The sequence below is a fragment of the Gossypium raimondii genome, chromosome 11 (assembly GCF_025698545.1).
Source record: "Gossypium raimondii isolate GPD5lz chromosome 11, ASM2569854v1, whole genome shotgun sequence".
Classification (NCBI taxonomy): Eukaryota; Viridiplantae; Streptophyta; class Magnoliopsida; order Malvales; family Malvaceae; genus Gossypium; species Gossypium raimondii.
In genome coordinates, this window is record NC_068575.1 from 52,535,436 (window position 1) to 52,675,188 (window position 139,753).

Sequence of the window (139,753 nt, forward strand, 5' to 3'; positions counted from 1 at the left end):
TTTCCTCCTCCTCCTCTCCATTACACATCCTTAATGTGTGTAACACATTTAAACAACATTTTTCATACTATCACTATTTTCCTGTATGTAAATTCAAGTTGTCTATCTGAGTCAAAGTCACTAATTTATTTATATCTCGAGCTACAGAGCTCCAAATTAAGATCCGTTAATTTTTCCTAAAACTAGATTCACATTTCTTCTTACCATAAAATTTTCAGAATTTTTGGTTTAGCCAAATAGTAAAGTTTATTCTTTAAAGTTCCCCTATTTCACTGCTCGATAGTTCTGCTCTCTCTTCACTAAAAATTAAGCATCTCATTGTACAGATTTCGAATATTGTTTCAATTTGTTTCTCTTGAAAATAGATTCACTGAGGATTATAAACATATAAACTTTATCCCATAATTATTTTTGTACAATTTTCCAAATTCAGAACAGGGGATTCCGAACTCATTCTAACTCTATCTAACAAAACTTCAAATATCTCAAAATACATAACTCTTTTGCTTGCTCTATTTCTTTTATGTAAAAATAGACTCATTCAGCTTCAGTTTCATATATTATTCAATCTCTAATTCAATTTTGACCATTTTTGGTGATTTTTCAAAGTCACACAACTGTTGTTGTCTAAACTGTTTTGTTGCTAAATGTACTCTTTCATAATTTCACTTTTTTTCACTTTTCTTTTTATCGATCAAGGTCAATTTCTCATCTTTCTTGATTTATAAAAATACATTTAACTTATTTAACACTCACATTATTTAATTTAGTTCAAAAATCACTATTTTGAAAAATTACATTTTCGCCCTTAAACTTTTCATTAATTCCTATTTCATCCCTAGGCTCAAAAAATGAAATTCATGGAATCAAATCCCCTTTTCAAGCCTAAACGAAATTCATATGTATTTATAACAGTTCATAGATTTCACAAAAATTAGAATTTTTCCTTTGAATTTCACAAGTTTACCATTTAGTCCCTAAATCTCAATTTCACCCAAAATCACTTTGTAAAAGTTGTTTATTTACTAACAACCTTTCATTTTCTACCATAAATTTTCAATTTTCAGCATGTTCATCCATGGCACAGTTTCCATACCTTGATAACTTTTCAAATAATTCCTCAAAATAAAGAGAACATGTTATCTCGATCTAAAAAATATAAAAATTATTAAAAACGGGACATGATTACTTACCAATTTATGCCAAGAAAGTCTCTTCTCTCTCTCCTAGGGTTTCCATGTAAATTTTGGGGAAGAAGATGATAGAAAAAGATGATATGTCCATGTAATTAATTATCATCTTTTAATTTCCCCAAATTCCAATTTAGTCATTTTCTTTTTCTCAAATTTCATGGATGATTCATCCATAAAAATCTACCATCTTTTGATTGATAGTCTATTTACCATATAAGGACCTCTAGTTTTGAATTTCATAACTATTTAACCCTTCTAGCTTCTAGAATTCAATTTCTACATTTTATACAAATAGGCCATTTCCTTAATTAATCACTAAATCGATAAAATTTTTATACCAGTATTTTCATGCAACCTTCCTATCATAATGCAACCCATGTCATAATTTTAAAATAAATTTTTCCTCGTCGGATTTGTGGTCCTGAAACCACTATTCCGACTAGATCCAAAATCAGGTTGTTACATGTATATATATTAATTTAATAACATTTAATAGCTAATAGACTTACCTCGGACGATGAAAAGTCGAAACCAGACTTTTAATCGATAATTTTAGCTTTTCCCCGATCCAACTCCGATTTCTTTGGTTCTTGATCTAAATATATTCAAAATGATCTAGTTTAAATATAATTACATTCAATTTAGTCCAAAAGCACATAAATGGGAAAATTACTATTTTGCCCCTGACATTTACACTTTTTGCAATTTAATCCCTATTGCATAAAACACAAAATACACAAAATTTCCCCACATTATACAAGGGCCGAATATCCCTAATGCTCATACAAGTCCACACATTTCATTTATTTCACATTTTAGTCCCTTAAAAATTTAATTTCACAATTTAGCCCTAATTACTCAATTTCACCAAAAATTCAAAGACAAAACATGTTAATCTTCCACATATCTTCCATATTTCATCATCAACTATTACAAAGCTCAAGCATTCATCAATGGCATATCACAAAATCAACATAGAATTCAAAAATTAAAGCATGGATCTTGTAGTATACAAAGCAACGATCTCAAAAACATAAAAGTTATCAAAAGCCGAAACAAAATCATACCTTAATCAAGTTTGTTTTGTGCCGAAACCTAGCTTGGTTTTTCTTTCTTTTCTTTTGTTAATATTCGGCCATGGAAGAAGATGATAGCTAGTTTAAATTTCATGTATTTTTAATTACATATAATGTAATAATCAGCTATTTACCTTACTAACCTTATTTACTAAATAATATATATTTAAACATTAAGGTTGGTCTTGTCCACAACCATCCACTATCTATATAGTGGGCTTATTGCACTTTTAAGCCTCCTAATTAATAAGACATCAACAAATAGATGCTTTTAAATTAGATCCCTAAGTTTTCATTTTACACGATTAAGCCATTTTTATCAAATTGAGCACTCAAACGATCAAATTTTCATACGAAATTTTCACACACTGAAATTCACATACTGTAAATACTAAAAATAACTTTAAAATATTTTTTGACTCAGATTTGTGGTCCCGAAATCACTTTGTCTGATTAGGGTCAAAATCGAGCTGTTACAGTTTGAGTTATAAGTCTGGTAATGCTCCGTAACCCTGTTCCGGCGTCGAATACGGGTTAGGGGTGTTACACATATAAGGATACTTATCTTATTGATTTGATTCCAATAAATTTGATTAAAAATTTTAATGAAATTAATTTAATGGCAGATTTTGTGGATATTTTTCCCAAAATCCCAACATTCTCCATGCTTATAAAAGGCCATGATTTCTGAAGGGTTTTACACAAGAAAGTACTCTATGATATTTTTATTTTACCGAAACTCTGTTGCTCTCAAAACTCTTCATCTTCCTCTTCGTATTTTCAAACATTCTGGTGATAGAAAAAGGCATTATGTGTTCGTTGATCATTGTAGAGATACTGCTACTGTGATCCATGTTGTTGTTGTATCTTGGGAGACATTCGACCAACATTACTCCAAGTACTGTAGGAGCGGTCGAATCTGCCTTAAGGAAACTGTATTACACAGGCCTCAACGTTTTGTAAAATCCCTATTCCTCCTTCTGATTTAAACTCTTATTTGATTTTAATTTTGATTTTTCTTTCGTATTTGATAAATTAAATATAAATTATTCTATCTTTATTTTATATGTGTTTATTTATATTTAATTTATTTTGTTCGCTAACGTGTTTTGTCTAATAGGGGTTATTGTCTCAAGACTTGGAACAGGGCAAAACTTATTTAACTTTGACGTGCCCTTGTCTCGAGAACTTGTCGAGATTGTCCCAAAACTAACTTGCTTGTTGGTCTCGAGACATGTTCTTCCTATCTCGAAACTAAATGACAAAAAGACATATAATACATGTTTTTAAGTAGCCAAACCATACTAAAATGTACCGAAAACATACCCAAACATAGCACCAATGCAAATCCAACAATTCAACACAAGTAAACGCAACCAAACAATATTAAATCATAACATCCGATTTATCAAGACTTAACCTACTAACAATTAAAAGATGAAATTCAACCTTCAAAAAATTATAAACTAATTTTATCATAACATTACTTCAACACCAACCACAACCAACCTAAGTATATGTCATTTAACTTAAAACACACATATACATACAAAATAGGCAACTAGTTGTTTTTCGAGTTGAGTTTTTGAGTTAGAGGCTTGATGACCTTGAATCTACTCTAACTTTCGTCCGAGACCTGCTCACGAAAACAAAAGTAACTGTACACTAAGTAATGGAAACTCAATAATGCTAACAAAATTCAAATTCAATTAAAATCATAATAAAATTTAGTAAACTAACTACTTAGAAAAATTAAACAAGTTAATTATTATCCAATTCAAATATTATCAATGTTAATATTTATACACCTTTACAATTATCAAATTTATACCATGTCTATATCCATTCATCGTATATTCATATTTTCATCAACCTTATGCTTGCTTTCAAATAACATAACTCCAATGTACTCTTACGAAATTTGCATTTGTTTTCCCATATCAAAATCATATATCATATTAATATTATTACCTCAATTCAATTACACACATACTCATCAAGCAATTTTACATTTTATTCTTTATTAACAAAATTAGATACAATAACTAATATTCGGATCAATCCACCACCACACCAATATTCACATCAAAATATTGATCATGCAGAAATGCATTGATCCCGCTAACCATACCATAATACGCTCATACCCTCAGAAAATTAAGCTTACGATACATTTTCGACCTTCAGGGAACTCGAGAATTATTGCAATATATATACGCGCATAGCACTGAATCTCCCACCTATCAAAATAGATCTTATGACATGTCAACTATACCCATGACTTTATCTGACAACATTAATAGGGCAATTTCATTATTAAAAATTGTATATCATCAAACAAGCATATAAATATATAATTAATTTACCAAATGATCGCAAATAACATAGTCGGGTATACACATACCTTTTAAATACAATTACATCGACAGTTTACCATTTTCGAACTTTTAACGAGTCAAACATATACATATGGCTATTTAATGAACATGAATTATAAGAGCACAAACCAGGAACATAAACATATCCACGGATAGCTTTGGATTTCCCTTTATCTTGGGATGGTCCTACATTGTCTTTAGCTACAAAATTCAACCAAAATACAGAAAATTCATTAATCACACAATTTAAACACAAATCATAACATTATAGACATGAATGCATTTTATTCATTTTAGTCCCTATAAGCCTAATGTTTGAAACGCTCGCAACTTTTGGTTTTCTTTATCGAATCGAAAACCAGTTGCATATTTCTTCATTAAGGGCCTCTACCTTTCAACAGTTACATAATTTCCTAACAAACTTCAATTTTTCAATGAGGTTCCTTTATTCAATTAAGTTCTTAATGTCAAAAGTTAACTATATAACTTAACTTGTAAATCCAAGCTAATTTCACTATCTTCCAACAAAATTTTAATATAACCTAAGCTTATCATTTAACTACCCATCACTTTCAAGCTTTGAATCTAACAAAGTCCTTAATGGAAAATTAATAAATATCTAGCAACTGAAAAATCTAAATATGGGTAAGTTATAGTACTAAACTTAGATGATCATAATTCTTTAAAATTATCAAAAAAAAAAATCCTTCCTTGCCTTGAAGAATTTGGAACGCGAATGAGTAAATAAACTAAAGAAAATTCTTTTTCTTTCTTCTAACTAGGGACAACAAACTCGAAGGGAGAAAGATGAATATGTTTTCTCTTTCCACTAGCCATTTATACTTAGATTAGTGGCTTAATTAGACTTAATGAAGGAATTAATCTTATTTAATTAGTTAAATGAATGGTCATGATCTTTATTTAATAACCATAGTGGGAATGAATGGTTTGGATCATTCTTTCCCACTAACTCATATAATTGTAGTCCCTTAATTAATAGTTAATTAAGCTCTCGTGCATTTATTAATTTAAAATTTAATAACAATTGTACTTTTACGTACCATAATTAATAATTATTTTAATTTCCAAAATTTCATACTTGATTTTTAATTATTTGGTTCTAATTTTGACTAATTTAATTTAATAAATTCAACCCAAAATCGAATTTTCATTGTTAAAATTTAGGTTGTTACAGTTTTCATCTATTTTGAAATGATTTGATAAATAACAAAAGTTTAAGAATTAAAAAGACAAAATTAAATTAAGGGCTAAAATAACTTCGCAGATTGCAAAAAAAATTTATTTTTTCGTCCATTTTGAGAATAATGTGACAAGCAACATAAATTTAAAGAATAAAAAAGACAGAAAAAAAAGGTTATTTTAATTTTGGGGTGTTAATATATCCGAAGGTACAAATGAGACGGCTAATTATAGACGGAGATTGAACCCTCAACTTAATTGTTAAAGGATGGAATGAGGAACCGTCATACTAAATCCTTTGATTTGTGTGTATTGTTTTATATTATTTAACATAAAAATAAAATGTTTTGATTTGTATAAATTTTTGTTTGACACAAATTCATCTCATTTCTACCTAATAAAACATAAAACAAAACGTATACAAATATTTGGTTAAGGTGGAGGCACTTGTAATTCAACTTAATTTGTAATAATAAATACTCTAAAAGCGTCAGAATTAATTCAACATCGTTGCATTTTTCTCTTTTGTCGGGAGAGTTCATTTTGAAACTTTTTTAAATATTTGATAAAATTCTTATACTTCATTATAAAATTGAGTAGAATGTTTTCCGGGATTCAGATTTTAATTATACCTATGATTATTTATTAAAGGCTTATTAATATTAAAATAATTATGATTGTAGTTATCTTTATTTTAATTAAAAATATTTTTATAAAAGTTAATTTTTTATTAAATTAAATGAAAAATTATAATTACGGTTCTTATACTATGTTTAAATTTTAGAATTAATATTTATACTTTAATTTGACATAATTTGGTTCTTCTATTTTTAGTTAGTCAAAATAGTGATTATTTTTGGGTATGTGTTAGAAAGGTGTTCTTAAGAAAATTCATGACAACATTTTAATCGGTATTAAGTATTTAGATAAACTAATGTCATTGATAAAGAGATGATCAAATCATGTCAAATTAAAATATAGACTAAATCCTAAACTTTAGCAAAGTAGAGGATCAATACTAAAATTTTACTATTATCTTATAGGGTAAAAGAGAGGAAAAAGACATGTGTGATGACAAAATTGCTTAGGACCTTCTTTCTATATAAATAACTAATGGAATTATAAACATTGAGGGAACAAATTATGTAAAAATAAAATAAAGTATGAAGATTAAATCTTAAATTGAGCATTATATAATGACCAAAATTAAAATTTAACCATTTATATTTATAATGAAAAAAGAGGAGAGAAAGAGATAGCATTGAGTCTATGAAATTCAAGCGAAATTGAATTTTGAACATTTAATAAAATAAAAGGGAACAAAATTGAGATTTACCCATTTGTGTTTATAATGAAAAAAAGGGAGAGAAAGAGATAGCATTGGACATGAGTCAAAGACGGAAAGCCTTAGGACCTTCCAGGATAAACATCATAAAATCCATTTTTATTGAGAAGGAAAAAGAAGAAGAGAAATATCATGGCTCAATTTGATTGGAAATAGAAGAAAATAGAAGAATCATGTTAACCTAGTAAGCTGTATTTCACATTTTTTCCAACTTATTTGCATTTGATGGATCTGGATAGATAGGGACAAAACCATTTGCACTAATCATAAATTTTGATTTCTGGAAGATTAATAAAATTTTAAAGGCAAGATTTTTATAGTGTACCTATTATAGCATTTGAAGTAAAAACCTCTAAAAAACCCGTTTCTCCAGGTTGGAACTTATATGCTCGTCCTTGGGAGAATAAAGCAGACCACACTATTTTAGTGTACCAATGTGTGAATTCGGCGAATATATTAACCCGTGGCTCATATTTTTGGAACCCGAATCCGAGCGCATATGGGTGAGAGTGAGACAAAAGGGGGCAGTGACAGCATAGGATAAGGAGTAGAGGGGACCCACTCTGGGGGGGCTGGCATTCACACTCACAGTGAAATTCTGGTCTCGTCTCTAAGGTCCTTCACACATCACCACACAAAAAGAAACCGCACCAAACCCAACTAAAAACAACACCATAAAGCCAACAAAGCCCTAACCTTTTCCTTTTCCCTTTCCCGCACCTGCATCCCTCTTTCACTCTGCCCAAGGCCGACCACCTTAGATTTCATCGGTTCCACCCATGATCCGAATACCCGGTTCTTCTTGATCCGGATGTTCTTCCTTCTGCTTTGATCTCTCTCTCTCTCTCTTTAAAGGTTTGATGAATTCACAATTGTCTCCTTTCTTATTATCTGTTAGTTTTATGGCTCTTGGTTGGTTAGGATAAGAGGAGAGATCTGCTGGTGTTCGTTTGAATTTTGTTGATCTTTTTCACTGCCGCCTTTCTGTTTTCAGCTATTGCTAGATTTATTGGCTGAAGGGTAAGTTTTGGTGCTCAGTGTTGTGTCCTTGTGTTATTTTCTTAGATATCGGTTATGGCAATCTGCATTGTTTTGGAGGAGAAATTGTGATTAGGGGCTGTGGAGCCACTTCTGTGACTTTTCGATCTTATCAGGCTTCTGGTTCTGGATCGTGTTGTTTAGTGCTCATAGCTTATTTCTGTATGAATTTTGAGAGTTTTAACTGCGAAATTCGAATCGTTAGTGTTTATTCGGTTATACTTTCTGTGTTTGTGAGCTGGAGGATGTTAGGTTGTAAGTTGTAGTGATTCGGAATTGAATGTTTTTAGGTACATTCCTTAGTTACTACAAATTGTAGAGGTGAAGTCCGTTGTTAAGTTATCATTGGGTTTTAGAGGATTAGGAGGCATCGATGTCGTTTAAGAGCATTATCCAGGAGATGAAGGGAGAGTTTGGGAGTATATCGAGAAGAGGGTTTGACGTGAAGTTTGGGTATGGCATGAGATCGAGGTCACATAGGGTAGTTCAGGACAGCTCAGTTCCAGTTGATGTGTTCAAGCAGAGTTGTTGGGCAAACATGCCGCCTGAGCTTTTGAGGGATGTGTTGATGAGAATAGAGGCATCAGAGAGTACTTGGCCTCCACGAAAGAATGTGGTTGTTTGTGCTGGTGTATGTAGGAATTGGAGAGAGATTATGAAGGAAATTGTGAAAACCCCAGAAATTTCTTGCAAGTTGACATTCCCAATCTCATTGAAACAGGTAATAGATGTTTGCCTATTCCTTTTTATTTGATTGAATTTCTTTCATTCAGTGTTGTATTTGGTCTTAAAGTGATTCTCTTATACTCTGGCCTTGAATCTTTTATCTTCTTTTTGACAAAGACATTTCATTAGCCAACTGAAATAGCATCCAAGTCAAGATAAGGTATCAGCAATGGTGGACCATTCTCGACTCATACAAATTCACCGCATAAGGATAAAGCATGTGTGGCTAAAGAATGTGCTACATTGTTCCAATCCGTCTCAAGAAATGACCAGGATATTGAATTAAGGTTACAGGTCAAAGAGATAGTTCTAAGGCCCCTGTTGTAGATAATCTAGCCCCTCCCCCCTTAAGCTCCATTTAAACTTGTAATCAGTTTCGACGATTACATTATAAATGGCTATATCTTGAGGAAAAACTATCCATCCGCTTATAGCATGAACTTCCAACACAAATACATTAAAAGTAGGATTTGTTTACTTAGCCGTAGCACCTATGATATGACCATATGCATCTCATAACATAGCTCCCAATCCTGCTACCAAAGTGTCCTTTCCTGTGCAGCATCTAAATTTACTTAAAAAGCAGCAGTAGGTGATGACTTCACTTGGAGGGATGCACATTCTTGTTCTTCTTGTTTCTTTACTGGTGGGATACATTTACAAAATTTGTGGCATCCCTTGGTCCAGTTGTACTCTCTTTACTGGTTTGATGCTGCTTATAGTTGAGTAAAATGAGGGCAATATATTCTCTCTGCTGATTTGTTTGAGCTGAGATGTGTTTCGCATTCTAGGATTGTCTTCTGAGGAAGTTTAAAATCTAAAACTTAGAAATATGTCAGGTACTGTTTTGTTATCGTGCTGCATGACAACTGGTTCTTTTTTCTTAGGTTATCAAATCATAAGTTTTGAATCCTAAATTAGATATTCTCCTCAGATGAATTGCAAACTTGAGACTTGTTTCTCAGTATAATTTTATTGAAAGGTACCTGTCTAAGTTAATAAAGAATATACTATAAGCACTCTGTTTGTACTTGGAACAGCTTCTATCGCTCATTAATCATCCACGATAAGTGAAAAGTTAAGATACATGTTCACAGTCCTTGTTTTTTGTTTCTGCAGCCTGGTCCAAGGGACTCCCTCCTTCAATGTTACATAAAACGTAACCGTAGCAACCAAACATATTATCTTTACCTTGGCTTGAATCAAGGTGAGCTGCTTTAATTTATTTGTGTTTCATCTAGGGTGTTGGAGAAAGGGGCTGATGTTGTGAGCTTTACTCTTATGAATGGTCATTTGTACTGCTTGGTGCTTTTGTATTCTGACGTAGGATTTTTCTTATATTTTTTTAATTGAGTTAAAAATATTAAGGATATGTTATGTAATTAGATTCATAGAAAGTTATTGCCTTTACAATGATGTGGTGGTTGGTGAGTGCCTTGTTTCTCTTTTGGTATCTTCTCTTAGTTGTATATATGAAACTGTTTTGCTTTGGGTATTGACTTGGCAGCTTCCAACGATGATGGAAAGTTCCTTCTTGCTGCAAGGAAGTGCCGCCGTCCTACCTGCACAGATTATATCATCTCATTAAATTGCAATGATGTGTCAAAAGGAAGCAGTACCTACATTGGAAAGTTGAGGTATTGTCAGCTGGTTTATGATTTTACTGATGCATCATACATTAGTCATTTCAGAAATCTAAACTTACCTTGATTTGTTTTAACAGATCCAACTTTTTGGGGACCAAATTCACAGTCTATGATGCACAACCTCCAAATGCTGGAACAAAAGTTACTAAAAGTTGCTCCACCAGGCTAATTAATATGAAACAAGTTTCTCCTCGTGTCCCAGCTGGCAACTATCCTGTAGCCCACATCTCTTATGAGTTGAATGTCCTGGGTTCTAGGTAAGGTGTATCTTGAAAGTTGCTCTTTCTATCCCTGTCCTTGTATCAGGGGTTGGTCATTGTTTAGCTCCTTGTTTTTGTATGCTTACTGAAATTAACATATTCTGCACCGTAGAGGTCCAAGGAGAATGCACTGCATCATGGATGCCATCCCAGCCTCTTCTATTGAACCTGGAGGTGTTGCTCCCACACAGACTGAATTCCTACACAGTAATCTGGATGCCTTCCCATCACTGCTGTTCTTTAGATCAAAATCAACCCGTGCAGAGAGTTTCCAATCTGGACCTTTGTCTGACCAGAAAGATGGAATGCTAGTATTGAGGAACAAGTCACCGAGGTGGCATGAACAACTCCAGTGCTGGTGTCTGAACTTCAATGGACGGGTAACAGTTGCATCAGTCAAAAATTTTCAGCTGGTTGCATCTCCTGAAAATGCAGCTGCTGGTCAGGAGCATGAGAATGTCATTCTCCAATTCGGTAAAGTGGGGAAGGATGTATTCACTATGGATTATCAGTATCCAATCTCAGCTTTTCAGGCATTTGCTATATGCCTTAGTAGCTTCGATACTAAGATCGCTTGTGAGTGATATGCAAACAGGTATGTGTTTAACCTAACATTTGGACTTTTGACAATTTTGAATCTCAATAGAGGCAATGTTTTTTGTCAATGCCCTCTTTGTTTTCTGGATTGTGACAAATAATCAAGCAAGGTTTGCCATATTTCATTATAGCAAATTTTAACTTTGCTGTAGTCTGTTCATTAATTTGTTTGTTTACGCCATTTTTGGCCTAGAATTCTAGTTTATGTGCTTTAAGAATCTAGATATTAGATATGATACTGTACTTATAGAATCTATTGTGTAATTTTACCAAAAAAGAAAAAGAATCTGCCGTATAACTTGGTCAGCAGTATAATTGACTTGCCAATAAGCACCTTCAATCAGCAGATTTATCTTTAATTCTGCATCTACTTGTGGATTGTAAGTGGTTAAAGCTCTTGGTTTTGAAACGCAGGTTGTGCGAGATGCAAAGTAGTTGGTTTGCAGGTATGGATTTGGCATGTTCTGCTACAAAGTTGCTTGGTACTTTAGTGCTTTTCTGTTTCCATATGAGAAGTTAGGATTTAACTTTTATTTTAGTTCTTTGCTGTACATATAACCGTTTGTATTAAGAGCGAGACATGGCCGTTATGTTGGTTGTGCGCTTTGTTAACATGATTGTCTCTTTGATTGTTGAGCGGAAAAAAAGATGAACTAAAAACTGTTGAATGGTTTCTTGAATTTGTTAAGGGAGCTCCCTTGTAGGAGACTGTTGTCCATTTTAGATGTGCACTTCCTCATTTCTCAAACTGTGCCTCTCAAATGTTAATCTGAAGTTGTTGTTGGCAAATTATTGATATTTACATTTCAAGTTCTGTAAATATTTTGGCCGTGTCAAATAGAGCATGAGACTGGGTCATATGTAGGCAACAATAGATTTTGCACAACTTATCCAAAAGAACATTCAAATACCTTTTTGAGTTATGAACATCTGAGTAAGGGAAAACATTTTGTGGATTTATTTGTTTTTGCTTTTGAACAAAGAATTGGACTGTGTCATTTGGGCATGCTAAGGTGGATGTAAAGGTTTTCTAGAAAAAGAAAATGACCTTCCCTAATGGAAATCAGTCACATTTATTACTTTTGATAAAAGTTTGGATGGTCATAGATGAAAATAGTGGCGGAAGCAAGAGCAACGAAAAAAAGCTTAAAACTAGATTATTAAATTTATTACAAGGCACTACAGAAAACACATGTATAGCAACAGCAGCCAGCAGATGATTAGAAAGGGGGAGGACCATAGCCAGGGCGTCGACCAAAGCAGTCTTGTAGTAGCCAACAACAGCAAAGACAGTAGAAGCTGCAATCCCAATCAAATTTAACCTCAATCAAACCGCATTTAACTATACCGGAATTGAGTAAAGATTTGATTGCTTACCAGGAAGATATCATATTGCACAAACCATCTGCAAAGCCGCCAAAGAACCCACCAGGCCAAAAACCAGGACCTCCAAATCCAGGGCCCCAGGGACCTCCAGGTCCCGGACCCCAACCAGGACCTCCAGGTCCCGGACCCCAACCAGGACCTCCAGGCCCAAATCCGCCAGGTCCTCCGGGGCCAGGACCCCAACCACCAGGTCCTCCTCCCCATCCTCCCGGTCCACCAGGTCCTCCCGGCCCTCCTCCCGGTCCACCAGGTCCCATTTTGCTAACTTGTTACTTGGCCTTCAGTGTTCACCACTTCCACCACCAGGAAGACGTTGCCGGAGAGATAATCCGAGTGTTGAAACACAGGTATGTAAGAAAGAAGCTGAAGAAAAATAGGAAAGGCGGATCCTTGTTTATGTAGGCGAAAGCCTTGGAAGTGGTTATTTGCACGCATTATGTAGTTATTGTGATGATAAGTGTTTGATCTGTGCTTACTAGTCAAAACAAGAAGCCTACTAGTCTAATTCTAATTTATGTACTTAAAGTTCAAACTACTCTTCTTTGACTCACCCTTTCAACTACCATTCAACGCCATGCGCAAAAATTCACACTTTTACCTCACAAACGGTAAGAACCCATCGCCCAGCTATTGTTGAATCAATACAACTTTTTATTCCTTTCATCCAACCCATGCGCAAAAATATCTATTGTTGAACCGGTGGAGCGGGTTTGTAGATCAAACCTTGGTTTTGGATATGGATACACTTGCTCGAATTTGAGGGGTTTTTTATTATTATTTATTACTTTGGAGAAATTCTTTTAACAAATGTAAACTAGTCATCTTTCGAGCAATTTACTATCCGAAATTTTAATCTAAAGTAAACTAGTAAAATAAGTAGTAAAGATCTAGTAGTTTGATATTAATTTGGTTAAATTTAATCTTCGTATTTTTTTCATTTTTGAACCAAATGGTTAGGTTAAATTTTGGTATTAGTTTCATATTATGCATAACTTATGAATTTAATCATTACTCTTCAATCTCATCATATTTAATCTCTATACTTTTTTGAATTTTGAAATTTTAATTCATGACTAGCATCTCATTCAAAATTAAAATTTTAGATTTTAAAAAATAAAAGCAATTAAATTAATGAGTAATAATAGAATTAAGTAATTATATAAAATTCTTAATTCATTTCAAACCAAATTTTAACAATCCACATTCAAATATTTAGTTTAAAAAGTGAAATAATGATTTTACATTTTATATAATTAAAAGCTCTTTTCTTATAATATATTAGGTAAAAATATGGATTAAAATTTGCAACTGTAACGTGACATATCGAATGTTGGTCCATGAATGGAAATTTTATTATTATTTTAAAATGCAGAGACTTACCATACTTTTATCATATTACTCCTTTTTCTTTTTTACTTCTTACCTAACCAATTTGCTTCTTCTGTTTTTATGGACCATTAAAATTATAATAATACTAATTTAGTAGCTCGCGTGATGCTTCATAAAAATTTAAAAAATATATAAAAGATTAGTACTAATTTTAAAATGGTTCGTATTTAAAAAAGAAAAGAAACTATCTACATCAAGAATAAGGTACTCACACAAATTACCAAGTAAATGAAGATAAAATCTTAACAGATCAGTTTTTTGTCAAAAAAAACAATTTTGTTAAAGTTCATGAAAGTTAGGATCGAAATGATAAAAGAAAAATAGGATAAAAAGAATAAATGTTAAGAGTTATGCTTAAAAATATTTATATATTTTAATCAATGTCTATAGTATATGTTTGTTAACGCAAATAAATAAACCCAAACAAATAAAACAAAAATAAATAAAAGTTAAGTTCATTTACAAAACCTAAACCAAACCCAATGTTACACAAATCCAAGCCCACAGCCTCCAATTTTTTTAGAAAACCTTAAAATCCTAAGTCCCCTTTCGCGCCGCACCCCACCACGTCGGCATGCTCACCGCTAGAGGCCTGATGCACCCTCTACCACCATTGCACCAAAATGGCAAGGCATGGTTACCCAACGCCGTTGACCTTGCCGTGAACACCTGCAAAGAAAAAAGAAATGAGACAAATGACAAAAATGACATAAACAACAAAAAGGAAAATAAAATATATATGTAATAGGCTATAAAAGCCATAAAATTGAGATGTATTTTTTTTACGGAGAAGCAAAAAAAAGAGAATAGAAAACTACAATAGTTTTAACAGAAGGTAGTTCTTTTTCTTTGTTTTTTTTTTTTGAATCACGCATATATTAAAAAATTAATTAAGTTTTTTTACCGTTGCCGCCGTCGTTGGTGCCTCATCTGGTCTGAGAGGCTGTCGAATCCTTAAGGATTCGCCTAAGGCCGCACCGGAGGAAGACCAGGAATCGAGAGGTTCCATTTTTGTCACTGAACTCCGATTGAGCTCTAGGGATTTTGACCCCAGATATGGATTCTCGAGAAGAAGGGATAAAAATGGTCTATTTTTTGCAATCTCTACCTACCGGAGGCGGCGGTCTCCGACGTCGATGACCGGTGGCCATGGCGGGGCAACGACGGCTCCGTGGCCGGACATAGGGATGTCTGAGAGAAAAAAGAAGAAGAAAGGAAGTTTTTTTTAAAAGCAAGAGATGAAATGAATTTTTTTCAGAAAAGTTTAACTTAAATAGGGCACTAGTACAACGTCATTTTGGACTGGTTTCAGAAACCCCAAAATGGCATTGTTTTGGACAAGATTCGCCAACCCGACCCAACCTCCCTTTAGATCCACATGTTTTTTAAGGAGGGATAATTGTTGCCCAGGTCCTCCCACTTTTAAACGTGTCTTGATAGTCCTGATTTAGTTTTTTTTTCTTTTTTTAAATTTTACCATTTTATTTTATTTTTATTTTTATTTTGGTCCATTGACTATTGACCATTTTTGGAAATGGACACCCAGAATGGCGTCGTTTTGACGCAATCCAAGGACCCAACCCGAGTACCATCAGGATCCCCGTGTTTCTTGAAAAGAGGTCTAATTTCTATTTTAGTCCTTCTGTATTTAGGCTTTCTTGCAATTTCGCCTTATATTATTTTTTATATTATTTTATTTTTGTGCCTTTTATTTTATTTTCTTATTATTCAGTCCTTTGACCTAGCGTTGACTTGCCAAGGGAATGGCATGTACTGGGGTTTGGAATAATTATCTATTTGGTTCTTGTACATTTCTACATTGTTTCAATTGGATCCCTTATATTTTTTCTTCTACGATTTATGCCTTTAAGTTTTTTTTATATTCAATTCAGTCCTTGTACTCTCGACCCTTTTGGAATGACATGTGCTAGGTCTGGGATTATTTACCCCCGAAGTCCCTAAAGTTTTATACTTAATTTTAATTTAATCCTTTACATTATGTTTTCTTATAATTTAGGTATTAAATTCTGTCCTATTATCAATTTAGTCCTCTACTTCCCTTTTCTTCATTTATTTTACAATTCGTACTTTAAGTTTTGTTTAAATTTCAACTTAATCCATCATTTATTTAATTTTACCTTTTATTTACTATATATTTTATTTTAACACTTAAAATTCATGTTATTTATATTTTTATGTACATTTTATTTTATCCTTATATTTATCATTATTATTTTTATTATTCATATTAGTACTATGATAGTAATCACGACACGATTATCGCTATTACTACTATAAAATTGATGTTTTATTATTATAGGTGCTTTGTTATTATCCACTATCATGGTATTTCTTTATTTCATCTTTTTACTTTTCTTCATTTATTTATTCATTTGCTTATCATTTTAGTGTCATCATTTCATTTTATCCACTACTATTTTACTTCATTTTGTTAATCACCACGTCATGTATCGTGTTAGAATATATTTATCCATTTTATTACTAGGCCTAAACAAATTAGAAAGTATATTGTTTTAAAATTTTCATTCGTTCTACCCAACGTATAGGAAACATTTGAAACCAAGGTAATGTTCATTATTTTTGGGATTCGAAGAGTCGTGCTCCTAACTTACGGATTATGGTCTCTTCCTAAGACCAAAGTAATCGAATATCCTATTTTAAAAAAAAATATAATAATAAAAACGATATTAAGTAAAGATCAAATGGTGGCTATTCTTGTTTTTGAGTATTCAAAGCATCGTGTCCTAACTTACAGGGCATGATCTCTTCTTCTCGACTAACTCAAAATAAGGCCTTTTCGTAAAATTTAATTTAATTAAGTGATTTTAATTAAAAAGAACATCATGCAAAGAGAGATCGTATTTTAATTCTCTTTGAACTTTCAATTTTCGACATCAAAACAACAAGTAATCAACTATGTACCAATTTTGGGCATTATGAGGGTGTTAATCCCTCCTCATACATAATCGACTGCCGAACTTATTTTTTGGACTTTGTAGACCGAAGATTACCATTTTAGTAAACCCAAAGTTTTATTAAAATAACCGAATTTTGAGGTGATCTGATCACACCTAAATAAAAAAGGATTGGTGGCGACTTCATTATTATTTTAAAAATAAAAAGTCGATTTTCAAAAAAATTTCGACAGTATATATATTTAAAAAATAATATTTCAGAACCCATAATAAAATTTGGAGTTGTTACATCCATGTAGTGCTTAATTTCAAAATGAAATTAATTTTAATGGAAAGAAAGCGACTATAGCACATTAAATGCATATTAAAGTAACAAGTCGAAATTTGAGTAGTTGAGGGCTGGGCAGGGGAATTGCATGATTAATTCTGCTACGCCACTGTTGTTGTCAAAATAAATAGGAAGAGAGAGAGAAAAACAAATATGGGTCCAAAACCAGCACAACATTTTTATTATTTGGTTGCTTGATTTGATTTTGATATAATGTGTGACAGATGATATTTAGCATCCATCATTAAATGCAAATTATTCAACAATAATGCATGTTATTTTTATTCAACATATCACTTATTATATTTGTAGTTGGTAGCTTATTGAAATTAAATTTTTGGACTTTGGTATTGTAAATATATAAAAGTTCGATTTTAAAACTAATCCATTTAAACCAATTATCCTTGAACCCCTTGGATTGTGGAGAACAAATCAGATTACATTAAATATACCATTGAAGAATGAATCTCCAATCGTATACTTTACATTAATCTCTAGTAACTGCTATTATTAAGGGGTTGGATTGTAATTGATCTCTAGTATGTTAGTAAGTCTAAAGAACTTCTATATATTGAAAGATTTGTATAGGTTTATGTATTGAGCTTAGAGAGCACCTTATTGTTCATAGAGGAACTTATTTTGTGAGTGTATTTGAAGTGTAAACAAATTGTGTTTACAACCTAAATTCTCAATCGTGAGTGTTTAAGTCTTTATATACAAGAGTGAGGTCTTTATACTTGAAGAGTGATAGAGTTTGATTTACTTGTTGTATTGTAGATTAAAGATAGTGGAATTTCTCACCAATATAGGCTCCGCAAACATAAGAAAATCGAATTGCGTAAACAACTCTTCGTGTCCTTTATTTACTCTATTTTAGTTGTTCATCATAGTGGCAATCGAAGTGGCCGCTACAACTAAGCACTTCAATTCAAACACTTACACCACGTTTGATTGGGGGTAATAAAATATAATTGTAATCAGTAATTCAATTATTTTGTTAAATAAAATAGAATGGAATTGTAATAGTATTCTTGTGTTTGGTTGAATGGAATATATGTTGTAATAGCATAAGGAAAAAAGACTTAAATAACCGAGTACCCTTAATGAATTTTTGTAGGTAGATGATTATTGTTATTAAATTTTAATAGGGTTATTATTAAATATAATTTAATAAAAATAATTTAATCATAATTTAATCTAATTATTATTAAATACAGTTTAATTAAAATAATATATAATTTAATAATATTCTTAATAAAATATTATTAAAATATGAATTAATAAAAATCATAATATATAATATTAGAAAAATAATATATAACTTACTTTATTATTTTTAAACTACAATGTATATTTAATGTGTTAGAATATAATTAGCGAAACAAATAATTTTATCTTCTAAACTAAAAAGCAAAAATTAGAAGTAATAAATAGCTTGATAATTATATTTTACATCCAAACATAATATTGATACATTAACAAAAGTTAAATAATGCCATTAGCTTATATGCCATAATCTATATATTAAATTTTACAACATAAAAAAGTTACAACAGTCTGTGGCATTCTATCATGTCATTATACTATCCAATTTTACATATACAAAAAGTTACCAAAACATCACTAACACAACCATGATTTTTAACAGGTAGAAATAAACCTTCTTACCCATTCCAATTGCACAGAAGAAGGTAGGCTAAAGAAAACGAACATTTGTGTTGGATAGTTTGAAATTTCGTTCAATGCACGAAAGCGATCATCTTCAGTTAATCCTTTTACTTCACATAAGGCTAAATATAATTTTTGGGCACTTTCTTGAATGAGCATTTTTTACTTCCCTTGAATTAGCACTTCGGAGGCAATGCTCCTACTCAATTCAAGGCCAACAGTTCGTATGTTTTCCCCCAATAATGTGGTAGCATTAGTAAGTGAAGTAAAAATTTGTTTACTTTCATCAGAAATCTATGTTTTTTTCTTATTTGAAAACTTGGAATCATTTTGGTTTGGCTTCGACGGTAGCAATTGTGTACCTGAAACATCCATCTCATCCAATGAAACATCATCTTCGCATCTATGGTAATTGCTTCCTACTTCAAGATTCTTTGCAGTAGCTAGGGGTGAGCAAAACTCAATTCGACTCAAAAAAATAGAAAAAGATTTCGAATTTCGAGTTAAATGAATTGAGTTATTCGAGTCAATTCGAATTTTTTTTTTGAATTTCGAGTTCAAAGCGAGTTTAATTTTTAAATTTGAATAACTCGAATAATTTGAATAAACCGAATACCAAACTATAATATTTTATATTTTTACCCCAAACTCTCAAACCTTTTTACTTTCTCCCAATACTTTTACTCCCTCCCATTCCCCCCCCCCCAAAAAAAAAAAACTTTTACTCCCCTCCCATCCTACTCCCCGTTTACTTTCCCCCCAAAATTTTACTCCTTCAACCCTCAAAACATTTTATTTTCCTTCCCAACTTTTATTTTTCACCCTTTATCCAAAAAACAAATCATCCAAAAAATCCCTAAACTTAAATAATAATTTTATTTATATCTACTATTTATATTATTAAATTAAATTAAATTTCACATTTTGTACTATTTATATTATTGAATTGTTTAATCATATTAAATCTTTATAAATTTCTATTAAAATTGAATTATTGATGATGCCATAAAATATTCATGTTAAAATTTTATATTGGTATCAATTTCACATTTTATCTTTAAGATAAATTTTATTAAAAACACATTTTATATTTAATATATTTTTAATTTCAAAACATAGTGACAAAAATTAGAAGATAATTGAAGCAACTAAGCAAGCAAAAAAGCTAACTTGTATATAAAAGATTAATAAATAAATTATGAGGAGATGAAAGTTAATAACAAATTTGATTACGGTGGGTGACAGTGGTTACAAGGACCCAAAATCATTTTTTTTAATTTAACTCGAAAAAATATATTCGATTTGAATTCTATTTCACTCGACTCGGTTCGAGAAAATTTCAAATCGAGTTAGGATGATAAAATAAGATTCGTCAACTAGATTAACTCAAATTTTTTTATTCGATTCGATCCGATCGAACGCTCATCCCTAGTAGTAGCTACATCCTCAACATCTATTTCTTCAGCAATATCAACAGATTTTTAAGCATTTTTCCTAGTGGCTCGATCTTTTGCATATATGGAAGTAAGTTTGTCATAATAAGGAAAACTGTTATGTTTGAATTGACAGGCTTCTTTATGACTCTATAGAAAAAAAAGAATCCACATTAGATACAAGCTTGGTCAAAATAAGATAATAAAGACAGTAAATAATTCTTACACTTATATATGAGTTCCACACAGCATCTTCAGTAACAACCATCTGCCTATGCTCGTCCTAACCAAGCCACTATTGTCTTTTCCTTTGAGTATGTCGTAAACGATTGCCCAATCATTTTTCCATGTCTTAATCCTTGATTCAAGATTCTGTCTAGCCTTCAGTATAGCACGAGGTAAAAAAATTTCTAACATTATTTCTAACTCATTTAAATAATCGGTCTTGACTTCCGTATCTGCATTAAAAGTTCCGACATAGTGCAAGTCGACCATACAGGCAACCAACGTAACATCGTCTTCTAGAACCCATTTCCTTTTATTTCCTCGATAATCTTGGGAAGAAGTTGCAGTTGATTGTGTAAAGCTTGGCATAACTATCTTAAGAAAAAAATGCAAAATAAAAGTAAAAACCTAAAATGTAAATAAGAGTAACAATTCATATTTCTGTTTTGTTGGGTCATAATAAGCCATAAAAGTAACATGTTTTTAATCCCATTCTTGATGTGTTTTTGGATGATTTATTATGTAAATTAGTGAATTTGATGCTCTTAATCCTTTAAATTCATGTTTCTATACTTAGGTGAGCAAAATGAGCAAAAAACAAGCCAAAATCGAGTAAAAAGAGTTGTTTTCAACATCCACACGGCCTGAGCATTTTCACACGGGCTGGCCATACGCCTCTGTGCTAGCCCGTGTCGGTTTCACACCCTGCTTCTCTTTTACGCGAAAAACCTAATTTTTAGAGTTTCTGATCATTGTAAAGTTTATAAATACATATTAGAAGAGGACCTAAGGGGGAACACAGAGAAGAACGATAAAAAGACTCGACGAAAGCCACCAAATTCAACTCAGAAGCGGATCTCCTTCAAGATTGAATATCTCCTTTTAACTTCTTTCGAAATTTATTTGAATTTCTTTATGTCTTGCAGTTTTTCCGACTTCGAGATGTTTCTTTTTTAGATTATGAACTAAATTCCCTAGATATCTAGGGAAGATAAAACCTATAATGAATCTTATTATTTGATTTCTAAATTACATGATAAATACTTGATTCTTGTTCTCAATTATGTATGCTTATTTCGCGTTTTAATATTTTAGGGATATTAATTCATGTTTAATGTTCTTATTTCAGTGGAGCAAAGCTCCCTGTTTAAGGGTAGATCTATCATAATTGAGTGGAGTTGTATGCAATCCTAGAAATAGAATGACATAAATCTACCGGATTAGAGTCAAATCAAATAGAGGAATCCATAGATGGAGTGAATGCGACGATAGGGGTTTTAATTAGAAAGAGATTTCAATTAATCAACCTAGAGTCAGTTGTTCTTACTCCCGAAAGAGATATTAACATAATTTAGGGATTTTTACGAATCAAGACACAAGTGAATGAATCGTTTAATTCAGATTCAAAATAATAGGTAAAGTTTAGGTGAATTCTTTCCTGGGTATAATCTTTCTCATTGGTTGTCTTCAGTTATTTTTCCCAATTCATTCTTTGTTGCGTTCGTAGTTAAATTTATGATTAGAGTATCGAACCCCTTAGGCAGGTGTGTTTTGGTTGATAAAGTATGCAATAACTTTCCATTGATTACTCGATATTTCTATTTTTCTGCCGATCTGATGTTGTTGCCATTCGACGAATTCGATATAATTTCGGGTATGGATTGGTTAACATTGCACGATGCTATTGTAAACTGCAAACAGAAGACGATTGGTTTGAAATGTCAGAATAATAAGATTATCTGGATTGAATCAGATGATTTGAATGGTTTACCAGTAATGATTTCTTCGATGTTAGCTCGAAAATATGTGAGAAAGGGTTGTGAAGCTTACTTTGCCTATGTACTCGACTCTAAAGTGACCAAAAAGAAGATTAAATTAGTACCAGTTGTATGTAAATACCCGAATATGTTTCCTAAAGAGTTACCAGGTTTTGCCACCGATCAGAGAAGTTGAAATTGGTATTGAGTTAGTGCCGGGAACAATACTGATATCGATAGCTCCGTACAGAATGGCACCGACCGTATTAAAAGAGTGGAAAGCTTAGTTGAAAGAATTGACAGATAGAGGTTTGAAATGTCAGAATAATAAGATTATCTAGATTGAATCAGATGATTTGAATGGTTTACCAGTAATGATTTCTTCGATGTTAGCTCGAAAATATGTGAGAAAGGGTTGTGAAGCTTACTTTGCCTATGTACTCGACTCTAAAGTGACCGAAAAGAAGATTGAATTAGTACCAGTTGTATGTAAATACCCAGATGTGTTTCCTAAAGAGTTACCGGGTTTGCCACCGATTAGAGAAGTTGAAATTGGTATTAAGTTAGTGCCGGGAACAACACTGATATCGATAGCTCCGTACAGAATGGCACCGACCGTATTAAAAGAGTTGAAAGCTTAGTTGAAAGAATTGACAGATAGAGGTTTCACACGACCGAGTTATTCTCCCTAGGGTGCACCGGTTTTGTTTGTGAAAAAGAAAGACGAAACTATGAGAATGTGCATTGATTATCGACAGTTCAATAAAATGACCATCAAGAATAAATATCCTCTGCCACGAATAGACGATTTGTTTGATCAACTGAAAGAGGCTACAGTGTTTTCAAAGATAGATTTGAGATCAGTTTACTATCAGTTGTGAGTTAAAGAATTTGATGTGCCGAAAACTACTTTCCGAATGAGGTACATGCATTATGAGATTCTAGTTATGCCTTTCGGACTAACGAATGCACCTACTATTTTTATAAACCTAATAAATCAGATCTTCAGACCGTATTTGGATAGATTTGTTGTTGTGTTTATAGATGACATCTTGATCTATTCTCGTGATGAATCTAAGCATGTTGAACATCTGAGAATAGTGCTACAGACTTTGCGAGATAAACAACTATTTGCAAAGTTTAGTAAATGTGAGTCCTGGTTAAAAAAAGTTGGTTTTTTGGGGCATATTGTGTCAGCATCGGGTATTCGAGTCGATCCGAGTAAGATTTCAGCAATATTGGATTGGAAGCCTCCGAAAAATGTATTCGAAGTCTGAAGCTTTTCAGGACTCACCGGTTATTACAGATGATTTGTAAAAGGTTTCTCAATGATTGCAACTCCGTTGACTAGACTACTTCAGAAGGATGTTAAGTTCGAGTGGTTGGACAAGTGCCAGAAAAGTTTTGATCAGTTGAAAGCTCTTTTGACTGAAGCTCTAGTGTTAGTACAGCTAGAATCGCGTAAATAATTCTTAATCTATAGTGATGCATCATTGAATGGTTTGGGTTGTGTTTTGATGCAGGAAGGCAAAGTCATATTTTATGCCTTGAGACAGTTGAAACCGCATGAAAAGAATTATTTGACACATGATTTAGAGTTAGCAGCCATTATGTTTGCATTGAAGATTTAACACCATTATTTGTTCGGTGAGAAATGTCATGTGTATTCTGATCACAAGAGTTTGAAATATCTAATGACTCAGAGAGATTTGAATTTGCAACAACAAAGATGGTTAGAATTGTTAAAAGATTACGAGCTAGTGATTGACTACCATCCGGGAAAGGCTAATGTGGTTGCTGATGCTTTAAGTCAGAAACCTCTGTTTGCTCTACGTGCGATGAATACTCAGTTGGCTCTATCTGATGATGGCTCGATTATAACTGAGTTTGAAAGCAAGATCGTTATTTATGTAGCAGATTTGCGAAGCTCAGAAAGTTGATAATGAATTGTTAGCAGAACGGGCTCAATGTGATTTGAATTCTGATTCAGAGTTTCGAGTTGATGCTAATGATTGTTTAATATTTAGAGGCCGAATATGTGTACCGAGAAATTCAGAGTTGATTCAGATGATATTAAATGAAGCTCATAGTAGTCGTTTGTCTGGTCATCCGGGAAGCACGAAAATGTATAACAATCTGAAACAGTTTTATTGGTGGTCTGGTATAAAACGTGACATCTTAGAGTTCGTTTCTAAATGTTTGATTTGTTAGCAAGTTAAAGTTGAACATCAGGTACCATCTAGTTTATTGCAGTCGATTATGATTCCCGAGTGGAAATGGGATAGAGTGACTATGGATTTTGTGTTGGGATTTCCCCTATTTCCAAGAAAGAAAGATGTGATATGGGTTATAGTTGACAGATTGACGAAATCAACTCATTTCATTACAGTACGAACGGACTATTCGCTTGATAAGTTAGCTGAGTTATATATTTCTGAGGTTGTGAGATTGCATGGAGTACCTATTTTTATTGTTTCGGATAGAGATTTGAGGTTCACATCGCTGTTTTGAAAGAAATTGCAAGATGCATTGGGTACAAAGCTGCACTTTAATATTACTTTTCATCCACAGACAGATGATCAATCTGAGTGAGTTATACAGATACTCGAGGATATGTTGAGATGTTGCATTCTTGAGTTTAAAAGTACATGGGAGCGATACCTACCATTGATTGAATTTGCGTATAATAACAACTATCAATCGAGTATAAAAATGGCACCGTATGAAGCTTTATATGGTCGTGAATGCCGAACACCTTTGTACTAGACTAAACTTAGTGAGAATAAGATTCACGGGGTTGATTTGATCAAAGAGACTGAACAGAAAGTGAAAGTGATTCGTGATAGTCTGAAAGTAGCGTCAGATCGTCAAAAATCGTACGCAAATTTGAAACGAAAAGATATTGAGTTTCAGATCGGGGATAAGGTGTTTTTGAAAGTCTCTCCATGGAAGAAAATACTTAGATTCAATCGTAAAGGCAAGTTGAGTCTGAGATTCATCGGACCGTATGAGATCATCGAGAGTGTAGGTCCAGTGGTATGTCGGTTAGCTCTACCGAATGAGTTAGAGAAAATTCACAACATTTTTCATGTGTCGATGCTTCGACGATACTGATCTGATCCCTCACATGTGATTTCTCTTTCTGAGATTGAATTACAGCTTGATATGACGTATAATGAAGAAACGATCAGAATATTAGCTTGCAAGGTCAAATAATTGAGAAATAAGAAAATTTCTTTAGTGAAAATCTTATGGTATCGACACGGGGTTGAAGAAGCTACTTGGGAAATTGAGGATGCTATGAGAGAGCAATACCCAAACCTATTCACAGGTAAAATTTTTGGGGACGAAAATCCTTAAGGGGGAGAGTTGTAACAACCCGTTTTTGGGTCAAATCAGAATAGTGGTTTTGGGACCACAAATCTAAAGTTAAAATATTAATTTTATTATTATATTAAATTTTATAGCATGATAGAATTATTAGGTGAAAGTTTCGTAAAGAAATTTTACTGTTTGGATGCTTAATTCAGTAAAAAAGACTAAATTGCGTAAAGCGTAAAAGTTGAGTTCTAATCGCTAAATGTATTAAATAGCTATAGGGTTTTAAAGTGGAAGTCCTTATGTGGTAATTCTTCCATAAATGAGTTAGTGGAAGATATTGGCTTGGCAATTTTGAAATTTGGTTTAATTTTAAAGGTTAATTAGGTAATTAAGTAATTAAAGTTATAATAAATAAAACCAAACAAATTGTCATCTTCGTCTATTCTTTTTCAACCGAATATCAAAGAAAGAAAAACCATTTTTGGAAGCTAGGGTTCAGCAACTTTCAATGCTTAATTGGTAAGTGATTTGTGCCTCGTTTTTAATGATTTCTATGTTTTTGAAGTCGTTGTAGCTTAACCTAGCTAGTTCGTGTCTTCGATTTCAAAATTGTTAAAGATTTTGATAGTTTCCATTGATGAGCTTATGTGTTCTTTGATGTTTAATGGTGAAATATGAATACTTGATGTTAGATTTTCATATTTTATAAATTGATTTTTGATGAAAATGCAAATTAGGGATTAAATTGAGAAAAGATGAAAATGTGGGGTTAAAAGTGTGAATAAATGTGAAATATGGGATGCTAGGGGCACTATGGTAATTTAACCAATCATGGGTTTTATTGAATTTTATGAATTTTATGTATTTGTGAAATAGGGACTAAATTGTAAAAAATGTGAAAGTTTAGGGCCAAAGTGCACATTGGCTTAAATATGTGTTTTTGGACTGAATTGAATGATTATATGATTAAATGAGTTAATTTTGAGTACATATAGATCAAGAAAGAAAGAAATCAGATTTAGATTGGGGGAAATTGAAAGTTGATAAGTAGTCGATCCGATTCGTTCGTTCCGTATCCGAGGTAAGTTCATATGCAAATAAATGCGTTTAAATTGTGTTAATTATGTTTGATTATCATTGAATTGTATTAAATGCTGAAAAGATGAAAACGAGCCAGAATTAACAGTGTTACGACGTCCAAAAGTCCCGTACAAACCTTAGGAATAGTATAGGATACAAATGTCATGACATTAGGAATCCCGATGTGTGATTTCATGTAAAATCATGTCTGGGACATTGGCATCGATATGAGATTACATTTAAGACCATGTCTGGGACATTAACATCGTATATGATTTCATATAAGACCCTGTCTGGGACAGTGGCATCGATATGTGATAACATGTAAGACCATATCTGGGATATGGCATTGTATGTGATATATGTGTTTCCAAGTATCCTTAACGATTTCGAATGGTTCAACGGGCAAAGTCGATACGATACGGAATGGGTATAAAAGATAAACGATTCAGGTATGTGTGAAATTGATATGAACTTTGAAAGAAAAAGGTAAGTGATATTGTTTAATGAGACAAAGTGAAATACACTAGAAAAGTGTTTCTATATGTGTTTGAGACTAGTTATATTCAGCTTAATTGAAATAGACTATGTATGTTTTTATGACAATTTATTTGCTTATGACTTACTAAGTTTTTGAAAGCTTACTTTGTGTGTGTTCTTTCCCTTTTTTTTAGATAATCGAAGCTAGCTCGAGCTCGGGGATCATCAAGAATCATTGTCACACTATCGATCATCATTTTGGTATTTTTGAAGCTTGTAATTATAGTATATGGTATGTATAGGCTAGTAATCACGTGGTATGTTTTTGGGTTATGGTTTTAGCCATGTAAGTTGGTTTGTAAATGGTGTAGTTGTTGGAAGTTAATTTGGCTATGTAAATGAGCTTATTTTGTGAATTGACAAATGGTAGGTGATGTTTATAATCTATCTTGAGATTCGGCAAATTTGGTATAGTCATGTAGTTAATTATTCGGTTAGATGTTAATGTTAGTATGTGTTCATATTTGCTATGTGATGACTATGCTATGCCATGTGAATTTGACTATTTGGTGTGAATTATTATTAACCTATGTTTTGATGTATAAATTGCCTTGTGAATTGGTTTGTGAATGATAAAAATTTATTTGGCTCATTTTGATAAGTATGAGATTTTGGTATATGGTATGAATATATATATGTTTTATGATGATGTACGCATTTGGCCAAATTATTAGAGATATCTTGTTGTTTATATGGTTGATATTGTGAAAAATGAATTTGGTATAATTAGTATAAGATATAGTTGAGGTTTAGGTATGATTTGATTTGGCATTTGTGTTTAGTATTGGTAGTTGCTAATTAGGTGAGACTAACATACGAATTTGGTATGTTCAGTTTAGGCTAAATGTATTTAAAAATGGTTGCATGATTATGTTACGAATTGAGCATATATAAAATTAGTTTTGGTTGCTTATTTGAATGAGATAAATGGTATCGAAATGTGATGTTGAAATGGTATTATTTGTGTCATGGTCATTGATGTTTAAATGTTGCAGATGTATGACTGAATGCCTTGTGATGTGTTAAATTAATTATGTTTATTTAGCTGTAGTTTTAGAGTGTTTAATAGCAGTATGCTCGTTTTAAGTATGTTATGAGAGTATTTTATGAAATTAATTATAATGTGATAATTGTCGATAAATGTATGTATTGAACCGTGTTATGTTCTGTAATGCCTCGTAACTCCTTTCCGGCGACGGATACGGGTTAAGAGTGTTACAGTGTCAGTTTCGCACCCTGCTTCTCTTTTACGCGAAAAAACCCAATTTTTAGGGTGAGCATTTTAAAGTTTATAAATACATATTAGAAGAGGACCTAAAGGGGCACACAGAGAAGAACGAAGAAAAGACTCGATGAAAGCCACTGAATTCAACTCAGAAGCGAATCTCCTTCAAGATTGAAGATCTCCATTCAATTTCCTTAGAAGTTTTATTGGGTTTCTTTATATCTTGTTGTTATCCTAACTTTGAGATGATTTTATTCTAAATTATGAACTAAATTCCGTAGATACCTAGGGAAGATGAAACCTATGATGGATATTTTTATTTTATTTTTGAATTATGTAATAAATACTTGATTATTGTTCTCAATTATGTATGCTTATTTCTTGTTTTAATATTTCTAAGATATTGATTCAAGTTTAATATGCTTATTTTAGTGGAGCAAAAGTCTCTGTTTAATAGTAGATCTAGCATAATTGAGTGGAGTTGCATGCAATCCTAGAAATAGAACGACATAAATCTACCAGATTTGAGTCAAATCTAATAAGGGAATCCATAGATCGAGTTAATGCGACAATAGGAGTTTTAATTAGAAAGATATTTCAATTAATCAACCTAGCGTCAGTTGTTCTTACTCTCGAAAGAGATATTAACATAATTTAGGGATTTCTACGGATCAAGGCGCAAGTGAATAAATCGTTTAATTCAAATTCAGATTAATAAGTGAAGTCTAGGTGAATTCTTTCCTGGGTATTGTCTATCTCATTTGTTATCTTTGTTTATTTTTCCCATTTCACTCTCTGTCGTGTTCTTAGTTAATTTAGATTAGTAAATTTAGATTAAAACAATTCATTCAATTTATCGGCTAAATAATAGAAAAACAGTAATTACTAGTACTTTTAGTCCTCGTGGATATGATATTCCCTTCTCACCATAGTTATACTATTGTTTGATAGGTGCACTTGCCTTTGTCGTAATTGTAGTTAGTTTAGTAATCATCAATTAGCATGATTTGATCACGATTAATGGCATTTTGAATAGGTCTAATGGCTGGTAAACTGATTGTTTAGTGTCCAAGAAATCTTGAAATGGTAAACTTGATGTTTAGGGTTCATTTAGGTGCACACAGCCTGGGAGACGGGCTGCCACACGGCCGTGTGCCATACACGGTCTGCGACACGGTCGTGTGCCATACACGGTCTGCGACACGGCCGTGTGCCATACACGGTCTGCGACACGGCCGTGTGCCATACACGGTCTGCGACACGGCTGTGTGTATCAAGTCTGTGAGTCACACAGTCTGCAACACGGCCGTGTGTATCAAGTCAGAGAGTTACACAGCGTGACACACAGCCTACGACACGGCCGTGTGATCAAAGTCAATGAGTTACACGGTTTAAGACACGGGTTGGGACACAGCTGTGTGTCCCAACTTCGAATACTCACACGGCCTGGGCACATGGCCGTGTGTCCCATATTTTTGAAAAAATTCATATTTTCCTGAAATTTCCTTACTTTTTTCAAATTTTCCCTTAAGGGTTTTAAGATTATTTCTATAGTCCCTTAAGCTCGATTTAAGCCTCGTAAATGTAAGTTATTATTGTAATTCAATTACTTTATGATATTTGAGAAATTATATTGTAATGATCATGATTTCACCTGTTTATTTTTGTTAACTTGCTGAGCATTCTCGTAACCTTATTTTGGTGACGGATATAGGTTAGGGGTGTTACAACACTTCTTGCACATTTTTTTAAGAGTTTTATTCTTTTTTTTTTGGGGTCATTGCAAAATTAAAATCTTGTTCAATTTATGATATCCATGGAATTAATTAATTATAGATGACCATCTACTTAATACATAATTTATGGAAATTAATATCATTCTATTTAAGCATTAACACAAATTACATACAATATTTCATCAAAAACATTTCCACACTCAAAATACATTCAAGCCTAGAGTTGTGCCCGAGGTGTGTTGTGGGGTGTACCATTGAGGTGGCCTTCTTTGCCGTCGGGGGTGAAGGTTGTTGTCATCATTCTATAGTAGGGACCATGGAAAAAAAATTAAACTATTTTGGAAACACCATGTGAAGTGGCGGCACCAAAAAATTCCAAAAATAATATTTGTGTCACCATATCTCAAGTAGTCATTAGAGAGAATTTTTTTACTTTTTTTTACAGATATTGGTCACTACATGGAAGAAGGCGGCACCAGAAATTTTTTTAATCCAATTTGGTGCCTCCATTAAGAGAGGCGGCACAAGAAATAATAAAAAATATATTTTATTTTTTTCGATTAAATTTGAAAATACACGAGAAAATATGAAAAATTTATACGGGTTTCGCCAGCACTGAAAAATGAATTTTTTTTCATCCTATTAGTTCTGTAATTATAAAGTAATGATTGAGTCACTTTTTTAGGGTGGTGCTGTCATGGGAAGTGGAGGCACCCTTTGATATTGTAAAAACTAGGTTAATTTTCTAAATAATTTAGTACTAGAGTCATTTTCATAAATTTTTTTTTATTTTTTTGGATTTGTTATTAAAGAAATCCAATTTTTGGTGATTTCCATATTTTTTTTTTGAATTTCTATTATGACTTTTCTTTCAGTGTTTGACTTGGGGGGTTGAGATGTGTGTAAAAAGTTGAGGCTGAAAACTCACATATGAAAGGAATTGTTCCAAGTTCTTGAGATTTGGTCCCTAGGTCTTGTGACTTTCCAAATTCTTTCAACCCTAAATGAAGGGTAAGTAAAATTGAAAGGCATACTAGTAACAAGCATACCGCCAAGTCCAGGAGAGATTCCCGGAGAACCATATTTCTTGTATCTCATTTAATCACCCTCAACCTTCAGCTTTACGTGCATCACAACTCATCTTTCTTATTGAATTCGATTATATTAAGCAATTTACCGTCTAAATTTCCGTGTTTGCAGAAATATAGTTTATCATATCATTTTAATATTCTATTTTATTTCCTCCTATACACTAACCTTATGCAGTTGGATTTTAATTTAAATTTTAGACAAGATTTCCCTTTTTATTAATTTTAAAAATATAATTAAAATCACGAATCAAGGCCATCCCAGGTGAGCCCGATATTTTTGAATGACGGCTATGTTAACCAGTTTCACATTAGATCCTTCCTCCTCCTTTTTATTTTTAATTTCGTACCCATTTCTAGAGGTCCCCGCGATATACCATCCCTCTGATCATCCAGCCCTGCACATCATCACACTATATCTATCCCCCACTCCCCAATAGTTCCTCCTCTTCTCTCTCCCTACCCGTTTTTCTGCGGCTAAGTTTCGTCGCCGACGGATAAGATCGTCCCTCCCCAACCCATCCTACGGTCCATATCTCTCATTTGACACGTGTAATCATCCTATACGCCCATCAGTATCCCCACGTAAAGAAGATTGGAACCCCTCCTAGCTCGACTTCTTTAATCATGGTTAGAATCTAACCCTTCTTCTCAACACACACACACACACAAAAAAAATAAAGAAAACTCCTTATCCTATCATGTATCTGTCTTTACACTTCACTTTCTCCATCTTTAGCTCCTTGTATGCTTCGTTAATGGTGTTTCAGATCTGAAAGCCAACTCTAGAGCTTTACAGAGTTAAAATATCGTCGAAACCTAAAAGCATTAAGAGAAACAAGTTTAAAGTCTTTCCAATCAACAGGTTTCATCTTTGTTCCTGCGTGCATTTTTTTAATTAATGCAGAAGGAAATGGCGTATTCGTTCCCAGATGAGGTGCTGAAGCACGTCTTCTCGTTCATACAATCAGATAAAGACCGAAACGCGGTGTCACTGGTGTGTAAATCGTGGTACGAAATCGAACGTTGGTGCCGGAGGAAGGTGTTTATCGGGAACTGTTACGCTGTTAGCCCTAGGATGGTTATCAGGCGATTCCCGGAAGTTAGATCCATTGAGCTGAAAGGGAAACCACACTTTGCTGACTTCAATCTGGTGCCAGACGGTTGGGGCGGTTACGTTCTTCAGTGGATCGCGGAAATGGCTGGCGCCTATCCTTGGCTTGGGGAGATTCGACTTAAGCGGATGGTAGTTACGGATGAAAGCTTAGAGCTTATCGCTAAGTCGTTTAAGAATTTCAAAGTGCTGGTGCTTTTTTCTTGTGAAGGGTTTTCAACTGATGGACTTGCTGCCATTGCTGCTAGTTGCAAGTTAGTTTTATGAACTAGTTTCATTTCTCTTTTTTGTGTTCTTATTTCTCCTTTTATTTGGTTTTGTAGTGAGAAAAAAAAGTTAAAAATTTGTGTCTTTGCTGGTGTTGAAGTAGCTTTGCTGCTATTTGCTTTTCTTTTAACTAGATTTTTCACAATGGAGTAGTTTTAGTTCTATTTTGGCATGTTCCTAAAAAGATGAATATTTGTTTGCGTTAAATGTTACGTAGGATTGTAACTTGATTGGGGAGAACAGCTTTTGAATCCTTCACTCGTAGATTCGAAGCTTGGTTTCTTGTTTTAGTTGTCTTCCTTCTATTTTTAGGCTTTTACTTTACTCAGATCTGAGCTGCGCTACTTATTTTTTTAAAAGAACATCTAAGGTGGAAAAACCAGCGAGAATTACTTTGTTCTCTTTCATTCTAGTATACCTTGTTGGTTTTCATCAAGCAGATTCGTTTTGGGGTTCTTTCCAGATTTTGGATGTTTAATTCCTGTGAACTGTGGACTTCTTTTTGCACTTTAACTAGATTCCTTTTCCGTTGATTTATTGTTATTAATGATGTTTTCTTTGTCAACTTTTGTTGATTTATGTTTGAGGCGAATAATTTTCCAAGCTGGGTCATTATTTTTTCTTTCCTTTTTCCTGGGTCTTTTTGTTTGTTTGCTGTAAATTCCATCTTGGGATTCTTGCAAGTTCAGTTGTAAAAAAGAAAGTAAATATAGCCTGGTAGTCTAGTCGTTTTCAATGATAATGACAGTAGTGAGCTTCTTGATTTCCTATGTTCACATTTAGGTGGTTTTTTTTTTTCACTTTCTTCTGTGTCTTGTATGCTGTTTTTATGAACCAGTCTATTTACTAATGCAGGAATCTGAGAGAGCTGGACTTGAGGGAAAGTGAAGTGGATGATTTGAGTGGGCATTGGCTTGCTCAATTTCCTGAGACATGCACGTCCTTAGTGTCCCTTAACATTTCTTGCTTAGGATCTGATGAAGTTAGTTTCTCTGCCTTGGAGCGCCTGGTTGATAGATGTCCTAACCTGAGGTCTCTTCAGCTCAACCGTGCAGTGACCCTTGATAAGATTGCCAACATTTTACGCCGTGCTCCACAGTTGGTTGATTTTGGCACCGGTAACTATGCAGCTGAGCTACAGCCTGATGTCTTCTCAAACTTGGCTGGAGCTTTTTCTAGTTGCAAGGAGCTAAAGAGCTTGTCAGGGTTTTGGGATGTGGTCCCAGCTTATCTTCCAGCTCTTTACTCTATCTGCCCTAGATTAACATCGCTGAACTTGAGCTATGCTACCATACAAAGTCCTGATCTCATCAAGCTTGTAAGCCACTGTCCAAGGTTGCAGCGCCTTTTGGTAAGCTTATTATTAGGTACCATTGGTTTAATTATTAATTAATTTCTTGTTAGTTTTTCTCCTTTCCATTTGACTTGCTAGCTAACTATAGTGAAAGGATTAAGCACTGCTGGGATAGAATTCCAATCCTCAACATGTTGTGAACATTAACTGGTTTGAAGATTGCATTTAAAATAAGCTGTTCACATAACATATTCTGATAACTGAATTGAATCTTGTTTCTCTGTACTTATGGTCTGAATTTCTGATTGCTGAAGTTTTTAATCCAGGTACTTGATTATGTTGAAGATAGTGGCCTTGAAGAACTTGCTTCTAGTTGTAAGGACCTACAGGAGTTACGTGTGTTCCCATCTGACCCATTTGGTGTAGAGCCAAATGTATCCTTGACAGAACAGGGCCTTGTTGCTGTTTCTTTGGGTTGTCCTAAGCTACAGTCAGTTCTGTATTTCTGCCGACGGATGTCTAATGCAGCGTTAGTCACCATTGCCCAGAATTGTCCGAACTTGACCCGTTTTCGTCTATGTATAATTGAGCCTAAAACACCTGATTACCTGACCCTTGAGCCACTTGATGCTGGTTTTGGAGCCATTGTTGAGCACTGCAAGGATCTCAGGCGGCTTTCCTTGTCTGGTCTCCTCACAGATCATGTGTTTGAATATATTGGGACATATGGGAAAAAGCTAGAGATGCTGTCCGTGGCTTTTGCAGGAGATAGTGATTTAGGACTCCATCACGTGCTTTCTGGCTGTGAAAGCCTCCGTAAACTAGAGATTAGGGACTGCCCTTTCGGAGACAAGGCTCTTTTGGCCAATGCTGCAAAGCTGGAGACAATGCGATCCCTTTGGATGTCTTCTTGCGCCGTGAGTTTCGGAGCATGTAAGCTGCTAGGTCAAAAGATGCCCAAGTTGAATGTTGAAGTTATAGACGAGACAGAACCTCCAGATTCAAGACCTGAAAGCTACCCAGTTGATAAGCTGTACATATATAGGTCTGTCGCTGGGCCGAGATTTGACATGCCTCCTTTTGTGTGGTCAATGGATGAAGCAGTGAAGATTCTGCATTGAAGCTTTGCTTGAGACATCACCTGTGAACTAGGCACTATGTGAAAGAGCTTATTTGATCTCAAGAATGAATGTATCAGGTACATGCTCCTACTCATTGTTCTGGCTTGAGCTCGACTGCCATTCCTTATACTCTTGGCTGAGCTATCAATTACAAACGTAATGGTGAATAAAGTGTATTTATTTGTTTTCCAGTTGTTACTACCATGTATACTAGTTTTAAGACATTTGGATGTTTATGCATATTTGTATTTCCCTTTTTAATTATTGTGTCAATGCTTATTTGACTCTCGTGGTTGGTACCTAGTATTTGCACTTTGGTTGCTCTTACTTACGATCAGGTTGTCAAAGCATGCATTGAGGAGGATATTTAATAATTAAAAAGGAAAGGAAAGCCCTGCTTAAAGACGACTGCTTTTTGCGGTATCACAACAGTTCCCATCTTTTGATCAGAAAACAGGTTTTTTGCATTCAAGACTTTTTAAACATGTTGTACGGAGCAATCATTATATAAAACGATATATAAATCTAACCTCATCCTAAATTTGATCATAATGGAGCAATCCAACGCTACTCGCTCATGATTTATTCTGAAAGTAGAATAAAAAGAAAAAGGGTAGCAATAGCATGGTGGTCTCCCTCCCAGGCTAACAGTCGAGGTAAGGTAGCTTTCACCTATTATTATCGTTTCTCCCAAGTGTATGAGGCTCCTCGACTGTTGTGACACGTGATAGATTCGGTGACATTGACTAGCGTCCACAATGTTTGTTTCTTTTCTACATTTCTCATCTGCTCTCTGATCACCACTCCACCCCGCTTCGGCTTTTAATTCAAACGTGGATCATCAAAATTAACTCTTTTATCAGGTGTATTATGTTATTATGCTCATTTTCTAGAAGAAAAACTTTTTTTTTTATATATAAAATTTTTAGAAAATCAAACATTTATAACTGTATTTGTTGAGTACGTGTAACACAATAATGCTAAAACGAAATCGAAACAACCGTAGCTAATCATAATAAATATAGTTTGAAGTTAAAAGACATTAGAAGCAACAAACGGAAATGGCTCAGCAAGGGATGACGCCCGATGAGTGAAATGGTGGGTGCATGTATTCAAGATGGATCATCAAAATCATCATTAATATTCTATGTTGTGTTGTGTATGATTATTGGGGTAGCCGATTTCATCTCTCTCATTTATTTACATTTATATATCTATTACTGTTTAACATCCTCATCATGATATCACACCACAGGGTCAAAAATTCTTTAATTCTTGACGCTACACTGTCTCCACCAGGTGAGGGTTGAGTTCCGTAAAAAGTGATGATCCCCCAGTTCTCTTACTCACAAATATTAATTGAATAAAAAAGCAAAAAAGAAAAGAGGTAGATGACCCTTACTACTGTCTTTCTATTTAATAAATAGGAGCAGCATTGAAACAGAAACGACCAAAGTTGGTGTAATTAGAGAATCATATGATTGTTGAAAGTGGCCCCTCAGCTGCAAAAATCATTACTACTACCATCAATAATCAGTGACAATGATAATGCCTCTGCTCCTCTCTGTTATGCCCTACGTACGTGAATTTATCATTTTAGTTGCCTTTTTGCACACCCAAAGCTGTCCATTTCATTATTTATTTACTCCCATTTATTTTTGCTTAGTTTCGTGCGTCCAGTGACAATAAATTTGTTCAGCTAAATCACCTTAATTCAAAAATAAGTCTACGGTTTGTATTTAAGTTTTTAGCTGATACCTATTTCCAATTCAATCTTTGGACTAGTCTTACAAAATAATAAATAATAAAAAACAATTTTTTATTTATGAACCAAAGAAAAAAAAATTGAGAATAAACAAACAATTGTGACATATTAAGAGAGAATTACCCTGAAATATTACAGATAAAAGTTGATACAGGTAAAATAGTAAATCAACATTCGCAGTGAGCAGCTAAATACTCGGATTGGCTGTGAAATATGGTATACAGCAGCATGGAGTAAATCCCCTGCTTTGGGCAATTGTACTGTTGCACATGTTCTCTACTCTCAGCTACTATAAGCACTAATGAAGATCAAAACAAGAAATAACAAATTCTAGATCACTAATTTGTATTAACTGGAAGCACTAGACGAACCCTGTATGGACTGCAAAAGATGCTGGATTCTGTATTTCATTACAGGCTGACCATGTCGTGTCTTTTTGAACATCTCTTTCCTTTCTACCTTCCTCTGAGCTTCAGCTTTCTCTCTCTGCTCCTTCTTTAATTGCATAGCTGCCTCTCTCTCCATCCTTGCCTTTTCTTTCTCTTCCCACTGCTTCTCGTACACTTGTCTCAAACTCTGTGAACCATTCTTCTTCTTCTTATTGTTCATGTTGTTTGCCCTACTACCGTTTATGTCTTCATTCTCATCCTGTAACAATCCTCGCATATCAAACTCGGTCCTTTTCTATGAAGACTATGTGTAGTAGCATGCAAGGATATCGATCTGGATTCGGGTTATATGTTTCCAACAGAGCATTTCATAGAATATGAAGTAACTTTTGAACTAATCATTCAAGGAGCAGTTTTAGATTTTGGAACTAGATCATGTATAGGCTAGATGAATCAATATGCCATCGAATAGAGCTCCAAATTAGAACTCATCTAATGAACTCCACAAAACAGATTTCCAATTCTCAACATATTAGGCCTCAAACCAATTTAGAGCTACTAAATGCCTCGTATAATATAAACAGAAAAGGAAGAAAAAGAAACGAATTAAATGAAGACAAACCTCTATGGTTCTTTGGGCTGAAGGAAGACTGTTTTTCCCCTGATTTTGTTGCTTTAATGACTTCTTATACTTGTTAACATACTTAGCATTTTTATAGAACTCTTTTTTTTTCTCTGGGAAAAGCAAAAGTTGCGAATAAACAAGGAGATAAAAGTATAAAACCCAATAATAAAAAATTGAAAGAAAAACTACAAAAGACATACTAATTAAGGCGGGATTGTAGTGATTGCTAGTGGATTTGGCATTGGCAAATGCTTGAAGCGAAAGACCAGTTCCACTTCCTCCCAATCGATTCATGTTCTTTTTCTTCTTCATAGTCATCGGCTTTGGGCCATCCATTGTGCTTCCTTCGCCGTTTCCATTTCCTTTGGGATTCCGATTCTTCATTGCCGAAAAAAGAAAAGAGTCCAACACCAAGAATTGCAGAAAATTTTAATTTGTTCTGTGTTTTTGATTTTGGAATGAAAACCCTAATTCCTATTTTCTTTTTCCCATTTTTAGTTTTTACAAAGTGAAACGTCGAGGGCACAAAACAAGAGTCCCCAGAGCCGAATGGTGCCCCACATGTCTTAGGTCGCAGCCCATATTGTTAACTCTATTCTCCTTTTTTTTCTCACTTGGGCCTATATTCTTCTTCTTAATCTTAACTCCATCCAACGCTATTATTTTTACGGCTTTATTCACTATTTAACTCCTAAATTATATCTATTTTTTACTTTGATACTTTAAATTTTTTTTGTCCTATATTAGTACCTAACAGTTAATGGAGTTAAAAAAAAAAAAGGTTGGCCAATTAGAACGCATCACATCATCGATGACATGGCAGATTGATAAATGATGTGGCATGTAGATCAAGTTAATTGGACGTTGATCACTTGCTGATCCGCGTTGTATGACGTTGATCAACATTGATAAGTTGTTAATTGATAAAAATATTTAAAAATAACAAAATTTCAGAAATTATAAAAATTAGAAAAAATATTTTAAAACTTCCAAAATTTTTATTTTAGAATATATAAAATATATAATTTTAGAAAATTTAAAAGATGTAAAAATTCTTTAAAAATATAAAAATTAGTAAAAATATTTAGAAATCTTTAAAATTTATTTTTAAAAATAAAAATTATTTAAATATATTAAAAAGTTGTAAAAGAATTGTTAAAATTTTAAAAATCATAATAATCTTAAAAGAATTATAAAATTATTTAAAATTGTAAAACTATAATAATTTAAAAAAAACAAATGTAAAAAATTAACCAAAATTGTTTAAAAATTATAATAATTTTAAAAATAATTGTAAAAGGTAGTTACCAAAATTTCCAAGCATTTTATTGAAAAATATTTTAAATATTTTTAAATAAAATTTAAAATTATGTAAATAATTTTTACTATTTTTATAATTTTTACAAGTTTTTTAAATGATTTTTTAATTGACCAACAATCGATCAACGTAGGCCAACAACAGTTGAACGTTGGTTGACATCGATCAACAATTGGTCAACACAGCCAATGCCGATCAACGGTTAATCAATGCCGATCAACATGCCACATAACCAATCAATGTGCCACATCAACGGTCAACCTACAATGTCATCGGTAACATGGCACATTTTGATTTGCCAACTCTATTTTAATGTTGTTGGTTGTTAGGTACCAAAATGGGTAATGGTGCAAAGTTTAAGTACCAAAATAGAAAAAAAAAGTTTAAGTACTAAAGTGGGAAAACAAATATAGTTCAATAGCTAAATCGTGATGAGTCGCTATTACTTAGTATTATCAAAACCAATAATTAATTAATTTGGAATGGATTCTCTTTGTGAAAATTCTGGCTCTGGGAAATCCATTGTGGAGGAGTTGATTCCTAAAAAGGTTAGATTCAAAGATAAAGAGGAGGAGACAAGTAACAGCATGATGATTGATCTGCCCTCTGTTCAACCTACCTCTTGGAGAGATAAGCTCGTCGGCCATTCAGTAGAGGATGTCTTCATAGGCTTGAAAGAAAAAGAAACTATTGATATTTTGGAAGAGGACATTCAGAAGACATTTGTGAATGGCGTACCTTCTATAACCTTCTCGGACTAGATTCATCAAATCATCATTCAGGGTATGGATAATACTGTGATTTTAAAACTCCTAGGTCGCAACATTGGATTTTCGATTTTGCAGAATAAAATTTACAACATGTGGAGACCCTCAGTACCTTTGTACATTATGGATATTGAAAATGGCTATTTCTTAGTCAAATTTCAAAACAAGCTGGATTGTGAAAAGGCGCTTTCGGAAGGACCGTGGACTATATTTGGTCAATATTTGACTGTTTAGCCTTGGACGTTGGCTTTCAACCCTACATAGGATTACCCAAGTGTAGTTATGGCGTGGATCAGATTTCCTGCTTTACCTAGCTATTTGTACAACCGTAAAATCATTACAGAAATTGGGGAACTGGTTGGAAAAGTGGTCAAGCTAGACATGAACATCGACAATAGGGCGAGGGGATATTTTGCTAGAATGGCGGTTTGTGTCAATTTGGAAAAGCTTTTGGTTTCCCAGATATTGATCAATGGTCGATTACAAAAGGTGGAATACGAATCTTTATCTACTATATGCTTTCACTGTGGGAGGTATGGTCATGTGGAAAATCTTTATACCTTTAGAAAGCCTGGCCCTAAGGTTGAGAAAAACAATGACTCGCCTGAAACGACACCAGAAAATCAAAATTTGGTTGAGGAAGGATCGGCGAAGAAGGATGAAAATTATAGGCCGTGGATGATTGTTGAAAGGAAATTAAGGCGAAATCTAGAGATAATGTTCAGAAATCTGATGAAAATCAAGAGAGGGAAAAGGAAGGATCTCGTTTTAGTGGCCTAAATAATAGAGATTTAAACAAAGGTGTAAATACACTCAGAGGAAAAATTCTATTATATTGCTACTGCTTTAGTTTACAGCTTTATAAAGAGAAAAATAATCATTTTAAAGGAAATAAATCCTAATCCCTAAGAATCAAGAATTGATATCGTAATTTCCTAAGAATCGATGGCGAGATTAGTTTCTATTTACAAGAGATCACAATGATTTCTATCCTTAATTATAGGGATTCCAATACCATCGATTTCTATCCTTAATTATAGGATTCCAACACTCCACCTCAAGTTGGAGTGTAGATGTTAATCAAACCCGACTTGCCACTAAGTTCTTCAAACATGTTTCGTTCAAACTTTTGGTTAACATGTACGCAACTTGTTGTCTAGTAGGTAGGTAGATGATGCATACTTCTCCGAGTGTACTTTTTCTTTTATAAAGTGACGATCTATTTCCACATGTTTGGTCCGATCATGATGCACGGATTATGTGCTATCTTGACAATGACTTTGGTTGTCACAAAGACATCTTCATAGGTGCAGTAAAAGGCACTTTTAGTTCTCCCATAAGTCTTTGTATCCAAACTCCTTCGCATATACCATGAGATAGTGCTCGATACTCGCCTCTGCACTGCTGCTGCGTGCTACCACAGTTGTTTTTGCTCCTCCACGTCACGAGATTACCCCAAACATAACTACAATAGCCGCTTGTAGGCGTCTATCATTAATGAAACACCTTGATGCGCATCGATGTAGACTTCCACGCTTCGGTTGATAGTCTTCTTGAAGTCTGTGCCTTTACCAGAGTTCCTTTTAGGTATCTTAGTATTCTATATGCGACTTCCAAGTGCTTCTCCCTCGGGCATGCATATCTTGGCTAATAACACTCCCATCAAGGCTATGTCGGGACGGGTGTGAGATAGGTAGATGAGCCTTCCTACTAGACGTTGATATCTCCCCCTGTCGATTTCTTCTCCATCCTCATTAGTTCCCAATTTGAGGTTAAACTCCATAGGAGTTTCGGCTGGTTTGCTGCCCATGAAACCAACTTCCGACAGTAGATCAAGAACATATTTCCTTTGGGAAATAAAGATACCTTTTTTCGACCTTGCTACCTCCATACCAAGAAAATATTTAAGACTCCCCAAGTCTTTAAGTTCAAACTCTGTACCAAGAAATTTTTTCAATCTCAAAATTTCGCTCGAGTCATTTCCTGTTATTATTATATCGTCAACATAAACGATAAGGATGCAGCATTTACCCTCTTCCGAGTGCTTGTAGAACATGGTGTGGTCTGCCTATCCTTGAATGTAATTTCTGTTAGTCATAGCTTTTGCAAATCGGCTGAACCACGCTTGTGGAGATTGTTTCAGCCCATACAAGGACTTTTTCAACTTACACACTTGGTCCTTGTTTTCTTCAAACCCTGGTGGAAATCCATATACACCTCCTCATTTAATTCCCGTTGAGAAAAACATTTTTACATCCAATTGAGTCAAGTGCCAATCAAGGTTGGCGAAGAGATAGCAGGACCGAATGGTGTTTAGCTTGGCAACCGGTGCAAACGTCTCGTTGTAGTCGAGACCATAAGTTTGGGTGAATCCCTTAGCCACAAGTCGAGCTTTGTATCGGTCAATACGGCCATCGGGTTTAAATTTCGTAGTGAAAATCCATTTGCACCCTACGGTTTTTTTCCCTTTAGGCAGATCCGAGACTTCCCATGTTTCATTGTTTTTGAGGGCCTTCATTTCTTCCATCACGGCTTGTCTCCACTCAGCTGATTCAAGAGCCTCTTCTATATTTTTTGGAATTTTTACAGAATCAACATTAGTCACAAAAGCTTTGTAAGACTTAGATAAATTTCCATAGGATACAAACCGAGAAATAGGATGTTGAGTGCAGCTCCTTGTACCCTTTCGAACTGCAATTGGAAGATAGATGGATGGTGACGGAGGTGGGACTTCTGCTTCAGAACAGTCCTCGGTTGGAGATGTAATTGGCACTGCTGTATCAGTTTCAGGAGAACGATTCCGTCGGGAGTAAACCTGTATTTGCTGTTTTCCTTGATCAAGTGGCTGTTGTACTTCGGTGGAGGTATTGTCATTGGGAAGGACGGTGTTAAATTCTTGCTGTATAGGGGAAACAACTAAATCTGGGATAGTAGTAGTAGGATCAGGCGGTATAATGAGGAGAGTATTAAGGGTCTCATCTTCATTAAAATCTCCCCGAAGATGAGATCTTTGCAAAGTATGGTTCATTTTCAAAGAAGGTAACATCTCGAGAGACAAACATTGGCGCAATGTTGGTGAGTAACACTTATAGCCTTTTGTGTAGGGAATATCCAATGAAGATACGGTGTGGGCTCGAGGATCAAGTTTGGATTGATTTGGTTGATGGTTATGGACAAAAGCTTTACAAATTAGAATATTTTGGTGGAAGATTAGGGACATGAAATAGAGGAAGGCCTTTAAAAGAGTATTTAGAGGTGTTTGGAAATTGAGGATCTTTGATGGCATTCGGTTTATGAGATATCGAGCGATGAGGACGACTTCTCCCCACAAGTATTTTGGAACATTCATAGTGAACATTATGGCTCGAGCCACATCAAGAAGATGACGATTTTTCCTCTCGGAGATCCGTTTTGTTGAGGAGTGTCGGGACAAGAGCTTTGGTGTATAATGCCTTGGTCGAAAGGTATGGACTTAAGACAGAGTTGAAGTATTCTCTCCCATTGTCGATGACGGAGGGTATGTATGGTAGAGTTGAATTGGGTTCGAACCATTGAGTGAAAATTTTGGAATACTTTGGGTGTTTGATTTTTCTTTGAGTAGATAGACCCAATGAGACCTAGTATGATCATCAATGAATGTTATAAACCATCTAGCCCCTGTAATATTTTTCACTCAGCTGGCTCCCCATAGGTCACTATGGATTAACGAAAAAGGTTGGGACTGAATATGTGGTTTTAATGGGTATGGCACACGGGTATGTTTAGATAATTGGCAAATTTCACACTTCAAGGAATTAATACTTTTATTTGAAATAACAATGGAAGATGTTTTTCAAATACACAAAGTTTGGATGTCCTAACCTACTGTGCCATAACATAATAGTGTCCTCTTTTGCGATGGATAGAGCCAATCCCCTTGTGTCTTGTTTTTATTCCAAATATATAGTCCATCATCAACTTTAGCAATGCCAATCATCCTCCCGATTTACATTCTGTATCACACAACCAATTGCGAAAAATTCAGAAGAACTTTTTCATCCTTAGTAAGTTTACTAATTGAAAGTAAATTACAGGACAAGTTTGGAACATGTAGGACTTTATCGAGAAAAATTCTCATCATTTGTACTTCTCCTATTCCATACGGTGAGTAAGAACCGTCGTACTATGCGGATTCGGGATTTGTTATGACAAGGAGTGTAGGTGTGAAACAACGTGGAGTCACCTGTCATGTGATCAGAGGCGCCCGAATCGAGTATCCAAGGAGATTGATTATTAGATTCAAAAGCAATGTTGAGGGCAGTACCTTGAGTTGCTAGAGATCCATGAGTAGTGGGAGTACCAAGTATCTTATGGAGAGTCTCAAGCTGTGTTTTGGTTAAGCGAACATCAAGAACATCATCAGCAGTAGTGGAGGATAACATGGCAGTCTTATTATCCTTCTGTTTTTTTCAGGATAGCCATGGAGTTTGAAGCATTTTTCTTTTGTATGACCAACACGATTGCGTGACTACACCATGGTCTTGTTGATCCGAATCATTTCCAAAGACGTTTTGTGGTCATGGACCTTTGGAGATGAGAGCAGAGGTTTGATGGGACGATTAGAAATTGGAGTCATAGGTTTAGGTTCCTTTGAATCTCCCATCATGACAAGACGACGCTTTTCTTCTCTTCTAACTTCGCAAATGCTTCACCGATCGTTGGAAGAGGTGATCTACCGAATTCACCACAGACCTCATCTAACTCACTTGTTCAGTCCTGCTAAAAACTCATAAAGACGTTCATTGTTGAGATGGACCATAAACCTGTTGTGTTCTAAGCCTTCACCCCAATCTGCCTCATAATACATATCTAGTTCTTGCCACAAAATTTTCAAATTGTTATAGTAGTGAGTTACCTCGAGTGTTCCTTGTCGGATGTCCTTTAACTTAAGCTTGATTTCAAATACTTGGGAGGCGTTTCCAAGATCTGAGTAGTTTTCTTTGACTGCATCCCACATGTCTTTTGCAGTTTTGAAAAAAAGATAGGTGCGGCTTATATGGCCTTCCATCGAATTGATTAGCCAAGCCATTACAATTGAATTGTTGAGTTCCCAAGTGGCATAAGTAGGATCACCATGGTTGGTCGTGGGATTTCTCCATTGATGTACCCTAATTTGCCACGACCACGAATCACCATAAGAACCGATTGAGACCATTGCAAGAAGTTCTTCCCATTTAGCCGATGATTGGTGATAATAAGGAGAATTAATTTCACCTTGAGTGATTCCCGATTGATATTACGAGTTATTTGTGATGTCTCGGTTTAGAGAAATTCTCATTGATATCACCCATTGGAGGACTAAACCACGAAATTTTAGTAAGGAATTTAGAGAAAAATAGGATCGAGTGAATCCTATAGCCACGATGCCATGTAAATACACTCGGAGGAAAAATTCTATTATATTGCTACTGCTTTAGTTTACGACTTTATAAAGAGAAAATAATCATTTTAAAGGAAATAAATCCTAATCCCTAAGAATCGATAATTGATATCGTAATTTCCTAAGAATCGATGGCGAGATTAGTTTCTATTTACAAGAGATCACAATGATTTCTATCCTTAATTATAGGATTCCAATACCATCAGATTTCTATCCTTAATTATAGGGATTCCAACAAAAGGAATTTATGATGAAGATTTGTCTAACTTTCGGAGTTATAAAGAGAAAGGAATTATTAATGGAAATCAACATAGAAAGGAATTTGGGTCCTATTATAACGGCCAGACAAATTTAAATAAAAATAATAATAAGAGCAAGTTTAATGAGGTGGGCCCTAAAACTGGTCTAGGCCCGATCATCAAAGATCATGCTGGATCAAATGTGGGTTCTAGTTTGGTCCCTAACCGTGCTAATGAGATCTTAAAAATTTCTAAAAATCTTACTAAGGGTTTGGGCCTTGGGGACATTTCAGCTAACCAGGCCGGGGATCTGATGGATTAGGATGGTCTGAAAGGAGTGGCCCAGCAATGATATGCTGTCACTGGTAGTTGTAGTCGAAACCTAGCGACGGTAGAAGTGGCAAGCGACACCAAGGATGGGGTGGTCCTCTAATTCGAAGGTGAGTCTTCAGCTTATCGTCCAACCTTGACACTAAATGGGTGCGACCAAGGAAAAATGGTGGTGGAAGTGGGCAGCCTCGACTCCGGTAAGCAGTCGGTGGTGGTCTTCCCTGAAAATAAAAATGAAATTAACAAAAGTAGGGGTTCCTCTTCAAATAATTCTTTGGGTTTGATTCTGGTGGGGTTTTCTGGCCCGGGAAAAAAAAATAGAATAAGAGGCAGAAGTGCTATTAATAAGCATAATAAAATTCTCCATGGCAGCAATATTCGATTCAAAAACTCTGGATCTCATCGTGTTTCGCTGAAATAATCCATAGAACAAATTACAGAGAGTATTTCGGCTCTTTCTAAAGTCAATTTTGATGCTGGGATTTCTACTAGCAATGATGAATAGAAGGAGAGGGTTAATATCCCTGGACAATAAGGCTGAAGCTTTTAGTTTGTTTTGCTTTTCATGAGTTTTATTTTTGATATTTGGGGTTTATTATATTATATTTTTATTTTTCTTATCTGTCATTTAAAATATTTTTATGGAACCAAATCTTAAAATTTTTTCATGGAACTGTCAAGGGTGTGCTAACAAGAACTTTATTCGAGCCTTTCGGGAATATACTGCAGAATATAGACCAGATATAGTTTGCTTGGTTGAACCAAGAGTGAGTGGTAAAAAAACTAATTTTATTATTGAGCAACTGGACTTTAATTATTCTCATCGGGTTGGAGCTGTTGGTTTTTCAGGTGGTATCTGGGTGGGATGGAAGGATTCTGTACGAATTCAAATTATTAGAAGCCATCCCCAATTTATTTTTCTTTGTGTTGATAATATTATTCTTAATAAGTCTCTTATTATATCTTTTGTGTATGGTAGTCCAGACAAGTTGAAACGAAAGCTTCTTTAGGAGGGGTGAAAATCGGTTTCCCCAAATCATTCTATTCCTTGGCTAATTGTGGGAGATTTCAATGCCATTCGTTCACCCGCGGATAAGAGAAGTCCCTTTATCGTAGGTAAACACTGTGAATTATTTGGTAATTTTGTTGATTCTTGTGAATTGCAGAACTTAGGGTATAGCGGACCCTCTTTCACTTGGCAACGAGGTGGTATCTTTGTCAGATTAGATCGGGCTTTAGCTAATGACGAATGGATGTCAATATTCCAGCAATGTTTAGTCCAATATCTCACTCGTATTAAGTCTGTCCATCGGCCTTTCTTACTGTCTACTAGACCTGATCTTGGTATGCCTAAAGGAAAGCCTTTCAGATTTTTAGCAGGGTGGACGCAACATAATACTTTTCCCACCTTTGTCAAAGAGAAGTGGAATTTTGCAGGTAATATGGTTGATTCATTGACCAATTTTACTTCTTTTGTTAAAGATTGGAACATGAATGTGTATGGCTTTTTGGGTACCTGTAAGCGACATCTCATGAGATCGCTGAAAAATATTCAAAAGGCCATTGACCGCTCCCCTTCTAGCCATTTAGCTCAGAAAGAGATGGAAGTTCGAGATGAATTGGAGAACATTCTTAATAATGAAGATTTATTTTGGAGACAAAAGGCTCACTGTGACTGGATTCACTTGGGTGATCGAAACACGAAATTTTATCATAGGTGTACGATCATGAGAAGGAAATTCAACCATATTATAACTTTACGTATCAGCAATGGAGAATGGTACTCTCAAGATATCTTACAATCTAAGGCGGTGGAATTCTTTGAAAGGCTTTATGGTGAGGCTTCCCCTACTTTGAGAAGTATTCCTAGTTTTGGTTTTCCTAGTCTTGTAACACCCCTTACCCGTATCCAACACCGGAATAAGGTATGAGGCATTACCAGAACACATACACTTGTAAATGTATTTAACCGAGTTACAAAGTTTCATCTAAATTAAAAACTTATAAATTTATTAACATGCTTTTATAACTTTTCACAATATATCCTCAAAATATTATAATCTTAATAAATATGACCTATGAGACCCGATACATACTCATGCAAGTCAATGTTTCATTTCCATTTCATTCAATTTGCAATTTCTCATGCTCACAATTTAAATCATATCACTAGCAATTTTCCATTTAATTCACGTACAATTCAATGTCACTAAGTTTAACACTAATACGTAATTACCATTTAATTCAATGTTTATTGACTATACCATTCATTAACACGTTTATGAAATTCTCAATTTAATAACTTATTATATTTCATATCTAAACCTTACAACATTAGTTTTTAGTAATTATTTCACATTCATTTCAATTTCCCATTCCATTTTAATAATTTATCCATCATCAATTTCCATTATCAATTCGTTTTTTTATAATCAATTTACAATTAGAGTCTTTAAATACTCACTTCATACACTAAATCCATAAATATTTTTCAATAACTTGTATTCAATTAAATCCAAATATTATTTCACTATTTCAAATTATTTCATTTTCACTTCTCATTTTTACATCATTTTATATTATCAAAATCTATTTCATAAAATTTATCATTATCGACATTAAATCACACACATACTTTTCATTACAATTATCACTACTAATAAACAATTCAATCTTTTAATATTATCAACTAATTATATATAACTAGAGGTGCTCATGGTAGGGCAGCCCATAAAAAATTCGCCAGTCCTAGGCAGGGCCCTACCGACCAAAATATGGGCCTAAGATTTTGCCCAAGCCCGGCCTGGGGAAAAAATCATAAGCCCGGGCCCGGCCCGGCCCATTTTTATTTTAAAATTTAAAAAATTAAAAAAGTATTTTAAAATTAAAAAAATTAAAAAAAGTATTTTAAAAATATTTTAAAATTAAAAAAATTAAAAAAAGTATTTTAAAAATATTTTAAAATAAAAAAAATTAAAAAAGTATGTAAAAATATTTTAAAATTTAAAAATAAATATATTTATTATATCGGGCAATAAAGGGCCCGGCCAAAAAAGTGGTGCAGAGGTCTGCCCGCTTTCTAAACGGGCCTCGTTTTTTTGCCCAAGCCCATATTTCGGGCCTATATTTTTACCCAAACCCTCCCATATTTCGGGCGGGCCGTCGGGCTGGGCCGACCTCTATATATAACTATCATTCTTATTTCTTTATTTCAAATTTCACTTTTCACATATGTCTTATCGTTCAGATTTAGTTTTATCAGTAACTTTATTTCATTTGCCCCTATTAACTTGACTCGGACTCGACGGATATACTGATTCCAACCAAACACACCAAGATACAAGATGTCGATGCAGTAGCGATAATGATATTCAACACACAAAGTCTTGAATCACATGTGATATGATAACGATGATTCGACACAAAAGTGCCGAGTTGGTAATGATAATAATAATGATATTCGACACACAAAGTGCGAATCGATGAATAACGATGAGTCGGCACATAAGTGCCTAATCGATGGTGACAAATACCCGTACTCTTCCATATCCTATGGCATGCCAACTATATCCGACTAGCCCGACTAGTTAATAGGGTATTTAATTCACTTTCAATATAAATTTCCATCTTAGTTCAAGATCAATTATAATTTCTTATTTCAATCGGTTTCACAAGATTGCGAGAATTCATTATTTCATATTTTCACAGTTCAATGCAAGATACATAACAATATTTAGTATTAGTAATTGATTCGATGTCGGTCTCACATATCAATTTCCACTTTCTCGTTTCAATTCCAATAAAATCCATATCAATCACCAATTTCAATATTCCAGTTTAATTCAATAATTCAATTCAAACCATTTCAATTTCTATTCAATAATCACATTTCAATGCAGAACTTATAAATTTAACGTGACATAATTCAGCCACTACTTCGCCAAAGCCTAAGCATGTATACCAAATATGTTAGCCAAATACACATATAACATAATCATTATAAGCATGGATGAGCACGACATTTATTAATGTGCCACATTTACCAACAGATGTTAATTCATAAACCATTCATGACATTACTTCATGTCCAATCATATACCAAATATACTATTCACACGTACTATGAAACTTTATTTTCACACATGAGCTTAAACCATATCCAATAATGCACAAATATAAGCATTATTTCTATTTTATCGTTTATCAATTATAATCAAGCATATGACCAATTATACACAAATCATTCATACATTTCCCAATTTTCCTCCTCCTCCTCTCCATTCCACATCCTTAATGTGTATAATACACTTAAACAACATTAACTATAATTTCACTATTCACTCACATGTATATTCAAAACTGTTTATCCGAGTCAGAGTCACTAAATTATTTTTATCTAGAGCTACAGAGCTCCAAATTAAGATCTGTAAATTTTCCCCAAAAATAGATTCACATATCTTCTTACCATAAAATTTTCAGAATTTTTGGTTTAGCAAAATAGTACAGTTTATTCTTTAAAGTTTCCCCTGTTTTGCTGTCAGACAGTTCTGACCACTCTTCATTAAAAATTAATTGTCTCACTGTACAGAATTCAGATAATGTTTCCATTTATTTCTTCTAAAATAGACTAATTAAGGATTCTAACCATATAAATTATAACTCATAATCATTTTTTTACAATTTTAATGATTTTCCAAAGTCAGAACAGGGGAACCTGAATTCATTCTGACCTTATCTCACAAAATCCATTATATCTCATGATTTACAATTCCATTGCTTACACTATTTCTTTTATAAGAAACTAGACTCAATAAGATTTAATTTCATATTTTATTCATCCTCTAATTTAATCTCTACAATTTTTGGTGATTTTTCAAAGTTAGACTACTGCTGCTGTCCAAAACTGTTTTAGTGCAAAATGTTAATTTCTATTTTGCCCCAAATTTCACAGTTTATACAATTCAGTCCTTTCTCAATTAACCCCTCAATTAATATAATTATCTCAATTAATACTTTACCTAGACATTATAAGTTATTTCACAACTATTGAAATTCATAATTTCCACATATAGCTCTAACTTCAAACTTTTTACTATTAGGTCCCAAACATTCACTTTCTATTCAATTCTTTCAATAAAATCAGCATATGAACAATTTAAAGCTCTAATTTCATGCTAAATCATCATATACTTCCAGTACATATTCATATCAACTTTTAACTTCTTTCATAAAATCAAAAACTAATGAATTCAACAAGTGGGCCTAGTTGTAAAAGTCATAAAAATACAAAAATTTCAAGAAATGATCAAGAATTGAACTTACTTGCAGTAAAAACATGAAGAAACAGCTTGAAGAAACCCTTCCATGGTGTTTTAGCTGATGAGAATGCAGAAAAAATGAAGAGAAATCTAGATAATTCCACTTTGGTCCTAACTTTATTAAGTAAATTTTGCAATATTCCAATTTTACCCTTAATTCTCCTGATTTTTTTGCCTTTGCCGTCCAGCCCAAATAGATCTTGGGTCTATTTTCCTTTTAAGCCCTCTTCCTTTTATCATTTATGCTATTTAATCATTTACTATAATTTTGCATTTGTTACAATTTAGTCCTTTTTGTTCAATTAATTATCGGAACTTTAAAATTTCTTGACGAAACTTTAATACCAACTTTTTAACACTCCATAAATATTTATAAAAATATTTATGACTCGGTTTAAAATCTCTGAGGTCTCAATACCTCGTTTTCGATTCTAATTATTTTAATATTTATTTCTAGTGCACTATTCACTATTTCAAAATTTTTCCTAACTTCACATTTAACTTATACTCACTAAATTAATAATATTTTCTACTCATTTGTCGAATTTAGTGATCTCAAATTAACATTCCGACACCTTTGAAAATTCAGGCCATTTTATTTTTTCTTCCTCGTTGAATTTGTGGTCCCGAAACAACCATTCCGACTAGACCCAAAATCGGGCTGTTACAAGTCTTACCGCTTCGGAGATTATTTTTTTAGAGGCTGATATCACAAATGAGGAAATGAAAAGGGATCTTTTCGATATGGTGCCTCTGAAAGAGCCTGGTAGTGATGGCTATCATACTCATTTCTTCCAAAGTCAGTGGGATACCCTTGGTGATGATGTGTGACAGTAGGTTAAAGGTGTATTTGTTGGAAGGTCGATCGAGCAGGAGTTGAATAACACGTTGATTGTTCTAATTCCCAAAAAAGAGAGCCCCGAAGATTTTAGCCAATTTCGGCCCACTAGCTTGTGTTTTGTTCTTTACAAATTGGTAATGAAAGTTATTGCAAATCGGTTTAAGCTGATTTTTCCTAAACTGATCTCTCAGGAACAAGCTGGTTTCATAGCGGGCCAAAACATATCTGATAACATTATTCTTGCGTAAGAAGTCATTCATTCTATGCGTTGCAAGCGGAAGAGGAGGAACTAGATGGCTATTAAGTTGGATTTGGAGAAAGCATACGACAGAGTTAGCTGAGAGTTTATTTCTACTGCTTTGAATGCGGCTGAGATCCCTGTCTTTTTACAAAAAGTGATTATGTTCGTTATATCTTCCTCCTCTATGCAAATCCTTTGGAATGACATGCCTACTCAGAAGTTTAAACCAGTTAGAGGAATCCGTCAGGGATGTCCTTTATCGCCTTATCTCTTTGTTATTTGCATGGAAAGGTTGGGACATATTATTCAGGATGAAATGAATATCGATAAATGGGAACCAATTCAGTTGTCCCGTACTGGTCCTGCTGTCTCACATTTGTTTTTTCCTGATGACTTGGTGATCTTTTGCAAAGCACAGTTGGATCAAGCACGGCTGCTGGATTCCATTCTCAATCAATTCTACAAGAATTCAGGGCACAAAATCAGTGTTAGGAAGAGAAATATCTTCTTTTCCAAGGCTACTGGAGCTGATATCCGTAATCAAATTTCTCAATTGTTCAGATTTAAGGAAGTTCAGAATCTTGGTACTTATTTAGGTGATCATCTTCTTCATAAAAGGGTAACCAACAATACTTTGAGTTTTGTTGTTGATAAGGGAAGGCGAAAATCGTAGAATTGGGATGCGAGGAAGTTATCTATGGCAGGGAGAATCACCTTGGCTCAATCTGTACTTCTCTCCATTCCTAACTATTTTATGCAGTCTTTGATGATTCCGAAAGGGGTTTGTTCAGATATTGAGAAATTGGTCAGACAATTTATTTGGGGGCGTATAGATGGTCATTCTAAGATGTCTTTAGTGGGGTGAGACTCTATTTGTCAGCCACAGGATTAGGGTGGCCTTGGTTTTAGACACTTGAATGACCAAAACACGAATTTTCTTTTATGAAGATTGGTTTTAGCCTTGTTTCTAAAAGCAATGTGCTTTGCGTTCGTGTCCTTCGCTTTAAGTATGGATGGAAAGAACAGCTTCCAGACTCTATCTGTAATGGCCCAAATTCAAGGTTATTGGAATAGTGGTTTCGTAACCACAAATCTGATTTAAAGAGAAATTTATTTTAATATTTTTGCATGAATATTGATATGATAGGAAAATCGTATGAAAATATCAATAGAAAAATTTTACCGATTTAGTGGTTAGTTAGAAAAAAAATTATTGAAGAAATTGAAAAAAAAAGTATTGAGACCTCGATCTTGTAAAACTGAGTTGAAAATATTTTTATAAATATTTATGAAATGTTAGTAATATGGTATTAAAATTTCGTTAGAAAATTTTAATGTTTGGGTAGTCAATTAAGTGAAAAGGACTAAATTGAAAAATGTGTAAAAGTTACTAGAAGGATTAAATAGCTCAATTGTTAAATGAGGAGGGACATAAATTGCAAATAAGCCAAAAAGAAGATATTTTGGGAGGCATAAGCTGAGAAAAATCAGGAGAATTGGTGAAATAAGGGTAAAATGGGAAAATAACAAATTTTACTAACATAAAAATGGGACCAAATTGGAATATCTAAAATTCTCTTTATTTTTCTGCATTCTCATCAGCCAAAAACATCCTAAGGGTTTATTCAAGCTGGTTTTTCATAATTTTTGCACCAAATCCAGAAAATTCAAATACGAAGCTAGATCGAGGAAAAGAAAAAGTTCGGGATTAGTAGATTTTTGTTTACGAACAAGTATTGAGGTAAGTTCGTGTAACTTGAATTATATTCTTAAATGCTTGAAATATTTGATATGAATATGATTTGGATGTTTATTGTATGATAATTGATGAAGTATTGATATTCTTGATGAAAAGAGAAAATAAATCCCGGTTGAATGAAAGGAAAATTCGATGGATCTCTGAAAAGGAATTGACGGTAAAAAGGATCTAGCCCGGACGGGTGATCCAATTCTGATATAGCCCTCCTGAAAAATATGTGGAAAATGGATTTAGCCCGGACGGGTAATCTGAATTAGGGTATGAATTTAGCCTGGACTGGTAATTCAGATCCAAGCTCATTAGAGTAATTGTCGTTGCAGGGGATTTAGCCTAGACTGGTAATCTCACTGTAAGGATGAGGTTCGCGAGAGTGTGCTCTCTGAAATGGAAATGTGCGTACATGAATATGAATTGACGGACCTGGATTTGTACACTTATGTGTACCCCTGAAAATCCATCGAAATTCCAAGTAGTTCAACGGGATAAATATGGAAAAATAACAAGGGAATGGAAATCATGGAATTGATGAGCTCATCAATCATGGTATATATTATTGATACATGGAAATTATTGGACTAATTTGAATGTTGAGTTTGTGCATGATAAGGGAATAATGTATTGAGTGGGTGTATGAATGTTTATTGCATTGTATTGAAAATATTAGGTAAGTATAATTCTTGTTACATGAGCTTACTAAGCACAAAGTGCTTATCCTGTTTCCTTTTCCCCTGTTTTGTAGTGTTAAGAGCTAGGAGGTCGGATTTGGTCAGAGACGCATCACACTATCAACCTCAAGATTTCAGTATATAAAGAAACTTTATTTTGAAAATCAATGGCATGTATAAGCTAATAAAGTAAATGTTAATGTGAAATGAATGTATGGTTAGCCATTGGTATGGCTAACAAATTTTGGTTTTGGTATGTGATGAGGTTATCTTATGAATATGTTAAATCTATCTTGAAAATATATTGAAATGGATTGGTTGTGTTCGATTGGTCTTCGTTTAAAATTGCAAGGAAGATTAGATATTTATAAAGAGGTTATATTGAGTTCAAAAAAAAAAACTTTGGGATTTTGTGAAAAAATTATTCGGTAAAATCTTGTAATGCCTCATACCCTATTCCGGCGACGAATACGGGTAGGGGGTATTACACTATCAGCAGGAACCAATGCTCCCATTTATGGAGGTCTCTTTCTAAGATATGGCCGCTACTCCGTGAGAACTTAAATTGGTCTATTGGAAATGGCGCTACTGCCCGTTGTTGGAAAGATTCTTGGATTCAAGGTATGGGTTCTTTAATCTAAGAAATTCCATATTTTACTAACCTTGATTTGGATTGTTTTGTTAGAGAGTTTGTCAATTCGGATGGAAGATGGAATTTGGACCTGTTTCGTGTCTGGTTACCTGAAAATGTGATTTATAGGATTACTAGTATCCCTTCTCCACATGCTGATTCTGGTCTAGATAGGGTGATATGGGCTCGATCAACATCAGGAGCCTTCTTTATTCGTAGTGCTTATTGGACTTTAAAGGAGCCCACTTGGAATTCTCGAAATAAGTATTGAAAGTCTATTTGGAAATACTCGGGACCACAAAGAGTAAGAGTCTTTCTTTGGCTAGCTTTTAAGCAAAGACTTCTCACTAACTCGGAGCATGTAAGAAGGGGAATCAGTTACAGAAATTCGTGCACCTTGTGTGGGTATGAAGTTGAGAATTTGGCACATGTTCTTTGAGACTACCCTTTCGCAAAGAATGTGTGGATGCTTGTGCTTCTAGATCAGCTTAAACAAAGGTTCTTCTTTGCCTCATTTCTGGATTGGCTTTTACTTAACCTTTGTTTTCATGAAAGATTGCAGGGTAGTGGCCTCACTTGGTCATCTTTATTTGGTGTAATCGCTTGGCACCTATGGAAGAAAAAAAATCTTTTTATCTTTTAGAATATTTCCTGGGCAGTAGACCTGTCCATGGGTCGGGCCGGGTCAGGCCCGGAAAAAAATTTCGGCCCGACTCTGAGGCCCAGGCAGGGCCCGAAATATGGGCCTAAAATTTTGCCCAGGCCTGGCCCGAGAAAAAAATAATAAGCCCGAGCCTGGGCCGACTCGATTTTTAATAAACACAAAAAAATATTTTAAAAATAAAAAAATAAAAAAATATTTTTAAAGTATTTTAAAATTTAAAAATAAAAATAAAAAATATATATTTATTATATTCTAAGTAGGCAAATGCTCGAAAAAAGTTGAGCCCGAGCCCGACCCATTTTTTAAAGGGGCCTCGTTTTTTTTCCCAAGCCCATATTTCGGGCCTATATTTTTACCCGAATCCTCCCATATTTCGGCCCGACGGCCCGCCCGGCCCATGGACAGGTCTACTGGGCAACAACTGAAATGGTTAAGGTCTCTAGCTGCTGGGCTCGGCAATACGATGCACATATTGGTCGATGCAAAAGAAATAATCTAAATGCGAATTCAGTAAATAATTCGGATGATTCATGGGTTTATTTATCCACTGATGGAGTTGTGGCCAGAGATTAGGGATACGCTGCTACAGGAGGAGTGGTTAGGGATCATGATGGAAATTGGATAGTGGGATTTACTCGTTTCTTAAGAGTATGTTCTCTGTTTGAGGCTGAAGTCTAGAGCATCCTTGATAGAATTTTTATTCTACTAAATAAGGGTTACAGACGGGCCATTATTTTGACTGACAATGTTGAAGTCGTCCAAATCTTGACTAATTTGAATTTAGAAGATTCTAGGATTACTGTGCTCAGAAGGACTCAGCGCATCATGAGGGCAGAAGGGACGTGGAAGGTTAAGCACATTCCAAGAAATCGTAATTTGGTAGTGGATCGTCTAGCTAAACTTAGCTTGAGCTGGAAATCAAGTTTACAAGTTCTTAATGAGGCTCATAAAGAAATAATACATTTATTACAAGAAGATAAAAGAACATGGTTGTTTTATGTAGTTGATGTTATTCATTTTCTTTTTCACCAAAAAAAAAAAAAGCTAAATCGTGATTTCTTTTATAATAAAGAATAAATTTATTTTAGCAAAATTGCCAGTAGCAAGTAAATTTACAGCCAAAATTGACTAGTAGAAAAAAAAGTGAAAATTATAAACAAAAATGCAAACCTTAATCTCCCCAAAATATTTCAAGTTTTAATAAATTGGTAAAGTACCCAGATTTTGGATGAAAGAAAGAAAATTTAAACCTAGATTTTGAAAGAAATGTACAAAAGAAGAAGAAGAAGAAATCACCAAATATACCTTAAATTTGTTGTAAATGTACAGTTAGGACACGATCTTTCACGAGAATCATGAATGCCAAATATTTTGGAGTTTATAAAATAGGACGATTTAAATACTTTGAGAAAATCAAAATAGATATTTTTAAAAGAGATGCTAAAAGGGTTAAGGCATAACATGAAACAAATACTCTAATCTAAGACAAATATGAATAAATATTTACAAGTATATATATACAAGTACACTATATAATTAAATTTACAAATATGCGTACACATGTATTTAACATATGTACAAAGATACACATAAAAGATGAAGTGGAGTATATCAATCAAAATATAATAAAAATGCATGTATGTATTTGGAAATCGTGAAAATAAAATAAACATAAAAGCATGTACATGTGAATATATTTACGAATAAAAATATATATGTGTATGTATTGGTAAATCATGAAAATACGATATGTATATTAAAACACCTATATATAATATAAGTACAAATAACGGTGTACATTTAGAATAAGAGAAATATTTATAATAACTAAAAAACGTGTATATATATGTATAATATAAAAAATGTATTTTGAATTGTAAAACACGAGGAACATGTGTGTTTAAAATGCGTATGTATACACATATATATGTGTTTCAAAAAGGTGAAGAAAAAAAATCATAGGTATACACATATTTATGAAAGTAAAAAAACTAAAATATAATAATATATATATAAAGGTAAAAAACTGCACGAAATATATATATACAAGCACGTATATTACATTGAAATGCATGTATATATAATTATGCGTACTTTAGAAATATAGAAATAAGGATAAAAATAATAAAGGGAAAAAAAAGAATGGGCCAAATTGAATTAAAACGAAAAAATGAATTTAGAAAAATAAAAAAATATAAAAAAATAAAATCAGGACCAACTTAAATGCGCGCGTAGCAGTGGAGGACCAAAAGGGAAATTATCCCCTCCTTCCAAAACGTCACAAGACAAGGGCCAAATTGAAACAAAAATAAAATGTGCGGCCCAATTTCTAAAAAAACAAAACAAGTTTAATTGTAATGCGCTGCAAACAGGAGGGGCCAATTGCGCAAATAGACCATGTGACGTCAGAGCGCGTGGATCCTCCCCTTCGGGTCGGGTCACCGCGCGGGTCGCACCTGGTTAAAACGACGCCGTTTTGATTTGTTATTTAAAACAAACTTTTTTTCTCTAAAAAGCATTTACCTGATTGAAAAGAAAAAAAACAAAAAGGAAACTTCTATGGTGCTCTGCTAGGGTTTAATCCCTAGCGTCCTTGCGCCGCCGTTTAGCCAGTGTCGACGATCCGATTGCGACGGAGACGGCCACCGTTCGGCGTTTTCGACGAAAGAGGTTAGATTTCCCCTTTTCCTTTTTTGTGTTATCTTATTATTTTTTTTAAAAAAATCTAAAGAAAGAAAATAACGAAAAGGGAAAAAAAGATTAGAAACCCGATTTCACCTTCAAAAGTGCTGTATTCTCCTTTTTCTCCCTTCTTTTTCATACAAATCTAGGCTTTTATAGCCTACGAAAATACATTAGTTTACAATCTTTTTCTTTTGTGGACTCTTAGTCCGTTTTTATTTGCAGGTGGTTGTGCGAATGGCGCGCGTGGAGGGCCTGATCTCCGAATCCTCTGGCGCTTAGAGGGTTTCTTTGGAGGCGGGGAACTACTTGCGGCTAGGGTTTTCTTTTAATTTTAATGTGTTGGGGCTGTTAGTGCTGCCGGGTTTAGGGTTATTGGGCCACTTATTTGTTGGGTCGATCTTGTTTTCTTTTGTATTTAAACCAGTGCCAATTGGGCCTTATTACAATCGAGTTGATGAGATCGCCGATTAGGTCGCCGGTAAGGGAGAGAAGTCGGCGACAGTTGAGTGAGGAGAGTAAATGTTTATAGAGGTAACTTCTGGGATTTAAGGGCTGGTTGCTGTAAAGTGACTTACCAAAAAAAAGTGGTAAGTTGTTTTACGAGAATAACACCCTTTTTTCTCTTCACTTACCGTACATTTTTCTTTGACTTTTTTTAACCCTTATCAAACATTTGAAAAGTTAAAAATTATTTTTTGAAAAACTTTTTGTTGTTTAATCCTACCTTACTCATATTTATATAATTAAATATTCATATTTTATACTATAAAGTATTTATTATTTAATATAACTTATAATATATATTTAATATTAAAATATTAATAGTTGATTAAGTCTTAGTTTGATTGACATTGACATTTGTTACTAGTGCATGAGAATGTAGGTTTGAGCTCGCTAAAATTGTTTATCATAAAATATTACTATAAATGTTTTTCAATAATATATTAAGAATACTAATTAAAATTTAAAATTATTGTCAATCCAATAACAAATTCGAGTAAGAGAGATTACATTTGAGCACATAATCATCTTTTGAAATCACATTCATACAACGCACTACAACATTTCTATTATACATTTATAGTTCATATTACACTACCAAACCTAAGTATATGTCATCTCTAAAATCCAAAATTTATGTATATACCAAAAAAAGAAACTTAGTCTTGTAGCTTGGATTAGTGATGTTATTGTTGAAGTAGCAATTTTACAAAAAAAGTTATCCACATACTTTCAATCTACTTTGTTTCACCTACATGTTAAACAAATGCGTTAAGTTATGTGAATAGTTTAGTAAGTACTCAATTGAATTCAATCTTACCTTTTATATATATAATTTTAGTAATTTTAATAATATTTATTCACACAATTTCTTTCAACGATATACTTAAACTTTTAATTCATTTTCAAAACATAAAATCATTTAAATTAACTTTATAACTTATAGTTTTTACTTTAACACGTATAGTCACTAATCAACTTTCACATTCACATATTGTTAGAGCTGTGTGACCAAAATTCTTGTTAAAATAAAATACAAGTGGCAAGATAGGAGGATCTGCGAGGACAAAGACCGCACCCATGCAGATCCCCAATAAGCAAAATATTGGATTAGGGTCGCAACTGAGAGTGCGATGTAACACCCCTTACCTGACCCGGATGGCGGACTTGAGCAAGTGATGTTATGACAATGCTAGATCATTGATAATCACTTTATTATACACAAAACTCTAATATTTAAAATATCAATCACATGTAAACTAATATATATAATTAAATTTTAGAATTCCAAGAGGATCGATGGTCACTAAACTAACTATAAATACGACAAAGGCAAGCACACCTATCGAATAATAGTATAGCTATGGTGAGTAGGAATATCGTCTCCACGAGGACTAAAAGTACTAGTAATTACCGCTTTCTTATTATCTAGCCGACAAATTGGGGTGATGTGTTTTAATCTAAAATTACTAAACTAATCAAAGATAACCAATGAGATAGACAATACTCAGGAAAGAATCAACCTAGACTTCACCTATTATTATGAATATGAATTAAACGATTTATTCACTTGTGACTTAATTCGTAGAAATCTCTAAATTATGTTAATATCTCTTTCGAGAGTAAGAACAACTGACTCTAGGTTGATTAATTGAAATCTCTTTCTAATTAAAACCCCTATCGTCATATTAACTCGATCTATGGATTCCCCTATTAGATTTGACTCTAATCTGGTAGATTTATGTCGTCTTATTTCTAGGATTGCATGCAACTCCGCTCAATTATGCTAGATCTACTATTAAACAGAGACTTTTTCTCCACTGAAATAAGCACATTGAACATGAATTAATATCCCGAAAATATTAAAACAAGAAATAATCATACATAATTGAGAACAAGAATCAAGTATTTATCATGTAAATCAGAAATCAAATAATAAGATTCATCATAGGTTTCATCCTCCCCAGGTATCTAGGGAATTTAGTCCATAATCCTGAATAGAAACATCTCAAAGTTAGGATAACCATAAGACATAAAGAAACTCAATAAAACTTCAAAAGAAATTAAATGCAGATCTTCGGTCTTGAGGGAGATCCGCTTCTGAGTTGATTCCGGTGGCGTTCTTTGAGTGTTTTCTTCGATCTTCTTTGATTGTCCCCTTCTCTATTATTCTAATTTGTATTTATAGTCTTTAGAATGCTTAGAAATCCTAAAAATTGGGTTTTTCTGCGTATTTGGGAAGCAAAGTGCGAAATCGACACGAGCTGGCACATGGGCGAGTGGACAGCCCATGTGGATCCTGAAAGCGACTCTTTTGTCGATTTTGGCTCGTTTTTGCTCCTTTCGCTTTCAAATGCTCTCCTAAGTAGAAAACATGAATTTAAAGGATTAGGAGCATCAAATTCACTAATTTGCATAATTAATCATCTAAAAATGTATTAAGAATGAGATTAAAATATATTACTTTTATAGCTTATCGGGATCTATTTATGAACTTCAACAGTATAATAGAATTAAATCTAAAAACAATAAGTTTTAACACTAAAATGAAACTTTCATAGTTGATATCGGTACCTTTATAAAAATCGATACCAAAATTCAATTATGTTTTCCTTGAAAAGAAATGGTATCGATAATTAGTTGGTGGTATATATATATTTTATGAAAAGTATCGATACTCAACTGAAAATCGATACCATTTTGACATTTTGTTTTATTTGGATACTGTTCATTTGGTCAAGTATCGATGCCAAATGCCAAGGTATCGATACTTATCCCAATAATGATAAAAATCTTATCTTAGCAATTTCAATTCATGCCAAAACTCACCTTACCACTAAAGACAATAATTTATCCATCTAAACACTTAAATAACTAATCAATGTGCCTGCATTGACACTACAATACAACACTTTCACATTTCATTTCCTTCACTACAAATACAAGTCACAAACATGCTTCAAATGACTCACAATAAATCCCAAAATGTCATACTTAACTCAAGCCAAACTTACCATATCATATTCAACTCAACATGCCATACTTCATTCACGACCAACTTACCATTTCATGCTTGACCATTTATGCACAAACTTAAGATTAAACATGCATATCTTAACTAGTTGCCCAAACCACAATATCAAATGCACAATACATATACCTTACAAATACCTATGAACTATTTCATAACATGACCAATGGTCTGTTACATGCCATATAAGCCAAGTTAAATTCAATAGGGTAGACTTGAATTTGAACACTAGAAATTTCAAGACTTCACACAACTAATACCTCAAATTTGTAATTTTTTTTGGTATAGTTAAGGTATCGTTCATATTCATTTTATGGTCTATGAATAGGATAAATTTTTTTAGGGGGCCGAAATTAAAATATAATTTTTACGATAGTAAAAAGGCAATTTCACAATTTTAATAGCCTATATCTTTATCATTTTTAAAGGATTAAATCAAAATTTTATCATTTTTAGAGGGGGCCAAAGTGCAATTTTACCTTTACTAATTTAAAATTTTAAAAATTTTAAAAGGTCTAAATGGAAATTTTTTCCATTTTAGGCGGGGGGGGTAGGGCCCTTGCCAGTCCCCCTAACTACGACCCTGTCTATGAAGACCCTTTCAAGCAGTGGCGAAGCCAGAAAATTGTTATTGGGAGGGACGAAATTAAATTGTATATTTTTACGATAATAAAAATACAAATATAATCATGCGTACTTTAGAAATATAGAAATAAGGATAAAAATAATAAAGGGAAAAAAAAGAATGGGCCAAATTGAATTAAAACGAAAAAATGAATTTAGAAAAATAAAAAAATATAAAAAAATAAAATCAGGACCAACTTAAATGCTCGCGTAGCAGTGGAGGACCAAAAGGGAAATTATCCCCTCCTTCCAAAACGTTGCGCAGCAAGGGGCCAAATTGAAACAAAAATAAAATGTGCGGCCCAATTTCTAAAAAAACAAAACAAGTTTAATTGTAATGCGCAAAAAGCAGAGGGGCCAATTGCAAATAGACCATGTGATGTCGAGGCTGCGGATCCTCCCCTTCGGTCGGGTCACCGCGCTGGTCGCACTCGTTAAAAGCAGCGCCGCTTTTGATTTGTTATTTAAAATGATTTTTTCTCTAAAAGCATTTACGATTGAGAAGAAAAAAACCAAAAAGGAAACTTCTATGGTGCTCTGCTAGGGTTTAATCCCTAGCGTCCTCGCGTCGCCGTTTAGCCAGTGCCGGCGATCCGATTGCGATGGAGACGGCCACCGTTCGGCGTTTTCGACGAAACAGGTTAGATTTCCCCTTTTCCTTTTTTGTGTTATCTTATTAGTTTTTTTAAAAAAAATCTAAAGAAAGAAAATAACGAAAAGGGAAAAAAAGATTAGAAACCCGATTTCACCTTCAAAAGTGCTGTATTCTCCTTTTCTCCTTCTTTTCATACAAATCTAGGCTTTTATAGCCTACGAAAATACATTAGTTTACAATCTTTTTCTTTTGTGGACTCTTAGTCCGTTTTTATTTGCAGGTGGTTGTGCGAATGGCGCGCGTGGAGGGGCTGATCTCCGAATCCTACGGCGCTTGGAGGGGTTGCTGGAGGCGGGGGGAACCACTTGCGGCTAGGGTTTTTCTTTTAATTTTAATGTGTTGGGCTGTTAGCTGCCAGGTTTAGGGGTTATTGGGCCACTTATTTGTTGGGTCAGTACTGTTTTCTTTTTGTATTTAAACCCAGGCCAATTGGGCCTTATTACAGCTGCCCCTCTTTGCTCATTGTCGTGTAACGGGAATAGAGCAAAGACTACAGGGCCCAATTGTGCCTGGTCCTGCAGAGCCTCAACTTCTTCAACGCTTCTCTTCTTTAAGTAGCCTCGTTCCTTCCTACTGCATCTTCAGAGGTATAGGAACTGGTGTTCCAATCTACCCTACTGGAATGTCGGGGAGATAGAATTCACATTTTGTAGCTTCTCAGAAGAACAAACTTTGCCATCTTTGATCTACTCCACTGCAACTTCAGGGAGATAAGTCCCATAGCTTCAACTTGTTCTGCTACAACTTCAAGATAAATCTGATGCGATCTGCTTTACTGCAACTTCAGAGAGATGAGATCTGCTATTTTAATCCACTCCATTGCAACTTCAAGGAGATAGGATTGGTATACTTCTGTCTGCTCCACTGCAACTTCAGGGAGATAAGATCTGTAATCTTCAATCTATTCCACTGTTGCCCAGGGAAATAGAATTACTGGTTTCAATGTACTCCACTGTAATCTTAGGGAGGTAAAATCCGCCATCTTTGATCTGCTCCACTACAGCTTAGGGAGGCAAGATCTGAAATCTTCAATCTATTTCGCTGCTGCCCAGGGAAGTAGAATTACTGGCTTCAATGTACTCCACTGCAACCGCAGGGAGGTAAAATCCGCCATCTTCGATCTGCTCCACTACTGCTTAGGGAGGTAAGATCTGAAATCTTCAATCTATTCCGCTGCTGCCCAGGGAAGTAGAATTACTGGCTTCAATGTACTCCACTGCAACTTCAGGGGGGTAAAATCCGCCATCTTCGATCTGCTCCACTACTGCTTAGGGAGGCAAGATCTGAAATCTTCAATCTATTCCATTGCTGCCCAGGGAAGTAGAATTACTGGCTTCAATGTACTCCACTGCAACTTCAGGGAGGTAAAATCCACCATCTTCGATCTGCTCCACTACTGCTTAGGGAGGCAAGATCTGAAATCTTCAATCTATTCCATCACGCCTGAGGAAGTAGAATTACTGGCTTCAATGTACTCCACTGCAACTTCAGGGAGGTAAAATCCACCATCTTCGATCTGCTCCACTACTGCATAGGGAGACAAGATCTGAAATCTTCAATCTATTCCACTGTTGCCCAGGGAGATAGAATTACTGGCTTCAATGTACTCCACTGCAACTTCAGGGAGGTAAAATCCGCCATATTTGATCTGCTCCACTACTGTTTAGGGAGGCAAGATATAAAATCTTCAATCTATTCCACTGTTGCCCAGGGAGATAGAATTACTGGCTTCAATGTACTCTCATCGCAACTTCGTGGAGGTAAATCCGCCATCTTGATCTGCTCCCTCTTGCTTAGGAGACAAGATCTGAAATCTTCAATCTATTCCATCTTGCCTGTGGAAGTAGAATTATCGGCTTCAATGTACTCCATCGCAACTTCGGGAGGTAAAATCGCCATTTTCGATCTGCTCCACTCTCGCATAGGGAGACAAGATCTCAAATCTTCAATCTATTCCATTGTTGCCTGGGAGATAGAATTACTGGCTTCAATGTACTCCACTGCAACCTCAGGGAGGTAAAATCCACCATCTTTGATCTGCTTCGCTGTCTATGCAGAAAGGCAAGATCTGTTATCATCACTGATCTGTTCTCTGGGGAACATGACCTGTATAATGAACTTTATGAACCTAATTATGCCTAGTGATTAGGATGTCATGATCAGAATGAATCAAATGCTCCTAACTAGACGTGTATGAATGACATTTGAATGAATGCAGAATGTCATGTTTTGAGAATGATCATTCTTTATCACTTGGGTTATCATTACTCAAAGTTAAAGTTTCATCGCTAATATGTTATAGTGTCCTCTTGCTCGGCTGGCGTCTCTAAATAAACACTTGACCAGATTGCCCCCACTGTAAACCTCCAAGTTTGATCTATTGGGGAGTAAAATTTGTATCATCCTTCTCCCGTTGTAACCCAAAAGTAAAAAGATTTGGCCTTTTCTCAATCTTCTATTATCACAATTCGAGGATACAGGATGTGAAACTCTTTGGTCTCTTACACCATTCCCAGGGTGTCCTACCAAATGCTCATGCACAAATGAAGAATTTTTTCTCCAAGAACAACTTCTTATTATTATTCGGTGATCACTGCTTGCTTGTTCATCTAAGCTTTGTCACCAACATGACATATTGCCATTTTGTTCAATCGATGTTTTAGACAACAAAATTCAAAGAGATAGTCTTAATTTAGACTCTTCCTTATTAGATTTCCAACCTTTGAACTTGGTGCGTTCTAAACAATAGTCCTGTTTAAGGCTCCTATATTATTTAGAAACTTCTAGAGTAATATGCAAAACTTCCCTTCTGAAAGTTTTATTAGTCTATTAATCATTACTCTAATGCAACATACTTGCAAAGAGAACAAAATGATGGATAAAATTGAATTGGTTCTGAGCCTAACTCGAAATGAATAAATTATCAGAGATAATAAAGATGGATAACAAAAACATTGATTTAGGAATGCGTATCTTGGAAATGAATAAAGTGTTCTAAGAATAACAAAAATAGTATAAGGATTAGGTGCCCCAGATATCGCAGCTTGAACTTTACTGTACAGACTTTCTGAAGACCATTCTGAGTTTAACATGTGTTTAGGAGTACTTTGTCAATGCCCCAAGATGTCGCCTACCCTTTCCTATTGATTCAGGTATAGCAAGATCACTGCATGCCCTGTTCTGATCAGTATTTGAGCTGCTCCGATAATCTCATGCCCCATTCTGATCAATATTTGAGCCGCCCTTTTTGGGTTTTCAACTCAAATCCCCTTTGGTCTAAGGCGCCCTTTGCGGGTTTTCACCTTAGCCTCTCCTCCTTTTTTTTTTTGGAATCAAAGCGCCCTTTGCGGGTTTTCACATTGGTTCCTTCCCTTCTTCAAGTAAAGTATCTCTTGACCGAATCTGAATTTACTGGATTAGGCAAGTTTCTTCCATCCATTTCAGCCAGGATTAGGGCTTCTCCCGAAAAGGCCTTTTTTACAACGTAAGGACCCTCCCAATTCGGCATCCATTTACCCCTAAAATCTTTTTGTAGAGGAAGAATTTTTCTCAACACCAGGTCTCCTTCGTGAAATTCTCTGGGTCAGACCTTCTTGTTGTAGGCTCGCATCATTCTTTTCTGGTACATCTGACCATGCTGAATAGCCTTTAGCCTTTTCCTTCAATTAGGTTCAACTAATCGTGTTAGGATTGGATCTTCATCTTACTTTAGCTCAGCCAAAACTCGAAAAGAAAGAATTGCAACTTCAATAGAAAAAAGCGTGATGAACTAAAGAGAGAGGCACTACTCCGGTAGAGTTTTCACTGCATCATTCATGATATTAATCTTGAACGTACTGCAAATTTCTGATATCGTGCTGTTGTTCAGATCAATGACAGTGCTTAACCTGGGCAATCCTGGTATCACCATGCGAAGGCATCTTTGAATGCTTGAAGTAACCCAACAACGTATTACTTTTTCGGTCATGCATGTTCCCTCAAGGTCAAAGTCTCTATTGTCTCCCCGTGAGGTAAAATTTCCTTCCTGCTCTACCATCTTTAATAAGTCCAGAAATAAGCTACAATCCATGTCATCTTCAAAGTTGTGAGATCCTCTAAACACATGTCTCACTCAAGAGGAGATTCGAGTGCATATGATGTCACTCATGTCATTGATATTTGGGGACCCATAGTGGGTACTAAAGAATATACAAAAGAATGTATGAATAATATGAATGAACGAATGAATGATTTGGCAGAAAAAATCCAAAAGAAAGAAGAAAACGTAAAGACTGAAAGAACATTTGCTCAAAGATGATTGCAATAATGAATTTATTAAAATAATAATATTCAGACGTGAGCCTATTTCACAAAGAAATTCTTATTGCTTCTAGGCTGAAAGCAACAAGTGTGTTCTAACATTACTCTAAGTAAGCCCCAGATGCTCTGAGATTTCTTTTACAATCCTATTATTTAGACGCTCTCAAGTTTATAAGGGTGGATACCTAACAAGGTCCCTTTTCAAGTGTGTCTTCATATACAGCATTGATATGAGTGCTTTCCAACTCTTCTTCATATGTCGTATTCATCCCATTATCAATGTGATTGGGTAGTGAATTTTCTGCCCTCAATGAGTCACCAAACTTGACAACACCCATGTTGATGAGTCTCTCAACCAGCTTCTTGAAGGCAGTGCAATTCTCTATTGAATGTCCTGTAATTCCCGCATGGTAGTCACATTGTGCGTTCGCATCATACCATTCGGGATACGGAGGTTGTAGAGGCTTCACATGAAAAGGGGAAACAACGTGTTCATCAAATAAGCCTTGATATAACTCTCTATACGACATCGGTATGGGTGTGAACTAAAGCCTTCCTGTATTTGTTCTCATGCAAGGCTCTTGCTTTAAAGGGGCCTGATGGTTGGTGGTCTTTGTCTCTGGCTGCCCCACAATAGTTGGTTTTGAGTAGCCCCTATTATACCTGCATGCATTATCCACTTTATTCCCTTTATTCCTTGGGGCTTTTATAGTATCTGGGCGCTCTACTCTTGCCTGCTTTGTTTCTGCTGGGTCATTAAGGGCAACAGGACTAGTTAGATTGCCTCTTAGATTACAACCTGGGCCTGTCGAGTGATTCATCAGTGTCGATGTACCAGTCTGATATTGTTGAGGCCTGATAGTAAAGAGTGCCCCTCGTGGGTGTGCATCTGGCTGGATTTGAACACTTATTGGGATAAATTTTGAGGGATAGGCAGGGTCCTCATTATTATCCCCAAAGTGAACCGCTGGACTTTTCCCTTTTTCTAACCATTTACCCAATAACTGGGTTAATTGGCTCATCATATCTCTTTGGAATTCTAATAGCTGATCTCTCATATCTTGCTGAAATCTGGTTAATTGTTCTTGTATCCGCACTTGCATTTGCTCTAATTTCTCCAACCTTTGGTCCATTTCTCTAGCCTTTGCTTGGGTGCCGTAAGGGTGTTGGTTTTCCAATTTAACTGAAATAATTTCACTCAATTAGGCTCTTTCAATGGATTTTAATGCATATGATGCTATGTAATGCAAATGCATGAGATGAATGCAAAAAGAGACGTTGATTCTGATTCGATTCCATTTAGAAAACTTTTCTAGAAGACAAATTTCTTTACATAAAGCGGATATATATATACCACTTTGCCCTCATACTCCAAGCGAGGACATCTTCTCCTTCTTCATCTGGATGCTAAGATAAATCTTGCGAATTCTTCAAAAGGGGTATCTCCTCTACCTCTTTTTTACTTGATCCTGGTTATAATCCAACGTCTGCCCATCCCCGTAATGCTCATCAACTTCTTTAAGGTAGTTGGAATGTCAGAAACTCTTGAATAATCAGCTTGACCTTGAGGCACGAAGTAAAGTTATGTATTCCTCTATCACCCTTCTCTTATCACATTTTCTTGGTCCATATTCGGACAACCATATTGTCATCCACTTTATCAAGAAACCCATTTTCTTATGACAAGCTCTCTATTTAGTAATCGAACTCGAATCAACATCTCTTTTCTAAGATGCAAATGCAATGCAATCATGATGTCATGCAATCAAAACCAAATAAACCCAAGTCAGTATCCAAAAAGATATAATCCAATACAAACATGAAATAGCAAGAACATTTATTCAGGAATCCACTAGGGTTTGGTATAGCCCTACCTAGGGTAAATTCCTAAGGTTTACTATATGAGGGTTAGTTTCTAAAGTAAGGGTACCCGAACCAGCAGATTCCTCGATCCTCTCTCATTATAGGCTCATGTAGATCGAGTTCAGTTCAGGGGGATACATTTCCCTATGGCTGCACAGAGATGAAAATCTCACGAAGACATAGGTACGGATGTATCCCGGAAGCGGTCCACTACCCTGCACGGAGGTGAAAACCTCACGAAGGACTAGTTTCTCGCTCCCACTTAAGGGTAAAACTGACCATGTAATGCAAAAATGCAAATGCAAAGTTACCAACATACCATGGTAAAAAAATGAGTATGAAGGGAAATCATGAATTTTGTAAAAACTTTTGATTTTCGACACAAAGACAAATATAATCAGTTTATGGCTCGACTCTCTAAAGTCCCCAGCGGAGTCGCCAAGCTGTCGAAACCGCTTTTTTGAAAACAAAAATTTAGTGTCGACTTAAAAAAAAACAAAAATTGGAGTCGCCACCGATCTTTTATTAAGGTGTGATCGGCCCACCTTAAAAAATAATTTTGGTTTGCGAAATTTGAAAAAACAGGTTCGGGAGTCAGTTACGCACGAGGAAGGATTAGCACCCTCGTAACGCCCAAAATTGGTACCAAATTGATTTTGTTAATGTCTTGGTGTCGAAAATTTGAAAAGATTTTAAAAGGAAACTCTTCATTTCATAAATAAAAAAAAAGTAAGCCATTCATATTTCAAAGAAATAAAACACCACACCCAGTGAGTTAGGACACAATGTTTTTAAATCTCCAAAATACCCGAATATTGCCTTTTGCTTTTGAAAATTCTTATATCGAGAAGAAAATGTCATGACCAGTAAGTTAGGACCCAACATTTTGAATTCCCGAGAATAAGCTTTTATTTAAAATTTGTGAATTTGTTGCAAAAAAAATACTTGGCTTTCTAAATTCATCGAAAAATAATCGCGATCCAGTAAGTTAGGACACGATCTTTCACGAGAATCATGAATGCCAAATATTTTGGAGTTTATAAAATAGGACGATTTAAATACTTTGAGAAAATCAAAATAGATATTTTTAAAAGAGATGCTAAAAAGGGTTAAGGCATAACATGAAACAAATACTCTAATCTAAGACAAATATGAATAAATATTTACAAGTATATATATACAAGTACACTATATAATTAAATTTACAAATATGCGTACACATGTATTTAACGCATATGTACAAAGATACACATAAAAGATGAAGTGGAGTATATCAATCAAAATATAATAAAATGCATGTATGTATTTGGAAATCGTGAAAATAAAATAAACATAAAAGCATGTACATGTGAATATATTTACAGAATAAAAATATATATGTGTATGTATTGGTAAATCATGAAAATACGCATATGTATATTAAAACACCTATATATAATATAAGTACAAATAACGTGTACATTTAGAATAAGAGAAATATTTATAATAACTAAAAAACGTGTATATATATGTATAATATAAAAAATGTATTTTGAATTGTAAAACACGAGGAACATGTGTGTTTAAAATGCGTATGTATACACATATATATGTGTTTCAAAAAGGTGAAGAAAAAAAATCATAGGTATACACATATTTATGAAAGTAAAAAAACTAAAATATAATAATATATATATAAAGGTAAAAAAACTGCACGAAATATATATATACAAGCACGTATATTACATTGAAATGCATGTATATATAATTATGCGTACTTTAGAAATATAGAAATAAGGATAAAAATAATAAAGGGAAAAAAAAGAATGGGCCAAATTGAATTAAAACGAAAAAATGAATTTAGAAAAATAAAAAAATATAAAAAAATAAAATCAGGACCAACTTAAATGCGCGCGTAGCAGTGGAGGACCAAAAGGGAAATTATCCCCTCCTTCCAAAACGCTGCGCAGCAAGGGGCCAAATTGAAACAAAAATAAAATGTGCGGCCCAATTTCTAAAAAATAAAACAAGTTTAATTGTAATGCGCTGCAAACAGGAGGGGCCAATTGCGCAAATAGACCATGTGACGTCAGAGCGCGTGGATCCTCCCCTTCGGGTCGGGTCACCGCGCGGGTCGCACCTGGTTAAAACGACGCCGTTTTGATTTGTTATTTAAAACAAACTTTTTTTCTCTAAAAAGCATTTACCTGATTGAAAAGAAAAAAAACAAAAAGGAAACTTCTATGGTGCTCTGCTAGGGTTTAATCCCTAGCGTCCTTGCGCCGCCGTTTAGCCAGTGTCGACGATCCGATTGCGACGGAGACGGCCACCGTTCGGCGTTTTCGACGAAAGAGGTTAGATTTCCCCTTTTCCTTTTTTGTGTTATCTTATTATTTTTTTTAAAAAAATCTAAAGAAAGAAAATAACGAAAAGGGAAAAAAAGATTAGAAACCCGATTTCACCTTCAAAAGTGCTGTATTCTCCTTTTTCTCCCTTCTTTTTCATACAAATCTAGGCTTTTATAGCCTACGAAAATACATTAGTTTACAATCTTTTTCTTTTGTGGACTCTTAGTCCGTTTTTATTTGCAGGTGGTTGTGCGAATGGCGCGCGTGGAGGGGCTGATCTCCGAATCCTACGGCGCTTAGAGGGGTTGCTGGAGGCGGGGGGAACTACTTGCGGCTAGGGTTTTTCTTTTAATTTTAATGTGTTGGGGGCTGTTAGCTGCCAGGTTTAGGGGTTATTGGGCCACTTATTTGTTGGGTCAGTACTGTTTTCTTTTTGTATTTAAACCCAGGCCAATTGGGCCTTATTACAATCGAGTTGATGAGATCGCCGATTAGGTCGCCGGTAAGGGAGAGAAGTCGGCGACAGTTGAGTGAGGAGAGTAAATGTTTATAGAGGTAACTTCTGGGATTTAAGGGCTGGTTGCTGTAAAGTGACTTACCAAAAAAAAGTGGTAAGTTGTTTTACGAGAATAACACCCTTTTTTCTCTTCACTTACCGTACATTTTTCTTTGACTTTTTTTAACCCTTATCAAACATTTGAAAAGTTAAAAATTATTTTTTGAAAAACTTTTTGTTGTTTAATCCTACCTTACTCATATTTATATAATTAAATATTCATATTTTATACTATAAAGTATTTATTATTTAATATAACTTATAATATATATTTAATATTAAAATATTAATAGTTGATTAAGTCTTAGTTTGATTGACATTGACATTTGTTACTAGTGCATGAGAATGTAGGTTTGAGCTCGCTAAAATTGTTTATCATAAAATATTACTATAAATGTTTTTCAATAATATATTAAGAATACTAATTAAAATTTAAAATTATTGTCAATCCAATAACAAATTCGAGTAAGAGAGATTACATTTGAGCACATAATCATCTTTTGAAATCACATTCATACACTTTTCTACAACATTTCTATTATACATTTATAGTTCATATTACACTACCAAACCTAAGTATATGTCATCTCTAAAATCCAAAATTTATGTATATACCAAAAAAAAAACTTAGTCTTGTAGCTTGGATTAGTGATGTTATTGTTGAAGTAGCAATTTTAAAAAAAAGTTATCCACATACTTTCAATCTACTTTGTTTCACCTACATGTTAAACAAATGCGTTAAGTTATGTGAATAGTTTAGTAAGTACTCAATTGAATTCAATCTTACCTTTTATATATATAATTTTAGTAATTTTAATAATATTTATTCACACAATTTCTTTCACTGATATACTTAAACTTTTAATTCATTTTCAAAACATAAAATCATTTAAATTAACTTTATAACTTATAGTTTTTACTTTAACACGTATAGTCACTAATCAACTTTCACATTCACATATTGTTAGAGCTGTGTGACCAAAATTCTTGTTAAAATAAAATACAAGTGGCAAGATAGGAGGATCTGCGAGGACAAAGACCGCAGCCCATGCAGATCCCCAATAAGCAAAATATTGGATTAGGGTCGCAACCAGGGGTGCAGATGTAACACCCCTTACCTGACCCGGATGGCGGACTTGAGCAAGTGATGTTATGACAATGCTAGATCATTGATAATCACTTTATTATACACAAAACTCTAATATTTAAAATATCAATCACATGTAAACTAATATATATAATTAAATTTTAGAATTCCAAGAGGATCTGATGGTCACTAAACTAACTATAAATACGACAAAGGCAAGCACACCTATCGAATAATAGTATAGCTATGGTGAGTAGGGAATATCGTCTCCACGAGGACTAAAAGTACTAGTAATTACCGTTTTCTTATTATCTAGCCGACAAATTGGGGTGATGTGTTTTAATCTAAAATTACTAAACTAATCAAAGATAACCAATGAGATAGACAATACTCAGGAAAGAATCAACCTAGACTTCACCTATTATTATGAATATGAATTAAACGATTTATTCACTTGTGACTTAATTCGTAGAAATCTCTAAATTATGTTAATATCTCTTTCGAGAGTAAGAACAACTGACTCTAGGTTGATTAATTGAAATCTCTTTCTAATTAAAACCCCTATCGTCATATTAACTCGATCTATGGATTCCCCTATTAGATTTGACTCTAATCTGGTAGATTTATGTCGTCTTATTTCTAGGATTGCATGCAACTCCGCTCAATTATGCTAGATCTACTATTAAATGAGACTTTTCTCCAATTGAAATAAGCACATTGAACATGAATTAATATCCGAAAATATTAAAACAAGAAATAATCATACATAATTGAGAACAAGAATCAAGTATTTATCATGTAAATCAGAAATCAAATAATAAGATTCATCATAGGTTTCATCCTCCCCAGGTATCTAGGGAATTTAGTCCATAATCCTGAATAGAAACATCTCAAAGTTAGGATAACCATAAGACATAAAGAAACTCAATAAAACTTCAAAAGAAATTAAATGCAGATCTTCGGTCTTGAGGGAGATCCGCTTCTGAGTTGATTCCGGTGGCGTTCTTTGAGTGTTTTCTTCGATCTTCTTTGATTGTCCCCTTCTCTATTATTCTAATTTGTATTTATAGTCTTTAGAATGCTTAGAAATCCTAAAAATTGGGTTTTTCTGCGTATTTGGGAAGCAAAGTGCGAAATCGACACGAGCTGGCACATGGGCGAGTGGACAGCCCATGTGGATCCTGAAAGCAGCTCTTTTTGTCTGATTTTGGCTCGTTTTTTGCTCCTTTCGCTTTCAAATGCTCTCCTAAGTAGAGAAACATGAATTTAAAGGATTAGGAGCATCAAATTCACTAATTTGCATAATTAATCATCTAAAAAATGTATTAAGAATGAGATTAAAATATATTACTTTTATAGCTTATCAGGATCTATTTATGAACTTCAGTCGTATAATAGAATTAAATCTAAAAAACAATAAGTTTTAACACTAAAAATGAAACTTTCATAGTTGATATCGGTACCTTTATAAAAATCGATACCAAAATTCAATTATGTTTTCCTTGAAAAGAAATGGTATCGATAATTAGTTGGTGGTATATATATATTTTATGAAAAGTATCGATACTCAACTGAAAATCGATACCATTTTGACATTTTGTTTTATTTGGATACTGTTCATTTGGTCAAGTATCGATGCCAAATGCCAAGGTATCGATACTTATCCCAATAATGATAAAAATCTTATCTTAGCAATTTCAATTCATGCCAAAAACTCACCTTACCACTAAAGACAATAATTTATCCATCTAAACACTTAAATAACTAATCAATGTGCCTGCATTGACACTACAATACAACACTTTCACATTTCATTTCCTTCACTACAAATACAAGTCACAAACATGCTTCAAATGACTCACAATAAATCCCAAAATGTCATACTTAACTCAAGCCAAACTTACCATATCATATTCAACTCAACATGCCATACTTCATTCACGACCAACTTACCATTTCATGCTTGACCATTTATGCACAAACTTAAGATTAAACATGCATATCTTAACTAGTTGCCCAAACCACAATATCAAATGCACAATACATATACCTTACAAATACCTATGAACTATTTCATAACATGACCAATGGTCCTGTTACATGCCATATAAGCCAAGTTAAATTCAATAGGGTAGACTTGAATTTGAACACTAGAAATTTCAAGACTTCACACAACTAATACCTCAAATTTGTAATTTTTTTTGGTATAGTTAAGGTATCGTTCATATTCATTTTATGGTCTATGAATAGGATAAATTTTTTTAGGGGGCCGAAATTAAAATATAATTTTTACGATAGTAAAAAGGCAATTTCACAATTTTAATAGCCTATATCTTTATCATTTTTAAAGGATTAAATCAAAATTTTATCATTTTAGAGGGGCCAAAGTGCAATTTTACCTTTACTAATTTAAAATTTTAAAATTTTAAAAGGTCTAAATGGAAATTTTTTCCATTTTAGGCGGGGGGGGTAGGGCCCTTGCCAGTCCCCCTAACTACGACCCTGTCTATGAAGACCCTTTCAAGCAGTGGCGAAGCCAGAAAATTGTTATTGGGAGGGACGAAATTAAATTGTATATTTTTACGATAATAAAAATACAAATTTACCATTTTAATAGTCTATATCTTTATAATTTTTAAATGATTAAATCAAATTTTTATCATTTTTGGAGGGTCAAAATGTAATTTTACTATTAATAATTTAAAATTTTATAAATTATAAAGGGGCCTAAATGAAAAAATTTCTATTTTAGAAGGGACCAAGACCCTTGCCAACCCCCTGACTTCGCCACTGCTTTCAAGTTTCATGGTTATCTCTCCCAACTATATCATCTCCAATGTTTGAACCTAAATTCTCTTATTGGGAGTGCAATATGCCTTATTATTGTACCTAAGACTTGTGGGTCAACCTTGCATGTTTTTAAAGAATAATATTTGATGCACCGGAAGTACATAAGTTTCATACACCATTAATAAATTACAACATGACATATCATCATTGGGTAAAGCAAAAAATAGTGGACTTATAAGTAAATACTAGTATTTAAGCATAATTAAACATTAATTATAACTATTATATTTTTATTCAGTTTGAGTTTATGATTTATATCTAGTTTTGGGTTTTGAATTTATATTTAAATATAGTTATTAGTATTTATTTATAAGCTCTCTGCTATTTTTATTTTATATTTTACTAGTGATGGAGTGTTGTATTATTATTTAGTACTGATGATATGTAAGACTCATACATTGACGGTGCATCAAAGATTCATACCAATTTTTTATGAATTTAAATATTCATACCATTTTTAATCATAGAAAAAAGAAAGAGAGGATAATACTGCCCGGTAACTGCAAACTATAAATGATATTAGTACCACTTTTCATTATTTCCAAAATCAGATCTCTAAAATGCATAGTAATAATCACTTTGATAAGTTAATGAAGCAAAAGTAGGTGGCATTATTTGCTCTCAACCGAGTAATAGGCAGTCACCGTTTTGTCATCGGATACTCCATTGCATTGGTTAGCATCTAAATCTATTGTAAGGCATGTAGGTGACGATATGCGCTGGCTGCTGTGCTGGATCGATCCCTGACGCTGACCACCTGTATCATGGCGCAATTTAAGTAATAGATAGTAATAATGGACTTGCGAAATCTGCTTTGATGCTGGTGTTACGTACCAGTACCATAATTCTTAAACACCAAATTCAGTATTTCACTCTACCTCCTTTAATGCATACATATAATATGCTCCAGTTGCCTTCAATGCACCCTCAACTTCCTCCTTTATTCCAACTTCCACGCCATTAACTATCCCAATCCTTTGTAACATCTCCATATTTCACTTTTTTTTAACCCTTACAACAAGTCTTTGCATATAGTACCTCAAAACCCCTTCTTCATTCACTGAACTTTTACCTTGCTTGTTTTGAGATTAACATGGAAGGAGTTGGGAGCAACTTGAAGGTGGTAGAGAGTTCAAGGAGAATTAGATACTGCGATGGATTATTGAGGGTTCTGGGGTTACTCCTTACGTTGGTAGCAGCGATTTTGACGGGTGCCGACAAGGAGACCAAGACGATTCCTATAAGTATCACCAAAACTTTGCCCACTTTGCACGTCCCTGTCACTGCTAAGTGGCACTACATGTCTGCCTTTGTGTGAGTTTTCATATTTTCAGTTCCATCGTTCAAGATTATATATGTATGTATATGTCCCTGTGACTGCTGATGTTCTTTCCTGGTAAAAAATTACTTCCCAATTTCTAAGTAGTCAAGTTAAAAGAAAGTAGACTAGCCCAATAGATCATCTAGCATATTTCTTATATTAGATCTCAGTGTTTAGTCATAAATCTTGATGATCTTATTAGGTAAATGTTATCAGCATCACTGTCAACATTCTAAACTAAACATTACTCAAAATCGGAAGTTTCTTTAAAAAAAAAAAATCCCATAGGATCTCTTCAATGAAATTTACATATTTTCTCCTCTGGTTGACCATGATATCCATGAGGAAGCTTCCAATAAAAAAAGTTTTTTACCATCTTTTTTAATGCAAATTAATAATCACTCCTGTTTTGGCTCACTCCACATCATATATAGAAACTCCATTCTGATAACAAACCTATATATATATATATATATATATATGCCTGACTCAGCTGTATTTCTTTTTATTAGATACTTCTTCGTATCAAATGCCATAGCATTTTCATACGCGGCAGCATCACTGGTAGCATCAATGGCAGTCCGAACATCCAAAGACAAGACAGGATTAGTTGTCGTCATTCTAGATATGGCCATAATGGGGTTGCTCTTGTCTGCTAATGGGGCTGCAATCGCTGTTGGTATCTTAGGCCAATATGGTAACTCGCATGTGCAGTGGAGGAAGGTGTGCAATTCGTTCGGTGGCTTCTGTCACCAAATGACTGCTGCTATAATCTTATCTTTGGTTGGATCTTTGGTTTTCTTTTGGCTGGTGGCAGTGGCCCTTCTCAACCTTCACAAGAAATCAAGGTAGATGAAGGGAGTGAAGGAGGTCGATGGGGAGCCATTACTGGTATTGATGTTAATTAGCATCCACATGTAGCTTTAGCATTAACTTTTAGTAGGAAAAAAGTTGGTTAGCTAGCTGTAGTACATGCGTATTTAATTAGCTGTGGATGGTTTTAAATTTGAAGCCAAGCCGGTTGGTGTAACTCATTAGTTATTACAGTGAGTGAAAATGGAATATTCTAAGTACAAGACGCACTATCTCCCCCAACCATTCTTTATTTGCATGAATGTCATTCTAGAAAGGATCCAATTCGGCAATATGTAATGCATAAATACTGCTTTGGCCACCAAAAATATTAATAATAAAACAAAAATTCCGCAATTTCTATAATCAATTTAATCCTAGCCCAAAGTATTGATTTCTGTCTAAAACTTCCATAAATTGCTACATTGAGTAGAAAAGCAACACACTATTTGCATGTCAAAGTAAGAAACCTGCAGGTGTACCTTTGTAAAATGTTGTGAAGTGACCATTCATGCAATGACGAACACAAATCGCAAAGATGCGAGCTCATCCAAAGTTGTGAGCTCACCAAAGATGTGAGCTCACCTAAGGTACGAACTTCGTTAGGTGAGCTTATACATGCGAGCCCTTTATCTACAAGTTGCCAACTTGCTCTGAAATGATAAAACTTTTTGACAAGATGATTTGGTTGTTGATTAGACTAAAATCAGCCAATAGAGAGGCAAGTTGTAATGTACAAGTTTCAAGACTTGGCAAGTTGTAATTATTTAATATTATTTTTAGCTTATTTAAGCATCACTGTACATGTAAACTATAAGTCAAGTAATGAAACAAAAGATCATAACTTGTTTTTGCTTTTTGTCTTAATCCATTTTTCATCAAATATCCAACAATTGGTATCTAGAACCAGTTATCTTTGAGGACCTTTGTTTTGTTTAAAAAAGAAAAAACAACCCCTGTTTCTATAAAAATATCTTCAGCAAGCTTTCCACTACTTCCACCCCCTGTTTTCACAGGTGAAAACTACCATATTTGGGTAGTAAAAATGAAGACTTATCTTCAAGCCTTTGATCTTTGGGAGGTCGTAAATGCTGAAGTAGTACCACCAACCTTGAAAGAAAATCCAACACTTTCTCAAATGAGACAACACAATGAGGAATGTGCAAAAAAGCATAAGGCAATGTCTTGCTTGCCAAACGATGTTTCAAATGTAATCTTTACAAGAATTATGGCTTGTGTCACTTCTAAACAAGCTTAAGATAAGCTCAAAGAGGAGTTCCAGGGTTAGCAGAAGACAAGGCAACAATAGTTGATCAATCTTAGACGAGATTTTGAAAACCTCAAGATGAAGGAAGCTAAGATTGTAAAGTAATATTTAGATAGAATCATGGCAGTGGTGAACCAGATAAGATTGCTAGGAGACCAGTTCGCTAACAGTCGAGTAGTTGAGAAAGTGATTGCCACACTTCCCGAGAGATATGAATCAAAGATATCTTCATTGAAAGATTCGAAGGATCTGTCAACCATCTTACTGTAACACCCCAAACCCGTATTTGGAGCTGGAATAGGGTTACAGAGCATTACTGGATTTATAAATCAAACAATTATACATTTCATGTTCATTTCTCAATCAAATCAAAAACCATTCAAATTCATTCATATAGTCCCTAATACGAGCTTTCAAGTCCCCAAATAGACATTAGAAATAGTTCGGGACTAAATCGAGTACTCAAGAAATTTTTTTGAAAAACATGTAAAATTTTCAAAGGTACAGGGGACACACGCCCGTGTGGCCAGGCCATGTGGACATTCGAAATGGGGCCACACGCCTGTGTCCTTGCCCGTGTCCTAACTAGTAAGCATACGGACTTGGGTCACACGCCCAGGCCGTGTACCCTTCGAAATGGCCTCACACGGCCGTGTGCCAGGCCGTGTGCTAGGCCGTGTGAAAACTGGAGGGTATACTGACTTGTGCCACACGGCCAAGCCACATGCCTGTGTGCTAAGCCGTGTGAAGCTACTGACTTGTTTTCTAAAGAAGTTACAAGGGACACACAACCGTGTCACCTGGCCGTATGTCACACATGGCTGAGACACATGCCCGTGTCTCTGCCCATGTGGACAAAAAATAGGCCATTTTCTAAGCCATATTTCTTACCCAAATTGGTACCAACCTAAACACAACAATTTGCATACAACTATGGCATAAATAGACATTCAAAACCAACCAATATCAAGCTTATAACTTGTTAAAACATCACATACAAGTATGACACTAATAGACACCTCAATTAACCATTTTAGAACTTGTCACTTATGCCTCCAAAATCTACCTAAATGGTCAAACACATATATACATCAATGTGCCTAACTTATCATGCATGCCACTTATCCATTTCAACCATTTGGTACCCAAAATACCAATTCACAAACAAGGCATTCACATGGCAACCATACACCACATATACAAAGGCTATTTACATATTTACATAACAAAAATATGTTCCCAAAACAAACCAACACAAATGGCTAAAACACCATAAAACATATAGACTACTATTAGCCAAAATGACCTATACATGCTATTTAACCCAAAATATAAAGTCCAAAGTACCAAAATAACATTTGATAGTCTAATGAGATCCCTGACGACTAACAATCTGAGTGAGCTTTCGAATCACTATAAAACATGAAAAAATAAACAGAGTAAGCAAATAAGCTTAGTAAGTTCGGATATCATAGAATTAAGCTTAGCATAACACAATTCAATATGGCCAAAGCCTATCGCATAATCAATAACCAAGTTAGCCATGTATTCATATAAAACCGAGAATCATGTATGAATTCAAGAATTAATAAATTCCATGTACATGTAGCATCTATATCGTGTATCCATATATCATATATATAACCATTTCCATATAAATACATGTACTAGTTCATAATGAACTTGTATAATCTCATAATAACACTATGTCCGTTGAACCACGTAGAATATCGTTAGATACGCAGGTGGTACACACAAGGTGTACTGAACTGTAATCCGTCAATTCTTGTACATGTATGCTCATACGAGCGATAAATGGTAAGCTCTTCCGAGCTGAATAACGGTAAGCTCATACGAGCTGAGTATCGGTAAGCTCATAAGAGCTGGAATCGGTAATGCTAATGACATGCCATTTGTATCCTACAACTTCCTAAGGTTCAAACGAGTCTTAGTATTCTTCGTTTGTCGTCGGTTATGCACTCGATAATTATACATAATAATTATAAAATCCACATACATACATTTCAATTAAAGCATATAAATACACAATTTAATTAAACGAACTTACCTTAAATTCGTACTGAGAAAAACGATTGTTTAATCGATAACTTTGTCTTTCCCCCGATCTAATTCCATACGTTGCTTTTCTTGATCTATATAATCAAATTTAACAAATTTAAACCTCACTCTATTCAATTCAATCCAAAATTCATGTTATGGAAAAATTACAATTTTGCCCCTATACTTTTGACTTCTTTACAATTTAGTCCCTAGGCTCGTAAAATGAAATTCATGCAATTTCATCCCTATATAAGCCTAGCCAAATTCTAAATATGCTTATAGCAACCCATAGATTTCACAATTTTACATATTTAACACATAATTTTATATTTCTTAATTTTAATCCCTATTTGACAATTTCATTAAAAATCACTTAACAAAAGTTGTTTAATTAACAATAATGATTCATTTTCTTCCATTAAACTTCAGAACCCTAACATATTAATCAATAGCAAATCTCATACTATTCAATAGTTTTGCAAATTAGTCCCCTAGTTAGCTAGGTTAAGCTACAATGATCCCGAAAATATAAAAATCACTAAAAACGGGACAAAAACACACCTACATGCAAAGGAAGAAGTGGTCGAATGTTTGAAGCTCCAAAAAGTCTCCCTTATGCTGTAATTTTCGGTTGAAGAAGAAGCCAACAAGATGATAGCTTTAATTTTGTTTATTTTTATCTTTAATAACCTAATTACCAAATTACCCTTACCTAACTTTAAAATTTTCATAATTGCCAAGCCATGCACATCCATGGAAACACGAAAATTTCTGTGTTTTTACATGCCCTTTTTAACTTAAAATCATGCTATTTCGGTTAAATTCTTGTTGAAAAATAATTAAATATTATAAAATAATTAAATTATGTTAAAATTATGAACATGATGAATTTTAATTAATTTAATAGTTAATTTTGATTAATTTTTACTATTTTCGATAGATTCGCACAAAGGGCGAAAATTGGCTCGGCAGACAATGCTCGAAGAATAAAATCGAGAAACAATTTGAAGCATCGAGACAAATTTATTTCCAGCCTAAGATGGTCCAAAAATATGTGTTAATTCATAATATAATTAATTTTAATTTATTTCCAATTTAATTTGGGCTAAATAAATTATTATTAATTAATTATGGAAAAAAAAGAGTCCAGTTGAACCGCATTGGTTGAACCGAATCTAGTGAACCGAACCAATCACCAATTGGGCTCACAACACCCCTTACCCAAGACCATTTCCGGAGTCGAGCATGAGGCGTTATCTAACTTAACTTACTAGTTCGGAGCATAAAAATTTGCTTTTAGAATTAATTTCACTATTCACAACAAAACTGTCCACCTGCGCGACCGTCACTAATTTAATTATAACTCGAGTTACAAAACTCAAAATTTAAATCCGTAAATTTTCCATGAAACTATACTCATATATATTCTTATCTTAAAAATTTTAGAATTTTTGGTTTAGCCAATTAGTACATTTTATTCATTGAAAACTCCCCTGTTTCACTGTCCGACGGTTTTGACCACCACTCACTAAAAATCAATTATCACTATGTACAGATTTCATATGGTGTTTCCGCTTGTTTATATAGGAAATATATTCAATAAGGAATCTATACATATAAATTATGACTCATAATTATTTCTGTAAAATTTTTAATGAATTTCTAAAGTCAGAACAGAGGACTTCAAAAACTATTCTGACCCTGTTTCACTAAAATTAAAATATCTCAAAATATAAAATTCCTTTGCCTACAACGTTTCTTTCATGTAAAAATAGACTTGATAAGATTTAATCATATATATCATTCACTCTCTAATTCCATTTCTACTATTTTTGGTGATTTTTCAAATTCACATCACTGCTGCTGTCCCAAAAACTGCTTCTTTGCAAAATTTTTACTTTTTATAGTTTCTTTGTTTTCATTACCATTTAAGCATACATAACACCAAAACATATTCTTTACTAACCATTTCAATAGCTAATCTTTAGCCATATCATATGAAAATAATCAAAATGAATAAGTCTCTATACATGCCATAACTTTAAATGTTTTGAAATCACCTAATACCGAAATGTCTGTTGATAGTGTGATACGAGGCTCCGACGATCCCCAATTCGAGCAAGCTCAAAACACTATAAAACAAAGGAAAGGAAGAAAGGTGTAAGCTACTAATAGCTTAGTAAGTTACATGTAAACAATAAGTACTCGTTTAATAATTAACATTTTTAACATATAACTAACCAATACGTTTCTTAGCAATTTCAATCACTTACACATGCACAATCTTACCAATTCAGTTGCACATACATTTATACACTTAACCTTTATCACATATGCTCATTCTTTCAAATGTACCTGCATATACACTTTATTTCATGTTCACTTTAACTCATTATTAATCACGTTGAACACTCGGAATATACACGGATACGTAGAGAATTAGCACATAAGTGCCACACTGATATGTAGCCGAAGCTACCACTGATATGTAGCCGCAGCTACCACTGAAATGTAGCCAAATCTACCACTGATATGTAGCCGTAGCTACCACTGAATTGTAGCTGAAGCTACCACTGATCAATAACACTAGAAATGTCCACGGGCCTGCTCATACAAGCTGTCAGGTGTCTGCAACACATGCTAGATCACCCAGCACCCGGGACTCACTGTAACACTGGTCTCTAGTGACATGTCACTTGTATCCACTTCTATTCCTAAGTTCAACCGGGAATTTACACTTAACACTTTATTTTACACTCAGGTCTAGCATTTCTAACACTACCCGCACTCGTTACAGATGTAGCCTAGGGTTTAGGACTAGAGTGTCTCGCATCTCTATCTCTATTAGAATGCCCTGCAGAAACAGTAGGGCGATAGTGATATTCTTTAGATTTCTTCGATGCTGATCGATGAGACTTTCCTATAAATATCTTTCTCGAATCTCTAGCTCCTCGACTTTATATGCTCTATCAACTAACACAAAAAATTATTTCAGTTCAAGTATTCCAACTAAAAGCTTAATGTCTTCATTCAACCCATCTTCAAACCTTTTACACATAACCACCTCGGTTGGAATGCACTCACGGGCACACTTGCTCAATCTGACAAACTTTCTTTCATATTCAGATATGGTCATACGACCCTGTTTCAGCTCTAGAAATTCTTTACACTTTTGATCAAGGAACCGTTGACTTATATACTTCTTTCTAAATTCTGTCTAAAAGAATTCTCATGTGATCTGTTCTTTCGGTATTACAGAAATTAACGTGTTCCACCACTGATATGCCAAATCTTTCAAAAGAGATACATCACATATGACATATTCTGTTGGCATACAAGACAGTTCATATGAAACCCTAATCGTATTCTCTAGCCAAAATTTAGCTCTCTCCAGATCGTCATCAGCAGTAGCCCTAAACTTTTCGGCCCCATATTTGCGAATTTTATTAACTAGCAGTTTGCTCATGCATATAGGTTCCAAAACTTTAAGAGCTATAGGGACCGGTTGGGGAAAAGGCGGGGGTGGAGGTTGCTGAGCAGTCGGATTAGTTCAGACAAACTCAGTGAACCATTCATTCATCATATGAAAAAAAGGCTTCCTTAGCCTCTCATCCATGACCCTCAGATACGGGTCTCGATCCAGAAGAAGCTGCTCCGCGAATGGAGGCTGACGCGTTACTTTCAACATCACCGGAGTCTGCTCGATTGGAATCCATTACTATATGAAAACATTATTTAAACTATCAGGAGACATCACACTATCACAAGTTCTAAAATGGCATGTATAGCTAGACTGCCAAACGCTACGTTTGTCCGAAAATTGACTAAACCCTAGCTCTAATACAATAAATATAACACCCCTAACCCGTGTCCGACGCCGAAATAGGGTTACAGAGCATTACCAGACTTATAAATCAAACAATCATACATTTCATGTTCATTTCTCAATCAAATAAAAAACCATTCAAATTCATTTATATAGTCCCTAATACGAGCTCCCGAGGCCCCAAATAGACATTAGAAATAGCTCGGGACTAAACCGAGTACTCAAGAAATTTTTTCGAAAAACATGTAAAATTTTCAAAGGTACAGGGGACACACGCCCGTCTGGCCAGGCCGAGTGGACATTCAAAATGGGGCCACACGCCCGTGTCCTAGCCCGTGTACCAACTAGTAAGTATACTGACTTGGGTCACACGGTCAGACCACATGCCCGTGTGTCAGGCCGTGTACCCTTCGAAATGGCCTCACACGCCCGTGTGCCAGGCCGTGTGCTAGGCCGTGTGAAAACTAGAGGGTATACTGACTTGTGCCACATGACCAAGCCACAAGCCTATGTGCTAAGCTGTGTGAAGCTACTGACTTGTTTTTATAAAGAAGTTACAGGGGACACACGGCCGTGTCACCTTACCGTGTGTCACACACGGCTGAAACACACGCCCATGTCTCTGCCCGTGTGGACAAAAATAGGTCATTTTCTAAGCCATATTTCTCACCCAAATTGGTACCAACCTAAACACAACAATTTGCATACAACCATGGCATAAATATACATTCAAAACCAACTAATATCAAGCTTATAACTTGTTAAAATATCACATACAAGTATGATACTAATAGACATCTCAATTAACCATTTTAGAACTTCTCACTTATGCCTCCAAAATCTACCTAAATGGTCAAACACATATATGCATCAATGTGCCTAACTTATCATGCATGCCACTTATCCATTTCAATCATTTGGTATCCAAAATACCAATTCACAAACAAGGCATTCACATGGCAACCATACACCACATATACAAAGGCTATTTACATATTTACATAACAAAAATATGTTCACAAAACAAGCCAACACCAATGGCTAAAACACCACAAAACATATAGACTACTATTAGCCAAAATGACCTATACATGCCATTTAACCCAAAATATAAAGTCCAATTTACCAAAATAACGTTTGATAGTGTGATGAGATCCTTAACGACTTCCAATCTGAGCGAGCTTCCGAATCACTATAAAACATGGAAAAATAAACAGAGTAAGCAATTAAGCTTAGTAAGTTCGTATATCACAGAATTAAGCTTACCATTTAACCACAAGTTTGGTAAGTAATTCAAAGCATAACACAATTCCGTATGGCCAAAGCCTATCACGTAATCAATAACCAAGTTAGCCATGTATTCATATAAAATCGAGAATCATGTATGAATTCAACAATTAATAAATTCTATGTACATGTAGCATCTATACCGTGTATCCGTATATTATATATATAACCATTTCCGTGTAAATACATGTACTAGTTCGTAATGAACTTGTATAATCTCGTAATAACACTATGCCATTGAACCACTTAGTGTATTGTTAGATACGCGAGTGGTACACACAAGATGTACTGAACTGTAATCTGTCAATTTTTGTACATGTATGCTCATACGAGAGATAAACGGTAAGCTCCTCCGAGCTGAATAAAGGTAAGCTTATACGCGCTGAGTATCGATAAGCTTATAAGAGCTGGAATCTGTAACCCTAATGACATGTCATTTGTATCTTACGACTTCCTAAGGTTCAAACGGGGCTTGGTATTCTTCGTATGTCGTCGGTTATGCACTCAATAATTATACATAATAATTATAAAATCCACATACATACATTTCAATTAAATCAAATAAATACACAATTTAATTACACAAACTTACCTTAAACTCGTACCGAGAAAAACGATCGTTTAATCGATAACTTTGTATTTCCCCCGATCTAATTCTGTACGTTGCTTTTCTTGATCTATATAATCAAATTTAACCTTTAAACCTCACTCTAATCAATTCAATCAAAAATTCATGTTATGGCAAAATTACAATTTTCCCCTATACTTTTAACTTCTTTACAATTCAGACCTTAGGCTTGTAAAATGAAATTCATGCAATTTCATCCCTATATAAGCCTAGTAAAATTCTAAATATTCTTATAGTAGCCTATAGATTTCATAATTTCACATATTTGACACATAATTTTCATATTTCTCAATTTTAATCCCTATTTGACAATTTCATTAAAACTACTTAACTAAAGTTATTTAATTAACAATAATGATTCATTTTCTTTCATTAAACTTAAAAACCCTAACATATTCATCAATAGAAAATCTCAAACTATTCAATAATTTTGCAAATAAGTCCCCTAGTTATCTAGGTTAAGCTACAACGATCCCCAAAACATAAAAATCACTAAAAACGGGACAAAAACACACCTACATGCAAAGAAAGAAGTGGCCGAATGTTTGAAGCTCCAAAAATTCTCCCTTATGCTATAATTTTCGGTTGAAGAAGAAGCCAACAAGATGATAGCTGAAATTTTGTTTATTTTTATCTTTAATAGCCTAATTACCAAATTACCTTTACCTAACTTTAAAATTTTCATAATTGCCAAGCCATGCACATCCACTAACTCAATTAATGGTGTAATTACAATATAAGGACCTCCATTTTAATGTTCTATTTCTATTTAACACCTTTAGCGAATAGAACACAACTTTTGCACTTTACGCGATTTAGTCTTTTTTCACAAATTGAGAATACAAATAGTAAAATTTATTAACGAAATTTTTATACTATAATACTATTATGCTGTAGATATTAAATAATATTAAAATAAATTTTTTGGCCTCAGATTTGCGGTCCCAAGACCACTGTTCTGATTTCACTAAGGGCTATTACACTTTCAAAATTGATCAATGCTCTGTATGCTTAAGAACAAAAAAGGCAAGTAGAGAAAAGGGTCACATTGAAGGAGCTTTTCTGGCAAAAGGCAAAGAAATCTCAAGCTTCTCAAATCAGATAGGAAAAAAGAGTAGGTTAGATAATAAAGAAAAGTCAAAAAGAGACAGTGGAAAGAAAAAATATCCACCGTACTCGCATTGCAAGAAGTTGGATCACCCTAAGAGAGTCTGTAACACCCTTAACCCGACTCAATTTACTATGTCTGGATCTCGGTATTACTACACAAATACTTATCAAAATTTTCAAAATAAACGACTTGTACTTTTGACTTGAAACTTATCTCTTATTATTTTATTCAATGTTTATCATTAAAGAAACAAATAAAAGTATTTAAAAATAAAATAACACAATATATTAGATTAGTTACATCTTCTTACAACATCAAAATTTTGCTAAGGACAGACTCACAAGGCGTTGTCCTATTATATGCCACTATCCGAAAACGTCTACTATATACTTAATAACACGGATTGTCGCTTCCTTTGCGTAGTCTCTCTTGGCGAACTCATTTTTTCAATAATACCTGAAACATAAACATAATATTTGTAAGTTACACGAATTTATTGAGTTTGAAATACAATTCACCTTTAAACCTTTCATGCTGAATTATTCATCTTGAACATTTAGATTAACAAATCTGTCATTGGTTGATACCTTTGAATCGTCGTGCACACATACATATATATATATATATATCTATGTGCCACTTACCATACTTAATGTATCATTCTTAACTTTCTTCGGTTATTCCAGAATAATTAATCATAAGTACTATTCAAGGGCGGATACTTACACATTTGGTGGATTTCCACACTGAGTTGAATACCATTAGTTTACCAATCAATTCATGTTTCAATTCAATACCCAACACAAGCTCATACCGAAAATGAACTAATTACATCAATCAAAATAATTCTTCATAACTCTTGCTACAAAGCATGATAATACCCAAATTAACAAATAGCGCAAATATCATATAATTCTGGAATTGAGACCTGATGCTATTCAGATGTGGCGGATACTAGATAACTTACAATCCAACTCTTACATTAATGCAAACATTATCATATCATCGTATACTAATATCTTTCATAGTTACGAATTCTCCCATTTCCATACTAGTGGATTACTATATCGGACACCCTCTTAGAACATACAAATGTATACTTCCATTAAAACTCATTCCATTATATCATAAAACTAATCAAACCAAAGTACTTTAGACTAATGATATCCTTATCATAAAGCTACTTAACATAGGATACTCAGAACATACCTAGAATCTGCTATAAAGACCGTACATAATTCACCACAAGGGCCAAACAGAGTACACCATAAGGGCCAAACACAATACGCCACTAAGGCAACATATAGAATCATGTGTTTACAGTCCCAACGGACTTTTGCAGAAAGTACCATGAGTTTCTCCCTTATGGATTTATACTTAAATTCATGTTATGATCTGCCAGTTTGATTACATATTATTGAAGGCTTCACCATGAACATTCATATCATCATATCATATTATGCCATGGGTCTCAACTACATGGGCTTCCACACTTTCATGTCGTGATCTGCCAGTCCAGTCTTCGTCTTACTAGAGGCTACACCATGAGTGTTTTCATAACATTCATTGCCATGGGTCTTAACCACATGGTCTTACACTTATTTTCATATCGTGATCTACCAGGCTGGTTAGCAATATACCTATCCTACCAGAGGCATCAAAAGAGTCACTGTATCCAGAACTTAGTTAGATTTGTTCACACATAGCTGATCGATTCGTACATTCCTTATATGAAATTTTACCCGCATACTTACCAATCACTTTTTATTTATATAGTACTTCATACATAACTTCATTATACACATATAACATATTTACTATACTTTACAAACTTACTCATTACTTGAGGTCTTATCATTAAATATCTGCATTTACTTGAACAATTAACATGCAGGAAACAAAACAGAGACTACCCTGATACTCACTTAAACTATAGCTTGAAGCTCCAGACTTGAACATCCATCTCGACCCAGCAACAACCACTGCTTAAAGAACACAAATTTACCATTTAAAACCTATTTTCATACAATTTGCTAAAATCTCAATCATAGATAACCTCCATGAAAGATATTGCATTCATACTTATTGTTCCTACAACTCTTAACATATTTACTTCCCAATCATAGAGCTATAATACTTATCAGGAGGTAGAACAACCATTGATTAAATCAAGAACTTTAGCTTCCAGCTTAGTGAGGAAAAGATAATATTTAGATTTTAGAAAAAAAAACTATAACGACTCAGTTTTTAATTAGGACTCATGAAAGGGACTTATATAGTAGATATACCCTTAGTTTTTAAGATGGCTGATTAAGGAATTGAAATTACATATTTTTATTAAAACATTAGTTAAAATTTGATTATAAAATTAATTTTAGTAATTAAAAGAAAAAGATGGTAATGGAATGGGAGAGAAAAAAAATGATATTCCCTTTTCATCTTCATCAACTGAAGGGAGACAACATTAGTTTTCAACAGATAGTTTCTTCATTATCTCTTAGTCTTATGAGAAGGAAAGGAGAGCCACGGCTTGCATGTTGCGGCAAACCTAAAATTTCACTTCTTTTAATGGTAGATTCTATAACCCTTATGGTTTGTATTTCTATAACCTGAATTTTTTTTCAATTGATGCATTTACGAACTACGCTGCATGGTAATAACAAAAGGTAAGTTGGAAATAATAGAACGAGCTGAATTGAATCAATTTGAATTAGTAGTTTGTGATAAGGATTAAATTGAGTAGTTTGGAAAATATGATATAATGTTACAATTATGCAATTGAATTCAATTGTGATGAGTTATACTATTACATATGTGAATTGATGATTGGTTGATGAATTTATGTTGTGGATTTGAGAAATAGATTATTATAAATTGAGATGAAAAGGATATAAAAGTTTGATGATTCAATGAATGTGAAATAGTAGTGAAATGCTACATATTAGTACTTTTGTTTTTTTGGTTAATAAAAGCTATGAAGAAGTGGGAATTTATATGTTAATTTGGATATCATCCATTACTTCTAACTTATGCATTTGAATATACTACCTTATGATTTAATGTTCGGATTATAAAAAATACCATTGAATTTACTCCGCGTGTGGTTTTGTTTTTCGTGCGTAGGTTAGGTACTTTACGTTTCGATAATCGAATCAACATCTAGTGGTAATCTCGAACTTAAGCATTGGTGACGTGTTCATTTTGGTCTGGGCATGTACCTAAGGTGTATTATGGCTATAATGATCATTTTGTATTTTGTGGTAATTGGAGATTATTTATATAATGTTTAAGCATGTGATGAGAAAGGTTATGCTGTTAATGTCTTGCTAAAGTAATAAGGTTTATGAGATTCATAGGATAAATTTTGATATGATATTATGTTAGGTGATGTGGTTAATTGGTATTTAGTTGAAAGTGATGAATGATATGTTATTTTTGATCTTGTATCGAATGGTAAGTTTGGTCTATGATTTGTGATTGAAGTTGAGTGGTTCATTAGTTATTAAAAAGGGTATAAAAGCATATGTTTAGTTGAACTTGTTGAGGTGCCTTGAATGCATATTGGTTAGGTATTAGGTTCATTGTTAAAATGATTTTTTGGCATGTTGGAATTGAATAGGTAAGTCTTAAGTTTATGGTTTTTATGTTTATAATTGTGTTTATGAGATACCATTTGAGCTTAGGTGATTTTAGGCTTAGCTATTGATATTTTGGCAATTGATATGGATACTTGACCATATGAACAATTTTAGAACAAATAAAATCATTATTTGGTATCATTACCAAATAAAGTACCAATATGGTATCGATACCAACCAATTAAATATCGATACCAACTTTGAAATTTTGAAATTTTACAATTCAACCCTATTTCAAGCCTGGATTTCACAGTTAGGTTCATATAGATTTCAAATTATCATTATTTTAATCAGATGTGAATTGATGATATTTAATTGAGTTTCTGAATCATAAATTGCATGATTTTTTTTATTTTTGTCCGTAGCATCCTATTACTTAGGTTCGACGACCAGACTGGGTAAGGGGTGTTACAAAAATAGATAGTAATATTGAAGGAAGAAGAAACTCCCTTACAAACACTTCTCACCCATATATATATAACGAACTTCTTTTATTGGAACTTAACAAGTGTCAACTGTATCCAGAATTTGTCCTTCTTAATTATCTACAGATTTTGAAAGAAACATAAATGAGCATACTATATAATTGATATTTAACTAGACCGTCTAATTGGCTCTTAACCAGTTCACATTACGAACCAAACCAACACAATGCTTAAACAAACTAGGCGTACTACGCATACGGAGGTAACTCACCTGACTTATATGTCACTAGATATACCATTCTCTTAGATAACAGAATAAGAATAACTTAAAGCCTTTATTCACCTCTACGGTGTTTATAATATGCCACAATCCAATTTGCCAGAAGACTATAACCTAGCAAATTCCATTACGCCAAATAGGTAACTTCACGGTTCCATGCCTTAACTCAAATTTTCCAAACTCGGGATGTGAAAGAGTTTGTTGGTTCAAGCATAATGCTTAAAGCAAAAATTGCAAGCAGTTTGGCCATGAAGAAAGAGTGTACAAGAATAAGGGGTAAGCACATCAACAAGATGCTCAGGCACAGACAGCAGAAACAAATCAAGAACTTATGTTCACTGCCTCTTACAAAGTCAAGCTCGCTACCTCATGCGAAGGCCAGTTCGCTGCCTCATGCGAACCCTCCAGCAAAGATAGAAAGAACTGACTTGTTGACAATGGTTATACAAGTCACATGACTGCAGATGGAAACATCTTCAAGAGTATTGACAAGAGTTTCAACTCCAAGGTGAAAGTTGGAAATGGCTAGTACATCAAAGCAGTAGGAGAGGGAGATGTTTTGATTAAACTCCATCAAGTACTAAACTTGTTACAGATGTTCTGTTAGTTCCTAACATAGATCAAAATTTGCTAAGTGTAGGTCAGCTACTTGAGAAGAAATAGTCTATGGTATTTAATGACAATAAATGTTTAATTCTTGATCCTAGTGGATGAGAGCTCATATCAACGACGATGACTAATAGAAATTTTGTTGTTAATTGGAACTTGGCAACTTTTGTAACTTATACCAGTTCACTAGATGAAACCAAATTATGGCACAGGAGAATGAGACATGTGGACTATAGATCCTTAAGTCAAATGTCCATTAATAATTTGTTTGAAAAATTATCAAGTGTGGTTGATCATGAAGATGTATGCGAAGTGTGCCAGCTTGAGAAGTAGGCGAGGCTTCCATTTCTTTCGAACAAAGCATGGTGAGCTAGTGAAAAGATATGCTTAGTACATACTGACATTTATGAACCTATGAAAACAAGTTCGCTAAATGGAAGTAGGTACTTTGTGTTGTTTATTTATGACTGTACAAGGTTTTGTTGGGTGTAATTCATGAAGAACAAGTCCAAAGTGGTTGAAATCTTCTTCAAGTTTAAAGCTATGGCTGAGAATCAAATTGGTTGCAAGCTTAAGATGATAAGATTAGATAATGGGGTAGAGTACACTTCAGAGAAATTTCAAAAATTCAGTGAAAAGGCTAGAAGCCATCATTAGTTGAGCAACGTGTATACTCCACAAAAAAATGAAGTAAGTGAAAGAAAAAAATAAAACAATATTGAACATGACTTACTGCTTGTTGTTTGAAAACAAACTGCCAAATGTTTTTTGGGCAGAAGCAGTAAACACTGTTGTTTACATGCTAAATAGACTGTCAACTAAAGCTGTTGAAGGGAAGACATCATTTGAGGTCTGATTTGGATTTAAACCCTCTGTTTCTCGCCTAAGAGTGTTTGGTTGCACCTGCTTTGTTCATGTTCCAATAGAGAAAATAAGCAAGCTCGAAAAAAGATTGCAGCCAGAGATTTTTGTGAGATATTGTAGTGTCAAGAAAGGTTATAGAATTTATGACCCTTTCTCCAAGAAGCTAATTATAAGCAGAGATGTGAATTTTGATGAAGGGTGAATCTGGAAATAAGATGCAACAAAGGAAGAGATGCTTGAACAGGAAGAACATAAATTAGATTTACAACCCACTGGGATCAAACTGAAAATGATGCAGTTGATGGCTATCTAGTGCGAGGGACCAGGTCGATCATTGAATTCTATCAAAGGTGTAATCTATAAAAGTTGGAACCAATCTCCTTCGAAGAAGCATCTCAAGAAGTTGAATGGAGAGATGCCATAGAGAATGAAATGTGATATCCTGAAATAAGGCCTAATCGGAATAGTGGTTTCGTAACCACAAATCCGAAGTGAAATAGTTTAATTTTAAAAACTTTTATTAATTACTGATTGAATGAAATATTGTGTGAAAATATGGATAGGAAATTTTAATGATTTGGTGCCTAATTTAATTTTTAGGACTAAATTGAGAAAATGCAAAATGTGTCTAATTAGTGATTAAATGACTTAATTGAATTATTGCATCAAATTGGTAGTGTTTATGTGGCAATTAGACCATAAATTAGTGTTATGGACACAAAAGAGTAATTCTAGAAAAATATCTAAGTAATGAGTCAAGGGCATTTTTGTCCAAATTAAATAAAAGACAAAATAAAGAGAAAATAAGTGTCCATCTTCTTCAAAATTGAAGAGTTGCTGCCAAAAATTTCATGTTCTATAGGCTAGGGTTCTTGATTTTTCTAAGCTCAATTGTAAGTGATTTCTTGCCCTGTTTTTAATTATTTTCGTATTTTTATGCTTATTGAAGCTTGAATTTCATGTTTCTACCATTTAATTTAAATGAAATTGAAGTTTAAAAATTGACCCATTCATGATATAATTGTAAATTGATTAGTGATGTTAGATAATGAATGTTTGAAGTGTTAATTACAAGTTTTACTAGATGAATTTCGATGAAAATGTTGAAAAGGACTAAATTGTGAAAGATGGTAAAGTATGCATAAAGTTGTGATTTTGTGAAATTGAGGGCTGTTATGAGTATGAAATATGATTTAGTGAAGTTTGAAATTTAAGAATTTAGTGAATTTTATTTTTATGAGCTTTGGGACAAAAGTGAAATTTTGAAAAGTTATAGGAAAAATGTAAGTTTGCCAAATATTGTGTATGAATTGTATTTGAATGGAACATTGATAAAATGCATTAAATTGTGTTAATATAGATCAAGAAAGAAGAAATAGTGGAAGTGATTGGGGAAAAGAGAAGGTTATTGACTAAATTACAAAAATAGTCGTTTTGTATCCGAGGTAAGTTATGTGTAAATAATAGCAATATATTTTTATAAATAGTGAATTTTATTTGATATGTGAATCAATATTGAATGTGGAAGGAAAATTGTTCATGAATTATTCAAGTGATAAAGTGTTGAAAATAAAGTGTTAAGTCTAAATTCCCGGTTGAACTTAGGAATAGAAGTGGATACAAGTGACATGTCACTAGAGATCAGTGTTACAGTGAGTCTCGGGTGCTGGGTGATCTAGCATGTGTTGCAGACACCTGACAGCTTGTATGAGTAGGCCCGTGGACATTTCCAGTGTTATTGATCAGTGGTAGCTTCGGCTACAATTCAGTGGTAGCTATGACTACATTTCAGTGGTAGCTTCGGCTACATATCAGTGTGACACTTATGTGCTAAATCTCTACGTATCTTTGTATATTCCGAGTGTTCAATGAGATTAATAATGAGTTAAAGTGAATATGAAATGAAGTGTGTATGCAGGTACGTTTAAAAGAATGAGCATATGTGATAAATGTTAAGTGTATAAGTGCATGTGCAAGTGAAATGGGTAAGATTATGCATGTGTAAGTGATTGAAATTGCTAAGAAATGTTTGATTAGTTATATGAGAGAAATGTCAATTATTAAATGAGTACTTATTGTTTACATGTAACTTACTAAGCTATTTGTAGCTTAGACATTTTCTCCTTTCCTTTGTTTTATAGTGATTTGAGCTTGTTCGAATTGGGGATCGTCGGAGCTCGTATCACACTATCATAACCATCTCGGTATTATGTGTTTTCAAAATTTTTAAAACTATGGCATGTATAGAGTATTAATCATTTTGAGTATGTTCATATGATATGGCTAAGATTAGCTATTGAAATGGTTGGTAAAGATTATGTTTTGGTGTTATGTATGTTTAAATGGTAGTTAATACAAAGAAGCAGTTTCTTTGACAGCAGTAGTGACGTGAATGTGAAAAATTGCCATAAATAGTAGAAATGGAATTAGAGAGTTAATGATATATAGAATTAAATCTTATCAAGTCTATTTTTACATGAAAGAAACGTGTAGGAAAATAAATTTTATATTTTGAGATATTTGAATTATAGTGAGACAGGGTCAGAATGGTTTTGAAGTCCCTGTTCTGACTTTAGAAAATCATTATAAATTGTACAGAAATAATTATGGATGATAATTTATATGTTTAGATTCCTTAGTGAATATATTTTCAAAAGAAACAAATGATAACATTATATGAATTATGTACAATGAGATAATTGATTTTTAGTGCCAAGAGGTCAGAACTGTCGAGTAGTGAAATAGGGGAGACTTTAATGAATAAACTGTACTAATTGGATAAACCAAAAATTCTAAAAATTTTATGGTAATAAGGTATATGAGTCTAGTTTCAAGGAAAATTTACAAATTTAAATTTTGAGTTTTGTAACTCAAGATATAATTAAATTAGTGACAGTAGTGCAGGTGGACAATTTTGTTGTGAACAGTGAATTTAATTTTAAAAGCAAATTTTTATGCTCCGAATTGGTAAGTTAAGTTGGATGACATCTCGTACTCGATTCCGACGATGGTCTCGGGTAAGAGGTGTTACATAAAATCAACATGATCAACAAAAATGAAACATGGGAGCTGGCAGACAGACTAGTTCGTAAAAAGTAATTGGAGTTAAATGGGTGTTTAGGACTAAGATGAATCTTGATGGTTCAATCAACAAATACAAGGACAGATTGGTTGCGAAGGGATTTAGCCAGCAATACAGAGTGAATTTCACTGAAACCTTCGCACCTGTAGCGAGGTTAGATACCATAAGGCTACTACTAACTCTTACAACTTAAAAGGGTTGGAGAATACATCAAATGGATGTGAAGTCAACTTTTCTAAATAACTTCCTAAAGGAAGAAATCTATGTTGACAGCCTCAAGGATTCGTAGTACCTAGATGGGAAGCGAATGTATATAAACTAAACAAAGCTTTTTATGGTCTAAAACAAGCCCCAAGGGCAAGGTATGAAAGAATCAACAATCATCTAACAGAGTTGGGATTTGAAAGAAGTGTAAACGAACCCACACTATATGTGAAGAAGGCTGGTAATGAAACACTTCCTATTATATCATTATATGTTGATGATTTACTTGAGATTGACAGCAACAACGAACTGGTGGTTGACTTCAAAAAGAGAATGCAAGTGAAGTTTGAAATGTCAGACTTGGGAGAAATGACATACTTCCTCGATCTAGAAGTAATTCAAGTTGTGATACATTTTTTATAAGCTATAAAAGTAACATATTTTAATCTCATTCTTAATGCATTTTTGGATGATTAATTGTGAAAATTAGTGAATTTGATGCTCATAATCCTTTAAATTCATATTTCTATACTTAGGAGACCATTTGGGAGCGAAAGGAGTGAAAAACGAGCCAAAATCGGGCAAATAAAGCTGTTTTCAAAAGCCACATGGCCTGGGCATTTCCACACGGGCTGGCCACACGCCTTTGTGCCAGCCTGTGTCAATTTCGCACCCTGCTTCCTAGATACGCAAAAAAAAAACCCAATTTTTAGGCTTTCTAAGCATTCTAAAGACTATAAATACCAATTAGAAGAATAGAGAAGAGGGCGATTAGAGAAGATCGAAGAAAACACTCGAAGAACACCATCGGAATCAACTCAGAAGCAGATCTCCATCAAGATCGAAGATCTCCTTTTAATTTTTTTCGAAGTTTTATTGAGTTTCTTTATGTCTTGTGGTTATTCTGACTTTGAAATGTTTCTATTCTGGATTATGAACTAAATTCCCTAGATACTTAGGGAGGATGAAATCTATGATGACTCATTTTATTTAATTTCTATTTTTACACGATAAATACTTCATTCTTATTCTCAATTATGTATGTTTATTTCTTGTTTTAATATTTCTGGGATATTAATTCATGTTTAATGTGATTAATTCAGTGGAGCAAAAAGCCCTGTTTAAGAGAAAATCTAGCATAATTGAGTGGAATTACATGCAATCATAGAAATAGAACGACATAAATCTACTGGATTAGAGTCAAATCTAATAGGGGAATACATAGATGCGATGATAGGAATTTTAATTAAAAAGATATTTCAATTAATCAACCTAAAGTCAGTTGTTCTTACTCTCGAAAGAGATATTAACATGATTTAGGGATTTCTACGGATCGAGACACAAGTGAATAAATCGTTTAATTCAGATTCATAATAAAAGGGGAAGTCTAGGTGGATTCTTTCCTGGTATTGTCTATCTCATCAGTTATTATTCGATTATTTCCTTGATTTTTTCTCTGTTGAGTTCTTAGATAAATTAGTTTAGTAATTTTAGATTAAAACACATCACCCAAATTTATCAGCTAGTTAATAAGAAGACGGTAATTACTAGTACTTTTTGTCCTCGTAGATACGATATTCCCTACCCACCATAGCTATACTATTGTTCGATAGGTGTGTTTGCCTTTTTCGTATTTATAGTTAGTTTATTGACCATCAATTTTTTTATAAACTAAATGGGGTTCAAGATGAAGATTCTACGAAAATACTGTATGGAAAATTGCGAGCCGACGAACACCCCCATCATTCAATGAGAGAAGTTCACAAGTAATGAAAATGTTGATAGAGTTGATGAAACAAGCTATAGAAGCTTGGTTGGATGTTTGCTTTATTTGACTATATCCAGACCTGACATAATGTTCGTTGTAAGTATCTTGTCAAGGTACATGCATTGTTCCAACGCAAACCACTATAGAGCAACCAAAAGGGTTCTGCGATATATAAAAAGAACTCTAAGCCATGGAGTGAAGTTTATGAAGACTGAAAAGCTATTTTTTCACTCTAAGATCAAGTGCTTTTTGTTGGAGCTCAAAGAAGCAGGAAACATGAGCACAATCAGTCGCTGAAGCAAAGTATGTTGCAACCACAGCCGCTGTAAACCAAGCCATTTGGTTAAGAAAGCTGTTGAATGATTTGAATCTAAATCAAGAGGAAACAACAAAGATAAAGTGCGATAATCAGTCTGTTGTTGCAATTGTAAAAAAACCTAGTGTTCTATGGAAGAACAAAACACTTCAAAATGAAGTATCATTTTGCGAGAGAAGTGGAACAAGCTAAGGAAGTAACTCTGGTTCACTGCAGTTCGCAAGATCAATTAGCAGGCATTCTAGCAAAACCTCTTGGAAAGATGAAGTTCGAGAAGTTGCATTATGATATTGGGGTTCGCAGTATGGAGACCGAAGAGGAGTGTTGCGAAGTGGCCATCCATGCAATGGTGAACACAAATTGCAAAGATGCGAGCTCATCAAATGTCCGAGCTCACCAAAGCTGGGAGCTCTGTTAGGAGAGCTTATACGTGTGAGCCATTTCTCTGCAAGTTGTCAACTTGCCAATTTGCTCTGAAACGATAAAACTTTTTGACAATACGATTTGGTTACTGATTAAACTAAAATTAGCCAATAAAGAGGCAAGTTATACTGTACAAGTTCCAAAACTTGCCAAGTTGTAATTATTTAATATTATTTTCAGCTTCTTTAAGCATTGTTGTACATGTAAACTATAAGTTAAGTAATCAAACAGAAGATCATAACTTGATTGCTTTATTTTTTTATCTGTTTTTGCTTTCTGTCTCAATTCATTTTTCATCAAACATCCACCCAAAACGTCTGTTCTTTTCCTGTTTTGAGCTCGAACCTATATTGATTCATACATGATGTGCTTAGCATATTAATTTGTCTTGTTTCGAAAGACTAAAAATTGGAGAGGTTAAGAAATGTCCTTATATTGACAATATAATACTACGAGTGACTGTAATTTTATGCAATACAAACTACGGATGATTTAGCAAATCATATTAAAGAAAATATATTGGAGGATATACAAGCCCTCAAGTTTTACAAAATAAATAACGTTAAAATCTATCCAGTCTAGAGTGTCAACAAACTACTCGATCTAAAGGCTGGCTCATAACGCTTGGATCCGTTAAGACTACATAAGCCACTAGATAAGTAGTTTAATATCTCTTTCTTTTTTCCTATTAATAGTTAATAATACAGATTAAAGATGTCATAAAACAGAACAAAGAGTGAAGCAATACCTCGTAGCGTGAGATTGCAGAGTCTCTCTCTCCTGACTATTTAACTCATGGCAGCAACCTTTGAACGAGCTGATATGGTTCCAGCTGGACCAATTTCATGCTGGAGCAATTTCATGCTGTAGCTGGTCTTCAAGACTATCATTCACATGTATAGTCCCACTAGAGTTTAGATGTTTAACAGTGAACTACATATAATGAAGTATACAATATAGACATAGTTATCATTCATATGCAAAGGTGTAATATATATTAGTTAGATTTAAATGTATTAAATTTCAAAGGTAATTTGCACGAAATAACATCATCTTTTTCTCAAATGAATTTCGTTCATCTACTGTACAATCGTAGTTTATACAAAATGTGGTTTTCAAATAGCCTAATTTTACTGATAGGAGGATGGTTACAGAGGGAACAATGTACCTGAGAAATCATGGTTAAAGGCGGGATGAACATGATTTTCAAAAGCAAAATCAGACAAATACAACTAGAGGTATAATTGTGAAAAGCTAGATCTTTTTTCCACTAAAAAGTTGACAACTAAGGAGCATGTTTATGGTTTAAAGAATAATACACCCGCATGGATTCAGCTTCTGCATCTCCTGCTTGCTCTTTTCTGCAGTGCACCAAAACAGAAGGAAGATTATACAAGGAGAGATTAATGGCAACAAAGTTATAAACTCATTCACATCTTTATTTAATAAAAGAAACTCCATTGAGCGTGTCCTCTACAGATTGCATACCAAAACTTTTTGGGGGATGATAAGGCAGCTAGCAGTTTGATCGTATAAAGGCAATTCTTGAAACGGTATAAAATCTTTATACCCCGGGTTAACTCAAAATAGGAAAATCTCCAAAAGGTTTTATGATAATGCTAGTATTGAGAAGAAAAGAAACACTCAACTACAAATAACTTGCTCTTCAAAAGAAAACTATATGAAGTAAGATCAGTGTCAAATATTAAGTAAAAGAGTAAAATATACCGTGAGAAAGATTTGTTGCTTAGTAATTTTAGGCACGAAGAAATTAACTAAAACGAATAAAATCTCCTAGATTGTCATGTGAAATTCCAATATTGACAAGTGTATAATGTTCTTTCCAGTGCGGATAAATCTCTTTAATATATATATATATATATATATTATATCCCGTATTCTCTTCTTGAAAGTGTAATATAACTTATCATTGCACCAAACATATGCTTGTTGATCCAGTATTGATAAAATCGAGACTCAACTAGGACTTGTTTGCATGTTTTTTTTTTTTTTGTTTCTGCCATTTTTTATTTCTTTTTCTGGATAAAAACTAAGCAGGAAATGGGTGGAGGTGTTGTAGACAGATTTATATGAATTCAACAAGGATCTATATAAAATCTTGTGCGCGACGAAAATTAAGAAATGTTGTGCTTTCAAGAAAGAGAACTTGATGAACCTGTCTTCTGTTTTGCTTTAGAAGGCTGCACTACCACGTGCATGGTAATAACACCCAAAGGGAGATCACCAACTGTTATTCTGGAATCAGCCAGGGTTTTGTTGTTTTCCAGAACTTTACCAGCATGTATGAGTTTCAAATCGTGTATCGACTTTGGCGTGACTGTTTTGCCTGAAAATACAAGAAGATTGATTGAAGTTAAATTCCATTACGAACATTCATAAATTAACTTGCCCCAGACATATCTTTCATATACAATGGCCAACAACAGCCCAGCCCTTTTCCCCGAGCTGAATGGCAACATCAAAATGAAAAATTGCCTACTACATTTACATATATAAACACTGTGTCTAGAACAATATCATTCAAATGAAAATGAGTCAAAAGAAGAAGAAGAAGAAGGAGAAGAAGAAGAAGAAATGTAGAAAATCAACTAAACGCAAAAGATCGAAATCAAACACATGACGCTCAAGTCATGCTGAGCTCCCAAGTCATTAATTAGAAAAAAAAATATATGGAACAACAGTAACAAACACAATCAAACTGAGCACCTAAGATCTTTAATCCAGTTACAGAATTCAGATAGGAGTAAGTTAAGAGGAGGAAAGAAGTAAACAGAAATAGAATATAACCTTGAGGCCACTCAGCAATAATCCTTTGCTTAAGAGTTGAGACAGTCATAGACGCCTCGTAAGTGCCGTGTGCTATATCTATCCCATCATAAATGCGGAATCTAAGCTCAATAAGCTCCTCGCCCTCGGCCATGGTAGTAGTTTTTGCTCTCCGTTTCCCAGCTTGCATGTTGAAGTTGAATGTCATAACAAATGACAATTTTAGTCCCGGAATTAAGTCTCACCTCACTCACCTGCAAAAAAAGGAAAAAGAAAAATTATACTTGCAAATATTTCATAACCAACTGAATTACATATCCTAGTTAAATTAAGCAAGAGAATAAAGGACTATAAATTTTCAATCATACGTTCAGCTAGAAAACGGAAAATGAAGAACTTCTTGTATCATTTTTGTTTTAAGATTCTCACATATTTCACGGAGAAAAATGCATACAATATTTCAAATTGCATTAAATTAAACTAACCTCAATTAATCCTCAGAAATTTGTATGGTAAGAATGCATGTTAATCAACTTCCAGAACCCCGCCAACAGAGTGAGCACTTCATATGATGTCATAACTGATAATGTTCCTGGCCAATAGCAAGCTCTGAACCAAATTAAACCAAAATGCAGCACTCGACCACAAGAACCATACGTCTAATAAAATAATATCTAAAAATTCTTCTATATTCAGATTGGAGAAGAAAAGTTACATAAAACAACAAGATTTCTATTGAATATTTAATTAAGCAACATGAAAAAGAATCTGAACAGAAATGTAATTAAATATATAAAACCTAATGAGATGAATTTCGGTAACATTTCCAATTTTCCGTTCATCTTTTTCTTTTCTTTTCTTTTCTTTTTATCAATTCATATGATGAAACACCGAAACCACACGAATCACCGTTTCTTTCTCTAATTAATAATTATTTTCGTCCATTTTTTTCTCATTAGCCATATGGAACATGAGAGAATTAGGAAAATCATCGATAATGATAAAAAAAACCTAGAAAAAAAATTCGATAGAGAATTAGAGAACTACCTGATCACAAAGCCATTGATGGAAATCAGTGAGAGAGAACCGAATTAAACAAACAAAAAACAAATTCTGGCTACCGTATCGGTGCTCGATATAAAAATGAGAAAGAAAATATGTTTTGGACGTTTGGTTTCATTGTTTGGTAGTTAAAAACAACTTTCCATTTTTATTTTCTTTCCCCGAAAATCTGTTATAAGATGTCAAAATCGAATTAGATACAATGACACACAGTGGAAGGAACCACCCTCCGGAACTTTCAATCGTCTGTTTGCCACGTGAAATCAAATATTTACTGAAATGACTAAATTACCCTAATTCTACACGTGGCGTTTCATAAATGGTTGCTTGTGCAATTAAGGCGGTTGCCAACAAACAGAACCAAGGGAGGTCGTTGCTGATGGTTAATAACAGGTTTTTCTTTCTATTTTTGGTCAGATTTCAAGCCACAGAAGCTTGCAAGGTGAATCACATGTATTTAGTAAGCATCACACAAATTGTAGCTTGAATTTCGTTTAGCTTGGCTATTCCTACAAAGAAATTTAAGTGTAATAGAGTGTGAAAATGATGTTCGGTGAGTTTTTTCAATGTTTAGGGAATCCACCCAATTTTAGATTTAATTGAAGTTTAATGCAACTATTAGATAACACTCGAAAAAGAAATTATTGATTGCATGTTGCATGTATAAATGAGAGATTAATGGTTTAAATAAAAATTCTATCGCACACATATATGTGTAGAAATTATATACTTAAATCACAGATATTAATTTAGCATCACATACAATAAATAATTAAATGTAGGATTTGAAATTAATTAATATTTACATATGAAATACGTGCGATATTAAAATGAAAATTAATCACGTAAATACATTATATTATGCACTACAATTGTTTAGCATGGTACTGTCATATATCTTGTGTTAATGTTGAGTTGATTTGTGATAATGATTCAATCAAAATATTATCAATATATTCAATTGATAGGTAATAAAGTATGCATAATATTATTCAAATATAAATATTGTATTAGATTAAAGCATTATGTAAATAGCTCAAATCCAACCATATACAAATTTTTATTGGTTTTTTCCAATAAAAAACTAAAATACTTTCAAATGATATAACTTTTAAATTATAAAAAAATATTTTTTTGTAATTTTCCTAATCAAATTAATTTCAGGTTGACTTGTGACACCAACTCAATCATGAACTTAAATAAAATAATGAATTTAGTTGTTATACACTTATATTATATATATTTTAAAATCTTTACAAGTTCGTAGATTTCGGTCTGAAGACAACATTTGGAGGACGGTGTTGAACTTGATAGTTGAGCCTTGATAAACATGAGTTTTGGGCATTAGAGTTTATGTTTTCAATACTTAAGTTAACAACAGTAAAATTGAAGTAAAGAAACAGGAAAGCTTAGGCTAATAGTAAATACAAAAGTGTGATAAGTGCTAAAAGTAATATGTTTTAACCTCGTTCTTAATGTATTTTTGGGTGATTATTCAATGTTAATTGTAATTTTTATGCTCTCAATCCTTTGAATTCATGTTTAATACTTAATAGAGTACTTGGAAGCAAAAGGAACAAAAGATGAGTGAAAATCGGAGTTTCGGAGCAAGCTGCAGGAGTCACACGAGCTGAACCATTCCATACGGCCAGACCATACTGCCATGTGACTCACACGGGTGTCTAGAAGGTCATGTCGGTTTCACGGAATTGCACACCAAACTATGGAAAATCACATTCTTTTAGCTTTTTTGGGCATTGTAAGACGTAAATATGACAAAAATAAAAAGATAGGAGTGAGCCGTCAGAGAATACTCAAGAAAACAATTCAAAAAATACCTCGAAAAATACCATTGAAGCCGACTTTGAAACAGATTTTCGTCAAGATTTAAGATTCCCAGTTGATTTCTTAGGAAATAATCATGAGTTTCTTTATTTCTTTCGGTTATACTGTATTTTGGATGTTTCTATTTTTAAGCATGAATTAATTTTCTAAATACCTAGGGAGATGAACCCTATGATGGATTATGTCGTTTGATTTTTATTTTACGCAATAAATTTTTAGTTTCTTGTTCTCAATTATGTGTGCTTAATTCTTGATTTAATATTTCTAAATTATTAATCCATGTTTGATATACTTAAATTGGTGGTTGAATAGACACTGTTTAAAAGTAGATCTTGCATAATTGAGTGGAGTTGCATGCAATCCTATAAATAGGACGACATAAATCTACCAAATTAGAGTCAAATCTAATAGGGGAATCCATAGTACGAGTTAATGTAATAATATGGGTTTTAATTAGAAAGAAATGACAATTAATCAATCTAGAGTCAGTTGCTCTTATGCTCGAAAGATATATTTGCATAATTTTGGAATTTCTATGAATAAAGGTGTTAAGTAAAAAAATTGCGTAATTTAGATTGATAGTGACAGATGAAATGTAAGTGAATTTTTTCTTAGGTATTGTTTTGCTTCTTGATTGTTAATCGATATTACTTTCGTGTTTTGTTCTTTCTCGTGTTGGTTAGTTAATAAAATTAGTTAATTTTAATTTTAATCAATCACTCGAATTATTCGATTAAATAATAGAAATGAAATAATTACCCATACATTTAGTCTTCATGAAAATAATATCTTTACTCACTATAATTATATTAATTAATAGTTACATTATCATAATCAAATTTTTCGTTAGTTTATATTTAAAACTGGTAAAGGATTGCCATGAGACAGTTCATTGGTCGGTCGTCTGGCTGTGTAAGTGAGTCGGTTTGCCTATTGATCATTTTGTTGGTTTCGAAATCTTAGTTGCTAAGGACCCGACCTGACAAGATTGTTTATCTTAAGCAGCTATTTCTGGTTACAATTGATTGGCAGCCATAGCTGGACAAGTGGATCACCTAATTATTATAAGCTGGTGTATAACAATATTAAGACAGACTATTAATTAATCTTTTAACGTTTATGAACTTAAAAAGTGGTAGGTTATAACTTTTATCCAACTCTCATAGAGAGAGAGAGAGAGAATAAGTAGTGAAGCGGTCCATCCTCTCTTCTTGGTGATCAAAAGATTCAAAAACACAGTGAGAGCATATATGATTAAGACTGGGTAGATTGACTATTATAAAGCTGATGATCAGTTCCAATATTTTTTTATTCCAATCCTTTTTCCACCTTTGCGGATTCTACCTTGACACCATTCAATATGCTCCTCTCCATATACAATGGAGGAATCTACTCACAACAGCATATTCACTTTCTTTTTCCTGCTGGAATAGAATAATGCAATCTCTGAAACATTAATAGCCGTGTAAACGGTCAGTTCAGTCAGCAAGATAACTATTCCATTTTTTTAATCTGTAATTTTTTTCTGAAATACGTGTCCAGCACTTATTAGGATATTGAATTTAGTTTACTAAAAAAATTTGACATAATTAATTACATTCATGTCAAATACATATTCTATCCCACATTCATGGAGTTCAGTGGGAAGGGGGAACGAGTCAGCTGAAACTCGGTGCTTGTAGGATTTGATATAAAGATTTCCTGATTTTCCAACCTTCATAATTGCTATCTGCTTGTTTAGAATATTAATTCTATTATATTATATTCAAGCTGCCATCGACATAGTAGTTTAAATGAAACTTTCCAACCATAGCTGTATATAGACTCCATATAATATATACTGCATCTTAACCTTTAAGACCACCTCTATAGCTTCCAAGATCTTTGCAAGTTTGTCTCACTTCTATTTATCCAATATACTAAAGGGGGAATGTTGTAGTAATATTAAATTCTTTATAGCTTAGGTAATTGAGTTAGACTCCAAACTCATCAATCTTAAGAAAGCATTTCACGCCTAATCTACTTTTAATCTTCTTAATTTTCTTATTGGCCACCACAAGTTTTCTAACATATGGCAGGTCAAAATTGTTAACTGCTGTTGAGATATGCTAGCAAGGTTTCTAATATATAGCATCAAATTACTGGCACCTGTTGAATTGCGTGATCAGGAGTAGAATGTGCTTTAAGTAATATTTAAAGTTCCAGCCTTTTAAATGAAAAAAACCAATGCTGAGAGAGTTTGTGCACTGAAATAGAATCCGAGCTGGCTCGATAGTCTGGGCCCCTCGTGGCTTTCAAATAGAGGATCAAAGACAATATATGTAGCATCAGATTTTTACCAAGATTTTGCTGCCAAGCCTGAGGTGAAGCTTTTATGCCATTGATATCGACAAGACACCAGTCGTCCACCATTGCAGAACCAAATGTATAAAAAGGCAAGGAATGTAATACCTTTCTTTATCTAAAGTGGAAATAAATTAATAAAATTGATTATACTCCTTTTCAATTGTTCATGGGGTGCGCATATGTAAAGACTATATTGATCATCAGGAATTTTTTTGATGATGCTTCAATGTAAAAAGCCAAAACCACTTTATCACACATTTTATGGGGATCTCAGAATTCAGTGGGTTTCTGTGGACCATTAAATTAAAGATGCCTAGCATATTGCTTTGCAGAAACAATCATAAAATAATTGATGTTCATATTTAATAATTAATTTACATGAAAGCAATAATCGCAAAAGTTGGAAAGCTGAAGAGTATATAAAGTTTGACTTCATTTAAGAAATAGAAACAGGTTACAAGCTATAATTGAAAGCTACAAAGCACATAAGACATAGAAAGCTACACAGACTACACAATCCACATGCCGCTCCTCAAAGTGATCATCCCCCCTTTGATTAATTTGAGCCAATTTTATTCAACTGTTTTTTACTGATATAATTGACGTGCTTAAATTTTAACACATAGAGTGATAGGGCCTGAGCAAAGGTATTAGCCCTCCACTTAGATGGAGGGACATGACTTCATTGGTGGAACCCACCAGCTTTCCACCAATGAAGACGGCTGGAACTGGGGCGCTGCACCCCAACCTCATGAGCGCCCTCTCCATTTCTCTGCCTTCGGCGTCTTGGTCCAGCTCATGAACCGTTGGGGTCACCCCAATCTCTTGGAATAGAATTTTGACTGCATAACACAGGCAACATGAGCTCTTGCTGAATAGCACTAACCCATTCTCTGAAGCCAATCTCGTCACCTTGTCCATGTTGAAAATCCTGCTTCACAATGTTTGCTAACAGGGGACGAAGAAAATGTTTCAATTGGTTGTCGATTTCACTTAAAGCTTAAAAGACTAGGGGATCCAGTTGAGAGTGCAGACGATGCAATGGCGGTGTGGAGAGGTTGGACTTCGAGAAGGTGAAGTGGGAAAAGAGAGAAAAGGGTTCAAAGCTTAAGGTTGTTGCAAATTAAGCTCCCATGCTAGAGTATTTATAGGGACAGCATAGAGTAGACTCCTTAGTTTGAAGAAGAACATTCAAAAGAAAATGGATGCTAAAACTACTAAAGTTACTTTATAGGATGGGGACTACTTATTGCATGGCGTCACGACCCGACTCAACCCATTGAGTATAAGCCATGTTGTATCATTAGTTGAAATTATCCTCTTTGAGCATTTAAATGTAGTTAAAAATTTTATCACTTTAATTACGTTTTCAAATATTTGAATTATACCATAACACAAATCCATACATTTTATAGAATAAAAATCATCAAATCCGTTTTGTAAAGTGTCATCATTTATATGTTGTGATATGGATTTAAATCTATAAAGAAAATGTGACAAGATGGTTCAAAATAATGACAAAGTAGAAAGAATATGGGGGATTGACATGTTTAGCCTACTAATTTAACCATGTATTCAAGTATTTCCTTTTTGATGTATAGACATAAATACATTCTAATTAATTTCTATGAACTTGCAACAAAAGTAAAAATTTTGTGAGGCTAGCTAGTCAATTTAAACCAGATTCTCACAATCGCCTCTTTTTGAATCCTTATGCAGAAAGATTACGAAGGAGATCGCGAATGTGATGGCTTTCGGTGCTTCTTTCTATTTGCGCCCACCAACTTGTGTGATTCTTCCCACATGTGAGCGCACATGCATTGCGCCTCACTTTCTCACTTTCATTTCATGCAATATATATTGCTCAAATTTGTGCTGTTTGTTTTTGTATTATGAATAAGGGGTGAATTAAGTTCAGTCGATTTTATCTTATACTTTAGGAATTTTAATATTTTAATTATCGCTATCATTAAATTCATTATGTTAAATTCTATAATTTTCAAAATTTTATATGATAAATATATTATTGCATGAATATAATGTCATATCATTTTGCTATTTTTACATATTCACCAAAAGTAATATCATTTTAGTTAATGGGTTTAACAATTACCGTATGAGTCAAAACTAAAATTTTAAATTTTAAAAAATATCGAAAGTAAAAATAATTAAACTGCAGAATATAGACTAAACCCACAACTTACACATAATATGAGACTAATAGCATAATTCAACTGCTATCATTTGAATCTTTTAGTTATGCTATTTGTATGTATAAGGCCCCCTTTGTAAGTAAGATGAGTTTTTCCTGTGTAATCGCACCACAATCGTTCCTTCCTTTGGATGATATTAACTTTGTTCCATGGAAAGCTTTCCACTGCAGTGGTGCTTTGGAGCATCAGTTAAAAAAAATACACGTGCCATGAGGTGAGGTGAGTTTTCCCCACTTTTAACCTTAATAGGTTTTCTAGTATTACTTGCATTTATTGACCGAGGGTTTGGGGACTAATGTTGTTTTATTTCCATGGGGTGTACTTGATGGTGTATCATGTATGTTTTTCTTGTTCTATAAATAAAGTATTATTTTTCAATATTATAAGATAAATATAAATTTAGTCATTATAAAAATAAAAATATAATAATTTAAAATTAATATATAGTAATTAAATAAATTTCATTTTATTTTTGTATAATGATATAAAATAAATTGTAGACTTATCATCATAAATATATTTTTAATTATTCTTTAATATAAACAAAGGTCATATATATATAATATAATAATTTATATGGATTAATCATAAATAAGTAGATATACTAATAATAAAAACAACAACCATATTTAATCAAAATTTAACTATTTATTAATAAAATTATCATTTAACATAAATATAAACTTAATATATATTTTATTATTTAATTTGAAATAAAATTACTCATTTTACATATATAATATAATTCCATGTCTTTAATAGTAATTTTCCAACTTCAACAATATAATTACACATAACCCATCATGAATATTAATCTTAATGCTATTTCACTTAATATCACCACTGATTCCAACAAATCTCACCATCCATTTAAAGTAACCTAAATGCTTGCATGTGACTGAGAATCGTCCATGCAACTTTTTGGCCTTTTAGAGGGCATAAGAAGTTCCAGCATCACCTTTTTGTCTGTGAAATAAGACCATATACACACATGAATATAAAAATCATTAACTAAACTTGCTAAACAGATAACTGACATCTCAACCGTATTCCAAGTGTCTAGTCGTCAATGGAGTAACAGGGCCTGAAACTGAGGAACTAACTAATTTGATGCAACTTTTAAAATGAAAAGCGCATTGAAAAATATTGCAATACCCTCAAGAATTGCATCAGCTGAAAGTTGCTTTTGCAAGTATAGTCACAGGGGATAGGCTTTGAAATGGATCAATATATATTATTATTCTTTCTATCACCAGAAAGAACAGTCAAAGGCATTTCTGGTTCGTGAATAACTTTATTCTATTCTATTATACTACTTGTTATTGCATTATTAGAGCTTTTTTTATTTTAAGGCCATACGTTGACGTCTGTTTCCGATAGGAAAGAATCCCACAAAGTGAAATGCTTCATTACATATCATTAGTCTCTGTTTCCTTGTATATGTTTTAATATCACATCCATGGGAATGGAATAAGCACGCACCAGTAAATTTTCAAACATTATTATCTTTTTTTAAAATTATTGTGTTAGGCTGTTCATGTTTTATCATATACAGTGTATTGAAGGAACTCAAGAAAAAAAAAAGCAAAGCCCCTAATACAGACATTTTCTTTTGTCTCTTTGTATTTGGATTTATTTTTCACGGTAGTTACTAAGTTTAATTGCCAATTGAGTAGGCAATTATTAAGTTGTATCCAGTGCTAGAACCATATGGCCTTTGCATCCATGAGCATTTGTTTCAGTGATCCATCTACATGAAGGGATATGACATCTTTGGCTGAGCCTACAAATCTTCCACCAATGAACACGGCTGGGACTGAGGGGTCACACCCTAGCCCTCTTAGAGCCCACTCCATATCTCTCCCGCTAGGATCATGGTCGAGCTCATGGATAGCTGGGCTAGCACCAAGCTCATAAAAAAGTGTCTTGATGCTGTAACACATGTAGCATGAGCTCTTTGTGAATATCACAGCAGCCTTCTTCGATGCCAGGTCTCTTACCTTGTCCATTACCACAAGCTGATAGCGTTCTTTAATGCAGCTAACAATTTAATGCAGGCACCTAAAAAGTAGCTAGCAAAAGAAAGATGAAACGGGCAAATAAGTGAGCAGGCTTAGGGTTTTTGGAAGCTATACGTATGCGTGTGCTAAGGCTTAGCTGTGGTGGAGTTTGAGATTTCATCATCTCTTATTTATAAGGCGTGGGGGAGAGAGAGTTGGATATAGCATTAATTGTTTAATGCATAAATAAAAAGCTAACATAATAATTAAAAAGAAGGAACTTCTTTAAGATATTTGTTTGGATAAGAAAAAGAAAATCAAGATTTTGTATGATCCCGACGGCCCTGTGTGCTATAAACATGTTGAAAAGTATCAATCATATAGCTAAATTAATCAAATTTCCTGGATTGTCCGTACACTAGGAATATATATAGAATAATGATGCTTATTGAGTTGAATTATAAAAATTCGACATTCATAAAAGAAAATTTACTTATCTACTTATTCTAAATTTAAACCCAATAAATTACTAAATTCTAAAAAATTAGAACATATTATATAATTAGAAAAACCTTTCGGCTGTGGCTAACACTAATAACTATAAAGTATATGTTACAAAAATGATTTAAATGCAACAAGGGAGACAAGAATAATGACACTTTATTGATATCAAATATTAATTCATGGCACTGTAGTCAATACAGAATGTCAATGACCTGGAATAGAATCGAGTTCAAGAAATTTATGTTATCTGCAATTTTTTTAATTAGCATGCAGCAGTGCTGATAACTAACTCCCACCATTAAAATTCCAGTTTTTTTCACCTGCAAAGTACTCCTTTCATGGATTATTTGCATTTTAAGTTCAACTTTTTTGATGAAATTAGTAGCAAGAGCATGACAGATATTAAAACAGCCTTTTTTTTTTTTTTTTCCTTGTTTTGGGTTTCATGTAGTTTATCGTGGGTTGGCTGATGTGGAGAAAGATAAGAGTTTATCCAATTTATACTAACTTTTCTGCATTGGTCCCCATCAATATTCATTTCAAAATTCATGCAATATCTAGTGTAGAGTAATATTAAGTTGTTACATGAGGAGTTGTAATTAAAGCTATAACTTCAAATTGGAAAGAAAATAAAAAGATTTTACACTTATTTTCGTCCTTGTATTGTACGTAGTTTGGTTTTCAAGAATATTATTGGTCATTTATTTCATTTTGGATTTTCTGAACCAATTAAATAATAAGACATAACAAAAATTGGAAAAACTTTAATAATAATATCAAAAAAAAATTTGAGTGTTTACCTTTAATCGGATTAATTTGAGTTAAAATCTCAATTTCAATAAAAGAAAATTCAGGAAAAAAAAGCATAGCAAAAACAATTCCCAAGAAAATTCTAAAAATATCACTAAAATCCTAAAAATGAAAATTTTCTAAAATATTTTAACAATAAAGTACTAGGTTTTATATTATTATTTTTAAAATTATAAAAAATATAAAATTATTAAAAAATATATATGTCTAGAATGATTTGGACAAATGGACATCTAAATTAATCTGCGTTTAGATGATCATTAATCTAGATTTATTTTAGATGTTATTCTTTTAATAATTATATATTTTATAATTTTCCCAATTTTAAATTTTTCAATTTGTTTTGATGGGATGAATGTGGATGTGCACATGTCATGCATTTTAAATAATTTCATTTGCTATTTGTTTTCTATTTTCAAGAAAATAATAATTTGAAATATATCAATTGCATTTTTTCGAATTTTATATATTTTTAAAATCTTTTAGAATTTCATGATTTATTTAGAATTTTTTGTTATTTTTAATTTTTTTAACGGAATTGTTAGATGGAGTATCGAGATAAATGGAGCTAAAGTACATGTGCCAAAGTGACAACTTTTGAGGTACCAATTTGAGAATTTGTACATGGACAAAAGCCAAAGTAAAATGAAGAACACAACCAATTGGCTATGTAGTTCAGATCTAATCTTACGTTTGTGGAGTCTTACTAAGAGAGTAATTCACTACAACTTCTTTAATATAAGAGATGATTTAAACTCAACCTCACTCATGTTCATTGTAATCTCACTTCAATGCAATTATGATAATTGAACACTCTCACTATGATTCTTTCATGTGAAAGCTTAGCTCAAACTATTACAACAATTTGATTGCAAAATAAGCTCACTTACAAATGTTCGTAGCAATGAGCATATTGTGTTCTTTTTTATTTTTTTTTGCACTCATAACATATAAAAACAAGTCTCCATTATATAAGTAGTTGTAGACTTATGAACCAATTCTAGTGCAGCTGGAATTAATCAATGAAATTTTGATCTGGAATAAGATAAAGTAGAAATATTCTTTAATTAAACTTTTTAATTGCATATCTCAATTAAGGGAAAAAAATCACAGTAAATCACTTCAAGTTATATTTTCTTAATTGGATTTCTTCCTCAAATTAACCAAAAAATTTGGTGCATGAAATCCCTTAAAAATATATACAAAAATGGTCACATAAGACAATTCAAAAAAACTAAACAAAATAAACAAGTCTTAACAAGCACAATCATCACAACTTGTAGCGCCAATAATTTCTCCCTTGACATTTTTGACCAAAAACCTTGCAACAAACTTGAATATTCAAATAAAAAGGAATGTATGAAACTCTCCTTAAATATTCAAATAAAAACTCTCCTAAAATATCCTCATCTATGAACAAAAGTTACCAAATCATCATAGCCATACCAATAAAATAAAAATATTCATCATCCAAACAAAAGTATATATCATCTATAAGTTTTGTAACACTCCATACCCAACCCAGTCGCTGGGTCTGAGCTATAAGATGTCACATCTGTTGTTGGAGCAATTACGATCAATTATAAACACAATGCAATCATCTATAAATGCAAATAAGTATATTAATAATTCATAATATGTTACATAATCATTTTCGAGTCTTATACGAGCATAGAAAAGCTCTTTAGCTAACCTGAGGTCGAATTAGGACTAAACTGTAAAGTTTGTGAATTATCGGGTTGATGCCACGACATGGAGGATTCCTCATTGCGACACAACTTACTGACAATTTCTTGCCGTGATGACAAGGGCTCGATGTTGCAACGTGACTGTTTGTTTCCAAAGGGTCTAAAATGGTACCAACTTGTACCACCTAGAAAGCAATTTCAATACAACCATTCACTCTTTCAATAAAAAATACCATACCTAAATGTTCATTCCTATCATATATCATCATAAATACATTTGTATTGCATAAACTTATATTCTAAATTGAACATCTATAGCAATTTTCCAAACATTTACCAATTGGTACCAATTCATGCCATTCACTCTATTAACACTTATATATATACCAATATCATTCTAACTTCAAACAACCAAATTCTAAAACATATTGATCTGCCACAATTCGTTGTAGTAGATTAGGCCCAATTCTATACTTAATGAATTGGTGTTATAGCAAACTAATATGGTTTTTATTAAGTTCCCCTTTTTAGGACCTAGTGAATAAAATGAGCATTTTTAATGTGTTTTATGACCTTCTAGGCTAATCTGGGCCTAAGGGAATACTAACATGTTGATTAAGTGTGCAGGACATCATTCGAGGGCAAAAAGATAGTGGATTGCTCCCGATGTAGCAACACGGAACTAGGATGTCGTAACACATCAAGTAGATTACCTGAGGAGCAAACTACCGAGGATGTTGCAACATAGGCTAGATGGTGTCGCGGCACAACCCTGAAGACACTAAGAATAAAGCAAAATGCCTTCGATGTCGCAACACAATTGCGATGAGGCCAATTTAATGAGCAAAGGTGTTTTCGTCTACACAACCTAAATTAACATGCTTATTCATTCTTACTTGACCTAATTAGATCATAATACATGTAATCTATAAATACTTGCTCAGAACAACATATTATGGGGGACTTTTCAGAGGTTTTTATTTTGTTATTAGTTTTTACTTAGTTTATTTTATGTTCTTGTAATAGGAAATAATATTCTATTCCAAAGTGAGACTTTCGTGAGTGGAAATTGTTCCGGAGCCATGCTTTCATCGATAAATCCATGAACATCTCTTTCCTTTATTATATTCTTTATATTTCTTTCTTTAACATTTTTAATTCAATATTTGTGTAAAGATTAGAATCAATTAATATTTTATACATATTTCACATGTTTCAATTATACTAATCTAATTAATGGATTGACAAATAGATTTCAATTTGGATAAGTTAGATCTGATTGAGTGCAATTAAACCCTAGGATTGATGAACCCAAGAAGTCATTTGGGTAGGAATTAACTCGAAATCAGTATTGCCTATCAAGTATCACTAATTAGCAAATTAGTGGTTAGGAAAAGAAGAACTTAAACCCTAGGCTTGACAACCCAAGGAAGTCATATAGGTGAGAATTAACTCAAAATCAGTATTGCCTATTTATGAAAACCTTACTCTGCCCCAGTCTGAACTGTGTCATCAAGAGGTGAGTAGTTCTTGTCGACTAGTTAGGTTAGTACAAGGCTGAGAAGCCCTACTAGGTTAATTAGTAACGAACTATTTAGAACCCTACATCAATAATTATTCAGGTAAAACAATTGGATCTAAGCTAAAGGAGCTCGCGTAGTTAAAACAAGGGATAAGAGAAGTCGATACATAAATTTAGGAATAGATTTAGATTTAATTCAATTTATTTGGTTATTATTATCATCTTGCTTCCAGATCAACACTACTAATTTATGCCTCGAGTAGATTAGTAGTTATTTTCAGTAATTGGCTTAATAGCAATTTTCCCCAAACTACAATCCTTAGATTACGATCCTTAGCATACTTACCAAGTGTTTCATTGTAAACAAAAATTATATTATAACCTGACTCGTATACTTGCGGAAGCCGCCTAACTTTTATATTTGGTTGCAGTATTCACACTTTAGATGTTAGTACGTCCGGAAGCGATCACATATGCCATACCATTTGACCATATCATTTAAACCATTACTAGCTTTGACATTAATATAACTATACATTATACGAAATTGACTCGAAACCTAGGTACATGCCATATATTAAACAAAAAAGAACTATACAAACATTTCTAAGTCGAGGGTCACTTTCTGGATATTGGAATCACTTCTCGTAACCTCGAGATTTACCTATACTTGCACACAAAATGAACAAACCATACGCTGAGCGATAAAGCTCAGTGGTACTTCCATGATTCATGTCAATTAAACATCAATAACATTATTTATACAACATAACTCATTGCTACAACTAGTTCCAACCAAAATAGTTACAAATCATATACCAAAATTGAGATTATACACATTCACATATTAATACAATTCCATAATCAATTACTTAGAGCATTTCAATGTAACATATCATACCTTTCCATCTATTTATCAACAATGCATTCAATTTCAATTCAATACCAACCATTATTTCATTTCATTTTTGAAATTCCATATCAAATCCATTGATTTGTCATCGGTCTTCGAGCTTGTATAACCGGTTCGCATGGTCTTTCACATTCTATCGATATTCATATATCGTAAATATGCATCTGTAGTGTCATTACTTATTATCAAATCAATTGGGTCGATCTAAGACTAGTCCAATTTATTGAGCTTACCTCTTTTGTTTTAAATAAAAGAACTAAGCTAGGATATTGAATTAACTAAATAATTGAATATTCCTCCAAATTAATTGTTAATTAAAAATTAATTTAATTATTTTATTATAATTAAATAATTTACACAATTTTATTCTAATTTTGTTAAAATCATGACGACTTTATCGTATTAAAATTTATGTGCAAATTTGTTTAATTATCGAATGAAATTAAACTACGATGACTACATAATTTAAATTTTAATTTGGACTTAATTATTTAATTTATTCACCCAATTAAATAATAATCCAAAGAAATTAAATTAATCCTAAGTTATTGCTTGCCTTATTAAGAAAATGCATTTACTACATATAGTATTCCATGCAATCTATTTCTCATCCATCGTTTGTCTTCATTCATTCAAAGTTCTTATTATGCAATCCATTTAAAGTTATATGAGCTAGTGGAGGGATCAATTGGATATATATATAACTACGGCTAAAGTAATTTGTAATTAAGTTTTGACTTTTAATCTATTAATTACAAATTTATTTAGTTATTGAGTCAATCCACTAAAAGTACAATAGTTGAACTCTACATTATATACCAATACAATATGTGTGTTACTCTCATAAGATATCCATAATCTCTTTAGGTTAAATTTTCTCACCTAATCCAATCCATTTCTATCTTATGGTCACCACTGTATCTTCAAAAAGAAAATGATTATTACTTATATTAGTAATGATTAAATCATTTGTCTCGGACAAATGACTTATGACCATGTTCCACTTTCATAAACCCTGCAATACCAATAAGAATATATCATTTACACATTTCTCATGCTCAGGTATAGGTGGAACTTGAAGTTCTGAGAGGTGATTTCAGCATCGAATTCGTGACCCTCGACTTGGCAATGTCAGTATGGTCCCTTTTTTTGTTTAATACATGGCATGTACCTAAGCTTTGAGTCAATTTTGTACATATATAATATAGTCACATTGATTTTTAACCTAGTAAAGTTTAGCTTATTATGGTCAATTGGTATTGAAAATGTCGTGTCGAGGTTGTTGGAATCGAAATGTCATATTTTGTTATGCTAAATGGATTGGCTTGATATCAAAGGTTTAAATGCTTCAAAATGGTAGAAATTGTCATATGATTCAATGTAATGAATGATATATTGAATTATGTACATGTTAAGTGTTGTTTTATGGTTAGAATTGAGTATATGAATTGGTATTTCTTAATTAAAATAATTGGTTAGGTGCCGATATGGCTGATTAAATACCAAATTGGACCTTGTTAGAAATAGAGGTCATGTCGCGATGTCGGACCCTTAACATCGTGACAAGTCTAGTCAGCATGTTGTGTCGCGACGAGGAACCCCCAAAGTCGCAACGTCAACTTGATATTTTACAACCTCTACATTTTGGTCTTTATTCAACCCGAGTCACCTTAAAAGCTTTTGTAAGCTTGTAAAAGATCCGAATATGAGTATTTATCATATTATAAATGAATGTATAATTGTTAGCACATACAAGGTTAAATTGAATCGTTATTAATCGTAGTTACTTCTACAACAAATATGACATCCCCTAGCTCTAACCCGACGATCGGATCTAGTATGGGATGTTACAAACTTGCAAAGTAATATTCTTTCCTGACTTAACTTTGCCCCTTTTGGCTTCCTCTAAGTTTATTTCGAGCATTCAAAGACCCAATTAACTCATCAATTTTCATCGTGATAATGTTCTAGCCCCTTATATGGTTGTCACTTTGATTGAAAAACAATCTAAGAGAGATCTCAAAATTTTGTGCACAAGCTTTACATTCAAGTACTCTTCACCAAAAGCAAAAGCTTAGTTAAAAGTGTCTCATAATTTAACATAATAATCAAAGTGTTTCTTCATCTAACATTCTCAAATTCTAAAACCTAATGTTAACATCTAGATTTTTGACTATTTTATAATAAATGTCCATTCATGAACAAGTTCAAGAATGGTCCATGCTTCTCGAGCAGTGGCGCACTTGAAGATTCACTTGAATTTCTGATATCCATGCCATTAAAGATTGATTTTAAAGCCTTGGAGTTGTAGTTAACAACTTTTTCCTCTTCAGTAGTCCAAGTGATCTTAGGTTTAGGAATACAAACACCATCAACTTCATTCACTGGAAGTTCCCAACTTGTTAGGATTGCTCTCCATGTTGGGTTGCTTTCCATGCTTTCTCATCTATGGACTTTATAAAAGCCCTCAAATGTCCTTCTAGTAGGTAGAATTCAACCCATTGAGCATAGGTAGTTTAGAGACCAAACTTCTTTCCACGATTTAGCAAATCAATAGTTTGGACTTCAACAAATTTGTCTAGTGTCTAGCACTAATATCAATTGTAAGTGTTAAATTGTTGGTTAAGTTATTACATAAGTTGTAACTAAAGAAACAATTTAAAACTGAAAAAGTAAATCGAAGAACACATGCAATTAGTTACGTAGTTCAAATCCAATCATGTGTCTATAGAGCCTTTCCTAGAGAATAATTCATTATAATTTCTCCAGTACAATAGATTATTTAAGTTCAACCTCACTCACGCTCATTGCAACCTCACTCCCATACAATTATAATGATTGAACTTTCCCATAAAGATTTCCCTTGTGAAGACTTAGCTCAAACTGTTACAACAATTTGATTACAATATAAGTTCATACACAAATGTTCCTAGTAATGAACAGTTTGTGTTCTCTAATTTTTGCACACATAACACACAAAAGGCAAGTCTCCATTACTAAAATTTTGCCACAGTTAAACCTTTCATTATGAAATGAGATAAAGTAAAGATCTCCTTGAATTAATTTGTTTTGTTTTTTATCATATATCTTAATTAAAGAAAGACAATCACACTAGATCACTTCGAGTTGTCTTTAATTAATTGGATTTCTTCCTCAAATTAATCATGAAATTTACTCCATAAAATCTTTTTAAAATGCAAAAAATAGTCATATAAGACCAGTTAAAAGATGCCAACAAAATAGATAAATTTCTATCAGCTCAATTACTAAGTTACAATTGAGTGCTACAACTTGTAGCACCAATAATATACAATATCTAGAAATTAGATGAAGCTGAATTTGTGAAAAGCAAAATCTCTTGATTAACTTTCTCAATATATTTTGTACTTTTGAAAGATTCTCAAATGAATCAGTTAAAACTTGAAGAAATTTATGACATTACATTCTTGTAATTCATTTTATCAGCTTCCATAATACATTATTTTTAGGGAAAAAAAACATAAATGGATTAGGCTTGTGGTGTGAGTTAGGAGGGGGGAATATTTTGAGGCTTATCCATGCCTATAAAATTGGAGGATAAATGGAATTGTCCTTGCAAAAATGGCAAAGGCCAATATACTTTAGCCACAGTTGGAATGAAAAAAGCTAAGGAGAACAAAACTAGCTAAGCTAAGGTACCTACTTTGGCCCCTCCATAACCATCCGAATCTCCACTTTGGCTTTACACAATAGGCAGCAGTATGAGTTGGTGCATCTTCTCCCACTACGTCATTTCTTTAGGCTTTTTAGCAGGCAAGAATCCTAGCCTTGTCTTTATGTTCTCAGTCTCAGCATGTGAAATCTCCTCTCCCACTTCACGCTCCGATTCTTGCATTCCATCCATCCGATACGTTTACATCACCAACATGCTAAAATACGTGCATTGATTCTCATACATACATACATTCAATCTAAATATATATATTTGTTGTGCCTTCAACCAAATGGGCTCGAGGTCCAAATCAAGCCCAGCCACCAGACAAGATTGAAATAAGAACACTCAACCCAACTTGGGTTTTATTTTCTTTCAGCGGATGTTTATTTTCTAACTTATTGTCCTCTTCAAGTTTGCTGGCTTACACGTTTCAGAGTACCAATTTCGGTGCCCCTCTGACTTTATTTGCAGTTTTATCATAGCGTTTTAGCATAAAATTATCATTTTATAGCATTGGGATAAAAATACAAAGCTTTGATCATACATACATACATACATACATACATACATACATACATACATGAAAAGGTTCTTTAAGCAATTTCTACGATGATATTATCATCTGAAAAAGGAAAATAAAGCTTCTCAAATGGTCTAGAGGGAATCAGGTCGAGTTGAGCAAGCATGCATGCGGTGGAACAGTACAAAAAAATGTTAAAATTGGATGGAAGACAGCAAAATGGAGCCTAGCAGAGCCAGCTTTTGGGCTAGTCTTCCTAATTTACCTATCTACAAGTTTTAGCCCAAAAGCAGCCCAGTAGAAAGCATGCAAAGCAGAGCGTAGAGCGATAAGCAGATAACAGAAGGAGCGATAGAGTTAGAAAAGGGTGAAACAAAAGAACAGGTGCAGAGCAGTGCCAGGCCAAAGGCGAAGTCCATCGCTTTCACATCAGGAAAAAGGAAAAGAATATGGAATAGTGAGTCACGTGGTCGAAGAAAAGAAAGAAAGTAAAACAAGTGCTGGATTGGGTACAAATTTAGATATATATGCCCCTTGCTGTCATCCTCCGTCCCTCCGAATTTTGGTGACACTAAGATTCTGCTTCAAGATCAACATCGATTATATCTATATTTACATATTGAATTAACTTAGTTTCATTCATCAACAACACTGACAATATCATCATTCGTTTTGTAATGTGTCCTTCAATTTGCATCTTCTTATTATAACTACTTGGAAAAACAACTGTTATAGAAAATTTTCTGATTTGCTATCTTAGGCGTAGCTCCAAAAACAAAAGCATCAGCGGGCGGCGCCTGCCCTTCCCCCATAAAAATGGTGGAGTTATAGTTTGGTCTTTCCAAAAATTATAAAATTGTAACTTGTATGTTAATGTAACGATACTCCTTAAAAATAATTTATAATTCAATTTTTACTATTTATATCATTTTACGCAAAATATGCAACTTGAAATCAATATCTCATTTTCTCGTAACATTAGAATAGAGCACATTCTGAAGGATCACAAATTAAATCATTAAGTTGAAAAATACTCATTAATGATTCTTAACAATAATTGTTTTAAAAAAATTATAGAAGGATTCATGGATCAAGTCGACCCAAGCTTAAGTGTAATATTAACACATTTTATGTTTCCTCAAATCTAACCTAAAAAAAGGCTAAAATGTTGTTCAAGCTTGCTATATTTATAAATGGCTAGCCTAAACTCATTTTAAGTTCAACCCAAGATTTTTAGAATCGAACCCGATTAGACCACCAATTCTCAATTAATCCGGTTTAATTAAATAGATTATTTTAAAATTAAAAATATATATTAAAAACTTGGTTAATCAATTTTTAACCCAATTCAGAGTGATTCGTAGGTCAGCCGATCTAGCCCCTCTCTTCGAACTGGTACCCCAACCTGTTCTTAGTCCACAGTTCCAATTCAGTTCAAACAACATTGGTCCGACCATATTTTTTTTTAATTTTCTAAATATTTATATCATTTTTAATATAATATTAAATAGTTTTATATATTTTTCATTTATTTTTATACATATTTTTCATTTATTAAATTTGTATATGTAGGTAAATTAATATGTTTTAATGTTTACATTACATTATTATATATTACTAAATAAATTTAATTTTTATGTGTACTAAATTACATAATATATAAAAATAACATAATATCTATATACTATTATTTGAGTCTTTAACTGAGTTGGTGTCACGAATCAATCAAAGATCGACTTGGTTAGGAAATTATGAAAATATGATTTTTAATTAAAACAAGTTATATTATTTTACTTTAATATGTTTATTTTAACAAATACTAGTAAAGATGCATATAGTGGGATTTGAACCCACATCAATTGAATTAGTAAAACTTTAAATTTACCACTCAATCAAAGCTTCATTTTAATGTTTTTCATACATTTTATTAATTAGTTTCAGATCATATATTTTATTATTTATTATATGTTATATTCAAACATGCCGTTGTATTCTAAGTATGTAGTTTTCACACGCATATGCGTGTGATAGGTATATTAGTATTAATAATGTTGGTGTTACAAGTTAACTTCACACCAACTCAAGTTTGATGACAACATTATGATAAATAATTGTACTCATTTAGTATTCTTAATTTGATGTATTTATGTGTTTAAATTCGTTTTACTCACAATTTAATCTAATTTTTTATTTTAATATCATATATATTTCATTTATTATTAATTAGTTTCAAACCATGTATTTTACTCTTTATTGTATATTACGCACATTTGTATTCTAAACACGTGATTTTCACACAAAATTTTTAATAATATATTACAAATTTAAAAAACAAAATGAGCTTAGCCAAGCGGAGTTCATGCCTTGCTTGTTTGAACTTAAGCATGTCCCATATTTCAACCTATTTTAAATCTAATTTTTTATTCTAAATCGAGTGAATTTTACAAAGTTGGGCAAGTAATGAGTTATGGTTACAGTGTCTAGACACTTCGCATTGTTCTCCTATTTTTTTTCGCAGATGATTCCACCAAAGTTGACATTCCCCAACGAGTTCCAGTTTCTTTGCCATATATATGCACTTCTTGTCATCCTTGTCTCCCTCAATCTCTCTTTCATGCACATCAAAGAAATTGCGAGTTCGAATCTCAATTAGCATGCACAAGTACGTCCTTTCCTATATGTGTGTATATATATATTCAGATATATGAGTTTTTATATATAGGTCTATATATAAACATAATGTGTAGTGAAGATAGATGCTTAAATTGGTGAAGTGACCCTGCCCTTTCGCCTTTCCTCGAGCCAGGGTTACGCAAGCCCTATTTACTTTTTTTTTCTTTTTGGTGGGAAGCAATTTTGTCTGCCTATTGATATACGTGGTGATATCTGGTACTCAAAGATTATACATACGTACAATGCCTTTTTACGCTAAGAAAAGAAAAGCCAAAAAGAAAGTGAGAATTTTTTATGCTATCATCAGACAAAGAAGAGAAGCATATGCATCATACTTGTGATTCAAATTGGTGGGATTAAAAGTTCCAGGATATATAATTTCAGAGCATGGATCCCAGTTGTTCTTACCTTAGATAGAGAGGTGATATTCTTTTTAAAAATAATTATAAATATATCATTGTCTATTTTCCGGAATATATTCTGACTCAATAAACTAATACTTAAAAAAAAACTATGCAGAGAGATATAATATAATCCCACACATCAGACAGATGATGATGAGATGAAATCCAATACCCCACTAGTTCTCCCATTAGTTCCTTGAAGATCTCTCCTATGGAAAGTCAGAGGAGTTTTAACAAAAACAAGCACTAATTTATTAATAGACCTGTTAGTGTCAACACATTATTTTAACTTCATATGTAATCTATTTTTTTTTTAAAAGAAGTATTATCTTCATTGATTCTTTACATTCAAATCTTTTGATAACATGGAATTTGGAACAGAAAGAGCAACACACAAAGTGGCATTTATCTATAAGGATTGGGTGGCATTGCTTTAGATTTTTTATAGGCTTATTTTTATCTCCCGATGCCCACGAGATTTCGAACTTTCAATATAATCAAAACTGAAAAAAAAAAAAAGAAGATAAGGAAAGCTAAGTGGAATACTAAATTTGGCATGAGTTCAATAGCAGATAATTGTGGCAAAGATATTTTAAGAATCCTAAGCTGGCGATTAGCCAACCCTTTGCTGTTGATTGATTATATACGCAGGTACTGCAAATAGTATCGTTGTCTGCATGCAATAGTATATAGGCTTTTGGGGGGCACAGATGGGTGTTTTTTCATATAAACGTTGTACTAAAACCGACTTTCGGATGCTGAATTACTAAAGTTAGATCCACACTTTTTTTTTCCATTTTTCAATCCAAATCATATGGCTATTACTGTTATAAGTATATGGGCATATCCAACAGTTTATAGCACTAACAATGGTGTTCCATTTGATAGAATATCTCAGCTTTCTTTCTTTCTTTAATTCCTTTTCCAGGAAAATAATAAATTATATGCAATCAACCAATTAATTAATTAATGATTGTGTTGAGGAGGAGTTAGATAATGCTGTGGGTCCTCAAGGCATCTGATCTTCTTCTTCCTTATTGTACGGACATTACGTTTGGTTTTCTTTTAATCCTTCAATGCTATTAAGGGCAATATGTAGCTTTATAGTTAGCATCTTTCCAATTTCCTATCTCTATGCTTGGCTTTCGGTTAAACTTGTGGGAATCTTGTTATGGGGAAAAAAATTTAAAGTTCCATCCAATTGGATAAACCCAACTTCTTTTTCCACTTCAGCAGAGATGCCACAAAAGATAGATATAATGTATAGATAGTTCTAGGATAGCTGGGAAACTACAATGCACAAAGAAAGAAGGACCAAAAAATTAATTACCTGGATGGAATACATTTAAATTCCTTTTCTGTAACTTTAGTTACCTTAGAACTCAAACTAAATCTTGAAAAGCAATTTGTTTTAGTATGGCACATTAGATTGGTTGTGATTACAAGTTCTTCCATTTTGGAGGGTGTCTCATGGCTCAATCATGCATGGTAACAATGTGGGTTAAGGATAGTGAAGTCATTTATAATGTGTTTATTGTCACATGTTGTGCATTAGCATACTGTTATAATCCAACTTGTTATTAACTCAATTTAACAAGATAGAGATGTCTTTATCAAGTAATCATCAAGGGTAATATAGGAATGATAAAGAATTTTATTTTATTTTATTCCTTTTCTATATTAATATCTCTGTTCAAAGATAGTATAAATAGGTGTTCAGGGTGCCTAGGTTCCTCATGAGACTGAAGCAGATTAAACATTCAAAGTCCCCAAGAAGCTCCACAGCACATTCACACATTTGAAGGTACTTTTTTTTTCTCTGTTGCATAATAATGGAAGCAGTTACAAGGATGGTAGCTGACAGACCAGTGGTGATCTTTAGCCGGACCACATGTTGCATGAGCCATACCATCAAGACACTGATAAGTGGGTTTGGGGCAAATCCAACAGTTTACGAGCTGGACGAAATCCAAGATGGGCAACAAGTTGAAAGGGCACTGCAGCAGATGGGATGCAAGCCCAGTATACCAGCTGTTTTCATAGGGCAGCAACTCATTGGGGGTCCCAATCAAATCATGACCCTCCAAGTGAAGAACCAGCTTGTCCCAATGCTCATGAGAGCTGGTGCCATATGGATTTGACACAGGCATGCCATAGCTTTCTATAAACAAAACTCAAATAAATGATATGGCTTTGTCTGTATTTCCTATTGGTTTCTGTAGTATATACAATGAAAATACTGTCAATGTTTAGATACTTTTTGCAGAGCAACCCTTGTACACCGTTTTTGGGGCTGGCCAGGATTATAGAGTCATAGTATTTTCCTTGGTACTAAATTTAGGAGGAACTTGTATTATAACTTGGTCATGTAATATCATCCCTTGTCTATGTTAAAATAAAGCTATAAAAATATATCTGCTATTGTATGCTGCAGCTAGTGGCTTCAACCTTGGACTTTGAATTACAGTGCTGAGCTCTTTAATTGTGTAGTAATTGGAATTTGACAGATTAACTAAGCAGATCAAGTAATCCACAAAAGAATATATATGTGTATATATATTAATTCAGCAATAAACAACAATTACTGGGGAAGTCGAGAAACAGCAAGGTTTCCTGGGTTTTTTCAAGGCCAGTAACTCAAAAAAGGAATTGTAAAATTACAATGCTGAGAAAGCAAATAAAATGGAGGCTCAAGGGCTGCCGGATCAATCTTGAAGGCCTAAAAGATCAGATCAGGCCATAGCATTAGCAGCTCATTGTGAAGGGTCCTTCCCATTTTAGCTGGAACTGCTAGTGTTTTGTCAGACTTTGTTTTCCCCCTCGAAGCAGGGCGGTCCTTGCCTGTAATAATTTTTTCTCCATATATGCAAGCAGCAAGCCTATACCAACGCCATGCTACAAAACCATAAATTTTATAGAGAACATTGCTTGGTTTTTTGGTCATCATTTACGTAACTCAGAGAATGCCATTGCTAAGTAATTTCCGAGTAGCTGGCCCGCCTAAATCACAGTAGTGAATAGAAGGGGGTATAGATTTTCTTAGTCTTGAGTTAATTGATTCAGGTAAGATTAATAACTACAGCTGTAAAATTAAAATAAGTGATGAGATAAAATGGTCATTTATACCTTGCAATAAAATTTGTCTAGATTAAAACATGCAGTACCAGTGAGGTGTACGTTCTCACTTATAGTGTGCCAAAAGCTGCTGTTGTGAGATCGGAGAAAAATCTCCTTCATAAAATGCCAAAATTCCATAGCACCAGCTGAAGTTAAAGGTGTCAAAGGTTCAATTATTGGATTCAAGTGGTCTATAAATTAAATTCAATGAAGTTCCTTATTTACCGCTGATGACAAAAAAAAGTAATTACAAGTTAAATCCCGATAACAATAAATGAAAAGATGTAAATAGATTAGAGGTCAGTCATTGGACAATTAGAGGCTGATGTTAATGGAACTCTTTTTTTATACTTAAAAAGAAATAGAAAATCCAAACAAAAAAATGCTTCCAAATTAAGCCGTATCTTTAAACGCAAAGCTGTTCGTCAAGATTATTCTCCAATCACAAACCAATGACCTTGTTTGCCTCCTCAGGTTGACACCTATGGGAGTTGATGAATTGAGAACCATAACAATATGGAATATAGGAAGGGAATCGATTGATCTGATAAAAGATGAAAGCAACTTTCAATGTCTTTGAACATCCACCCTAGCTCAGGTGTCTCAACATTAATGGAGCCACTTCAAGGAGATAAAAAGAAGGAATATCTTTTCATATCATACTCAATCTTGTCTAACATTTTTTATTTTACTATAGCCCCTTTGTTTCTGAGAATTTTGGACAAAGAAAGATGAGCCATTTTGTCATATATTTTGATCTATCAATTTTATTTAGTGAATTTGGAGGACAAGGATCTAGCATCAGAGAGCGCCCCCGGCCCCCCACCCAAAGTTTTGCCCTATCTAGTGATTAAACCTGGAACAACTGTTCAGCTACCTAATCTTCATTAACGTAAAGGAAAAGTGCATTTGTTGACCGTTTGAGAGCTATACGGTGGCGTAATATATTTACAATTTATAATCTTTCAAAAACGCCGTCTTTTTTGTTCTATAATTACATTTCTCGATCAGTTCACGAGCCGTATCTTTTGCCTCGCGAATTTTTTCGGCGGATAACTTGTGCTCAGCGATGATTCCCAGGTTGTAATAGCCTTGATTACAGTGTCTATTTCTTGCTCCAATTGCTTGAAAAGATCAAGATGATTCAAAATTTTCAATCTCGGAAACCCTAAAGGGGGGGTAAAGGATAATGCAATGCAAAGGCTGGGTTTTGAAGTACCGGAAGAGCTCCAGGATGGGTTGCGCAATTGAGAAAGAGGTACGCGCATCTTATGCGCACCGGTTCCATCCCAACATTGAAGCGACCATCAATTTCAGCGTGACGTTTGGATGTAAGGTAAATGAAATACAGCGTTTTCTTTTGAGTTAATTCTGACAGAAGTCCCCAAACTTTTTTCTCATTTCAAATTAGTCCTTATATTTCAAAACATTCATTTGCTAACTATGGAGATTATATTAATCAGTACATTTCATTACAAAAATCATTAAATTTCTCATTAAATAATATATCAAATTTTATGTAATACAATTTAAAATGAAAATAAAAAATCAAAATGAACATATTTAATAAAAACTAAAATATTGCCATATTTAAAAAAATAACAATAAACTAAAACTTGAAAAGAAAGTTGTTTATTTTGTTTTTATTTTAAAAAATTATATGACAATATTTTAGTTTTTAAATTTTCATTTTAAATTATGTCATAAAAGATTTAAGGCATCATATAACAATTAAGTAAAGATATGATTCATAGCTAAGTTTAAAGACTAATTTAGAATAGGATAAACTACATCATTAGTCACTCAACTACGAGCAAATTTTGGTTTTGGTCGCTTAATTAAAAAAGTTACAATTTGGTCACTAATTTTTTTTTAAATTGTTTTTTGTCACCCAATTGTTAAGTGACACTTTTTAGTTTGTGTAATAACAATTTCAGTCTTTAGTTTTTATTTTTTTATCAATTTGACCATGATTATATATAAAATGATTAAAAATATTTTTTAATTTAAAAATTCTAAAAATTAAAATTAAAATTGAAGCAATAAAATTTTAAAATAAATAAAGTGAGAGAAAATCATTTTAGCCCTCTAAATTTTCTCTCTATAATATCCAATACTCGTTCTTTTAAAAAAACATATAAAAGTTAAAGAAAATAAGCAAAATTATTGGTTGTTTATTTTTACCTATTTTGTTTCTTTATATAGCTTTTTCATTATAAGAAAAAAATTCAAAATATAAGTTGTTTTTACAATTTAGGTTTTGAAAAATAAATCAAATGAATTGAAATTTTGAATTGAGTTTGGGAAAATATGTGTATATTTTATATTTCCTTGGTTAAAGAAATGGCATCAAAGGCATGGAACTTTACTTGAAGATATACTAATTTGGTTTTGAGAAATAATGAGGAACCATGTAATGATTTAACTTTTATTGATTTTGCTCTATTTTTAATTTGTTATTAGATTCTATTAAATGATAATTTTCTTTATTTCTCATTCGTACTTGTTCTTCGATAACAATATTTTTGAGATTTTAACTTTTAGAATTTTTCTATAGAATTTTTATTTCTTAAATAAGTTTTATATAGAATCAATGTCAAATTGACAAAAATATAAAAGTTGAGGACTTAAATTTGTCATTATACCAACTAAAAAGTGTCACTTAATAGTCAAGTGACCAAAAGCACAATTTCAAAAACTATAGTGATCAAATTCTAACTTTTTAAATTAGAGATTAGTGTAATTTACCCTTTAAAATAAGGATTATAGTTTATGTGGAATTAGCCCTTTTTATATTGGTCGTGTAACTAATTTTTTAAAAAGATGTGCAGTGCAAATGTACAATAACTTATTTATCTATAATATATTTAAATTTTAAATGAATAAATATTACGAATCAATTAGATATGGGAAATGATTAAAATCATATTCTTTTATAAGATAACCATTATTATATGAGAGTTTTTATTTTTATCTTTATTTTATCTTTTATATTAAATTAATAAAATAAATTTACCAACGAATATTGGATACAATAGTAAAACATTTTACATTTTCATTAGAAAATTCAAATTCAAATCTTAACAACGATATTATTGAAAAGGAGTCATTAATTCGGGTTTGTTTAGTATTAATTTTAAAAAGTACTTTTGAGACAAAAATATCTTTAAACAAAAATATTCCTAAACAAGTTACTTTTTGAGAGAAAAATATTTCCCTAAGCTAAAATGTGGCTCAAAAACACTTTCTTCAAAAATTGAAAATTTTAATTTTTCCCCAAAAGTGTTTTTGAAAGTAAAAAGTATAGCACACCTGTTTCTTTTCTAATGCTATTTATTTTTATTTATAACATTTGACATCATACATGCAAAATCAAGGAGTGAGATTGGAATTAGGTATGATATTTTGTTTTCTAATCAAAGTAATTATTTATTAGTATGGTATATAATGAAAAATATGAATTTGGTAATTTGGTATTAAATAGAGTATCCACTTTTTGCCCATCAAATCTATATGAAAACAATTTTTATATTTAAAGTGTTGGTAATATGTTGAATTGTTATCTAGGCTAATACTGATTGCATGATTGGTATCTAGCTCATTATGAAAAATTATAGTACTTGGGAATAGTATATTAGTGATTGCATTGAACCGAAATTATTCATGAAAATCCTTTGGATCATAGACTTTAGATTCGGTCGTGATTCCGTTGGATGGGTTGCCAAGAGTCTATATTTACATTATGTGTTATTGTTACAATGTATTATATTTATCGTATTGTTTTATTAGTGTGATTGATATAGATCTTAATATGTAAGCAAGTCTCAAAACTAAGTCTATATATTCGGGAGACTTGCATAAGTGATTGTACTAAGAGATTTAGGCACTTAATCTATTTTTGCGAGAATATTATTGTACAAGTGTTATTTTGATAGTAAAACCTTGTGGCTTTAGTTGTTGAATTCACAAGAGGTTTTAACGTTAAGAGTATCGGGTGTACAAAGTACAAGGGTAAGTAAGTTCACTTCATATGATTGTTGAAGAGATTAAATATTTCTCACAAAGCTAGTTTCCACAAACATCAGAAATCGAACTACGTAAATAACTCCATATTTTGTATGTTTACTATTTTACATTTGGTGATTGAAGAAGTGCCCACTAACTTAAACACCACTACACCTAAACGAATTGATTCTTATCGTTAGGTGTTTCAATATATGTAACTTTCAGTTTGCTATCAAATATCTAAAAGAAAATTGCTTGTATGAAAAGTAAATGTGTAGATTTACATAAACTCTAATTATTCCAACCTTTACATGTTGCCAAGAAGGTTTTATATAAGTGAAGAAAATTTTGATGGCTTAGTAGCTTGTCTGCCTACTTTCATTCATATACAGGTTATCACAGTCGCACATTTGCCAAATAACTATCACTGACTTAAAAGACACAAATTTAGACTGTGTATGCCTGGCTTTGCCTCCAAACTCTTCTTCAAATGTTAAGGCAATGATTTCAATGAACTGAAGAAAGCAACCCCAGAATCCAACACTCAAATCCCACACTACATACAATTTCGGTTTCAGTGTTTTAGACCTTTTTACAATGGTCATGATACTGAGTAACGCCATCTCCTATGGGACAAGAACCGAGATTCTGAATTTGCTTTACTCCCTGCAGCCTTCATATTGTTGATCCTGAACAAGGAGTTTAGCTTTCTTAGTTTCCTGGTGATTGATTTGAGTAACTTGTTAGTAGGATGGGATCCCACCATCTCTTGTTTCATTGACACATGATCTTTTTCTAGGTCGGTTAGCCTCATTCTCATCCTTGCAACTTCGAGTTTCAGTTCCCGGTTCTCTCTTCTCACTGATGCATAGTTATCTCTGGGTGAGATGGCTCCACTTCCCACGCCACTGCTCGAACGTTGAGGGAACTGACTATTGGTTGCACCGAAGAAAAATGGATTGTGGCCTCCACTCATTGCGTTCCTAAGCCTGATTTGCTCGAAATATAACACTTGGACAGCCATTTGCACCGGTAACCTTTCATTCTGTGCTGCATGGCTACAGGCTTCTTGAGATAGTTTCTGACAGTCTATGGTTTTGCATAGTCTGTAGCGTTCGGTGTCCTTCATGTTTGGATGAACCTGTAAAGGGGAGCAGAAAATGGTTTTAAGAGCCTGCAAATGAAATTTATGAAATGCCTAAAGATAACTTAGCTATGGAACTACTTAATGCTTTCATGTGAGAGCCTCACCTTGAGGAAAACATCGACGGCTCTGTATAATCCATCGCTAACTACGCGAGCATGGTCTGGAAGTAATTCTGTGAGTGCTATAAATTTCAGTGGCGACAAGTTTGTGTCTAGTGCAACTTCAGCAAGGTAAGTGTCTAGTAACTTGGATACTTTGAGGATTGAACTTTGTTTGGGAGACCTTGGGCTGTCAAAATCATATGCCGTATCATTTTCATCTCTCAAAGGATCTTCCTCATCCTCTTCCTCATCCTCATCCAAGTTCAAAAAGATGGAGAAGATCCTTAGGATTGACTCTGTATCATACATGGCTGTATGACTGTTTCTGTGTGAATTAGCTGGTATTAGGATGTCTTCAAGAATTGCTTGGTCTAGTTGCAGACCTATCCGCCTCTCCAAATCAGATTTGCAAGAAGTGGATGCGGATGAGGCTATTGCAGTTTTCAGTAAACTGGAGAGAAATGCCATGGGAACTGGGCTCTTCCTTGATTGAGTTGGCAGTAAGTTAACCATGGCTTCAACGACTACCCTTTGTTTCCTTTGCAGCTCCAAATCGAACATGCTTCCCTTTACCAAGTGAGGGTCCCTGACAGCCAATCCTTGAAGAGAATCATGGGTGTAATTTATCAAAATTTTGCTGATCATATCCTGGTTTAGACCCTTGGACTTCACTGCTAATATAACTCGTTGGAAGAAACTGAGGTTAAGAACTGCCAGAGACTTTCCCCACCAATCAGATGGCGTTTCTGGTGCCACATTCGACATAGCTTTTGATGGAAAGTTGTGATCAAGTTTCAATAAGCCTGAAGTGAGCTGCTCTTTGCATGCGTTGTTCGCGATTGCATTGATGAGCCTGTTAACAAGGTTGATCTCTTCAGATATAGGCAAGAGGCTTTCACAATGGTGAAGAACTGATATCGAGCTTGATATGTTCGGGAGTACCATGTCCTTCATATAAGCTTCTGTACGAGCTTCCAGGTTCTTGTCAGCAAACTCTTCTGTCATTTCCAGGAAATTTGATGCACATCTTAACATTGCAACGTTTGATAACATAATCTCGACATTTATTCCGTAGCAGAACTTCGCAGCTAGCTCAAACGCTTCTGATCCACCCGGAATAGAAGAGAGATTTATGTGTGAAATCTTTGAATCCTTTGTGTCCACCAACAGCTTCTTGATTCTTCCACTCCGAGAAACCAGAGGGAACTGAAAAGAAAATTTTCAACTACATGAGTAAAGCTTCTATTACAATGGTGTAACCAGTTTCTAGGCCACAACAAGGTAAAGATCTTTCAATTTTGTGAATGCATAGTAAAACATTGTTAAATTTTGGACTTTGCACAATCACAAAAAGGATTCCCATGTTTTTGTGGTTCAAAGGAAGCATAATACTATACTTGTAGGCACCATGATAATTAAACATTTGCTGCTAAAAGATGCCAAAACAGATTTCAACATACCTTGTGAAGTGCAAAGCTTGATGCTCCTACCTCAATAGTAAGATCACTGGAAACATCAGAAATAGGCCTACAAGATAAGATAACTAAGATTAAATGATGCTGCATAGAGACTAAAACCTAGGTATAGCAAAGAAAAAAAGAGAGATATGAAGGCATTTCTACATGTTTGTTAGTGCCAATAATTTAGATGTCAAATTGTTGCTTTTGCCATAGACTTCCATTTCCATGCTTAAACCCATAAATCTCCTCTTACTGGTTTAGTCAGTTGTAAGCTCGTTTGATATTCATTGGACATCTCAACCTATCCAAGGTTCAACATGAAGGGCCCAGATGGGAAAACTGACAATAATAAGGTCACATTGCTATTAAAAGGGTAAAAACATTGAAAAGCACACACACTGCTGAACTGGTTTTTGTTTGGAGATGGAAAACTATTAAGCTACTTTACTGAGTTGCATCCATCCATCCATATGGGACCCTTTGATTTTTATTGGATATTTGCTGCAGTAATATGTGAGAAGCAAGAAGGTTTGTCAGGCTGAGTTAACTGTTGTATGACTTTGTGATACAAGTTTGAGGGACTGTTGAAGGGGGAAATCAAGAGGAATTATTGTAGGATAAGAACACATCCCCCCATTCATCCGGCATAATACGGACGACCCTGGTGGGGCTGTTACTTTTTATAGAAGACTTCAAAGCTGAAGATCACATCTCAAAGGGGTTCATCTGTCACATTCGACCCTGACAGCTCTGTAATCCAGGCTTATCAAGCAAGTGGTGCTGTCTAAATTTTAATTTACTAGAGGGACCTCAAATACTAGCATTTATTGACTCCATGTTAGCTACCCAAAGCTCCAAAGCTCAATAAAAAATAGAAATAAACCCTGATTATATATGTTATGTCAGTGTAAAAACCACAGTGCAAAACAGAGCTATACTTTTGGCATACAAAAAGCAGGAAATAAGAAGAAGAAGAAGAAAGTTACCATTCAGTGGCATGCCTGATACTGGAACTTTGACGAAAAGATCTCTTTCCTGACATACTGGGTTTCAGTTCAGCAACAGTAACAACACCCATCTTTCTTACAAACAAACCTGACAAAATCCCAGATTTCAGCCCCACCAAGATGTTCTTTACTCCTCGGAGAATCCCAACTGTTGTTGGTGGAACATTTTTTAGCAGCCCCAAATATCTCTCTCTGTCTCTCTTAGTTCAAATGTTGAAAATAGTTCATGGTTCAGATGCTGACAGGTTGTTTAAGGACACACTAATTTCTCTCACTCTTTCTCCTTGGGATACCAAAGGCAGGAGTGAGGTATAAGTCACACATGAATGAACTCATGCAGGATTAAAGGGTAATGATGACTTTGAAATATATATATATATATATAAGCATACTTTTAATGAGTGCTTATAATAATGTGTGCTTAATCTAAAGTCAAGAATGTGCTCGAGTGAGCTTTGCACTTTTCGGTGAGAGTGGCCTTTTTTGACATGGGTTTTTGTTTAATTGCAGGATTCCTGTTGGGGTTGCAATGCTTTTAGGGGATGTAATCATTGATAGCGAAAGTAAATCCAAAATAAAAAAACCATAGCTTAATTTAACTCCACTACATCACTTAATTACATTATACTTATATTATAGCCTATTTACGCCCCTAAAGCCTAGGCCACAATCACTATGACATTACCTTAACAACTACAATTTCTTGTCAGATTCTGTTCCTTTTGCCTTAAAACTTTATTGCCAACACTTCTAGTTTCGTACTGTTGATTTTGGGCAAACATTTTCCCTTTCCCACTTTATATTCTTTTACCTTAAAAGGAGAGAGGAGAAGAGTGTTTATGATATTAAGTATGAGAAAACTAAACACTGGTTGGAAATGTTCAGACCACAAAAACTGAAACATCCATGCATGTAGATGTAAATGGTGTCGGATTAATTATAATGTCAAGCTCCACTTTACCTAACTCTTCTTTAATATGTGTTTGTATGGGTAGAGCGAGTGGGTATCCTTTAATTAGCCACAAAGTTTGGTGATCTAATACTAAGATGATTTGATTTCATCATTTCCTCCTTTTTTAATATTTTCTTGGTTAGGCTTGATAATTTTTTTTTTTTTTTTTGGCTCTCCTTCCCTTTGTCATGTATGACTGTAACCAATCCGGGGAAATAAATGTTTTAAATAGTTTGCATAAATTTTGAAATATTTTTAAATATGTATGTATTGTTTCAATAGTTACAAACGATAGATAACAAGTCATTAAAATTAATTAATAAAGAGCTATAACTATTTAAAAGTGATGAACTATGTATGTTACTAAAAATTATATTATAGCTAAGATAGTTTTAGGGATTGTATAAAATAATATTTTTATTGAATAAATATTTTGTTGATAATAAATGTTACTATTTAAATAGATATTTATTAAATAATTATATTTTTATGCAGAGAGATGAAAACTTTTGTAGTTAAATTTCATTTGTAGGCACAAATATGAATAAAATTTCCTTTTGTTCTATAAAGAATAACTGTAGAAAATATTTATAGAAATTGTCTTGTTATATATACCATGGTCAATAAACTATTTTTGTCATTGCAAACACACAAATAGTCATTAAATTTCATTGTATTCTCGAGACCCATTTACTTATAGTTTATTTGTACACCAAAGAAATGAATAAAACCATAAAAAAAAAAACATAATTGCAGACCTTAAAACCTTTATTATTTTCTCATAAATTCATCTTTTTAACATCACACACCAACATTATCTCCGCATCATGAAGATGTTATATTGTAACAAAAGACTTTTTCATTTTGCTTTTTCATGCCATTCCTTTTGAGCAAAGATTTAAATCATATATGTTTGAAACAGCCAAGCAGGTGTTAATGCCTATTGGCAATGAGGAGCCACATCAAAGGGAAAGCTTAAAATATTTGGAAACAACATTATTAGACGGCCACCTGAAGAATTAATCATGAGACCGGCTTCTAGAAAGGTGGCAATATGCCATAAATATTAACACACATATGACACATCACGCTCATTCTGAGAGTTACCTTACCACTTCCTCAACTTTTGGCTTTCTGAAATATTAACAATCATAGTTGCAAACCCAAGGCTTTATCATGTACAGAATCTCGATTCTTTTATATTTATGTTTTTACTAACTACAAGTACTCAACATAAGTATAAATAAACAAATAAAAGAACTTTGTTTTTGGAAAGATAGCATCCACAGTGAGGCAGAAAATCTTTTTTAGAAATAAAAAATTTTAAACCTTGTTTGTTCACTCGACCAGCAATTTGGGAGTATGCCTGGACATTGCTACTACAATCCAAAAGGGAATTTCTTCTTTTCTTTTAGTAAATTAAAGCAGCTTTAAATCATCAGTGTTTGTGAGGAAAGGTTGTGACTACAATTTCAAAGACAAAAAAGAAATTCTAACACAATTCAATTCATTCATACTATTATTTTTTTCAACAATGTTGGTTCAATGAATTTGAGATTCAAAAGTGTGAAACCCTTGTGGGCCAACAGTTTTAAAAGCCATTTGCATCGAATTAATTAAGGATGGGGTGATCGTGTGGGTATGTATATTATTAATTACGATCTTACCATTATCATTCTCATTTTGCCTAACCAACAAACATAGAATGAATCCAGTAATATGCATTTATTGTTTTGAAGGCAACATGCATTTATTATTGTTTGTCATTGGAGGGGTTACCTGCATATAATTGAATCTGGGGATCTCGCACGGTTTACACGTGGGCTTGTTCATCATAATTAATTCCTCTACCAGCCCAATTTCTTGGCATCCAAGGCTACTACTGCCTACTGATTACCGAGTGCTTGAGAAGGATTGGGTGAAGGTTGGCTTTTCACTCGTCATTTTTATTAACCAAAATTATTACTACTTTCTCTACAAGTAATCTACCATTTATAGCTGATAAGAAGCCACTTATTATAAGCTTGATCTATTTTACACGTGTTTTGCAGGTAAAAGAGATTAATACAAACTGGTGGTTAGAAGATAATATTCTTCCTTGGTCACAAATACAAGGGCCAAACACAATAAGCCATAAATAAATTGAAGAATCCAAAGCAAAGGCAGGATGCTACTATCACGGACACTGGCATAGGGTACAAAATT

At 33.6% G+C, this 139,753-nt stretch overlaps 10 protein-coding genes across 13 annotated transcripts; 4 read left to right on the top strand and 6 right to left on the bottom strand.

Annotated features, from left to right (window-relative positions):
- The first annotated feature begins 7,815 nt into the window (after positions 1–7,815).
- On the top strand, positions 7,816–12,177 carry LOC105803051 (tubby-like F-box protein 3). Its single transcript, XM_012635000.2, has 6 exons — positions 7,816–8,951; positions 10,076–10,163; positions 10,464–10,593; positions 10,680–10,859; positions 10,975–11,457; positions 11,874–12,177. The coding sequence occupies exons 1-5, from the start codon at positions 8,604–8,606 to the stop codon at positions 11,444–11,446; spliced, it is 1,218 nt and encodes a 405-aa protein (XP_012490454.1). The 5' UTR covers positions 7,816–8,603; the 3' UTR covers positions 11,447–11,457; positions 11,874–12,177.
- A 308-nt stretch (positions 12,178–12,485) lies between these two features.
- On the bottom strand, positions 12,486–13,270 carry LOC105803053 (uncharacterized). Its single transcript, XM_012635003.2, has 2 exons — positions 12,837–13,270; positions 12,486–12,758 (listed from the first exon to the last, which is right to left on the bottom strand). The coding sequence occupies exons 1-2, from the start codon at positions 13,100–13,102 to the stop codon at positions 12,680–12,682; spliced, it is 345 nt and encodes a 114-aa protein (XP_012490457.1). The 5' UTR covers positions 13,103–13,270; the 3' UTR covers positions 12,486–12,679.
- An 18,732-nt stretch (positions 13,271–32,002) lies between these two features.
- On the top strand, positions 32,003–35,628 carry LOC105803049 (protein TRANSPORT INHIBITOR RESPONSE 1). 3 transcript variants are annotated; one of them, XM_052624105.1, is made up of 4 exons: positions 32,003–32,201; positions 32,479–32,939; positions 33,808–34,303; positions 34,561–35,628. In XM_052624105.1, the coding sequence occupies exons 1-4, from the start codon at positions 32,199–32,201 to the stop codon at positions 35,365–35,367; spliced, it is 1,767 nt and encodes a 588-aa protein (XP_052480065.1). In that variant the 5' UTR covers positions 32,003–32,198; the 3' UTR covers positions 35,368–35,628. The 3 variants fall into 3 exon arrangements, with proteins under 3 accessions (XP_052480065.1, XP_012490452.1, XP_012490453.1); XM_012634998.2 differs by lacking the exon at positions 32,003–32,201 and having other exon boundaries at positions 32,231–32,939; XM_012634999.2 differs by lacking the exon at positions 32,003–32,201 and having other exon boundaries at positions 32,232–32,939; positions 34,573–35,628.
- A 1,584-nt stretch (positions 35,629–37,212) lies between these two features.
- Positions 37,213–38,703, bottom strand: LOC105803052 (stress response protein nst1). Its single transcript, XM_012635002.2, has 3 exons — positions 38,347–38,703; positions 38,144–38,256; positions 37,213–37,780 (listed from the first exon to the last, which is right to left on the bottom strand). Exons 1-3 carry the CDS (start codon positions 38,528–38,530, stop codon positions 37,481–37,483), a joined length of 597 nt encoding a protein of 198 aa, XP_012490456.1. The 5' UTR covers positions 38,531–38,703; the 3' UTR covers positions 37,213–37,480.
- Positions 38,704–77,775: 39,072 nt separating this feature from the next.
- Positions 77,776–79,213, top strand: LOC105803048 (CASP-like protein 1E1). The gene is made up of 2 exons (XM_012634997.2): positions 77,776–78,130; positions 78,650–79,213. The coding sequence occupies exons 1-2, from the start codon at positions 77,910–77,912 to the stop codon at positions 78,987–78,989; spliced, it is 561 nt and encodes a 186-aa protein (XP_012490451.1). The 5' UTR covers positions 77,776–77,909; the 3' UTR covers positions 78,990–79,213.
- A 22,679-nt stretch (positions 79,214–101,892) lies between these two features.
- Positions 101,893–104,751, bottom strand: LOC105801478 (membrane-anchored ubiquitin-fold protein 3). Its single transcript, XM_012632764.2, has 5 exons — positions 104,613–104,751; positions 104,051–104,157; positions 103,587–103,819; positions 102,955–103,125; positions 101,893–102,139 (listed from the first exon to the last, which is right to left on the bottom strand). The coding sequence occupies exons 3-5, from the start codon at positions 103,771–103,773 to the stop codon at positions 102,084–102,086; spliced, it is 414 nt and encodes a 137-aa protein (XP_012488218.1). The 5' UTR covers positions 103,774–103,819; positions 104,051–104,157; positions 104,613–104,751; the 3' UTR covers positions 101,893–102,083.
- A 4,483-nt stretch (positions 104,752–109,234) lies between these two features.
- LOC105803047 (monothiol glutaredoxin-S9) lies at positions 109,235–109,946 on the bottom strand. The gene has a single exon (XM_012634996.2). The coding sequence runs from the start codon at positions 109,737–109,739 to the stop codon at positions 109,434–109,436; it is 306 nt and encodes a 101-aa protein (XP_012490450.1). The 5' UTR covers positions 109,740–109,946; the 3' UTR covers positions 109,235–109,433.
- Positions 109,947–112,516: 2,570 nt separating this feature from the next.
- On the bottom strand, positions 112,517–113,189 carry LOC105801477 (glutaredoxin-C11). Its single transcript, XM_012632763.2, has one exon. It carries the CDS (start codon positions 113,038–113,040, stop codon positions 112,732–112,734), a length of 309 nt encoding a protein of 102 aa, XP_012488217.1. The 5' UTR covers positions 113,041–113,189; the 3' UTR covers positions 112,517–112,731.
- Positions 113,190–127,437: 14,248 nt separating this feature from the next.
- Positions 127,438–128,192, top strand: LOC105801475 (monothiol glutaredoxin-S6). The gene has a single exon (XM_012632762.2). The coding sequence runs from the start codon at positions 127,592–127,594 to the stop codon at positions 127,898–127,900; it is 309 nt and encodes a 102-aa protein (XP_012488216.1). The 5' UTR covers positions 127,438–127,591; the 3' UTR covers positions 127,901–128,192.
- Positions 128,193–133,120: 4,928 nt separating this feature from the next.
- LOC105803046 (BTB/POZ domain-containing protein At1g03010) lies at positions 133,121–136,930 on the bottom strand. Of its 2 annotated transcripts, none has more exons than XM_012634994.2 (4): positions 136,576–136,930; positions 135,590–135,656; positions 134,133–135,335; positions 133,121–134,022 (listed from the first exon to the last, which is right to left on the bottom strand). In XM_012634994.2, exons 1-4 carry the CDS (start codon positions 136,665–136,667, stop codon positions 133,483–133,485), a joined length of 1,902 nt encoding a protein of 633 aa, XP_012490448.1. In that variant the 5' UTR covers positions 136,668–136,930; the 3' UTR covers positions 133,121–133,482. The 2 variants fall into 2 exon arrangements, with proteins under 2 accessions (XP_012490448.1, XP_012490449.1); XM_012634995.2 differs by lacking the exon at positions 136,576–136,930 and adding an exon at positions 135,752–136,072.
- Between the last annotated feature and the right edge of the window lie 2,823 nt (positions 136,931–139,753).

Coding starts and splice junctions, on each gene's coding strand:
- LOC105803048 (XM_012634997.2), top strand. CDS start 77,910: ATGGAAGGAGTTGGGAGCAACTTGAAGGTGGTAGAGAGTTCAAGGAGA. Junction 78,131..78,649: donor CACTACATGTCTGCCTTTGT/GTGAGTTTTCAT, acceptor TCTTTTTATTAG/ATACTTCTTCGTATCAAATG.
- LOC105803046 (XM_012634994.2), bottom strand. CDS start 136,667: ATGGGTGTTGTTACTGTTGCTGAACTGAAACCCAGTATGTCAGGAAAG. Junction 135,336..135,589: donor CAAGCTTTGCACTTCACAAG/GTATGTTGAAAT, acceptor TTTTCTTTTCAG/TTCCCTCTGGTTTCTCGGAG. Junction 134,023..134,132: donor CCGTCGATGTTTTCCTCAAG/GTGAGGCTCTCA, acceptor TCCCCTTTACAG/GTTCATCCAAACATGAAGGA.
- LOC105801477 (XM_012632763.2), bottom strand. CDS start 113,040: ATGGACAAGGTAAGAGACCTGGCATCGAAGAAGGCTGCTGTGATATTC.
- LOC105801475 (XM_012632762.2), top strand. CDS start 127,592: ATGGAAGCAGTTACAAGGATGGTAGCTGACAGACCAGTGGTGATCTTT.
- LOC105801478 (XM_012632764.2), bottom strand. CDS start 103,773: ATGACATTCAACTTCAACATGCAAGCTGGGAAACGGAGAGCAAAAACT. Junction 103,126..103,586: donor TATTGCTGAGTGGCCTCAAG/GTTATATTCTAT, acceptor TTGTATTTTCAG/GCAAAACAGTCACGCCAAAG. Junction 102,140..102,954: donor TAAAGCAAAACAGAAGACAG/GTTCATCAAGTT, acceptor GGTGCACTGCAG/AAAAGAGCAAGCAGGAGATG.
- LOC105803049 (XM_012634998.2), top strand. CDS start 32,473: ATGCAGAAGGAAATGGCGTATTCGTTCCCAGATGAGGTGCTGAAGCAC. Junction 32,940..33,807: donor GCCATTGCTGCTAGTTGCAA/GTTAGTTTTATG, acceptor TTACTAATGCAG/GAATCTGAGAGAGCTGGACT. Junction 34,304..34,560: donor CAAGGTTGCAGCGCCTTTTG/GTAAGCTTATTA, acceptor TGATTGCTGAAG/TTTTTAATCCAGGTACTTGA.
- LOC105803047 (XM_012634996.2), bottom strand. CDS start 109,739: ATGGACAAGGTGACGAGATTGGCTTCAGAGAATGGGTTAGTGCTATTC.
- LOC105803052 (XM_012635002.2), bottom strand. CDS start 38,530: ATGAAGAATCGGAATCCCAAAGGAAATGGAAACGGCGAAGGAAGCACA. Junction 38,257..38,346: donor CTACAATCCCGCCTTAATTA/GTATGTCTTTTG, acceptor TGCTTTTCCCAG/AGAAAAAAAAAGAGTTCTAT. Junction 37,781..38,143: donor CAGCCCAAAGAACCATAGAG/GTTTGTCTTCAT, acceptor GGATTGTTACAG/GATGAGAATGAAGACATAAA.
- LOC105803053 (XM_012635003.2), bottom strand. CDS start 13,102: ATGGGACCTGGTGGACCGGGAGGAGGGCCGGGAGGACCTGGTGGACCG. Junction 12,759..12,836: donor TGCAATATGATATCTTCCTG/GTAAGCAATCAA, acceptor TTGGGATTGCAG/CTTCTACTGTCTTTGCTGTT.
- LOC105803051 (XM_012635000.2), top strand. CDS start 8,604: ATGTCGTTTAAGAGCATTATCCAGGAGATGAAGGGAGAGTTTGGGAGT. Junction 10,164..10,463: donor TTACCTTGGCTTGAATCAAG/GTGAGCTGCTTT, acceptor TTGACTTGGCAG/CTTCCAACGATGATGGAAAG. Junction 10,860..10,974: donor TTGAATGTCCTGGGTTCTAG/GTAAGGTGTATC, acceptor TCTGCACCGTAG/AGGTCCAAGGAGAATGCACT.